Source organism: Lissotriton vulgaris, chromosome 7, assembly GCF_964263255.1.
Source record: "Lissotriton vulgaris chromosome 7, aLisVul1.2, whole genome shotgun sequence".
Lineage (NCBI taxonomy): Eukaryota > Metazoa > Chordata > Amphibia > Caudata > Salamandridae > Lissotriton > Lissotriton vulgaris.
Genome location: NC_141695.1, coordinates 149,281,420 through 149,425,598, shown reverse-complemented (window position 1 = coordinate 149,425,598; position 144,179 = coordinate 149,281,420). Strand labels below are relative to the sequence as shown.

Below are 144,179 nucleotides of genomic sequence, written 5' to 3'. Positions count from 1 at the left end.
CACCAGCCCTGTTCCAAGGATCTTGCCCTCGCCACTATACCATGCATCCACTGGAAAACCTCCGGCGGCAGATCCTTCTCCCACCTCGCCGCCAAGACATGGAACACCCTCCTCTTCCATCCGTGATAGACCGATGACCTCCTAACCTTCAGGAGGCTCCTCAAGACCTGGCTGCTTAATCAGTAGTTGCCCACCCCCCATCGCCTTGAGTACCTCACGGGTGAGTGCTTTAAAAATGTCTGATTGATTGATTGACTAGCCCAGAGGTCCAGGTTGTTCCGTCACCACCAGTTAACTGCTGCGAGCTTCTCAAGGTGTCTACCTAACCCAGTTCTAGACTCATCATACTTCATGCCAGCGAATGTCTTGCTGCTTAAGCTCTTGGCCACGACCATTTCACTCCTCTCACTACTTGTCAAGAATGGCTCCCAATCAGCAGTCTGATAACTGCCATTGGCCCCTGTTCCTTTATGGCACCAGCTAAACTGCGTGGAGCCAATAGGTGAGTGAAAAGGGATCTTGGAATGTTAGGCTACGGCCAAGGAGGCATAACGCATGTCTCATCGTAACCACGCCTCCGGATCGCCTCCTTAAAGACTTTTCTCAATTCATCCAAATGAGTCAGTTCACATCACTAACTGAAAGCAGCACAAGAAGAATCCCACAAATATATTCCAATGCCCCTTCACGTTCCCACCAAAAAGATATTGCTAATCAGTCTAATATACATGTTTGCATTGATTGACATACCACAAGTATAAAATTTGCATCCAAAATAACACCTGGCCAAATAATTAACTAGACAGCTCACAATGATTGCACCTTGCCTCGCCCATTTTCAATTTTGGACGAATGCTAACAACTAGGCTTGCAGTGACCCTAAATCTCGTTTTCTACCAACAAGCCTCAAGGTAAAACAATCAGTCCCCTTACAACTCTCCCCAGAAACTAGGCGAGTCACATTTTGCCACTAAAAAGTCTGAGTCATCTTCAGCCACAACTTGTCATTCATTGCTAAAAAAAATAAAAATAATTAATCAAAAGTACTCTTTACAAACTTGCAAAAGCAAAGGGTATAATTCATCCTCACTTTTTGACCAGATACCGTATATTCCAGAGCTATAATAAATAAAAAATAAATGAGAACTTGTCCAGCACCACCCCACTTTAACCACTCACCAATCATAATATCGACACATATTGGTACAAAGGCTTTACATTAGCATTCCAGAGGATAAGCAAATGTCTCAAAGATAAAATAAGGCACATTTGGAGAACACTGACGTACAATGGAGAAACTCTGGAGAACTTCATTTGAAAGGGACTGACCCCTGTAAGTTATACTGGTTTGTACAACTGCCCAGGCTGATGTGAATGCACATGAAACTGGTATACAGAGTTTTGGCTGTCCCTGTTTACCCACATGAAGAGGCTTAGACCTGCCATGGTAAAGCCAATGTCCAGAATCTATACTGCGACTTGAAGAACTCAAAGAGTATGCCCTCTTTATTGACATGGACTACTGCCCATGCCCTGAAAGGTCCAGGAAGAGGGATACAGTCTTTCAAATGTCTCCCTCTCTCACTCGGTTTGCTGATTACAAGAATGGGCTAAGCAAATGGAGGATTACATTTCCAAGGGATAGCAGCCTTCACCTGTGGGCTTCTTCCTATGTTCCATATCCCAGGTTGCCTATTTCAAAGTGGAATACTCTGTTAAAACTGTTCCATTGTTTTAAAGTTGAAAATGGATGATTGTGAGTAAAATAAAGTGCTGCAAAAATGCTGCTAAATTTCCATATTTCGGCCGCTAAATTTCCATATTTGTGCCGCTAAATTTGCGAATCCATGCTGAAATATCCAGGGGGGGTCTGGCCAATGTTCTTTTTAATACAGAAACACATCTAGTCCACTATTGTTTTTCTCCTTTTTCTCCTTCTTATTGGTGAGCAGCCTTTACAACGCGGGTATTACCATGCACTGCCATTACTACGCTGCTTTTACAACGCAAGTTGTTACAACAACTTGCGCTGGAGGGCGCTGTTGGATAGGGAATAGTTTAATGTTCTAATCCATCACCTTCCCTACTGTAACGTGGGCTGGAGTAAAATTAAACTATTCCACTATCCAGCGCTTACAGTGCAAGTCGTTGTAACGACTTGCATTGTAAAAACAGCGTTGTAATGGCACGCGTGGTAATAGCCCGCGTTGTAGGGACATATAACCCTTCTTATTATGACTATTATTATAATGTGCTGTATGGATTTTGTGTTTTTAACTGTATGTTTTTAAGGAATGTTATTTCCAGAATAAACACTGTTGAGATACAAGTCTTCAGATGACATATTACAAAATATGGGTTGAGTTTGCCATTTACTGTACTGTGTCTGAAAAAGGAGAAGTACATTAGGCTGCTTTTGCCTCGGGCACCTTTTTGCCACTTGCTGTCCATACCTTGCAATCCTTCTGATGCACCAGATTGAGATTTGAAACAACACAAACCACCTGGAAGCAAAAAATTAAAGCCTCATAACTTGGTGATGTAGAATATTTTTTATAAACAGGTTTATACAAGCATCTAAAAAAGGAATGGGCAATGAATAAGTATATGACAGAGAAAAATATTTGTCTATAAAACACATAAACAGATACCATTATTTTTCTGTAGTTTCTTTTCAAATTAAGGTCGTGAAAAATTGGGTTACAATCTATCCCGATCTTCAAGATTTCCATCCGCGAAATCAGTTAAACCAGTTAATTATGGGAAGTGAATCCTATGACCCAATGCATTACGAAAAAATGAAACTGAGGATTTGTCAAACATAGGAGTATATTTACACTGGCATTGACGGAGCACGGCGTTATAATTCTTGGTTTAACGTTGTGTTCCGCCACTTCTGAAATGCAGGGTTGCACCATATTAACAATAATAAAGTGCAGCCCTGCATTTCCCCCTGCCCTGACGCTACATTTAGCTGCCTAGCACCAACACAGCCACCCTTGCACCACAGTGCAAGGGTGCCTACCATGCAGGGGAAGATTGTTTATTTGCAGTCTTGCAATCTTTAAATGGCTTCCATGTGACCAGCTTAGTGCAGCACACATAGAAGTTGCATAACGTCATTTGTTTATGATTGTTTATATGCAGGAAGGAACACCTTTCTGTACATATACAATCAATTGTGGTTTGCTGTTTCTATGTGTGCTGCACAACGCAGCACACATGGAAAAAGCAAAAAGAAGGAGAAATCAATCATTTGTCATCATTTTGAAAGGGTAAGACCCTGGTCTTAATTTTGGCACTAACCCATATTTATGCCACCCTTGTAAATATGAGTCGGCATCAAAATCAATGGGTTTTGCAGTAGAACGCCTTCTGTTACACACATTGCCCCCCCTTTCACGCTGAGTATATCATTAAAGGGTGCCTTATTTACAGGTTAAGTGGCTTAATGCTGCCTTGTTAATAAAGAGTATCCCCTGTTGCCACCACAGCGTCCAAACAAGAGACTTTGTGGGCAGGATACGGACTTGTAAATATGCCTCATAGTTTCTATCAAGGCTGTGGAAAACATGCAGGGAAGATTCTTCCAAACTAAGGGTCTTAATTTCAAGCCGCTTGTGCTGCTGGTATGTAATTTTTACCCATTTTAGGTAGCTCACCAGCAGAACAAGGGCTTGCAAATAAGCCCCTAAATGTGTTTGGTATCGGTTCCCAGATTTCTACAATGCCATGCTGGCTATATAAGGTTTTAATGTTGTTTATTTTTTTAGTTGATGTTATGGCCCATTTCTGATCAGTATTAAGAATTTCCTCCCAGCATAGCTTAGATATGTGTAACTAAGGCGCACTTAAAGATAATTTATTTTAAAATCTTAGCAGCCGTGATCTGGCTGTTAGGTACCAAGTTGTAAGATTTAGTTCACAGCATATGCTTTTACTCGTGGTACTTTTTGGTAGATTGAGTAAGCGACCAACACAGTGCTCTCAACTTGCTCCCAGACATTATGCTGCTCTAAAAATAGAGCGTCTGCACCATATAGTGCCATGCGGGTAGATGCATGTAGATGGCTCCTTAAGTGGGGCCATTGAGAACCCCCTATACATGTGACTGAATTTTTCAAGAGACCCTGTTTGGGGTAGAACTTCTTAGAATTTTCCCATAGTTCTAAATATTTAAAACAATTTAGTCGGTCAACCATTTTGTTATCCAGTGCCCAATTCAATTTAGGGAATTTTTCCCAAAACATCATAGTCCTAATTTTTTCTGGATGTATTTTTAAAAGGATTGCCTTACAGTATACAGTAAAACATCCAGCTCCCTTTGTAGGCCCATTACTATGTAGTCAGGTCATTCAGATAAAGGAGACAGGGAATGTGAGTAGACCCATTTTAGGAAAAAAACGTGCATGATTTTAAAACCACAAGCAAATCTGCCAAATATTAACTAAAAAACTTGCCACAGGCTATTCAGTATTGGGATTTTCCTTCAAAGGCGAGCTGAGAGATTTAATTCTACCTTTACCCAATTGCAAGGATACAGGGCTTGTATTAAAGATAGAAGTTCACAGGGTACATTTCATCCTTTCAATTTTCCCCACAGATGACCCATTCTACTGTACCGAAGGCTGTGCGGAAGTCAATGAAACAGCTGCACAGCCTTCAATTCAGCACTAATGACTATGTTACAAAAGCCCATAATGCAAAGCAGTGATCAACAATTGAGTGGTGAAGGAGATTAAGGGACTCATTACGTTGGAGAGTAGACATGACTCCGCACGCCATTGTTGCAGTGGTTGGGCCAGTAATGCGGGGGTCCCACCACACATTTTACGATGCGCCCGCCAGTATGGCAGGCGCATCGTGGGCCTTTAACATTGCGGACGGTGCTGCTGGCTGCAGCACCATTCGCAATGTTAAAATGGCATGCACTGCAATTCCCACGTGGTGCCTGCCACGCAGTGCAGGGAAATGCAGGGGGTACCATGGGTAACCCCAAGTGCAGCAACACCTACCCCGAGAGCAAGGGGGCCCACAACGGGCCCCCAAACCTCATCCCCACCAGCTTACTGCGAGAGAGAACTTCCTTAAAATATTGCTGGGCCTCAACTATCCAATTAACACTTTCCCATTCTCTAAAGTCTTTCAAAAAAATAAATTGCCATACAAAAATAAAAAATATAATCTATAGGTCAACACTAAATTGCCATACAAAAATAAAAATATAATCTATAGGTCAGAAGTGATAGCCAAACTCAAAAGCTCGAGCAGCTGATGTATCCTTGGTAAATCCGCCATTCAATTACATCAAATCATTTTTGACCACCCAATTGCCAACAAAGACAGTTTTTTTTTATTTGGTACCAGTATGAAAATCAGCTGCTGGTTTATTGTAATGTTCTAATAGATACTGCAATAGAATATATATATATATGCACTGGAAGCATATATCAATCACTTGTCATAACAAAGAGCAACTGTGTATATCTACCTAACACATTATTAAGGGGAAGTACTACTTCTTCAATCCTTTTATTTAACCACCAAACATCCTCTTTGTGTACATACATGGTTTTCAAGATTAGCCTTTAATGTCATTCTTATTTGCTTGTATATCCACACTAGATATTTGAGCCCCATTTAATCTCATAGGGATTTCAATGACCCACTCTTCATCGCAGCGTCATGGTTCACTCCCACATCCTCACACATCTGAGACAACCTTTTTTACTTCATGCTACCGTATCTATGATGTGGATCGTGCACACAAAATGACAGAGGACTCACATTGGTGACTCACTGCTATCCATTAGTCCTCCTGGTCCTGCAGCTGAAGCAAGGAAGTCCATATAGCTGCTGACATGCCATTTCCAGTGTCTGCAACACAGACCAGCACCTTCTAGCTCATCTATAGACCTTCTTTGTGAATGCTCAGATCTCCTGACCACCTAATCCATCCAACTTGCCCACACCACTCTTCTAGTGGACCTCAACTTCCCAGACAAAACAAGCTCTAAATCAAAAAGACATACTCTTTTCATTGACTCACCAGCATGTCACACAACCAATATACTCCAAAGGCCAAATTCTCAAGTGTAACAGAAGTGTTTGGTGCTTAGTATGTAGATGTGCAGGTCATGGTCACAGCAGCTCACCGTTCGTGGCGCATGGCTGGAAGAAAGGAGTGAGTGAGGTGTGCATAGTGTGTGTGAAGCAGCATGAGGGAAGCGGAGCAGGGTGGCAGTGGACATCACAGTACCAGTGCAGGATCAGCTGCGGTGGCTGGACTGGACTTGGCTGTCACTTCTTGTTTCCCAGTTGTCTCACGGTAACCGGGTCAGTGGAGAACAGGTACCTGGGTTTGATCTGGACTCAGGTGCCTGCTCCTGCTCCCACACCGGCAACCTACTACCCGCAATCCACACCTGTACCTGTGATCAAATGCACTAACAATCACCTCTCTATTATTATTATTATTTTATTTTTCCCGGGCTGCAGCATTTTCTAAAGGTCTAAGTAATCATGTTGGGAAAAGGTGTGTGACTGGCTCTAGGCAGTGGTCCCTCTGGCAGTGGCGCGGAAGCAGCTGGTGGTAGGCTAGTGCGGCTTGCTCCAAGGCTAGGGGGTAATGTAAACGCAGCTGGCTTCGCTCTTTTTGTTTTTGCTGTGAAATGAAAAACCATGTTTATTCAAATTTTCTCAGCTGCTCTACCAACGAATTGGGGCATATCTGGTGTGTTTGTGCCTCCTGTAACTTGTCTTATGCTATAGGGTATGTGCAGGTAGGCAGCATTAGGGCTCAAGGAATATGGATTAAGAAAACACTCAACTCCATTATATAAATGCCATTTAATTGACTGTGAGGTGTGAGGGGTGAGGTCTAGGGTCTGCTTAAGGCTTTGTGGTTCTTGCCGGTGAACTTGTGCCTCCTCAGAGATGTTTGTGCTTTGCTCTGTGTTGGAAGAGACAGCACTTGCTTTGTACAACGTTCATTGCTAGTTCCTTAGAACTCCAGGTTACCTTGGTTGTTTTGTTGTTCTTGCCAGGCCTAGGAGCAATGAATTCAATGCATGTGATCTCTTGCGATGTGATATCTTCGAGCGTGCCCATCGCTCTAATTAATTTAAGTATATTACCACGATTTAGCAGATCAAATTGACCTATAGACATATTCAGCTGAGTGGGTGTACGGGACTCCTCTTACTCATCTTGATGTGCTAGTGTCATACTGTAGGGTACTTGCATGATCGATTTCCACAGTGTAGGTTTTTTGATGCTTAGTAGTGCCATTAACGTTGAGTTGCTGGTTGTTTGACCAGATGCTTGGACCCCCCACGGTGTGCTCAAGACTGAGCTGGGCCAGTATCGCCTAGCAAATATTCAGAGTGTTTTACGGGCATCCATGTTCTTTGTCGTGGCTGGGTTCACAAGATCTTGTGGGGTTGCTTGCTGTGGCGGATACAATGATGTTAGTCCTTTGAGTCAGAAGGGTAGGTTCAGATGTTTGGCCTACACTTTCAGGCACCACTTCCAGGCAGCTGGTCTGATTCTGATCTTTGAGCTGGAGAGTAAGAGCTGATCATTTCCTGGTTTTGAACAAAGGGTAGGGCACTATGTTATTATTCAGGATTACATTTTTATTGCGAGCCTTCCTTCTTTTTGATCGTTTATGTTTGGCTTCTCCTTCATCTTCGGTGTGTGCCCTGTACACCCTGCAGACGTTGGGCACTCATTGCTCCGCATAGGAAAGCGTAATTCCTGAATTCCGCCATTCAGGTGTGAAGCAGACTTTTTTCGTTATGCGCTCAAATTTCTTTTGGCGCTCAACCACAAGGGCCAAGATTCACAAACTGCTTGCAAGCGAGTGCAAGACTTCTCACACTGTTAGTGAGCCCCTAAGGAGTACTCAATACTTACACTTATACAGGGGTCCTTAGTTCCCAGGGCTTGCAGAAATATTGTTATGATCTAATCATAAGTTCAGTGAGTCCTACTGTCATGCTGGTAATGGAAATCCAGACAGTGTGCTCATTTAAATGCCAAATGTACGCTGCATTGTTCTACCAGCATCCTGGTCCAGATCACAGCCTACACTGAAATCAGAAGAATAAACATAGGACTCTCTAAACTTATGATTAGATCATTAGATCATAATAATTTTTCTACAAGCCCTGGGAACTAAGGACCCCTGTATAAGTATTGAGTTCTCCTAATCTGGCCAGCTATAACCCATAGAGTTTTTTGTTTTGTGATTGCTGCTGTGGAGGTTGCATGCTTGATGCATCTTCTAATATGAGGACTTCCTCTTGAGGATACAGATATTTTATTCATATCCAGTGGACGGTCTCATGTCTGATGTTGATCCTTTAATTAATTACGGGTCAAAACATCGTTGACGATAACATGTGGCTTCTAAATGCAGAGGATATATTTGTTGTTGTGTGTCTCAGTTTTGTTATGAACCATGTTTTTGTAGTTTCCCTAAGCCACATTTTGTTTTTTTACACATGTCATTGTTTATAATTGTAACACTGTTTGTGTAACCTTGTGACCGCCATTATTGTTTTGTGAATTACGTTTTGATAATAAATCTTACAAATCTAAAGTGAATATTTGTGCAGGGGTTTTGTGTTTTTACTAGTAGGTCAACACTAGGTTTTTGTCTTTCCTTTCCATTTCCTTTTCAACTAAATGTCTAAGGATTTATTCCTTATGTTTCAAATCCTTTTTCACTTTTAATGCTGTGCTTGAAACACTGTTTGGATTCCAGTATTATTTGGCCCCTGGTTCAGGTTCTAGGGTTGCCCCTGTTTTTCATAACTATGGGGCATATGTAGGTAAACTATTTTTTGCAATTTGGAAAGTGTGATTTTCTGTGAATCGCATTTTCTGATTCACAAAACGTGATGTAGGTAAAAAATCTCTAAAAAATTGTGATTACCAAAAATTCACAGGATTTAAATAGCGATCACACAAATAGCGATTCCTTAATAGCCAGATCGCTAATAAGGAATCGCAAAAACGGAAAATAGCAATTCAGGTGCAGAACGATGACATCACAACCATGAAGTGTGACTGCCCATGCTGCACCTGATTGCCAGCACCTGTGTCTGAGTCAGTTGCTGCCTGAGAGACTGTGAGGATGGAGTGTGCTTTTTACTATGCATCTGCAAGAAGCTGAAATAGATTCTCAGGGGGATGAGAAGCAGCCAGAGGAACCCAGCAGAAAAAGGAAACTAAAGTTCTCTGAGAGGAAGCTTGAGGTGCTAACAGAGGAGGTAGTGAGGTAACATGACCTCCTTTTTGGAAAGAGCTCACTCCGTGTTCCAGATGCAAGGAAGAGGAGAATCTGAAATGACATCCAAGAGAAAGATAACACGATTGGCGTAACCCACCGCTCAATTGATGATTTACGCAAGCAGTGGAATGACATGAGGCAAAGATCCAAGGAGAGGGTGGCCACCGAATTAGCTGAGGCAAAAGCGACTGGAGGTGGGACCTCAACTGCACCAGAGCAAACGCCCCTGGAGTAGATGGTGGAGGGCACACTTATGCCTGAGTCTGTGACTGGCAGGGCTGATCTGGACAGCTCTGAAAATACAGACACCAGACAAGGTAAGATGCATGCCAATATCCCCAAAACATACCCATCCCACTCACAGCCCCAAACACCCATGCCTGAGTACAAATCCAGTACATGTCTACAAGCTCACCTAAAATTGCATTATGGGAAATCTAGTTCCATGCACTGATACTTGGTCCTGTGACACATGCAAAGGGTACCTAGGGTAGAGTCATACTTGCAATGTGTAAAACAGACAAGTAGTACTCGTGATTAGTTGTTCAAAAACTTTAATGCAGAAAAAAAAACATGACACACAACTAATGTGTGCTTTTAATTTTACAGGTCCACCAACAACACAGGATCCAGTGGATGAAGGGGTGGAGACAGCTACAAATGCGGATGCGGCAGGGCAGGAGGAGCAGGGTGCATCAAGACAAACACAACCAGCCCACCCAAGCGGCACAACATTGTTCCACCACTGATACAGAGTCAACAGATGCCAATGAGGAGTCACAGACAGGTCCAAGCCAAATACCAAGGCAGATCACACCACAGTCCAGTGCACAAACAGCAAACGGCAGTGGTCCAAGACGCAGGGCACGGGCAACCACCAGCAATGCCTCCTCCGAAACAGACACAGTGTTTGCAGGGCTGGAGGGCAGCATGTTACCAGCAAAGCGCCTGCAAGACAAAGGCATTTTATCAATACAACGCCAACTAGCCACACACAACCGTCATATGTCAGAGTTGCGGCTCAGTCTGAATACCATGTCTGGAGCTTTGGAGGCTCTTTGTAGGGAGATCAGGAGAGACAGGTTAGCCAGGCACAGGGAACAACACCGCCTACACACCCGGCTGGACCTCTTCACTAAGGCTGTGAACCGCCAATCCACTGCCATCTCCCTGCTAGCTAGGAGATGCGTTAGCATGCAACACAAAATGGCACACTGCTGCCAGGATGTGGGTAGGGGCCTGGTGCAGGCCACGCATGAAGTTGACCAAATGCGTGCGGTAGGCACTGGTTGCATTGGGACACTGGGCAGCTTGGACACTGATCACCAGTCAAGCAGAAGCACCCCAACTCCTTCAATTCCTGCTGAAAGACGCCGGAGTGGGCATCAGGGCAGAGCAGGGAAAGACACCAGTGAGGCCAGTGCGCAGAAGGAGGGGCAACAGGGTGTGCACGCAGGAGATGAAGGGGCAGCATGCACTTATGGCAATTTGTGAGGCAACACATGCCATATGGACTAAGTGACTCTGAACAATGATAGCACTGTGACATCAACATGTGCAACCAACAACATTACAGTCACTCTGTGTGACATAATTAATCCTGCTGTTAAGGGAATAAACATCTTTTTTGAGCATCATCATTTGGCATTGTGTCCTCATTTCTCACCTAGAAGTAGTTCTGTGTGATATCATCATGTCTCAGGCACCCGGCAGCTTCCCCGGCTTCACCTGCACGTCTGCGTTGGGGAGCTGGTTCCTCCTCATCTGATGTGTCTGCATCTGTCAGATCCACTGGGGTGCCCTTCTTGGTAGCGATGTGGTGTAGCAATGTGCAGGCCACCACAATTTTGCAACACGTCTCAGGGCTGTACTGTAGGGTACCTGCCCTCTTATGGAGGCACCAGAAATGGCTTTTTAGGATTCCGAAAGTCCTCTCAATGGTGCATCTTGTTGCTCTGTGGGCACTGTTGTACCTCAGCTTTGCTGCTGTGGCTGGATTGAGGTAGGGTGTGAGGAAGTAGTCACATACAGCATATGCACCTGCAGGGCAAAAGTAGGTCGATGTTAAGTACTGTCCTGCCAGTTCATACCTTTCCTACTTGTTAGTTTTTGTGCCATGCAATTACCTAGCAGGTATCCTTCTCCAAACTCGCCATTTGTGAGTCTGCAATGTAAACCACAGAGTCAGAAAATGAAGCAATCGTGTTTGCTTCCTGGGAATTTTTCTACAATATCTGATTACATGTTTAGCATTGCAGACTACCTGGATGTTTAAGGAATGAGAGGATTTTCTGTTTCTAAACACATGCTCATTGTCTGATGGGGTTGACAGTGCAACATGGGTTCCGTCTACGCAGCCAATCACGCGGGGGAATTGTGCTATTCGGTAAAATTCTTGTTTGGTCTCGTCAAGTGCCTGCTGTGTCTTTGGTAATTGGATGTGGTGATGCATCCTCTGAATCATTGCATCAAGGAAAGTTTGGAAGAAACGCGAAAGTGCACTCTGGGAGACCCCTCCTGCTGCGGCTATTATCCCCTGGAAACTCCCTGATGATAGGAGGTGCAGTGAGCACAAAACCTGTATGTAGGTGAGAATGGTGTGTGCCCTGTATGTGGGGTGCTCAAGTATGGGTGTGTCAGGGTTGTCAGATCATCCCTTATAAAACGGGACCATGAAAACACAATTGCTCCCAAGTCAAAGGTTGTGAATAGGGAGAGCAAATCCGCGGCACTTACCCACACCAAGATGGCGTCCGGAAATCCGAGATCAGAGCAGCAGGTTAGCAGAGTCAAACTGCAATTCTCCTGATCCAGGTGTTGTGCCGGAGCTGTGGCTCACCTCACTGAATTTCAGAGAACAGAAGGTCGTGTTGGAGCGAGCGTCGCAAAGTTTAGATTAGGGAAACTTCGTTGCGCTCAAGTTTCGGCAATTCTTGATTTACGGAGGTCAGAGGCTGGAGTAGGAGAACGATTGAGCAGACAAAACAAGTAAGATTGTTGCAAAATATTTCTTGGAGCATGCACATACTCTGACAGAGAAAAGTTCCGTCTTTTAGGCATCCGCAGTCTGTTGTAAATATATTTAGTAGAGCGCTCTCACGAGTGCTGACACAAGTTACCAGCTCTAACAAGAGTCAGCACAAGTCAGTTTTCACTGAATATAATTAAACAAAAGAAACATTTAAATACGGAGGAATTCTCAGAGTTAGTGTCTGGGAACCTAGTAATAATTGTAGTTGGAGTGAGGTAACTTCAGCAGCATTTTACAGTTGAGTTCCCAGAAAGGAAAAAGGCAGCAATTATTCATAGAGAGACTATAAATTCAACAAAAAGAATTTGGTGAAGCAATCGTTTTTTTCCCGTGTTCTACTTACCACTTAGGATTCGGAAAATAACTACAGCTGTGCATTACTAATGGTGAGGAACCTGTAAACATTAAAAAGAGAGTAATTAAGGAGGCGCTAGGATAAAATATTAATTCTTGAACATTTAGTTCACAGCTTACAGAGGAAAACCAACAACTATCCAAATAGAAGAGAAGCATAGGCCACAGTAACAAAGGGTAAGAGAACAAGAGGTAATAACATGTATTAGAGAATACAAGAGCATAAAGCAACTATATTTTGGTATGAGATTTTTTTACAGATTTACTTACCAACCTGTTAAGCAGTAAATAAAAAAAGAAGAAGTTTAAAAGAAGACTTCAGAGGCTGTGAGAAAGAACATACGCAGTGTGGCTGTGTCTTCTCTGTCCAATCCCCTTTCCCCCGTGGGGTTTCATTGGCCACTCGCTGCCAATTGCATGTGGCTGAGGAATCTTAGTGGGGCATTGGGAACTTGCGGCATTCTGCTACTGTGCCTTTTGAGAGTGTTCTGATTCTGACAGAGTGTCAGCTCCTCTATCAACTCCAGGATACTGTCTGGGTGCTGCCTGTAGTGCACCTGGAAGTCCTCCTGGGCCCGCTGGAAAAGGGTGATGCGTGCTCTGTAAATCCTCTCCTGGCTTCTCTTTCTCTGTTCAGCCTCTCGGATACGCAGCCTCCTGGCTCTCACATATAGGCCAGCATTTGTGAGAAGCCCCAGTGGCATTGTGGGCCTGTTTAAATAAGTTACACCTAGTTACCACCTGGTCAGAGTAGGTAGTATTAGAAAAGCACAAAATAGCGAATTTCGTAAAATCGGTAATTGCGAATTTTTGCTACATCTCAAATTCGCAATTTGCGTGAACAATATTTGCGATTTTCGCAAATATTGAGACTCACCTTGCGAATTCACAATTTTATTCGCAGATTCCTTGCCATGCAAAATTGCTAATCGCTAAGTTTGCGATTCGCATTTTTGCGAGGCGAAATACTTACCTACATCGGAAGACTTACTTTTGCGATCGCATACACCAGAGATTCTGCGAATTGCAGTTTTTGAGATCGCAAAACACCTACCTACATATGCCCCTATGTCTGTAGAATTGAAACATAATTTGGGCCCTGAATGGCATTGGATTAAAATACAAAATGTGCTTTTTGTGGAATATCAGTTTTTTTCCCCTGCAAACAGTGTTTAGGCGAGGGAATGCCTTTGGAGGATGTGTGTTGTTGTGAACATTTTTAGCCCTCTTAATTTTTGTTATTGGGATTGTTAAATTAATGCTGTGTTCTCTATGTTACCAAGCCTCTTTTGTATGGCCAGTGTGTCTGTGTGTGTGTGTGTGTAAGTGTATTTGGCATAGGCCACCATTTGGCTTTGTTGTTCATTATGCTATGTGGTAGGGGCTATTTAGTATAGTCCTTCTCCACCCTAGGCCTCCATGTGTTCTTTGTTTTCCAGGGCTCCTTCTTGTTGTTGTTCTTATTGTGCTGCAGGGACCATTTTGTGTAGCCATCCAGGGTGCTTTCCCATAGGCCTACATGTCTTCCTTGTTTGTGGCCATGCCTTCTTGTGTTTGTTGTTGTGGCCATGTTGCTGGTGGCCAGTTTAGGTACCCAGCCAGTGTACTTTTCGCATAGGCCTACATATCTTCACTGTTTGTGACCATGCCTCCTTGCTGGTTGTTGTTCTGACCATGTGGCTGATGGCCATTTTGTGTAGCAAGCCAGTGTGCCTTTGCTATAGGCCTGCATGTCTTCTCTGTTTGTTAGTGAAAATGCCTCCTTGCTGGTTGTTGTTCTTCTGACTAGGTGGCTGGTGACTATTTTGTGTAACCAGCCAGTTTGCTTTTGCCATAGGCCTACACATCTTCTCTTTGTTCCCCATGTTTCCTTGCTTGCTGTTTGACAATGTGGCAGTTGGCCATTTTGTGTAGACATCCAGTGTACTTTTGCCATAAGCTTGCATGTGTTGTTCTATCACTAAGTTGCGGCCATGCCTCCTTGCTTGCTGGTTCACCATGTGGTCAGTCATAGCCATTGTTTGTAGGTAGCCAGTGTGCTTTTGCAATAGGCTTGCATGTCTTCTCTTTGCTCCAAATGCCTTGTTGTTCCGTTTTGTTGTTGTTGACCATGCGGGAATGGCAGGCAGACATTTTGTGTGTCCAGCCAGTGTGGCTTTGCCATATGTTTGCATGGTTGGTTGAGCTATGAGATATTAGTATAATACATTATAATGATATGCTTGAGGATAATGGTACTTATTCATAAATGGGTTTTTTTCTGTTCAAATTTAGTATTTAATTCAAAAATATTCTTTCCTTTTTAATATTTAATTTCTATTTATTTTTTATTTATTTTAATGTATTACTTTTTTTTAATTTATTTTTTTAACATTTTCATAACTTCTGACATCCTGGAATCCCCCCCATGTATACTATAGGTGCAGAACAGCATTCATTGTGTATGGATTATTCTATTGTCATTTGTCAGTTGTACCTCCCTAAGGCTCACATTCCATAGGATGCACATAAAGCAAAAAGTTACCGCTGTATATTTTTTTGTAGTTGTTTTTGCTCTTTCTTATCCTTCCTGAGTGTGCACCATTAAAGAGTATGTTGGTGTGCTTGTATGTTTAACAAATGAGCATTGTAATGTTCATTATTTATAATAACTGATGTAATCAAACTAAATGATATTGTTTGTTTATGCTACTACTTGAACTGCAACAATGCCATGTTTCACTGATGTTTTTCTTGCTTGTTTGCTTTTAGGTGCAAAAGAGAAGAGATATCACCCACAGTACTGTTAGACAGAAGGCCTGTGCACATCGCGACGGGTGACTTACTATGCAACACAGTCATCTCTTCAGCTTATTGTGAAGCTAAGTGCCACTGCCAACTGACAGCTTCAAGATGGTGCCAAAACAAGATGCTGCCAAGAAAGTGGCTAGTTGGGAGCAGAAAAAGCAAATCTCCACCACTGGCGTCCCGACCGCAACCTTTTTCAGAAAAGTTGTGCCTGCTGCACAGGCCTTCGGCAAGCAAGCTGAGAGCAGCACTCCTGCATCAACAGCAACTCCCCACCAACTTAAGCCCAGGACCACGTCTGTCAGTGGGGCAACCAGTGCAGTCATGCCAACGTTGACAAGTAGTGATGTTGAATTGAATTTGTCCCTTTTGAAAAGTAGTACACAATAATTTCAGGAAACACAGCAAAGTGGACAGAAGCCGCAGCCAGCAATGGTAAATTTGTCTGATGTTGGAGCAGAACAGGAGGCTGAGCGTCCTTCAGAGCAAGAAGTTGAATTTCCTCTTTTAGAATCATTGGCTCCCAGATCTCCAGCAAGGAAAAGAAAGAGTACACAACACCACCTTCTCCAAGCACCACTTCTGATAAGGACGATAGGGATATGGAATGGACCCGACAGAGACCAGGAGACAAAAGGAGAGGCAAGGCAAAAGAAAACTTCCAGAAAAAGTTAGATTTATGGAAGGGGATGAAGAGGAGGATGATGAGGCAACCATGGATGAAGATGACTAGAGCAATCTGACATTGCTATTTAACCAGCTCCAAGGGATGTTGCACAGGTAGTATTGCCACCAGCTCCTTTATTTGCAAAGCTCCAGCTGAGACCTGCATCAACCCCTGCCTCAGGAGAATCAGAGAGACTAACGTTTTGGAATCTTCCACAGTTAGCAAAGAGGGGACGCATTGCAGTATACACCATTTGCCACACAATCGAGGTAAGCCTGGTACATATTATAGTACTGGAGGTTAGATGACCTATGTGAAAAAAGATCACAAAATCAAGTGGGAGGAGCACTTCAAAGGAATTGCTGAATGTGTTGATGAGGAGAGATGGTGAATATCAGCTACACTTCCAATCACAGTGGAAGGTGATGATGATGAGGAAGAAGAGGATGACATCTTCATACAAAGCAGCCCTGTCCCCACCAGTTTGCCAGCAGATTCACACTCCTCAGGGACTTCACAAGGGCACAGAGAATTCAGAGTGAGATGATGGAGACACAGCAGCATACATTGATTGCCCCACCACCACGACACACATTCAGTCTACCACTAGCATCTACTTCTCAAAAGAGGAGTATCTAGGAAAGTAGGATCTGCTTTTATGGTTACCCCCACTTTTTACCTGGTGCTATGCTGTTATTGACTAGTCTGACTGAGATCCTGCTAATCAGGACCCCAGTCTCTCTGCTTTCTCCCTTAAATTTTTATGTTCAGTATTTAGGTGCATTTCAGATTGGATACTGGGGTACCCTTATCAGTCCCTACTACATGGTACTAAGGTACGCAGTGCACAGGTACCCCAGAGGCCCCCCATGGGCCTAAGTATGCATTATGCTACCCTTGGAAGACTATTCAAAATTGAACAGGCCTGCCATTGTAGCCTGTCAAAACTGCTGCTAGCACCACTTACTAAAGATATAGGTTTACTACATCTAAACCCTATAAGTCACGCCTATAGCAGGTCTTTGCCATCCTGAAGACAGGGTGTTTGGTTCTAAGTATGAGGGTGGCCTTGCATAAGCAGGACACCCCTACAGCCATTCTCCCGGGTTATAAATAAGGCAACCATATACCATATAGAGGGGCACCGCGTAATTTGCAATTACCATCTTAAAATTGGCTGCAACACATCCTACCATGTTTGTTATCAAACATATTGGAATCATAAACCCACGCTGTACACCATGCTGAAGCACTGGAAAGGCCCTCCGTTAGGCAGTGTTCTCAGTGCTGGTCTTCTATACCTGGACAGCAAAAAAATGGATGGTGCTGACCAGAGACAGGATTCTGCCTTCCCGGTGCTGAGCCAAGCTTGAGCAGGGGAAGGCAGAACAATAGTTATCCTATCACAAGGAGGTGTGACCACTTCCCAGACAGGATTTAGTGTATTGGGTCCAGCCGGGTGCACTTGCCACCACCACTAAGTCTGCATGAGTGGCACATTTGGTGCCTCTGTGCATAGTCCAGTTCAAACCAGCCACACTGGCATGAAACTGGATAAAGGACATGGGAGTAACCTCCCCCCTGTCCAGGCCCTCCCCTGGTAGGATCTCCTGCATCGTCCTAACCCTTTCTTTAGAGTACTTACAGGCTTACCTGGGTGAAGGTCTCTAGATTTGTCACAGGACATGATTCAATTCAGACACCACTTCTACTTCACTCTGAACTTCGCCTTTTAGTCTGCTACATCGTCTGTGTCTATACACTATACAGGAGTCTTCGAAAGATCGTAGATATTCAAGATACTTGAAGTAATCTCCCTTCAAGTGAAAGAGTCACTTCCCTGCATTTGGAGGCACTGACTCTAAGCTGACCGGTCTGCTGATCCTGAGCTCCTAACAACTCCAAAAGGTTCTGCAACACAGGCAGTGTTTGTCCACAGCTCTCAAGGACTGCCATGCCCTCTCACCAAGTTTAAGGTCAGTATCCATTGTGGGAGCTGCAGGAAACGGACCCTGTGCATCGCGTTGACTTGCAGTTTCAAAGGCTTGTTGGCTTTCCTTCCACGAAGATCCAAGTAGGCCCTAACCTTAAGCATCCCCAGTGATGAAAGTGTTCATCCACATTGCATCGTTTGGACTGTGGCCTGCATCTTTTGGTAAACTGCTCGAGGTCCTCTTGCGACTCCAGTACTTCCGGCCTGTAGGTCCTATTGAGGGTCACCTTTGTTTCTTTTGGGCTCCCCTGATTGCACAGGACATGACCTGACTCCTCTGCTTACTCCCTTTTGAAGTTTGTGCATGAGAAGTTAGCAAGGAGGACAGTATGATGGGCCAAGCTATCCCGATGTTGCACCTACTACAAGACTAGGTAAAGGAGGCATCTGTAAGGTTCACTCTTGCAGGTGTGAATGAAAACACAGAAGCACATGCCTTGGTTAATACCTTAGTCTTGATCTTTGCTTATAATATAAGGCTGCAAAATGACATAATTGAGTCTAAAGTGTACATATGTACCACACCACATGATCACAGTACAAACATCTGCCCACTTTCATTCCTTTTTATGAAGAAGATGTTTTAAAATACAAGCTGTGGATTGTAGAGCAAGCCGGAAACTTTTAAGAAGAACAGCTGTAACTTCGAGTCTTATCCCGCAGTTCTGAAGTGCCGCCTTCAACTTTCAGAGAGGGCAGTATTGTCTCACAGCAGCTAACACTGCCATAAACCAGATCAGTGGCAAAAACAGAAAAACAATGACCAGACCCAACCTTTGCTTTGTATTGGTTTCAATTAGCAGGGCTCAAGTCCAGTGCAGAGTTGTTTGCAAATCAGGTTGAGCAAGTGCCATCATCACTTACCCTCCACAGGATGTTCCAAGAGTATCTGGATGATACAAAATAGGTCTATGTGGATCAAAATCCATTTGTATGGGAAGATGTGCCAATGACCAGAGATCAGCCGGCTGGCAATAAAGTATCTGGCTTGTCCTATGGCCAGTTTGTCTGCTGAACTTGTGTTCAGTGCAGCTGGTGTGGTTATCACAGTGAGAAGGACCAATCTTGCCTTAAAAGATGGAGTGATTGACTATGATCAAAATCAACCAACATTTTATACCACATCATAATTGTTCCTGAAACAGAAGCACAGGAGAAGGAAGAGGGTGATTGGTACACATTTGTATCAAATGTGTTAGCTGACCAACTTCTTGGTGAACCACCTGAGTTTGAGAATGAATTCTACTTCCCAGACTAAGTATACCAGTGCCCCCATAGTCTCTGAGAAAGGAGATAGTCTGGTGCTCAAGCCACCACAACACTTTCCGGCACGATGAGGTACTGCAGCTCACCAGGTAAGGGAATTCATATTTATATTATAACATTGTTTTTCTGCCCTAGCGCTTTCTTATGCATCATTTTCATTGTCATTATCGATCATTTCAGGGGGTGAGGAGTAGGGCACAGAAGCAACTTTCTCCCGGCGGTCAGTCAGCCACCATCTTGCCCCCACCCTCCTACAGTTTGATTCTTATCTGATTATAATATTGAATGTCTACCTAGTTGCGATGAAAAGTAATAAAAAGACTCAGTTGACATGGGACATAGTAAAAATGGTAGCACTTTGATACCCAATTGCCGCTTTAATCCTCTTTGGTCAAGTAATAGTCCCGCTAAGAAGTGTTGTTATAATTGACCGCAGTTTGGCTTAATTATGCTAAATGAATCATCTGTGTACATTAAGGGAAGTTTTAACTTTCAAACAGTCAAACTTTGGATCAATTATCAAATACATTTTTATATCAGACATTTGGGTCCTAACATTGATGACTTTAAGGTGATCCCAGGAGTAGAAAGTGATCATAACCTCCAGATATGCATCTTCCAATAAGCTGTAATTATAAAGCTAATGTTCTTCAACATACAGCCCATTTGACAGTCTGTCTTAAGTCTGTCTTAAGTCTGTCTGAAGTTTGCCTTAAGTCTGTCTTAAGTTTGTCTTAAGTCAAACTTAAGACAAAATCCTAACTTTACTACTACTAAATGATTTCTGTGAATACCAAAAGTAGTAAGTTTAGGATTTTGTCTTAAGTTAGTTCTGTGAATCGGGACCCTGGACAGTGATTAATTCTTATCAGACTCTGCAAATTCAGCCCGACTTGACTATCTATTTTCCAGCATATATGAGGGATATATTTTTTAAATTATGACTATGTGGGTACCCCTCAATGGATGGCATACCGAATTAGCTCCAACACTGGTCAATCAGCCAATGTAGACCATATAGGTGGACACATTAAACCTTATTGCATATTGTAATTTCCTGCCCTAATCTGCTTAATCTACTTCACATATTGTTAAAACCCTCATTCCTTAAAGCAGATGCGAGATCTGTTCACCAGGCCCTCTTTTTATGTTTATCTAGTGCTCCTACTTCATTAGTTTGTCAGATGATGAAGTTTCTAACAACTGCCTAATAATGCTTGTATTTGTAGTTTACCTTCGTTTGCTTATGTACTTTTCTGGAGTTTTTTTTCTATTATAGGTTCAGACAATAGTTGGTTATTTGTTTCTAAGCACTAGGCATTTTGATATTGCAAGTGGTCTTTTGCTGGTTGCTCAATTTTAATGCATTGACTGTTTTTTTTAATTAGTGATTTTAACTTAATATGTGAATGTTTCTGTCACAAGTAATGCACTTTTATTGAATCTCTTTGAATTTGTGTATGGGAATATATTTCATGTAAATGTGGTTTCTTATATGATTTGTACAGTGCTGTTTTCTGTTGATTTTTATTAATTTGACAATAACATGACTTACTTAAGTTTAACTTTTCAACAATACAAAACATCGAAATGTAATCCACAAATCCCCTTTGAGTGAGCCAACCACTTTGCCATCCCCATCTCTCGTCTCATTATTCCACCAACAAAAAACATCTAAGTCCCGGAGTGGAAGGTTCCAGTGCTGTGGAGTTACTGCGTCCTGACGGTTAAAAGTGGGCCGCGTCGGGACCTAGTTTGTGGGCCACAGCGTTATACACTAAGTCACCGGCGATGAATGAATTAATAAATAAAAGGATCTGGTTTAGCGCACAGCTACTCAAACAAGACCCTGAGTCATGACTAGTTCTTAACACCTTCTGTGCGGCGCCGATTCCCCCCGGTGCTGAGCTCTAATAGAAACGGCCGTGGTCATGATGGAACGGTTCCATCATAAGCACAGCTCGACCGATGCTCATGATGGAACCGTTCCGTCATGAGCATGGAAGGGGTTAAAGAGACAGCTTTTTTAGATGTTTCTTGAAAGCTGTTAGGTCAGTTGTAGCTGCCATGGTGGCAGGTAGTTTGCTCCACACTTGAACGCCCAGATACCCAAAAGATCTACCATGCTTGCCGAGCACACTTTGAGGGTGGGGACAAAACCAGAGGAGAAGGATCTAAAGGACTTAGCTGGGTATGGCAGTTAGCGAGCTTATTGAGATACCTGGCTCCTTTACCATAAAGGGCCTTGAAGAATATCACAGGGGCTTTGAACTTCATACTTTCCTTCATTGGCAGCCAGTGTAGGGCCTTAAGGTGAGGGTCCATGTGCAACCTGGGCTTAGGTCTGAGGATCTCCCTGGCTACGGAGTTTTATACCACTTGGGGGTGCTGTAAGAGGTAACCAGGTAGGTCCAGGTACAAGATATTGGCATAGTCCAGTCTAGAAATCACAAAAGCCTGGACCATAAGTTTCCTGGTGTCTGATTTTAGGAGAAGGAGGAACCTTTTTAGCATAAGAAGCATACCAAAACAGGTGCCTACAAGTGCCAGGACCTGGGACCTCATGAAAAGGGCGCTATCTATGAAAATACCAAGATTTTTAACTGTCGTTTGGGCAGAGAGGTGGGACAGCTCCTCCGGCCACCATAGACTCCAATTGCTCACTAAGGGCCAGAGGAAAAAGACAATCCCAGATTTGTCAGGATTGCATTTCAGTTGATTTACCATGAGCTACTAACCACATTTGTGAGACAAGATCTAATTCTATCTCCATCAAAGTCCACTCCCTTTTCTCAGGTGAAGGTCAACTGAGTATCATCCGTGTATGATATGATCTTAGCACCATTGACCTCTGCTAAGGGTGCAAGGGTGGACATGTACAAGTTAAAGAGGACAGGGCTAAGAATGTAGCCCTGGGGTACTTCTACATTCATGTTAGGCATAGGGATGAAAAAGAGGGAATCCATATTTCCTAAGATCTGTCATTCAGGGATGAAGTAACCCAAGCCAATGCCATTGCAATGCCCAGGTTTCTCAGTCTATCAAGAAGTATCTCATTTGGAACCGTGTTGAATGCCACCGACAGGTCAAGTAATGTAAGGACGGCCCCTCAGTCAAGTTTTTCCTTTTAGTGCTCTGTCACTTCCAACAGGGCAGATTCTGAGCCTTAATTAGCCCTAAAGCAGGTTGTGACTTTCTGCATGATCCAAAATCGCTCTGTTGACATGCTTCTCTAGAACTTTAGAGAGAGCTGGGAGGAGGGAGATAGGCCTGTAGTTTGCTTAATCTTGTGGGTAGGTGGTCTTTTAAGAAGCGGTAAGATTTTTACCTGCTTTCAAATGTGCAACACTTTGCCGGTGAAAAGAGATGAGTTAAGTTCATTATTAACTGTAGGGTTGATAGTAAGGGCTAGAGATGCTAATAATTTAGCTGGGTAGGTATCTATTTGAGAGCCCAACTTGAGGTCTTTGAGGTATGTGAGCGATTTGTCCATTTGTATAACAGGGGGCTCTAGTAATGCTAGGGACTGCAAGGAACCATGCTTTTCATTCAGGGATTTAAGTAAGGCCTGGCCCTCCCCTGTATCCCTGTATAATGTGAAAAATGGCCTTTTACTTATGGTGAGCAGTGTCAATCTTAGCATGCAGATAGTTCTTTTTAGCCTCTTTCACCTGTAGGTAATAGGATGTTAAGGCAGCCGTAAAGGTCTTCTTAACGTCTGGTGTGTAGAGTTTGCGCCATTTCCTTTCCTTACAATCACTTTAATTGTCTCTTAGAGATTCATTGGTTAATGAAGCAGAAGGACTTGTCCTCTTTGTGGTACGGGAGGTCAAAGGGGCTACCGCATCTATGTTGGACCTGAGCCAGGATTTCGGGTGCAGGGGCATCGATTTTGGGGTTATCGAGTAGTCTCAGCAGTTAAAATCTTGGGCAGAGTCATTTTGCGGAGGTTAACATCTTCGTTGGAAGGCAGGGGAATCTTATCTAATGCACAATATGGTTTTAGGCCTAAAAGAAGCACACTGTATCAGTGCCTTAATTTGCATTTGATTATCAGCAAATATACAATAGTTAAAAAAGTGGCCTTATATATGGCATTTATGGATCTCTCCTCAGCCTTTGACCTGGTTAACAGATCAAGGCTGTGGGGGGACCTTTTGGAAATGGGCATAGAAAGATCATTAGTGGGCTTCCTGGCTGACTTGCATCAAGGTTTGGAGGCATCGGTTAGAGTAACCAAGGATGGTAGATGCACCAAACCTTTTAACTCGGAGAGAGGAGTGAGGCAAGGATGTAACCTTATCCCTCTCGTCTTCACACTGTATATAAATTCACTCGAGTCAGTGCTCTCTACCCTGTAGGCCGACGTTCTGCGTGCAGGAGAGATTAACATCCCGGTCCTCCTGTACGTGGACAATGCGGTCCTCTTGGCACTAACAGGTGTTGCCGGTAACAAGTTATTGGCCTCGTTTGGGGACTTTATGACCTCCTTAGATTTAAAAATAAATACGCAAAAATTGCATGTTATGATTACGGGACTCAGTGGTAGGAAAAAGAAACCCATAACTCTTGTTTGTACAGGAAAGGAGGTACACAGGGTCCCTTCTTTTAATTACTTGGGGGTTTTATTTGATGATAAAGGTACTTGGGGTGCTCAACATAAGGCCAAATCAAATGCAGTGAGTAGATCTGCTGGAGCCCTCTTGAATTTTGCCAAGAAATTGGGGTCACGACCAACGACTGCTATTCTCAAAGTGTATAACGCAAAAAGCATGGCAATCGCCACCTATGGGGCCTCAATATGGGGATATACAAATCCAGTCCTCATTCAGAGGGCGGAAAACAAGTTTTTTAGATCATTACTCTCTGTCCCCCAGTCTACCCCTACATTTACTATCCATTCAGAGCTGGGTACTGGGTATGTTTCTGACATTATAAAATCCGCCCCTGTTATTTCTTGGCTAAAAACTTGGCTAAACGAGGAAATTTCATTAAATCATAAAATCCTCGAAGACTGTTTAAGTATGGATGGAGCTTTAAAGATCCCGTGGTTGTCGTACATAAAAACTATGTTAGCCAAGGTGGGACGTATTGATCTTTTTAACTCCCCAGAAGGGCATCCGAAAGGAGGATGTCAAGACGATAAAGACATCACTGATAAATCTCTTTACAGCAGAGCGGGAGGAAATAGAATTAAACAAGATAACGGTTAGAAGAAATTTTGCTCTTAAAACTGTTCCAGGCCCAGAACCATACCTGGTTTTTGTTAATAAACCATTTCCCTGCTTTCTTCTCATTAGATTTCGTTTGAATTTAATACATTTTCTGTTGGGCACATATCACAGATGGGATACACCTGATAATAATAAGCCATGCGATTGTGACCATTTTTCAACTCAGGACACATTACATTTTATTATGTTTTGTGATCACTATGCTAAAATCAGAAGAAAATATCTTGTACCCATCCTTAAAGGCTTTGTACAGGTTAGGCCAGCGCTCCTATTTTTGCAACTTTTGCACAATGTACAAATTACCTTTCATGTTGCTAACTTCTTAGTAGCAGGAGTTCGTATTAATAAAATGCGTAGTAAAGGTGCCAATGGACTAATTATAAACGAAATACTCTAAATGCATCTATAATGGATACCATGATGTTTTAAAATGTTTTAATACCTCTTTTTAAATAATTGGAATGTATTCTTTAATATACTGTTTGTGTACATGTTATTTTAAAATACTTTCTGATGATTTGATATATGATTTATCATGTAGATATTATATGTAGATATTTTTATACTGTCTTTTTTACCTTGTGTATTTCATGAACTGTATCCTGTGTCTTTTTATGATTCTCAAAAATCGAATAAAAGTGATTGACTGACTGACTGACTGAGTAGTGTCGGGACAGAAGATTCTAGAGCCTCCATCAACACAGGAAGGATATTTTGTGGAAGGCTCTGTAGTTGGGTTCCACACTGGTTGCTTTGGGTGGGATAACCATACCTGAGCTGGCTATTTTGAAATTAATAAGGAGATGGTCCCACCAGGTGATGGGGGACGGATAATTCCATTTGGCAAAATATCTGGTCAAGAATATGGCCCATGTTATGTATGGGAGATGTAAGGGGCCAGGCTGCATGCAGACATTGTTTCAGACAGAGAAATTACATAGGGATCCAGGGGTTTATCCATATGTAGATTGAAGTCTCCCAAAACAAAGAGCTGGTTATATCTGAAGGCAAGAGGGGTAATGACTTCATTAAGGGAGTTAATGAAATTGCCAGGCACACCCGGGGGCCTGTAAATCAAGATCCCTGTGTAGTGATGGCATGTTCCTTTAATTGGAATGTTATATATGTAATTGGAATGTTTGGATGCTGGGCAACAGTAACTGGTGGATCTTGTGCATTCTTGATGTACCTTTACTGGAGCTGCATGCATTTCTTCTCTCTCTTGATTAAATACTTGTTCCTGCCTTCAACTACTCTCTGTTTCCTGTTTCCACGTCATATTGAGGTCACTACAATTTTGGCGACAAGGATGGCGACATGAATGACTAAAAGACCTATTTTGGATGAAATTTTCGTTGGGACTTTAGTGTGGCTTTTCTAGTTTTTAATCATCTTGTGGATTCATTTAATCATAATTGTGGAAATTCGATTTAAAAGAAGACTAGCAAGGCGGACTACATGATTTGGGGAGCTTTTGCGCTGCTTGGGAGCTTTTGCGCTGGCAAAGTGTATAGAGTGCGGATTGGTGGGTCATTTCTCAAGGGTTTACAACCGGAAAAATAAGACGTTTTCTAAGAAAAAAGTCACTTATGTTCAGTATGAAGATGATTCATCTGTTTCTAAGTCTGATGTTAGTCATCTTCAAGTTAATTGTGTTCGGAATTTGGAAAGGGGGGATGGTTGGGGTGAGTTCACATGTTCTGTTCTCACATGTTCTGTTCTGTTCACTTAGGAAGATGCGGAATTTACTAAATAATTTTAGTGTGTAAATTGTTGGGTTCAGAGTGTTATGAATTCTTTATAGTTTATTAATGATTTTTATGTTCTTTTTGTTTCTTTTGTTAAGAAGGAGGATGTGTAGTGATGGCATGTTCCTTTAATTGGAATGTTATATATGTAATTGAAATGTTTGGATGCTGGGCAACAGTAACTGGTGGATCTTGTGCATTCTTGATGTACCTTTACTGGAGCTGCATGCATTTCTTCTCTCTCTTGATTAAATACTTGTTCCTGCCTTCAACTACTCTCTGTTTCCTGTTTCCACGTCATATTGAGGTCACTACACCCTGCTATGCATTGTCGGTGGAAAGGGTGCAACGAAAACCTTAGCATTCCGCTTCCTCAATAGGGTCCAGCGTGATAGAGATTGAGTCTAGCTCCTGTTTGGAAATTATTGCGATATGCCCTCCTTTTCCTCTCAAACAGTATTTGATCAGAATGTTATATCCTGAGGGGATGGCTGAGGCAATAGTAGGATTGGAAGACTCATACCACCATGTTTCTGTGAGGAATATGAGATCCGGGTGATCACCTAACAGGAGTTCATGCATTTGTGCGTCATGTTTCTGGAGGGAGCGTGTGTTGAGCAGCATTGCTCTTTAATGCTTCCCATATCTTTCTAAGTTGTTATCCCTTTTGCTTAATGGGGACATCTTAGAAGGATCGCCTGTGATCCTGGGACGGGTCCAATTGCAAGATGGGCAATAAAGGTTGACCCAATTGTCTACACTGGCCACTATGCCCCAGCTGGATTGAAGTCTGCCTAGGTTGAGCAGTTCATCTCACTCATATCGGAGAGTGTGGGTTGTACCTGAGGGCAAATGGCAGCGTTACCAGTGCCGGTCGCTTCCAGGACACTGACAGGCACAGACGGGCTTTCCTTTGGTGTGCCTTTGGTGTGCCAGCGGCGCGCCCGCTGCACACGTCCGCTCGAGAATGAGCTTAAGTAGGCAGCAATGGGGAGAAAGACTACACAGCACAATGCCCTGGAAGAGACCAGGGCGGAAGTGATGCCTGAAACCCAGCAATGCCCTCTGCACCAACGGCACTGCAGCCACGGCGGAACAGGGTGAGCAGAAATCAAGAGCAGCAAACACAGAATTAAAACATGAGATAAGAAAAATTAAGTACACTGAGAATTTGTAAAAGATTTCAAAAAAGGATGCCCACCAGCGAAGAGCTAGGGTTATCAGAGCGGCATCAATAGACCCTGACATTTGCCCGTATTTGGTAAGGAAGTCAGCCAGGCTGCATGGAGACCTGTGTGAGAAGACCTCCTCGTGCCCCTTGGAGCTCTGATCAATAGAGGCTCTCCTGCGCACAGACATCGGGAGATCTGCATTGCATAACACGTGCCACCACTACATCGGGGTGCACGTAGGAGATTGCCAATGGTGGGCCACACCTCTCTGCATCATAGGCCAGAGGAGGTGGTGCTGCCCGCACACTGTGGAGGGTGAGGCTCCTGAGCTGCACCGAACTTTTGAGGCGGGAGTGCCACCACTTTGCACCTAAAAGGACCCTGTTGCATCACCTGCACTGGGAGGTTCCCCAGTGGACTCGGCGCTGACTGCTGTACCCAGGCTTGTGAAATCTTCCCTTGCTGCATCTCCTGCGGCTGAATCACAGATTTGGAGAGAGCATGGCATCTTGAGCCCTGGTGTCTTTTTTCAGGGGAGGAGAAGGTGTGACAGGAAGCCGAGAAGGCCCGGGGGTCATTGGGCCCAGACCTAGTGCCTGCGCAGGCCATGCCCTGAGCAATCACTGCCTGCGGCAGAGCCACACCACAGAGGACACTGCACAAGACTCGTGGAGAAGTTGCCTGGGACCCAAGGACACAGCAACGGTTTTTGGACGAGGATGGAGTCGTGGTCGAAAACTCCAGAAGCAGACACCTGCCCAGAGGGGGTGTGACTAGTCTGAGTCAGTCTGAGTCAGTCTAAAGCAGTCCTGCTGTAGATGCAGTTAGACAGGGGTCTTAGTGGGAACTAGGCAGGAGAAAGGAAGGAGCATCTTAGAACGAGCTCAGTAACTTTGGCTACTCACTTGGAAAAGTGAATGTGCTTCTTAGGGAGCCTTCACAGCTGACACCTTTTTCTCTTGCCTGGGATGTATTTTACGTAGGGATGTCAACTTAGAGTTAGTGTAGGGACAGACTAATCTTTTCTTTCCCTTTGGAGCAGATGCAGTTGAGACTTCAAGTGGGAACAATTATTGCTTGCTTAAACATACTTTACTCTTTATCTTGAGTCGTCTGAGACTCTTGCGTAGGATTATGTTTGTATTAGTGCCCGTCTATTTTCTAAACCTCTTGCTGCAGGTGTTTGTATGTTCTGGTGTTTTTGGCTTCGTAATACATTTTTAAACTTCACTTCGTAGGCAGTGGTCCTTTGGATTAGGATGTATTTGATCTTTGAAAATTGTCATGAGTATGAAATTAGAGAAATTCCTTTACACTTCTTAGCAGACAAAAAGGTTCAGTCGGCCAGGGATTCCAAGGATTGGTAAAGTAAAAATCTATTTGAGAATCCTAGCATCATCAAAGGCCACATGAAGCCACTTTATCTGGCTTTTCATTGCCTTTTAAATATGTGCCTCTTTCACTCATAAAACTGTGTGAAAGGGGTGTTGTACTTTGTACACGAGGAGGACACTGGTAGCCAGGTTGTAAGTTCTTAAAGTCTTCTTTATGAATCCATGTCTTGTAGTATCAAACAAGGATCAGCCATGTAACAGCTCCTAACCCAGCTCCATATCTCCTACACCAGCTCCACCAGGAGCAGCCTGCCTAGCTGCTCAGCCCATCTCCAACTGACACCCACTCATCCATACAGGCACCCAGGCATTCCATTCATCACAGGCACACCAACATTCCATCACCATCTCTCACTCTGGCTGAGCAACTAGGAGGACCTAGGCTGATTTACATATGAATGCAAACCTTAGAATATAACAAGGGGCGTTCCATGGGTGTTGCTGAGGGTGTTACCAGCCAAACCCCATGGAGAAACCGTAAACCTGGAAACGTGTCAGAATCTAACTCCACGCCAATGGGCCGGTTGGGAGGAGAAATGTGGATAAATGTTTTTATTTCTCCACTTGTTTTCCTTTTTCTATGTGTGCAGGTTTCTGCAGTAAACATAGAAATCAGATTAATTGATTTTGTGCAGGAAACCGACCCTTCCTGCACAGCTTCAATCAGCTCCCCAAAGCAGGCACCCATGCCCTATGGAGCAAGGATGCCTGCATTGATGCATGGCAACCACTGTGTGCCACTGTAGTAGAAAAAGATAGGAATGCACCCTATCCTATTCCTTGCAGCACTGTCCTGCACCAAAACCTCCTAAATTAGGTACCATGTGTGTTTGCACCGTTTTTAAGACCATCTAATTTCTGACATTAAAAAACTGCCTCTAATGGGACATAGCTGCAGTTTTTCTTTTTTGCGACATACAAGGATTTCCTTGTAAATATCGCTTTGTGTGTTTTGCTGGAGTTTTTAAGCGGGAACGCCTACCTTGGATGTCATTTTCAGTCAGTCATGCTACCAGAAGTGCTGCTGTTAAAAAAAAATTATATTAACCCTGAAAAAACTCAGAAAAAATGCTGCTAACTAGACTTTGCAGCAACTTGTAAATATAGCAATAAAAAAAGCTGTATATCGTCGAAAAATTGACGCTATGGCGACGTTAAATCCTTGTAAATATGCCCCATTCTATGGTGATGGAAAACAAAGTATAGCTTAATATAAAGCCTATATTATGACAAGGGAGAAGTTGTCATTCAACATCCAATTAGATATAAGGACAAAAGTAAGGACAGTAACTACAGCAAACAATACAATGAGATACATTGAATTCCCAGTAAACACAGAGGTTTATTACGTTTGGATCCAGTCTTAGATCACAAACTAAGCCAGTGGCAGTTTCTCTTTGAGGGCGTCGGGGCTCCGCTCCCTTTACTTTAGCTGGCACTGGTCTGCCAATATAAAAGCAAAGTGTTGTGCTTTACTGTTTTATTTTCACACAGCCTAAACATGAAAAATACTCATACATTTTTCTTTTCAGGACCGACCGGGGCTGCTAAACACTGCCTGCTACTTACGATGCGATGTTACTGCAGTCTGCAGTGAGGCTAACGCTGAGTGACAAGGTCTGCAGCTTTTGCCCGGCTGACAATCTCGCAGCTTTGGGGCCTGTGATGTCATCAGCTCGGCAAAAGCATTGAATTGCAGACCAGTCTCCACCCCCTAATGCCGTGGAGATAGAATCAGCCCTGGGCGTTTTACAGTGAAGCCCTGTAGCGCTGGGGCTTCACGTCAATCAGGGAGTGGAGAATTGGTCACCCCGCCCTTTCCCAACTCGTCACTGTGACGAGTTGGGAAAGGGTGCGGTAGAGGCTGCAAACAGTCTGGAAGCCGAGAAATCGAGTCAGCGCAGACTCGAGATGGCTGCCTGCTTTCCTCTTTGAAACTACAGTGCGTCACATGTGGGTTCATTTCAGAGCAGCCTGAAACCAACTCGTGGTCGGACCCAGGCCATGTCTCTAGAGCCCTGATGAACAGGCAAGTTTTTTGTTTCAGGAGTTCCGAGTTCGTATGATCATTCTTTTTTTTTTTAAGTTGATTTCATTGTGGTAGCATGGGGCACTGGCTTTGGCTGTACGATGGTTTCATGGATTTTAGCAGCGTACAAAAGTTACTCTCTCTGTTTTCTTTATGTGAAACTCTCACATAAAGACAAATGGGAGTTCAAATCAGTAAAGGAGACCTCTGCTCTCTGCAGGAACTGTGTTCAGCTGACTTGAGAGTCCCTTCAAATAAGTGTTTTAAAAGGGCACTGCACTGCAGGCAGCAGGGAACGGTGTGGACGTAAAAGTTCCTCCATAAAAATGCCAACAAAAGAACGTTGCATTAGATCACATTTCAAATGCTGATTACCAGGAGTGCAGCAGATGGCAGACTGTAGATTTTTGATTAAAAAAAAGAGAACACATTTATAACAGAATCAATCAGCTTGCCTTTTAGCACAATCTCACTTTTAGCATTCCATAATCCTGGACTTGTGCTAGGCTTTCCACATAGTGAAACGGCATCAAAAATTCAATAACGTTCTTTCATTTCTTTCAATTACTTTCATTAGAGAGGAAAGTCGAAGTAATCACGTTAGAGGAGAGACACAGCCTAGCCTGGTGGCTTAGTGGACTAATGCATCCACTGTAGGGGCTCTGTGTTTGACCACAGGTTCATATCCCGATGGGTCCACCTCCTTCTGAGGTCGACAAAATGGTCTGTGTAACAAATCAGAAAATGAAGCAATGCATCCACCAATAACGACGTCTGTGTGACTCAATGACTGCAGAGGTTGTGTAGCATGGAATCATAAATTGACTCTCTCTGCAGAGACAGCTTGGATATTGGCCCTTTCTACAAAAACCCCCCTCCTCCCTGGAGTTTGAGAAGCAAAGTGTGATAGTATGGATGAGACACTGGCCTAGTCTTTCAGTCAGAACGCGTTTAATTTGGTATTGAGCTGGTAAACGTAAACATAAGACCACATAGCATATCTGCACCAAATTCATGGAATGTTGGTAGGCCTTAATGCTCGTGAAACATTGACCTTCAGTCCACTGCCTTCTTCCTTCCGAGCTGTGGGTAGGCCTTAGCAGTGTAGCTACACAGGCATGTATCAATGGCAACAATGTCCTGCATTCCAGGGCGGAAAAGTTTTTAGAGTTTGCATTTTGTGCATTGACTAATAATGATTTCTATGAAATGTATATGGATTTGCATATGTAGAGAGATATTAACATAATCGCAAATTAAATGAACTTTCTATGATGCAAAAAAGGGTTTTTATTAATGTGCTTGAATTAAGCCACATTTCTGTGCAAAATGCCATTGTTGTGATGGTTGTGAGTAAAATGGCAAGTGCCCCATCTGAGATTGCAATGACTGGGATTGTCGAGTACCAGCAAAGACACCACAGGTGTTGTTCAAGTTCAAACTGATTCTCCTGTTAAGGCAGCTGTGGTTGAAGAGCCCCCAAAAGAGAGAACTATTGATGTGGGGTTATCAAACGCTGACCTTTTCAGACCAGCCCTTCAGGCACAGCTTGATTGCCCAGCAGGCCAGTCGACCCTTTTAGTTAGTATGAGGCACCAGTTCTTGGGGAAAAGAGATCAGATGAAGAACAGGAACGGAACACCAGGGGTCTTAGTAATCCAGGGACGAGAGGAAGAGCTGCAGATAAAGTGGAACCAAGCCCAAGAGAAACAAGTCCTTCTGAGTTGAAATGTACTTATGTGTTTATTTTTATTAATTACAGAGTGGACACTACAGACATCAGTCTCATACGTTTGCTTTTTAAATGGATGTATGTTTTTCATTATTATTATGAAATGTAAGAATCGAGTATCACTTCTTGCTTTTTTGTATTTCATTGTCCAGAACCTCTGATAGTCTGCAACTGGTATGGGTCACTGATGTGCCTAATCGTAGTGAAATCGTTTTGGGGCAAATGCATTTAGTATTTTCTCAGTAGATAACAGGTTCCAGTGCCACCTACCTTGCCCATGCATGGCAGGACACTTAGTGTGAACTATCAGCAGAGGCCTAGATTTAAAAGGTAGAGCCAAATGGCTGGCTCATTGGAGGTACTCTTAGTACCTCAATCTCAAAACGAGCCGATCCTTCTCATGATTTTTGCTTTCCTGCCCGCCCTCTTACCTCATTGTTGAAGCATACCCACTCCGAAGGGAAAATGTATTAAGAAGAACGCTTTCTCAGTGCAGGCACTGTCATGTAAGATTAATGACTGAATTGTGCAGTGTTAATTCAGGAAACCTGTGATCAATGTCAGCAACCTCACCTCAGTTGAACAAACTGTGTGATGCTAGGTAATTATTTTATTTTACTCTGACAATTTTTCTGTCATCAGCACATTTAACAGCACCTTGTGCTACATCCGTTCTGGATATGCTCTGTATATAATCCTTGCTTTCAAGTGAGCTACATATAGGAGGCAATGGCCTTCTGAATTGCCAGTTGGTTCTATACTGACATAATCGTTAGGGCAAGGCAGGAGGTAGCATTCATGTTTCTAAACTCATCTTAAGCAATTATCACTACTAGCAAATGACTATCAGTTCATCTGTATAAAAAAACTAACGTACTAGATTGAAACACTCCCACCTTACAAAGAAAACTTTTTGAAATGTGAAACTTTTCATTCTGCGCTTACAAGATGATTGTTGCACAATTTACTTAACAAATGTTTTGCTGGCTTTGCTTGTGCTTGGTCTCTTTGAGCCCAGACTGACCCCTGGCTCGACTCTAGGTTGGCTCTTCCTGTTAATTTGTTGGTTCATCCACCTCTATTTACCATAAATAAAAATTTTAAAAATTAAATAGGTAACATATGGAAAACATAAAAAACTGTAGACATGTATTTGTAAAATACCCCAAACGCCTCACCAAGACCCACCTCAAATCTTGAGCACCCCAAGACTCCACCACTTTGGAGTGTCCGATTTCGATCTTGCAGTTCAGTAAACCAGGGTGGATTCAGGGAATTTCTCATCTTTCGGGTAAGCCAGAGGTTGTGTAACTGCAAGCAACCAAGGTTCTGTCATTTTGGAGGATAAAAGTTATGTGTACGTAGAAATGGATGGGCCAAGGAGAAGGAAGATGGCAGCTGGTGTACCGCTTGCGTCTCTTGTGGAGTTCCTGGGACCTATGTGCCTTCTGCTGGTATTCACTTCTGATGCAGACGCCATGGAATCCAGCTCTTGACTTCCGCCACATTTGCACCTTCCTTTATCAATCCAGTCACACCCAGGCACTTATCCATACCTAATTAGCCATACATGTATGATCCCACTCTAAGGCATCCATTGACGCATCGTTACAGACACTGGTGCATTAATACAATCACCAGTGTGTGTCCGTGCACCGTCTGTGGCCCCATTGTGTTGTGACCATACTTTCCTCAATGCATCAGACTTTCACTCAAAACAAAATTGCATAATGTTATGGGACTTGAAATTTGGCTTACCCTGGTCCCAGCATAGCCATGCCAATGCAACCTCTCCCCAGATGTCTCTGTTTCAAGGAGCTGGGGAAGCATTTGTTTTCTCTGCCCTCAAAATGGGGACATAACGGCAGGCATCCATCTTTTCAAACATTCATCTTTTCATCCATAAACACATGCTTTCAACTTTCCAGCTATGCACTCGCTCACACGCATGCATTTGCACCCTCTACTTTCAGCCGGCCAAACCCTTAGTAGCCCAATAGTCCCATTCCCTCAATGCAAGGAACAAGGCATTTGCATTTAATCTGCTATTTTTAGATCTTGCCTACAGGCGCCTTTTAGCTACCTGTGCTTTAAAGACATTCTGTGAACCATGTCAAAAACTCCCAGTGGACTTTGTGCCAGCCCATTGCTAATCATTGGTTGCCTATCTAGTCGCTTGTTTCTTACTTAATGTCTTTTTTTTCCTCTCATGTTTGTTATTCCCCTGGAAAATAGCTTCTGTACAATCCCTTTGACTGGATGACATCTATCCTTCCACTGCTCACATTCATATAATTACTTTTTTTTACGCCTCAGCCTACCAAACCCTGTAGCTGTCTGGTTTGCTAAAGAGATTGGAGACATTCAGAAAATTGACCCAGGAATGCATTCCGCCCGTTGCTTTCCATTAGCTGTGTGGTTTGTAACTCACATTTTCTGGTTGCTGGCTTTGTTTTAGGCTGTCTGGTCGGCCCTTCCATTGCCAAAATCTTGTATACTGTCTTTTTCCACAAACTTGCTTTCTGTAAACAAGCTTTTAAATCTTGTTCTTATCTTGTCACATTTGCTGTGCAATCAAAGACAGGTCAAATGTTAGGCTTTGTCTTCCAGGGAGCTTGGTGTTTATTTTTCTGATTTATGAGTGAGTAACCTGTGCGTCCCAGTTTCCCAGGGCTCTCACGAAAAGTGTAAGAAAGTATTTGTGCAGCGCTTTAAGTGTGATGAAAAAACTGGGAGGGGGTCTCTCGTAGGGGCAGCCAATGTAATTATGAGCGTGTCTTAAAAATGTTAAGCAAAAAATCTGTACTTAGCATAGTGTGCTGCCCCACTGGTATTGTGCTTCAGATCGGGACTCGGAAATCAAACAAAATCGTGCAGTCCGTATTCAAGAAAAAACTAAATATGTGCCCCTTCGGGTACCTCAAGAAGAATAATATACAAATAGGAAATAAACAAATAGGAAATAAACATCAGTCTTCGAAATATAACTCAAATATCATCGGCGACTTCCGGGTCGCAAGACGATCCTTGAATGATTGGAAAGTATAAAAATCAAAACTTTTACTAAATTATATAGCTAAGAACCCTATACACGGTAAGGGGCAAATAGAGCAATACAATCAAAAAAAAAAATATAAAGCTTAGGAAAATGATAATAATTACTAAACATCTACTTCGGGGTCACGAATGGAAGAGTCAGCATAAATGCTGGTTCCGAATTTCGGTTACTATTTCCCCGGAGGACTCGAACACGGAGGAGCAGGGAGGCCGAATCAATCTACAAAGGTATGTGAGCCCTAACTAGACAGGAGCATCTTGACGCCGTAATACTAATGTCAGGTCGAGTTCTGTCTTTGCGCTAAATTATAGTTAGGGTAATTTGCATAGAAATAGCGAGATTCACTTTAGAAGCTCGACCGCATTGATAAGTATTGCCGTAATTATCCTGCATGGCCTAGAATACGCGGTAAACATCTGTAGAATTCTCACTAGTAGTTACTGCGTCAATCTCTAGAGCCTACCCCCTAGAAAGGGACCGCAAAGTATGGTCAATAACATCACCAGTAACTGACCTCATGGCGATCAACTGTGTCTCGCGTTCTAAAAAATCTAAAAAGTTAAGAAAGGCATGGACTCTAATGTGTTTAAATACGTCCCATACTTCATAAGTTATAACTGCCAATCTACGAAAATGAATGCTGACCGAGCCTTTTTTTTAAACAAGCTTCTGGATATTCACAGTAATATGTGCCAGCAAAAACATATTAAATAACTATTAGAACTAGCACATTCATCACTGTGTATTCTATTCACTTTAACAGGCTTAAGAAAAACAAGAAGCATTTTTAAAATTCAAGGCACCAGACAAGTGATCAATTAATCACATCGGCCGCATAAAAATGAATACATAAACTCGGTAAGTGGGGGATTTATAATATAATTTAGACTCTACAATGATGGCTTAATCCCAGGAAGAGACTATTATACAATGTGTCCTATTCTATATACAGCGATTCCGAATTGACGAAGGGATCCTGAGCCCTTTTGAAACTGACCCGAGAGTAAATTACGGTGGCTCCTCCGTGTCTAACTACTTTACATAGTTGCCTTATCACAAGGAAAAACAATCATGAATGAAATATAGTATAAATCACCGGATACCTTGGTATACCAGATAGATAACTGTGGAAATTCTTCTCCCCTTATCAAGGTACCACATGATCATAAGAAACAGATGTATACAAGTTTCCAGTTGTTCTAGAAGTCTTTTAAATTTAAATAAAAGCTTCAAAAATTCAGGTATTTGTTTATAAAACTTTTCTTAATTTTGAAGACATAGTCTTCAATCCAACTAACCCCTGTTTATTTATCCAATTAATAAAAAATAGGTTTCATGATAAGCACACAAAAGTGTATAAGGGAGGGCACTAAGGGTGGTCCCCACAGAGGAACAGGTCGAGGAGTCCATAGGGCAAAATGAACACTAAAAAGAAAAAGAAACACTATGTATGTATTTCTGTATATCTGCCTAATTACAAGATACCTAAAACACTGTCTTTTAATTTTTTAGATTACAAATCAAATGTCAAAATGTCCTGATGAAGGTGTGACTATTGTAAACGAACACCGAAATGCCGCGTCGACTCTTTCTTTTGACTTTTATATCACAGATTTTTCACTATGTGGAAGATTTATTTTAATGCATTTTAATAATTTAGATTGTAACCCTTAAGGGAGGTATCATAATAAACTGTGTTTTTTACATAAATTTCTTATATCTTTGGTGAATTTGTTTATTTTATAATGTTTGGGTATACAGTAAGAAAAGTGTTCTATATATTCATTTGCCACTACAATTTAATTGACAAATTAGGACTTCCCACAGACCAACTCGCCCCCATACGTCTTGTTTTAGTCAGTATTTCTGATCTCATTTAGTAATAACAAACCACAGGGTCTCTTATTTTGCATTGTGCTTCTTCTGTCATTGCCTCCAGATATATAATGCGAGTGACACTAAACCTACAACCAGCCCGGACTATAGACTTTGTCAATGGTTGTAAGTTGCATAAGATAAATAGGAACAAACTGCAGCATTTTCATTATTATATACAATGAAAACCAGGTGGTTAACAGATGTGTTACAGGTCGGAAATGCTTAGAGGACCTGTTTCCGTTGGTTTATGTGCTTGGCTTGGTGGTCATTTTGCAAGCAGATCAGTTTGAGGATTGGGCCCATTTTTGATTTGATTCTAATGTTTTCTTCACACTTGTGCTTCAAAATGCTATATTTGGATCCCCCTTTTTTCACCAATTTGCAGTAAATATGTGGTGTAAAACCCACCATTTTAATCAATTTTTTTCAAAATTTTCCTGCGGGGGGAGAACCCCGCCGCACCCTCCTTTTGCAATTCAGGATTGCTCGCTTTGCTCGCTCACTTATTACATTGGGGTACAACTTTCCACCTCACCACTTTCAAAATCCCCCAGCCGCCACTGAACTAAGCAAAACATAGAAAAGATCAGAGTCCATTATTAGTAAACTAACAGCAAAGCATCTCTCTAGTGAAACAAAAAGAAAAATGATATGTCTGGGTAAAAAAGGATGAGTTTTCAAAGTGTTGAAAATAAGTAATCTGAGATATGCAACAAGGACTTTCTTCTGTTACTAACAGGTAAAAAAAATGTTAACATGTAGAAGTAACTACTCTGTGTAAGTTCTGATTTGTCCCTGTCAGAAAGCACATACAGGAAGGAAAATCTTCCCCCTTCAAAAAAATAATTCTAGAGCATATGAAACAAAGCTCTCCATTTCAATAAAATGCACCATGGTGACAGTAATTAATTGAAATATTATGTGATTGATCGTATGATGACTAATCTAAGAGGATGAAACAGAGAGCAAGATTTGCATTGATTGGAATCTTGATAAACAATAGAGGTAAATACAGTAGAGCCTAATGGATTAAACATGTTGACCAACTAGCAGTACATTTGGGGGATTGAGGGAGGGAAGTATAACTGAAGCGTGATGGTATCTCTGCCATGAAAGCCTGTATTTGCAGAAATTGTTCTTTAGAAAAAAACATGTTCCATAGTTCCTTTTAAATGATTGTCTTGAATTTTATTTGATCATAGGTGTTGGTGTGGAAAAAAGATAAAACATAGGACATACTAAGACCTAGAACTAGAATTGAATTTAAATGTACATACTCAAGATGTTGCACAATACTCTGAAGTAATTCAATTACACAAAACATTTGAATAATTTGAAGATAAACCATAATTCATATGGAAGTGATTAAAATGTGCCATAATGGCCAGAGTATTTTGAATCAGTAAATGACTAAAACCACACAATGAATATCAAGAGAACTATGTGAACTGGTTCAATACTAGGATGACCTCGGTATCATTGTGTGTCTGGACTGCTCACTAGGCCATGAATATTATGTTATACCAAAGCTGAGTCTTTTTTCACTTTCCAGAATGATTGATGACAGAAAGGTGTCGCCCATTTGATTGTTGGCACAGAAAACCATTGACTGAATAGAACTATTACACAGTGATGGCTTTTCAGTGGCAACACTGCAGTTTACTCAATATTCTTGGATGACACACTTGTTCACACACACACGCACAAGAACCCACACACATACATCAAGGTGCTTTATTTCTCATGGTGTGAAGAGCTCACTCAGGCCTTTACTAACTGATTTTTCTGAAGAATCAGTAGAGACCCAAGAGATACACATCAACATGTTTCTGCTAAGCCCATCATTCCCATATGAATCAAAGACTCCCAGGTATTCATTTAGAATGAGCTTTATTCATCTACATAGATGCATCACAGACAATAAAACAAGGCTTTTGTTGCCCTACATTGCAAAGTTCGCAAGCATGACTGGTTGGGTTTGGGGCACCCATCACATTGCTCACCATTCCCGTTGAACTCAACAGGCCTGAGTAATTCAACATAAAAATGGGGGTGAAGGGGTTTGTAATATTCCAAGTCATGGACTGTGATAGGCCACCTGAGTTCTGAAGGATGTGGTAGAAGAGAACAGAACAGCTTATGCCATACACAGAGCCACTTCATGATATTCCTTTACAGCAACATCTCAGAGACTGGCTTTGATTCAAGTGCGGAGCAAACTTTGTTAGATTAGGTGACTTTCTCCAACTTTATGTGCAAACTTGTGTGACAAAAAAAATAACTGGGCCTTAGCACTGGTGGATGTTAGGAGGAACCAAATGGTATGAAATCCTTTGATCCTTGGAACTGCAAAGCTGCAATAATATGCCCGCTCTGGGTGAAACCAAGTGGCAGTGTGCACACTAACCAGATTATCTGTAACATACTACCTCTAGGGTGGATAAATGAAGTCCACCCTGGAGGTAGTATTTTACAGACAATCTATGAGTTAAGACATTTGAGTAGTATCTTACAGATAATCTATGGGAATGAACACATTTTTTGTTGTCTCCATTTACCAGGTCAGCCCACATGATTCTGCCAGCTACCAGCTAGTTGGCACCTGATGGCAAGTCAGACGGATATTTGAGCAGACGCATCTGGTGGATAGAATTTCATTTTTCGGATGGAATCTCCACACATTTATCCACTTTTCCTACTTAAACTTACAGACCGGGTGATTAACAGTTCCAACTCGAATTTACCCGTGGAGTGAGCAAGTGCTAATTGTGACTCAGGGCAACAGTGAGAGGACGAGTAATAGGGGAAGATGGCTGATAGAGGTGTAAGATGCCTGGAAAGTGTAATCATTAGGGCCTAGATGTATCATCGTTCCTATTTGCGATTTCTTAATAGCGATTTTTACCGAATCGCTATTAAGAAATCGCAAAATGGGATGTATGTTTTAATTCGCAATTTTTTTGCGATTCCTTATTATTCCTAATTTGCGAATTCGCAAGTTGCGAATTCGCAAATAAGGAATAATTTCCCATTCATTCCTATGGGCCAGGAGGCCCATAGGAATGATTGCGAAATAATTCTCTAATTGCGAATTCGCAATTTGCTAATCACAATTTGAGAATTATTGCAAGGGTGCAGGGGTGTCTCATGGACACCCTGCTGCACCCCTGAAACTTACATGTGTGTGCATATGGCGCACATACATGCCCTATGGGCATGTATGTGCCACATGCCACCCTCAAAATTGCCAAATTTTGGTTTTCGAAAGGATTTCGCAAATTAACACGAACCTCAAGTTGGTGTTAATTTGTGATTCCTTAACCTGAATTCGCAAATTAAAAAAGCTTCATACATGGCATTTAAGGAATCGGAAAATTGCGATTCCTTAAATGCTTAAGCAAAATAAGGAATCGCAAATTTTTGCGATTCCTTATTTTGCTAATTTAACATACATCCCAAAAGATGCAAAATGTCCGTTTGCGATTCGTTAAGGCTGAAATTCTGCGACTTTTGGCCTTAACAAATCGCAAAATGCTTGATACATCTAGGCCTAGATGTTTCTCCCTTGCCACAGAAGGTGATGGAGGAGGCAACAGCGCACTTATAATTGAACTGAGTATATTGTCACCCAGCTCGTTACTGGGGCCAGAAATGCATACAGCAAGACTGTGACTGTGATCAAGCTAAATACATACATAAAGCAGGGCTTTGCCTTACACTTGGTGTGTGTGCCTTCCACTTTCTGGGTGTGCAGAAAGCATTATGGCAGGTATGTAGACCTTCAAAACAAGAGCTATGTAACCTCCAGACCATGATGTAAAATGTAATGTCTGTAAGCAAAGGTGCAGTTTGATTTGCATGTTTCCTATTAGCAATAGGGTGGGTTTGCATATTAAACTTTATCGGCTGGTTTGCAACTAAACTCAGCTTCAGGTTTGGTCACTATTGTTCCTGGCAAGACCTCCATGAGAGAACAAGCATTGGGTGTTGCACATCCTTTAAAGGAATAGTATGTCGCCGCCAGTTCTACAAAAAAGAACAGAAAGACATTTATTCTCACCTAAGTATAATATAGTTAGAACTTTCCATCATTGTGTAACACACTGCTGGTGGGATGACTCATTTTATGTGATTCTGTGCTTCAATATTTGGGTGGAAGTGCAATATTTGGAGAATTAACCAAAGTATATTATACATGATAAAGTTACAGTTGAAATTTTTACTGTTAGAATTTGAACAAATAAATATTATCATTACAAAACATGGGCCTGACGTAGAGCTTGGCAAAAAGAATAGTGTATTGTAGGAAGCTGGGTTTTTGTTGCCGTAGCACCCCCATACCAAGTTTTGCCCCTGTTATTTGATGCAACTTTAAATGGAGTGTACTGGGTTCCTGCTAACCAGGTCCCCAGTGCCAGTGTTCTTTCCGTACAAACTATATAATTGTTTATCAATTGGCAAAACATTTAGCATCGTCTGTAAGTCCCTAGTAAACGATACCCTGGTACCTAGGGTCTGAGATTCTAAAGGGGCTCTCTAAGGGCTGTAGCACGAATTGTGCCACCCAAAGGGACCCCTTCCAAGCACATGCACGGCTGCCATTGCAGGCTGCATGTCTTCGTGCAGACAAAAGTGAAAACACGACATGTCATACATGCCTGTGTGACATGTACCCTACCACTGCATATGGTATTTCTAGGTCAGCTCTACAGCAGGCCTCACAGCCTGTGCTGATCAGCCCTATTGGCTTCGAGGTCAGATGACCAGGGAATCCATCTTAAACCCTGAATTAAACACTGGTGAAAACGAGTTCCCCTAGCTACATGATGGCTTCACTGAAAATAGGGATGTTTGATACCAAACATCTTGTCTTGATAAACCCACACTGATGTCAGTGTTTGGAGTTATCAATACATGCACCAAGTGTGCACCTTAGAGGTTACCCATGAAAGCCAGCAGTCTCTGGTGTGCTTGATGAATGGATTCTGCCAGACTGCTACCAGAGACATTGTTATGACCTCCTAGGGTGAGAGCTTTAGTCTCAGGAGATCCATCACTAAAGCCTGTCCGGGAAGAGGGTGTAACAACTCCTCCCACAGGATGACCTGATGATGAGCCTCCAAGCTTCTAAGGAGCCGTTGCCTTTGGAATGCAAATCTGGCTCTTATCAGAGGAATGGAAGCCACCCTCAAGGTCCAGAGCCCACTTGGCACCTGGACAGGTGGGAACATTGGCTAGTCAGGTAGGCGTGCCACCCCAGGCTAGTACCCCCCAAAGATGGGCTAACTTCAAAGTGGATATGTTTTTTCAGAGTTAGCCATCTTTGTGATGGCATACCTAGGAATTATGGGGCAGGGTTATGCTCACTTCCCCCGGAAGTTGCGTTCAGCTAGAGTGCCACCCCTCTACTCCCAAGATGGCATCTCCACGCTCTCAAGAGTGGTCCAGCACTCCCTCTGCACAAACGGGACTTCCCGCGGCGGACCGAGGAATGAGGGTCAAAACAGGTAATGGCACTGTTTGTCTGGCAGCGCTCAAGTTAAAAACTGTTAAAAACTAGTTAAAAATGTAAAATGACCCAACCTGTGCAAAATGAAAAATACAATAGCAGCAATTCAAATAGCAGCAGTTCCTGTAAGCGTGGCTGTGGTATCTGTCCAGCGCCCTAATCATTTCCTAATGTGGTCATTTAGGGGGTGTAGTGACCCCAAGGATCAGTATCCCATTGGTATCTACCCTACACTCCCCTAACTCCCATAAGTTCAGTATGTAGGCGAGCCCTGTCACCAGAGAAGCAGATCCTGATGACCTAAGAAGAGAGTGGAATCCGAAGAGTCATGAAAGAAGAGAAGAACACTTGACTTGACTCCAACCCTGCCAGCCTGTTTGCTGCCCTCATGGAAAACTGCGCCAAAGTCAACTAGTACTGCAGCTGCCACTCAAGAAACTCAGAAGGACTGCCTGCTTTGAAAAAAAACTCAAGACCTACTGTGAACAGCCGAACTGTTCAGAAGAAACTCTAATGAAGAGAACCTGAGGCTTCAAACTGCCAAAACCCAACAGCTGAAGCAACCACTGCTCCCTCCTAGACTCCTGTACATTGTTTGCAGCCTCTGCACACAGCCTCTGCTTGAATGCGACTGCTGCTCAGGTAAGGAAAAAACTTGACTCCTAAAGGTACCTCTGCACCCGTCGCCCCTAGGCCTTGGAGAAGAGGATCAAAGGTGCCCCCCCGAGCTCTGCAAGGCCTGAGCTTGTTGGATAAACCCAACTGCAGTCCTAGCCAGCACTTACCTGAACAATTTGTCTCTGATGCCAAATCATATATAATGGTACTATGTATTCTCATAATTTGGTGTGGATCTCCTTCTTGAGTTGTGTTGCTATTCATTTATCATTATATATATTTTGCAAATGTCTTATGCTTGTGTTAAGGCTAAGGCCTCTCGACCACACTACCCTCTAGGTGAGCCCTTTGGTATTGAACAGCAAGCCCTGTTTACTAGTCCAGGAACTCCTGGACTCCTTACACAGTATATCAGACTATTGCTATACTACATAAAGAGACAGATTTTACACCTATTGTAAGAAAATAAATCATTCTTTTGGAAGGGTGGTTGCTCACCGCAAGAAATATTGTCACCAAGACCAGATTAACCAGTATCTCATGCAGCAAAGTGCAGCAGCTGCAAATGTACAGAAATGTGGTATTTTTCTCCCCTTCCCTTGTGTCGGCTCTGAAATCAGCTGCTGTGTTCCACAGAGACACATTTGCACCATAGTGCAAAGGTATCTCTGTGAGTCTAGCATAGGTTGTGTACTAGAAGAATAACCTTCCAGTCCAAAATACTATCCTTAGGGCTAATTATAAACATTTCCCACTTTATATGTGTGATGTACATTGCAGCACACATGCAAAGTAGGAAAATAAAGGAGAAAAAAACATTTCTCCTTCATAGCGTCTGATTCAAGTGTGCACTATTTTCTGATGCTAAACTGTGTCTACTTTTTTAAGTAACTTGGGTTTAGCAACAGAAACCTTGGGTGGTTGCAAGGGAATGCCCATTCACCATCTATGGCACAGAGTAATGCAAAGCAGCGCTATACGCTGCTTTGCATTACTTTCACATTATTTCCAGCATATATAAATTGGAAAAGATAATATTGCGAACATTTGTGCCACTTTCACGACACATACATGGCGTAACAATCTTAATAAATGCTACAGAGCAGACAGGCTTTACTTGGGCAATGTGTAAAGTATTTATGCAGTACCAAATCTGTAAGCAAAATACAAAATAGTAATTAGAAAAAAATAATTTTCTAATTATTAAAATACAATTATTTTAATGAACAAAATGATAGCAACACAACAAAAATCCATTTACAATTCTAAGTAAAAATGATGCTATGAGCACTAAGTACCAATGAAAGTCTAAGGAAATGGTGGACAGGAACCTGGGTATTATTTCAGGCTAACTTCAATGAAGTGCTGGTAAGATACACCAAGCAGGTTCCTCCCGGTGAAAGATTTCACCTTCTGACTTTGTCTTTCGTAAGAAGCTCATAATCCACTAGGGAGGAAATCTTGCAGCTGTATAAAAGGTAGTAACATCAAAATCCTACACCTTAGAGATTAATTCTCCTTGGTGGCTCTGAAAGTATTGAAAGTGCAAAAAGTTACAACTTTTCAGGGTTTCTGGAGCAGCTCCTCTTGAACGCTTTTAAGGCTCCCAGGACCCAAGGTCAGCACCTGGAGGCAGGATTGATTCTAGCAGAGGTCACCGAGAAGGTGCTGTCCAGGTGTAAATATTATTGATCACCTGGTCACATTACAAATACGGCTTCTTGATGCTTGTTGTATCCCTTCAACAACACAGGAAGTCACCTAACCACCCCCATTTCTTTGTACTGGCTAGACTAGAAGAGGGAGCAGGTCAAGTCCTTCAGGTTTCTCTCAAGTCATGAACAGCAGGTCCAGTATTTTCTAATGACCTTCTACAGCACCAGAAAGTGTTTTGCGAAGGGTGCCTTGAAGTGTCACATTTATGGTTGACACCAGATATTGGGTATGGATAACTTCTGTTCCTCCCTAACCACCAGGAGAAAGTTTCATGGGGCAACCATACCAACTCATGCAGCAGTTCCTGTTTGCCCTCCTGCCAACATTCCCACAGTGTTATTTATTACAAAAATTCAAGATAGAGAAACCCCACCTTCCTTGTGCAGAGTCTTGGTTCCCACCAAGAGTGTTATGGGGTCACATTATGCATGAGTAGGAACTTCACCATTTTACAAGTTCACATTTTAAAGTTGACATAATTCTTGTACGTTGACATTTGGGACACATTTGTCTGTGTGCAGTAGGCATATTATTGAGAGCCTTGGACATTCTGTACAAGGGCTAAGGGCACTGTCACTTGTTATTGTCTGTTCAGCTCAGCAATAGAGCTATCACAAAAGAATCAACAATGGCAACCTGACTGTGGATTCGGCATGGTTACATGGATGAAGTTTGTTATATAAACAACATTACTGCTTTGCTTAGACAGATGAGCATTTTATTGACACTCTCAAGGTCATCCCATGCCGGAATTCCTGCAGAGCTGAAACCTGTTTACCTCCTGAGAAGGATGATGTCCCACTCTACACCAAGAAGGGTTTTCAGGGGGGGGCGCTACAGGGCACGAAGCAAGATGGCCGCACTTGTGTAAGGTTCTTGCGGTTCGGGTTAAGATCCGTCCATCATCCTTGTCATCTCGCCAATTCAAGGCTCAAAAAGCAAAGATTTATGCATCGGAACAACGCTGCTTCCATTCAAGAACGAAGACATACCTGCCTGCTGTGCTCCAGAAATAGTCACCTGGGTGGAGATCCCTGCTGAACTCTGGGTGGAGGAATTCATGCGGTGCCCCCTCTTGGCTCCTAGGAAGCTTGGTTCCGGTCCAGGGAAGGCATGGCTTGGCAGTTCGGGCTGGACTGTTCCCATGAGGCACAGTGTCAGACTGATTTGCATATGGCCATGTCTGAACTGGGGTGGCAGAGTGGGCTAAAGAACGGTGATGGATTAAACCCAGATCTGTGACTGGGTGTGAGTGTTTGATTGGTTCAGATGCTCCGTCCATCACCACCCCCTTTCGTACCGCCCTCTTGGCTCCAAGCTTGTGGTCCTGAGGCCGGACCGCTGCGACTTCCGGGCCTCCGCGGAGGGGGGTGGCCATTGTGAGGACAGGCTGGGGACCTGGAGGCACTGGTGAGATGACAAGCGGTGAGTGTCTGATATCCCCCGGGGCTGGCTGGCCTTCCTGAGTGGTGGCAGCCATGTGAGCGCCTATCGCCGCTTTGCCGAGATTGAACCGTGCCTTGATTGGCGGCCCAGCTGTGCTCCTTTGCCCTGCTGCCCCACCTGCACAAGTAATCCACGTCGGATAGGGGCTTGATAACTGGTACGGCATAGGTGCAGATCACCGGAGGAAACTCCTGGTGATGCACTGAGACTGTGTCCAGAAAATTAGAATTTGCGACAAGCACAAGAGCGAGGGCCTGCCCTGCAGACCGGATCCGGCGCTACCTGCGAGACACCCTGCGGCTCCCCCTGAAGGGGTAAATTGCACCATAGTCTTATCGGGCGCGCATTGGGAACGCCGACGGAGGAGAGATACGGTCTACAACTCTTAGATCCTTTGTGCCCCCCCGGGCCCTCTGTTAAGCATTGAACTTGGGGTGTGCACATGCATGCCTGGCCCTCTCTGGACTTGGGAAGATCTGGTTGACCAGTATTACTGCTCACCCCTGGGGTTCCAGCAATTGCACCCTGCGGGCTGCCCTAAACACTGAGTGATGCCTACTGGAGACACTGACAGGGGCATCGCTGAGAGTGTATACCCCAACACTGAGATGCTCCCCAGGCATTTTCATGAGCCCTGGCACGTTCCACGGGTGGTGTGCACAAGATGCGGCCGCTGGTCCGACCCTATTCTCGGCTTACTCATCCTATTTGGCATACTCTCTGGGGTCAACGTGAACTTGGGGAAATCTCAGATATTCCGTCTTACAGATTCCACAATACAGTTTGAACCTGACTACCCCCTTGCGTGGTGTGCGGATACAATCACATACCTTGGCATCCATGTCTCCCACTCCCAGGAGGAGCTTATACACTCCAATTATGGACGTACACTAGACCTACTAACTGACATGATCAGCAGGTGGATCGCACAGCCCCTCTCCATGGCTCTGATCAAAATGGTAATATTGCCCAAACTGCTCGACCTCTTTACCAATATTCCTCATGCTCCTAGTCAACACTTTTTAAAAAGCATTAAAACCCAGCTAATCTGTTTGTTGTGGGGTGGAAAACAACCCAGGCTGGCATGAGATGTCCTCACGCGCCCCATTGATGCCGGAGGATTCGAAGTCCCAGATATGCAGCCCTATTTCATCAGTGCCCAGGCTCACTTCGCAGCCTACTGGATGCAACCCCCCTTACATGCCTCACCTACCAATCGAAGATGGATACATGGCCCCCACAACTTGCACAGATTACCTAAGCAGTTCCGCAGTCCCCAGACACCTAGCTTCCACCACTGTACAATGCACCACCATTGCCTGGCGTGATCTGGTCCATAGACTCCAATGCTCTGTACTCTATTCGCCACTAGTGCCATTACAGGGGGGTAAACACGATCTACCAGTCACGTGGGAGGGAGGATGACGCCGCATGCTACGCAAATTGTCCTGCCTCACTTGGGGCCAATTGTACACACACTGGAAGTTCTGCACCAGTGAAGAATTCTTTGGCACCACATCCCCCACTCCCTTGGAGCGATTCTATTATGTGAGGCTTACTCAATGTTTCCCGCTAGAACCTCCTGTTATGCGTCCTCTTCACACTCAGACCCCCTTGAGCATGTAGTGTCACGACTCTATCGCACAACTCAAGGGGAATGGGAGGGGGACCCTGCTCCAGCCAAGGGCAAATGGGAGGAGTAACTGGGATATTCCTACACTACTGAGCAGTGGTCCTTTTGCAGCTGCCAGACTGGAGAATAGTAGACTAGGCCTTATACATTACAAATATATTCACTGACTATATTACACGCCGGCTCGGCTACACCGCTTGCACTTGCGAAACACTGATCGCTGCAACAGATGTGGAGTGATGGGCGCTGACTTCGGGCACTTGGCCTGGGAATGCCCCCCGACAAAAAGAGGACATTATACGAGACGTGGAGGGGCAGTGCAAGGCAGAGGGTTCCCTAAGGATGGGGGCGCATTGACTGTACTGCTTTGTTGGTTTTTTTGTGACTATACACTCTGGAATAATAAACTTGGGTGGCGAACAATAGTTAAAAACGGAATCTGCAATACTTGGGCACTGCAGGTGAATTCTGGCATTATTATTGTGGCTAAGTGACCTTGATGTTTAAAGGTACTTGCTTGAGACCTGTGTTGATAGCTGACCATAATGTTTGCCCACCTGACGTGGCCGGCCAGATGTGGTTGTAGGCGGCTTGCTCTGTTCCTTTCCCCAACGCATTCGGCAAAGAATATATCATATTGCAATGCCAGCCCGCTGAGATGTAGGAACTTTGCTGTGTCAGATCTGAACAGTGTCAATGAAGGTCTTTTTGGGAAGAAAAAGAAAATAAAAGGCGGGCTTTCAGATTATACATGCCCATAGGTACACTGGGAGTTAGGTCACCCTACATTGATTCTGGCAGATCTACCCACCTAAGGTATATTAGGATAAGGAGTACTAGGTAGGAGCATAACTATAACTATTCTCATGTGTAAGCATCTTAATCTATGTAACAGCACAATGGCTGAATTGTTCTTTTGCTTTACCATTCTTGTGCTGCTGATTAATTTGTTTGATTCTACTGGTAATTGTAGCTCATGTATTTTATACAAGAATCATATTGCTTCAATAAATATTGTAATGCCAATTCGAGTATTTTTTGTGTCTCTCTTTGGACAAGCATGAGTACCAAGCAAAAAGGTTGTAGATCTTTTACCATGATTTCCTTGGGCAGTCAGGATTGTCATGTTCTGAGGTTGCACATACAACCTGTTACCTTTATAGTTTAGGGTTACAGATGGTGCACTGTCAGTTAGCCAGGACTAAGGACAACATACTTCGATGGTGTGCATGAACATGCACAGTTTTGATGTTTATGTTGTCCAGCAAATGCACCGTTTTACTGAGAAAGTATACGCTGTAAGACAAGAGGTGGCACCAGAAAGATGAGTAGAATCTCTTTTGTGATCATTCTAGACTGGTTACTTCAGCAGCTATCCTTCCACTGGCTAGAGGGTATGAAGGCTTTTCTTCTTCTTGTCTTACCTTACATTTACTTGTGTAAGGGCAAGACCCTTTACAAGTTAAAAAAGTTTCTGGGTTCATCCCAACTGGTCTTTTTGAATGGGTAAAAAAAACGATGTTTGCTTCTACACCAGGAGCAGATTACCAGGGCCAACTACTGACTTTGAAGCAGCCAACGAGTTAAAGATTGGACTTTAGGAGCTTTAGGCAGGAAAAAGATAACTATCCGAAAGTTACTCTTCCTAAATATTTATTGAAAATCTAACTTCATCAATGAATTGAACATAGAGTAAATGGAATTTATTTGTATTTTATTTGAAGAGTTTTACATAGAGCCAAGAAGACCATCACGGGTATCAGAGCGCTTTAAAATTATTAGAGAGAATATAGTTATGCAATGAAATAAATTGAAAACTAGGCAGAAGTAGAGCATTACAAGATACAGCAGCATCAGAAAAGACAATACCAAAATAATCAAGTATTAAAAATGGTGGTATAAACTAGAACTGTACAGTCGAAACAACACCCCGGCTGAGGGTGGTATCCTCTCAGTGATAGGAAAATTAGATCAGGCAAGACAAAAAACTTAAAAGGAGGCAGTGATCATAATATCACAATATAGTACATGATTCAACAGGCAGCATTCCCAATAATGGAGTGGTCTACTCATTGTTGACACAGAGAACTCATAGGGAAAATAGTGAAACAGTAATCTTCAGGTGTGGTTGATAAGTATAAACTGCTTGGAGAGGGAGTTACTAGGGTATAGGAGAGACATTTGCTCATGAGTAATAGTTTAACTCCTTTCTTGAAGGGTTCATCATTAGATCTGAGGGGAGGGAGTTCCAATATCTTGGTGCGATACCCAGGAAAGCTCTGTTTATAGATTTTCTTTTTAAAGAGTCTCTGAGGTGTCAGTAGTAAAGTGTTGGAGCTTCTGTAGAATCTAGGATCTCCCGAATGTTCAAGCTTCTGAGGGAGAAAGTTAGGAGTATAGAAGTGTATAGTTTTATGAGCAATTCAACAATTTTCAGTTGAATTCTTGCCTCATAGGGGAGCCAGTTGAGGGCTTTCAAATGAGGAGTGATGTGATTGTTTCTTTTTGAACCTGTGAGGAGCCTTGCAGCAAACTTGAGGGCTGTTTTAGATTTGGGCAGACCGCAGAGGGTCGCACTTCCATAGCCTAACCTGGGTATCACTGGGGCTTGGACAGCACACACTAGGTCATCACAGGGTAGGAAGGGTTAATCATTTCCTTAGAATGCTCATTTGATGGTTTGCTCCTTTAGTGGCAGCACTGATGTGTTTCTGCATATAATGGTTCTTATGAAGGATTATTCCCAGTGATCTTAGTAAGTCAGTAACTTGCAGTAGGTATTTGAAGGATGATAATTTCTGATGGGAGACAATATTGGGTGGGTTGATTAGGAGGTATTCAGTTTTGAGTATGTCTAGTTTGAGGGATAAAGTTGGATATCATTGACGTACATGTAAGAGTGAATGTTAGATGAACTTACCATTTCTGTTAGTGGCTGTTAGTGGCTCCATGCACAAGTTAAAGAGAGTCAGTGGGAGGGAGGAGCCCTGAGGAACACCTATTGCACCCGGAGCAGTCTTAGACAAGGACTGATTTACCTTGACTTTTTGTGTTCTGTTATGGTGAAACAAGGTGAACTATTTTAAGATGGTACCTGAGATTCCCATCCTGCATTCCAATAGTTCTAGTAGGTAGTCAAGCTTAACAGTATTGCATGTGGAAATAGGCCAAGGAGTGTTAAGAGTGAAGATTTATTTCGATCTATCTTTTTTAGCGCATCATCCACTTTGTGTGTAAGGGCCAATTCTGTGCTATGCCCCGGGAGGAAAACTGATTGGAATTGGTCAAGATGACGGAATCGGTCAATGTGGTTACATATTTGCACATGTGTACTTTGTTCAAGGAGCTTCACAAGAGTTGGGATGTTGGAGATGAGGCAGAAGTTATTTAGGTCAGTTAAGTCTGTCATTGTTTTTTTCAGGATAGGCGTGACCCTCTTAATGCTTTCTTGGCATTCAGGAAGGAGGCACATTGGGCCTGTACTTTCACCGTAAGATCTGATAGTTACCATGTCTGTCCCCCCCGGCTATTGTACTTTCCATGATCTCCGGCAGATGGCAAGGCACATGTCTTGAGGGCTCCGTATTTGAGGCCTATCATACCCATCACACCTCCACTGCTGTACGAATCCTCTACTTTCTTTTTACTTTTTACCCTATGCTCCTCACCCTGTGTACCCTGCACATACCCCCAGATGCCCCCCACCAAGGAGAACCCAACCCAACATCTCCTTGGACTTGATGTCAGTCCTGATTTCTACCTCTTCAGACCACCCCCCACCAACATTTAGACTATCACATGTTACCTAAAAGCTGCACAAAGAACTCCTTGAAAGCTATAGCAAATCAGGCCTAGACCTTTTTCTCTTTCAGGTCAGGTTGTGTAGTAATAGGTTTGAGTTATACAGTAAGGTGCTTACGTGACAACTTACACATTTGAATTCTGTGTCTTTCAGATCTCCCTCCCAGCTGTCTCCTTCATTTGCTTCCCTTCCCTAGATTGATCCTCTCAATTGACTACGCTATTACAGCATTCAGCAGTTAGGCATATGAAAAGGTGGACCCACTTGAGCATCGCATTGATCCAGAGGAGTTCGTCCAGTTGACAGAAGAACAAGCCCACAAATTATTCTCCTCTTGGTCAAGGCAATTTCAATATGGCTCTCTTGATGATGTCCTTAAAACTTTGTCCATGGTCCAACAGGACGTGGTGGCTTCTGGAGCTGAGGCAACATCCTTGCAGTATCGAGTAGATTGCTTGCAACTAAATACTTATGAGGCATGAACGTCCTGTTTTGCAGGTAGTCATACTTGGCCTCTGGGTAGTACTACAACTCCAGCAGTGGTTCCTCCTGTTTCTGTGGAAGTACCAACCGCAATTCCATTGGCAGTACAGGAAAGGTACATGGGAGATGTTAATACATTCGAGGTGTTTTTCACCCAAGTATTGGTATACTTCAAATGTTGGTCCAGAGATTTCCCCACGACCCAATCTATGGTGGCATTCTTGATCTCCTATATTGGAGGAGATGCTCATCAATGGGCAGTTTCTTTAGTTAGATGAGGTAATGCCATCTTCAGGATGACTTTAGAACCTAATTTAAGAAGACGTTTCATCAGCAAGCTATGTCCTTTTTGGCTGACCTAGAAAGGCAGGCAGGGCAGTAATGTTTTAGTGATATGCCGTAGTGTGTTCCAATGTCTGACAGATGAAACCGATTGGCCAGAGTTGAGGAGAAAGGACAACACTGACATATGACAGAGGAAATTCTATCTTATATTCTTCATAAGTACATGTTAAATCCATAGAAATAGTTACAGTGTGTGCCTCCTTAACCAAGGAGTAGAGGGAACACAGAAGGAAAATTGTCTATGTTTGTATTATGAGCATAAAGTCAATTTTTCCAAGAAATGCATAGTGAAACCCAAAGGGAAAAATGTGTCACCAAAAGTAGCCATCCTTGATAGGGAAAAGGACTCCCCTCAGGAAAACTAGGTGGCTCAAAGCCATAGAAGGGAAGCCTTTGAGCATCCATTCAGTCCCTTCTTTGAGTGTTGACAACAAATTGCTGGTTGAATATTTCAAATTGCCTTTCCAGCAGCCACGGTCCATGCAGGTGACAGTGGTGGGGCTAGTTAAGGGGACGATTTTGAGGGATTCGTTATTTATTAAATTTTCCCTCAACATCGTTCCTCAAAATCCCCACTTACCTGCCCCCTCTGCCCCACCACTGTTACCTGCAAGCCTGCGGCTGCTCTCCAGGTGTATGTTAATGACATGTGGCTTCCAATACAGGCAATGATGAATGCAGGAGCAACTGAGAATTTCATGGATAGCAACATAGCAGAAACGTTACATATCCCTTTGTTGCATAAATCCCATAATGCATTGTACATCTCCCTTATGGGTCGCTATTCAGAAATACCACTTTAAACCATTGCAATTCAATGTTATAAATGGCCCACAGTGTGGCATCATCATTTTGGGCAATCAATGGTTCAATAAGGGGAACCCCACTATTGGTTGGTCAACTGGAAAGGTAAGGTTAGAGTCAGAATTCTGCCTGAGAGAGTGTATAGAGTCTAAAGAGACAGAAGTAAAAGTCTAAAGATAGCGACTGCAGCTGAAAAAGAAACTGCACACATATATATATGTGTGCATGTCAGGATCTTGCAACATCTCAGAGCCATCCTTCATAGTGACCCCACTTACCCGGTAGCGCATCACTTCAAGAGTAAACACAATAACGACGAAGCGTGCCTTACTTACTATGTTGTGGGGTCCATTCCTAAACTTCGAAGGGGTGGCAATAGGGAACAGAAATTAAGGCAGTTGGAGACCACAATGATTTTAGAATTTGACAGCAAATGGCAGAACGGTCTGAACGATTCGGAGGATATGTACACATTCCCCTGATGTGTTTCCTTTTGCTGCCAGTCTCCGCTCTCTTTTAATCTAGTGCGTTATGGTCTTTCCGCAAGCGTTCTGTCTCATCTGTCCAAGTGTCCTACGCAGATGTCAGCGCACAGATAGTCAGGTTCCCTGTTACCTAGTTCATTTCGAATTCTAATTGTTTTTCATATCAAATTTTCAATCGGAGTGTTGGTATCTTCCCAGGAGGTAGTCAGTTTCCCTGTTGCCTCCCATAACAGCTTCATTTCTGTGTAAATATTATGAAATTGTATCCTCTCTTCTTCATTCCTTCACCTGATATAGAGTGCACACGTTTTTCTATTTAAAATGTTGTATGACATTTTAAGACTTGTGTAAATTATGTGATTTTAGCAATGATTTTAGGCAATGATGGTCCATTTAATTGTTACTCATATTTTTACACATGCTCCATATCGGCACATCATGCACGTGGCACTTTAGTGATTAATATCTTGTTTTTTGCACACGTAGTTTGCACAGCAGTTTTTGCACAGGCGACATAAGTGTTACGGGTTTTTTAACAAAATTATTTTTGTAAATATATTGATGTTTGAAATGTTTTATGCACCTTTTTTTGTGTCTAAATGTCCCCCTGGCCAGCTTTTTTGTATGTCCTTTTAAAAGAATATGCAATGCTTTTTATGGATGGAATTATCAAGGATGTAGCCTGATAGATAAGCATTTATGCACTTTATTTTGCAAGAGACACGTGTTTTACACTGTAGTTACAACGCAAGTGTTTCTACTATGTTTATGGTCATGTGACCAAGTAGGTATGGTCAAACAGGGGGAGTGGCCATTATTTCACAGCATATAAAAATCTAAAAAGTATGTAACCAATTTGTATGTGATCAAGGGCCTACGGGCCCGAAACGTGTCATTGCTGTTGCTGCTCACCTGCGCCATTAAATACATCTGAGGCCAGATCCAGTGGTCCGTCTCCTTTGTTTGCTTCGCCGATCTATCGGATTGGAGGTTGCTTGGGGAGTTCTTTTTTGCAAATATATATATATATATATATATTTATCGTGTAGGAAAACTCTTTTTAGCCTCCGAGGTCAAGACCTGGCCGCTTGGCTTGTTGTTTGTTCTGCCCAGAAACAAAGGAGGGGTTCCGCTTAAACCGAGAGAGTCACTCGGTAATGTAAGAACAGGAAAGTCGACACCTTGAGGGATTGGAAGGACGACAGCAGACCCAAAAGTCGAAGGTGCAAATATTTTATTCATGCATATAACCCTGCACCTTAGCCATGACGCGTTTCGGGCCCCCTTGGCCCTTGATCACTAGCTCCAAAGATGTATTAACTATGGGAGTTAATACATCTTTGGAGCTAGTGATCAAGGTGTCGACTTTCCTGTTCGTGTATATATATATATATATATATATATATATATATATATATATATATATACACATATATACAAACATATATTTGATGTTTTACTAATGTACTTTTACAATGTGTATGACTTTATCACACATGCATTTGCGGTATAATGGGGTGCGTGATAAAGTCATATGCGTTGTAAAAGTTTTAGAAATTATGTCTTTGAGGAGTAATAGTCCCGCGTTATAAAAATTGCGGAGTGTTGGTATGAGGGATGTTGATTTGCGGAACATCATCACATATTCCCGGGGGGAGGGATAGTCCCTTTCTTGCTATTTCCATGGAGGCGGGCCTTGTGTCCGGATGTGCGTGGCGCAAGGCCTGTGCGCAACAGAAGTGGAAAATATCCATTGTGCGCTTCAGGCATCACCGGAAGTTAAGGCGAGATTACATTTCCTGCACAATGGCCCCTGTTTGCGCTCCTTCCGGCCCTTGGGAATAGCTCCATGCCTGACCTCCATACAGTAAAGCAGGTGCACGTCACTGGGAGCGTGGGGCAAGCACACCCGGAGCTGGAATGTACAGAACTTGGGAAGAAAAAACAATGAAATATTGGGCACAACTCTCGCTTTTTTTTTCCCGTAGTCCCGCGCCCTGCACATGCCCACGCCCCCAGCACACGCCCACAGCACACGATATGAGACATGGCATGAAGGGCGGAACATACCACACGCCCCCAGCGCAACGCAGACACGTCCACAAGGGACTACTATGCTGGCACGGTTCTTTTACCTTTTAAATTTATATGGTGGGCGTCTGCATAGCCTATGTCCTTCTGCTGCAACTGCCCTTTCCAACGCTGTATTGGGTGTTGTGATTGGTGCTGTGGTTCCTGAGATTACCCATCTCAAAGGTTTGGGCTCTCTCTTTATTATATTAGTATAGATATAGATTGTAAAATGTCTTACAAAAATGTTACATAGTAGTCAGGTAGTAAGTTTATTTCGATTCAAATGAACCATAAAAGTGCACAGTGTTAAAATATACAATTCATAAAAGACTTTAACAAACATAATGACATTCCATATCAATATAAATATCATAATCCCACACTACAAAATGTGATAAGGCCCAAAAACTACCACAAAACTGCCTTGCCAAAAGCCTCAAAAAGAAGCACCAGGAAGGGTTCATAAAAGATCCACCAGGTCACCCCAGTTAATATTCTGATTTTGGCCCAGACTGGGTCTGGGAAAATGTTGAGATGAATAAAAAGAATGAATAAATATGATGATACACATGGTTCACATTAAGCAACTTTTAGAACATGAATAATTTTCAAACGGCTAGATAAGTCAGTATGAATGCATTAGAGGTAGTTGGTATGTTTGTGGTGTTTCTCTACCTGGGGATCATGATGCTGAAATATGAAAAATGATTTCAAATTGTAAAGATAAGTGTTTATGCTGAGAAATGGTATCTTGACATGTTTAAATGATGAAAAATGTTATTAAATAATTTTGATAAAAAAAAGAAAATGAATAAACAGTTAAATTACTATAAATGTGTACATGTTCATGGACTTTCTTTTGGTTTATCTTATTATCATCCCGTATTCGAATTTATAATTGAATCATTGAAAAAGAAATAGAGGTCACAAGGGAGTTTCTCTTGGTGTGTTGTTGTTCTCCCCTCTTCTCCATTACCTAAACAAATATACTTTTTAGAGAAGGGTCCCCCAGTTCTTTGCATAGGACCCTTAACAAGCAACATTTAGTATTTCCACTCCAATACAACTAATATCAGAGAAGGTGCTGGACAGTTAAAACTAAATTAATTATTCCCATTCCAAACACAAATTATTTGAAGTCAAGTGCTGGACAGAAAAAAGAAAAATGTACTATCCCCACTCTAAATATAAATTAATTCAGGGTAGCTGCTGGACAGTAACCTAACAGAATAAATAATCCCACACCAAACATTAAATAATTCAAAAATATATTTAAGTGTAAACATAAAAAAATGTAACATCCAAAATAAATTAATAAAATAAAATAACTAAACAATCAACACAGCCTGTCAGACGGGCCCGTCTACCCTAGGGTGGTGGGCAGGCAAAAGTCTGCCTGACGTCCTCATCAGGTATTTTGTTATGGTCAGCCGAGGGAGCTTATAATAGTGCTCAACATGCTTCCATTTATTTCATGCCCTTTTCCAACAATAACAGATTTCACCCATGTTTCATCCTTTTGTATCATGCACCCCAAAAGGACAAATTCCCTAATATCCAACATCGAATAAGACATATCGAAGGCACCTCTCAGAAAGCAAAAGGTCAATTACATAGTGCTAATGAAATTAACAAAATCCAGGCGGACAAACACAGACAATAAAGTGTGTCATGTAACAAAAGTGACAGAGTCTGGCTGTCCACTCTACATTTGCAGTTTAAAAAGCTTAGTCCCTTTCCTTCATGATTCATTGGGCCATAAAAAGTGGTGTAGCAAGTGAACCTGGTAGCAGTTCTACTGGCATTACCTCACCCATTATGAATACACACAGTCTTTCACACCTCTTTACTAAAACCAGCTTGAGGAATCAAGAATGAATTGCCGATTAAGATATTGGTTGGACGAGCGTCCGACCTGCATTGTAGTAGAAATGGAACCGCCTGACAAGAATTAGTTTGGTGCCCAATCTCATAATATGATGTGACTGCCTCCACAGCGGTCGGAAGGTGTATGTTTTCTATTGTGGCTTGTACTGCTGGCTGCAGCACAAGCCTCAATAGAACAAAATGTCCTATTACTTTAGGTAATCTTCATTACTCCGGGTCCCGTAGTCCTCGACACCTTCATTCACCTAATGAGATATTATTTATAAACTATCTCTCTGACAGAAAAAAGAAAGAAAGGAATGCTGGACCTACCCTCCCCCTCCCGCCGGGAGTACATAAGGATACAGGTCCCAGCATTCCATCTGAAATAGCAAGCCAAGGATGAATGACGGTAGCACAGGAGGGAGGGAGGGAACCCATGAAGGTGTTGAGGACTACGGGTAATGAGGATTACCTAAAGTAATAGGACATTACCCCCAGGTCCCTCCGTCCTCGACACCCTCATTCACCCAATGAGACATACCAAAGCAACCACAGCAATCATCCCAAAAAAAAGATATACAACAAACCACCAGAACCAGCAAGGAAATCTAGTAATTTATTGAAATAACAGAATTCAAGGGTGAACACAACCCAACACCCCCAAAGCAAAACCGCCCTCATCACCCAGCAGAGTGAGAAGGCGATAATGCCTGATGAAAGTATTGGAAGAAGCCCATGTGGCCACCCTACAAAACTCAGAGAGAGGCACACCCCGAACCTCAGCCCAAGAGGCCGCCACCCCCCTCGTAGAACGAGCCTGAACCCCAACCGGAGGAGGGGACCCAGAAAGCGAATAGGCCAAGGAAATTACCTGCTTCAACCAGAGACCAATAGAGAAAGAGGAAGCCCTACGCCCACGAGAAGCAGCCCCAAAGGAGACAAACTGGGAATCAGACACACGAAAGGGAGCCGTGCGGTCCAGATAAACACGCAGAGCCCTGCACACATCCAATGAGGACCAACAGGGACCCCCCGGGAATCCAGAACAGAGCCCATCGCAGAATGAAGACCGAAGGGCAAAACCTGAAATTGATAGTGACACCCCCGAACACAAAATCTCAGGAAGCGACAGGACCTGGGATGCACCGGGACATGGTAATATGCGTCCTGAAGATCCAGGCTACACATGAAGTGACCCGGAAGCACCAAGGGAATCACCCTCTGCAAGGTATCCATGCGAAAGGGAACCCGCAACACCCAACGGTTCATCATCTTTAAATCAAGAACCAAGCGGAAACCCCCCGTATTCTTTGGGACCAGAAAGATCAGGGAATAGAAGCCCGACCCCACTTTCGAAGGAGGAACCTCCTGAATTGCACCCTTCAGAAGAAGATCCGCCACCCCTTGAGACAGGTGGGCCCTCCTGGAATGGCAAGCAGGCCAGGGAGTCGGGCGGAGGCCGGAATCTGGAGGGGGAACAGAAAACTCCACCACGTAGCCCTCCCGAAGAACATCTAACACCCAAGCGTCTGAACAGGACTGAACCCAGGCATCCAGGAAGAAGTGCAGCCGCCCTCTTACCAACAACCCAGGAACCACAGCCAAAGAGTCAGGAGCAAGGCTTCACGGGAGGAGGGGACCTGGCCTTACGATCCCGACCCCGACCAGAACCAAATCTCCCCTGGCCTCTCCCAGACTGCCTACGATAGGAAGGGCGAAATAAATATTTAGCCTTAGAAGGGACAGAAGCAACAGCGGCAGCAGAACCCTTAAAAGAAGAAGAGTGCTTCTTTTCTTTAAACAGTTTATGCAATTTGGTCTCCAACTCCCCCCAAACAGCATAGAACCCTGAAAGGGCAAACGCAAGGCACATGCCTTCTGCGCCGAGTCCGTCTTCCAGTCCTTAAGCACAAGACTGCGACGAGCTGCCACACAAGCTCTGCCTGAGATGGCAGCCGCCCGCACAACGTCAAAAGACAAATCGGAAAGAAGCTCCACTTGACGTTCAATGTGCTCAAGAAGACCCGAACAGTCCGTGGCATCATCCATCGACTGATAGAGCGACTTAATGTCCGACAGCAGAGACTGCGACAAATAAGTCCCATAAACGCCGGCCCTCAACGCCAGATGGGAGCCCGAATAAACCTTCCTGAGGGCCACATCTGCCTTTTTATCAACCATCCAGTATCTGGGTGTAACCCTACATGAGAACCTATCCTGGGAGCCACAAATAGCAAGATCCCGGCTCAAGCTTAGTCAATTGTCCGGTGCAATTTTGAAGGTTGCAAATACTTCTACTTATAAACCCATTAGCCCGACAATAGAAATGTACAAAACTCAAGCCATAGCGGCCGCTTCTTATGGTAGCGAGTTATGGGGGTACAAAGCTAGGGCAGAACTTCTCAGTGTAGAAAACAATTTCCTTAGACGCCTCTTAGCCCTCCCCCGTGGCACACCCCTGCTCCCCTTGAGACTTGATGTGGGTCTTCCCTCTATAGCTGAGGATCTCGAATTAAAGCCTTTGAGATTCTGGTACAGGCTTTGGACCACTAGCGAGCTTGCTCATTACAGGCAAGACCTCATACGTGTAATGAACTTGAATAAGCGTGACAGAATTCCTTGGTTGGTTTTCATTAAGAAAGAACTGTATCGCCTGAGACTCCAGGAGTTATGGGATGTTCCTGAACAAGGCTGCCAAAGGGTCTCTCGTAAAAGACTGGTGGAGATACATAAGGAAAAAAGTTTATCTACTCAGGTATCTGCACCCAATAACGGCACCTTAACAGATCGATTTTTGGTTTCAAAAAATTATTATGATTTTGAAGGTTTTATGGACATCATTTTCCCCATTTTAGCACGGAAACTGTTCATCCAATGGAGGTTAGACACCCTGCCTATCAAAACTTTTACCTGTAAATGGACAAAGAGTGATGATAATCTGTCCGGGGTGCGCTGATCGTGATGAGGAGGAAATTCATGTTCTGTTCTTCTGCCCAGCCTACAATAGACCTAGGAAATATTGGCTTGTGCCACTTTGCAGGAATTGGGGCAGAAGGAGCCATTTGCATTCTTATAGAATACTGAAAACGAGCACTCTGCCTCACATAGTCTTTGCAGTTGCCAAATACATACTGGCCATGTGGCAGATAAGAAATAAACTCCTAAAAGTCTGACCACTGATGTGAACTGTAAAGTACTCCATCTCATGAACAGATTTCCAAGGAATTCAATTTTCATGTAATGTTTTTTATACTCGGGAATGTTCTTTTTAAATGTCGAACGTTTTAAATGTTGAATGTTTTTATTGTATCTTTTATGGTCAAAGGCCCACATGCATCAATATCGGCTTTTGCGATTTCTAAATTGCGAAAAATAGTGAGTCGCAATTTAGAAATCGCAAAAGCCTATGCATGATTATTTTTTAATTTTTTATGCAATTCGGTAAAAATCGCTATTTTTACCGAATCGCATAAAAAATGCGATTTTCAAATTGCGAATTCGCAATTCCCATTCATTCCTATGGGCCAAAATGCCCATAGGAATGAATGGGAATTGCGAATTCGCAATTTGAAATTGCAATTCATCAATCCATTTCAAGGGTGGAGAGGGGGGTCTAAATGACCCCCCCCCTGCACCCATGAAATGTACTTTTCAGTAGAAGTTACATACACACATGTCCTAAGGACATGTGTGTCTGTAACTTAACAGTTTAAAAAATGCATTTTTGTGCATTTTTAAACAATTTCGCAAATTACCATGAGGTTGAACTTTGTGGTAATTTGCACTTCCAATTTGAAAAGTCGCACATTTTTTGGAAATGATGCATAGCATTTAAGAAATCGCAAAATTGCGATTTCTTATATGCTATCGCAATTTTAGAAATCGCAAAAAAGTTGTGATTTCTAAAATAGCATGATGCATCCCAAACAGCACTTTTGGAATCGCAAACGGCCGATTTTAAGGAATCGCACCGTTTGCGACTCCAAAAATGCTTGATGCATGTGGGCCTAAATGACCGAAATAAAGAATTTTTGGATTGGATTTGACATCGGAAAGAAGCTCCACTTGACGTTCAATGTGCTCAAGAAGACCAGAACAGTCCGTGGCATGTCAAGTCAGTCAAGTCAAGAAATTTATATAGCGCGCTACATACCCAGAGGGTCTCAAGGCGCTTGAGGAGGGGTGGGGAATTACTTCTCGAATTTCCAGGTTTTAAGTTGCTTTCTGAATGCTAGGTGGTTTTGAGTGAGGCGAAGGTGCAAGGGAAGTGAGTTCCAGGTTTTGGCCACTAGGTAGGAGAATGATCTTCCTCCCATGGTGGTTTTGTTGACGCGGGGAACAGCGGCGAAGGCTTGGTTGGAAGAGCGCAGCTGGCGGGAGGGGGTGTAGAAGGAAAGACGTGTATTGAGGCAATCGGGTCCAAGTTCGTAGAGAGCTTTGTGTGCGTGGGTGAGGAGGCGGAAAGTTATCCTCTTATTGACGGGGAGCCAGTGGAGGTTTTTCAGGTGAGCAGAAATGTGTTCTTTGCGCGGGATGTCTAGTATGAGTCTGGCTGATGAGTTCTGGATGCGTTGGAGTTTTTTCTGAAGTTTTGCGGTGGTACCAGCGTAAAGGGTGTTTCCGTAGTCCAGGCGGCTTGTGACCAGTGCGTGGGTGACCGTTATTCTAGTTTCGGTGGGGATCCAGCGAAATGTTTTTTTGAGCATGCGAAGAATGTTGAAGCAAGATGAAGAGACGGCGTTGACTTGTCTGGTCATCGAGAGTGAGGAATCCAGGATGACGCCTAGGTTCCGTGCGTGATCCGTCGGGATGGGTGCTTTTCCAAGGGCTTCTGGCCACCAAGAGTCGTCCCAGGTGGAGGGGGAGGTGCCTAAGATAAGGACTTCTGTTTTGTCTGAATTCAGTTTCAGACGGCTATGCTTCATCCATTCGGCTACCTCTTTCATTCCTTCATGAAGGTTGGTTTTGGCGGTGTTTGGGTTTTTGGTGAGTGAGAGGATCAGTTGAGTGTCATCGGCGTAGGAGATGATGTTGAGGTTGTGTTGGCGTGCGATGGTCGCGAGGGGGCTCATGTATACGTTGAAGAGGGTGGGGCTGAGTGAAGATCCTTGTGGCACGCCGCAGATGACTTCAGTGGCCTCTGACTTGAATGGTGGGAGGCGTACTCTCTGAGTTCTTCCGGTAAGGAATGAGGTGATCCATTCCAGTGCTATTCCTTGGATTCCGATGTTTCTGAGTCGTTGTAACAGGTTGTTATGACAGACTGTGTCGAAGGCTGCAGAGAGGTCGAGGAGGATGAGGGCGACTGTGTCTCCATTGTCCAGTAGAGTTCGGATGTCGTCTGTTGCTGCGATGAGTGCGGTCTCAGTACTGTGTTTGGCTCGGAAGCCGGACTGTGAGGAGTCGAGGGATTTGTTGGCTTCGAGGAAGGCGGCGAGTTGGTTGTTGACAGCTTTCTCGATGACTTTGGCCGGGAATAGAAGGAGCGAGATGGGTCCGTAGTTTTTGAGTTCAGAGGGGTCAGCTGTGGGTTTTTTCAGAAGGGCGCTGAGTTCGGCGTGTTTCCAGCTTGGTGGGAAGGGGCCGGAGTTGAGGGAGCAGTTGATGACGTCTCGGAGGTGTGGTGCTATGATGGAGTCTGCTTTGTTGAAGATGTGGTGAGGGCATGGGTCTGTGGGGGATCCTGAGTGGATGGAGTTCATCAGGCGGATGGTGTCTTCAATGGAGATTGGGTTCCAGTCATTGAGGATGTTCAAGGGGGGTGAAGGTGCGGCTGAGGGTTGGGTGGGTTGGTCTTCGGGTTGGTTGCCAAAGCTGTTGTGGATGTCAGCGATGTTGTCGTGGAAGAACGAAGCTAGGGAGTCGCAAAGGGTTTGAGAGGGGGTGATGTCGTTGGAGTTGGCAGTGGGGTTGGTAAACTCTTTGACGATGTTGAATAATTCCTTGCTGTTTTGGGCGTTTTTGTCTAGTCGGTCTTTGAATGCGGTTTTCTTGGCAGTCCGGATCAATTGGTGGTGTATGCGGGTGGCGTTTTTGAAGGCGTCCCTGGTGTTGGTGTTAGGGTCTTTTTTCCCGGCCTTCTCAAGGGAGCGACAGAGTTTCTTGGATTTCTTAAGATCCTCGTTGAACCAGGGGGCGTTTTTGCTGCCTAGTTTGATTTGACGTTTTTTCAAAGGTGCTAGGTTGTCGGCGGTGTTGGTTAGCCATTGAGTGAGGTTAATGGCTGCTTGGTTGGGGTTCGATGAATGGGCAGGGGGGTTATGAAGAAGCGATGTGGAGATCTGGTCGATGGTGATTTTGTTCCAGTTTCTTCGCAGAGCAGGTTGAGGGTGGTTGTGGGTTATGGTCTTATTGTAAACAAAGTGAATGCAGCTGTGGTCCGTCCGTTGGAGAACTGTGGTGTGACTGAAGGAAATATGTTTGCTGGAGGTGAAGATAGGGTCGAGGGTGTGTCCTGCGTGGTGTGTGGGGGTATTAACAAGTTGTTTGAGTCCGAGGTTGGCGAGATTGTCCAGAAGGGTGGTGGTGTTGTTGTCGTTGCTCTTTTCCAGGTGAAAATTGAGGTCTCCCAATAGAATGTAGTCCTCGGAGGAGAGGGCGTGTTGGGTGATAAAATCAGTGATGTCTTCAGTGAATTGTGCACGGGGTCCTGGTGGCCTGTAGAGGAGGGTGCCTCTGAGTGTGGTCTTGGGGTCGGTGTGGATCTGGAAGTGAAGGTGTTCGGCGCTAGAGAGGTTGCATCCATCGACTGAGAGAGCGACTTAATGTCCGACAGCAGAGACTGCGACAAATAAGTCCCATAAACGCCGGCCCTCAACGCCAGATGGGAGCCCGAATAAACCTTCCTGAGGGCCACGTCCGCCTTTTTATCAACCGGATCCTTCAGCACGGCGTCCTCCGACAAGGAAGTGCGACCCACCAGACTAGCCCCACAAGAGTCGGGCAGCTCCGCAGCCTTATCCTGCAGGGCTTAAAGGCGGGTCATAAAACGTGGAAACAGAATGCGATCCAGGTCAGCCCACTCCCTCTTCAGGACATCTTTAATAAAAGGATGCACCGGAACATCAACAGCGGCAGAAGTCTGGAACTGGCGCAGCAAAGAACCCCCGGAAGTACTGGGAGCAGCGTCATCCGAGAAACCCATGTTCTCCTTCACATGCTTCAAGATGCCCGGCAAAGCGTCCTTGTCAATGTACTTCCCTTTCAGCTCCGAGTCCCCAGCCCAAGCAGACTCATCATCAGAAGAAGCAGAGGAAACAGGAGCAGCAGCCGGCCCCTTGCGTCGGGCCCCACCATCACCCATCTCACACAGGGTCTCTCTTATCAAGCTCTTCAAGCGCGCATCCCCACCCCCACCACGGCGTCTGGACCGGGCAGGAGACGGAGAACGCGAAACATCAGAAGAAGAAGAGGAAGAGGATCTCTCCCTGTGATGCCTCTTCCTTGAACTTTTCCCCATGCCTGAAAAGAGCCAAAAACGAAGGCAAAGCAAAGCGCCACAGTAAGGACCAAAGAACAGCAAAAACCTCTACGCGGTACTCACCCACTGCCCCGGTTTTTAAACAGCACCAAAAAATGCCTGGACAGAAGCGCCTGATCCTGCCCAAAACGGAAGTCAGGCAGCGTCCCCACCGGAAGGCGTCATCACCAAGAACCAATCCGGAGACGCGAAGGAGGGCGCGCCCCCCAGTAAGCCCGGCAGACCGGGAGGGGCGGCCATCGGGCAGACACCGAGCACACACGATCCGAAATCCACGCGTGGCTCCAAGAAAGCGACCAGGACAGCCCACGCCACTCCCCCCAAGCCCGGCAGGGAGGGAGAGGCAATCCAACCAACCGAGGACATGCATCCTCAGAAGTAAATACAGCGCAGGAGCACCAAGCACCTCGCGCCACAGCATATCCTGTCAGAATGACAGAAAAAAGAAACAGATGGAATGCTGGGACCTGTACCCTTATGTACTTCCGGTGGCAGGGGGATGGTAGGTCCAGCATTCCTTTCTTTCTTTTTTCTGTCAGAGAGATAGTTTATAAATAATATCTCATTAGGTGAATGAGGGTGTCGAGGACGGAGGGACCTGGGGGTAATCACTTTTAAGACATCCATACCCCGTGTGGCAGGCACTGCATGTAGCATTGATTTTTTTGTGCCCCCCCTGACCTAATGGTAGAGGCCGCTGAGGGACAGGGGCCTTGCTAGGGGCCCCAAAGCCATTTTCTGACTGCCTTTCCAAGTCAGAAAGGCCGATATAAAGAGGGTGTTGGAAGTGGACATCACAATCTTGATGGCTGTGCCTGAGCAGGCACCATGCCATTTGGGGATTATCTGTCTGACCGACGCCTTTTGTGGGCGTCAGTCTTTCCTTCAGCATGCAGCGGTCTGACCGGCTGCATCCTATTGCGGATGTCGGACACCTGCTTCCGAGGTCTGGCGGACTGCCACCGACAGCCTTTCAGTGCAGATCTGGCCGACATCGTAATGGGCCCCATATAATCAAAACCCATCCGTATAAATGGGGAGCAGGAATATGAAGTCAATTCGATCCTTGACTCAAAATTGAAAGGCACCCAACTGTGGTGTTTAATATTCTGGAAAGGTTTTGCCCCATAAGAACTCATAAGGATTCATGCATCCTGATTACAAAAACGTTTCTATAAAAGGTTCCTTTCCAAACCTGGGCCTGTCAGCGTTCTTCAAAAGGGGGGTGTACTGCCAGGCCTTCGCCTCCAGCATCAAACCAACTTAACGCACTTTGCCCCTCTGATGAGGTGTTCTTAGGATGCACTTACAGTGTTCTTTCAAACGTTTTTTTTAGTTGCATATCAAATAATCCTCACAGTACAGACTGGGCAGCTCAGCTGAGTGCATTAGAACGTTGCATTGAAATGTGTTATGCCCAAGGTTTGCCGTTGTTGGAACTACAATACCCATGTGCCTGTGCTGTCCAACGACAAGTATAGCAACAGACAGCCATATAAATGCAGTCTAGCCGGGCAGCATGTTAGAAGTCCCGCATGTATGGAGTCAGCCGCATCGGAGGGGCACCGCGTCCCGAGAATCAAGACAACAAGCCAGCCGAGGCAGGACAGGTTGAATTCATCAGAATGGTAGGGGTGCGCCACCTGCACCTCATGTAGGGCTACTTCACGCTACTTCACGGATGACGTCCGGGTTAAACATCTGTAGCCAAACTTATCAGAGCAGCGAAGTGCTGTCTTTTGGGTCACGTGGGGTGGGATCCGCTATCCTGGCTATACTTGAAGACGTTTCTTGATCAGTAGAAACAAGCGAGTGGGCTCTATAACTAGTTTATTTGAATCTATTACTTGGGCATATTTGATATGTATTTCTGGACATCGGTACCGAGTGAGCGGGCTCCGCGTACTGTTTCCCTCAACACTCTTTGCAAGTCCTGACTAAGGCAGGAAGGACCCCCAATTAGGAGATTGAAACAGAATACAAACTGCACCCAGTGCTACATCAATGCCAGAACCCTTTCCTATTGTCTTTTAACAGAGAAATTGATGCCAAAAAGTTTCCTGTGAGGGACAAGCAACAATGAGTAAAGGGCGGATACGGTCTGTATGGCATGTCAATAGTTGTCTTGTTAAAGGTGATTGGCATGAGACAGTGATGCTGTATATGCACTTCTTAGGTTAGGATCAGCCACTTATAAAAGTCTTTAAGAGCTATAAAGAATCAAGTCCAGCCCTTTTTCTCTTTCAGGTAAGGTTGTGTAGTAATAGGTTTGAGCTGTCCCCTTCCTCTCCTCTCAATTGACTGTGCTATCATAACAATCAGCAGTTGGGGCTTGGAAGAGGGGGGCCCACCTGAGCATAGCACTGATTCTCAGGCGTTTGCCCTGCTAACAGGTTACCAGGAAAAACAGAGTTGAAGAATAAAAAGCCAGATTTGTTTTAACTTTTAAAGTACAGCTTCAATGATGCTCTGTGGCCTGCTGTTTCCCTTGGCTGGTGGCTCTGGCAGCAGTCACTGTGACATCAGAACTCATCTATAATAAGTAACTAGAGCTGAGCTGCCACGTTACTTCTTCATTCAAGACAACAAGGGGTGTCTCAAGTACAGCCAGCAATAAGGAAATAAATAAAGCCTCTGGGAGAAAGACAGGAGGTTCTGGTGATTAAAGTGGCATGAGTAGATCGTACACAAGAAAGGATTTATTTTTAGTCTCACAAGTGGTCTCTCGAATAGACCATCATCAAATAAGCCGTTGTTAAAGACAGAAACAATAGGCAGACAATGTAAAATATATGTGCCAGATTGCTGAGAGTCCCTGCAAAACCCCACACCAGAGGGACATTGTATGGGTTAGTGGCTAATCTGCTAACCTCTGATTCGTAAAACCTAGGAGCTACTTCAGACTTGACCAAATTTAAAACAGTAGGATCTCCGGCAACTCCGTTAACCTCCCCTGTGCTTCATTTTCTAATTATGTGCAATGAGGTGGTGTAAAGTGCAGTTGTGTAAAGTGAGAAATGTGTAAAGCAGCACTGTAAAACCACACTTATGCAAGATATTAAATTCCCTCCAGTCCACCCTGATCCAGCATTGAATCCCAGTGCTCTGATGCTCCCTGTGTACAACCTTCAAGGTTCGTGGAGGAAGTTATACAGAGCACTGCTCATGGAAATTACCCTTACAATGCTAGCATCACAATATGGTGGGCAGTCCACGTGTTGCTATTTCTCAGGTTTAGCACTGCCTCCACAAAGGACATTGTCTAAACCGGGCCACTTGTCTCAACGTAACGGAGGCTCTTCAGTCTGAAAGTTCAAGACACCTCAGTTCCTCCTTTCTTCAAATCAAACTAATAGACCTTTGGGGTCCAGACCAGACCTAAAATGGGCACCATCTGTCTCAGAGCATTTGAAGTGTGATTCCCATGGCTGGGATCCAAACCTCCACCACCAAGCAGCCTCGACCAATCTTTTCTGATATCAGCATGCAAATATGAGCCATGCACTTACGTGGCCGACTGGCTTTCCCATAAAACGTCAAGCAGTGTGTTTCCCGTCCCGTGCATTCCATTACTGTATCAGTTTTACATTCCTCTTTGGAGCCTTCGATGAAGCAGTCTGGACACTTGTATCCATTGCGGGTCAAATTCAGTGGAGGAACTGAAACCGACAGAAGAAAAGAATTAGACAGCTAGACTGTATCCGACATCCCTATCTGCACCTACACCATTGCATAGGAACAACAGAAGGCACAATATGATCCCAGACTGTGATGATGCTGGCATTTAAAAGTGGTATGGTGCATGGAGCAATGCTTAGCATTAAAGATCACATCTTGGACACATCTGTGGATCCCATCAACTTAATGAGAAGAAAGGTCATGGGCCATAGAGGTCTTCACTTTCTTCCAAGATCTTGGCTTTGAATACATTCAAAATCTATGAGTGACAGTGCAAAATTTGAATTTACGGGTGAATTGTACCCAGAATTACTGATCGGGGTGGTAATTTGTCATTTCTCAGAGGACTCTCTCACCCAACACCTAAGAGCAACATTTTGCTCTTCATGTGTTATGTGCCAGTCGTAATGAGGGCCGTGGTGACTGTCGAACTCTGGAGTGTATGTTCTTGCTAACTTTATAAGCTAAATAGATAGAAGATGGCGGCACTCGGGGTGTGTAATGTTCATCAAGTTGGTAAAGTAAACCAATGGTAAGTATTTTTGGGTGCCAGGAAATGGTCCCTTCCGGCCGGTAGGGACTGGAACTTGAACAGAATGCGAAGGAGTGCAAGGGGGGCTTGCACTGTTTCCGGGGGCACTCCGGTTGGAGAAAATCTCCTAAATTATGATTTCATCAGTGCATATCATGTAGTTCAAACAAGTGTAATCGTGGTAATCTTTTTTGAAGGGTCGTTTATTTAGTGGGTCACATATTAAATCTTCATAGTAACTCCTTTGTGAAACGAGACGTTAAGGAAAATGATTGACAACATCCATAGATCTATGCTGCATCCCTATGCATTTCGGGCGGAGCCCTTCGTCAGGGGATAGCAAAGAATCTGTAAGTAAATAAATCGATATCAGGAAGGGGAGCACGCAACCACAGGTTAACTAAAACGTTCTAGGTGGGTGAAATGGAAACATACAAGTGTTAATTAATGGCTACGAAAAAAGAGAAAGGTGCAAAAAATAAATCAATGTCGACCATACCGTGCTGTCGAAAATAGAAAGAAACCTCAGAGGGGTAGAAGTAAATCACCGTGTCATGGAAGAAGACGGAGAAAGACCTGACAGAACCGAAACCCATTGTGTGCTCGTGGAACTGGTAACAAAGGGGAACGCTGAGATCCAGAAGGTGAAGTCTTAGCGAGGCACCAGTTAAAGAAATGGCCATGCGGGTGGGGGAGAAACGGGAAAAAGCTTACCGATGGGTCGAAGTAGCAACGCGCCAAACGGCGTGTTGCCGAGGGTTGGTGTGCAGGCGGGGGTAATGCGGAAGTAAATAAGCGGCAGTGAAAGTAAAAAACGGACTGGCGGATGTGAGGATGGGTGAAAATATCGTATCAGAAAATACTCTATCGTGTTAAACACCTCACGGAGTACACAGGAAAATATAGTGAAACATTGAAAAACAAGCGTTACAAGTAAAGAAAAACTGAATATTTGCGTGAGCTTACTAGACACTCGAACGCGAGAGTGGCGGCCATCTTAGAGTGGACTCAGATGGTATAGATACACAGTGGTAGCATTACTGATATAACGATAAAAGAATGAAAAAGGTACAGGAGGTAGGAATAAAAGGTAAATGGAGAGAGAAAAAAATGGGAAACTAGCTTAAATAAATATCAAAGACCGGAGGTTAGGGAAAATGATAAAATTAGGAAAATAGTACCAGAGAGATAATAGACAGGGAGAGAATGAAGTGTGAAAGAACCAGTTAAAAGGCGAAGCAAAAAATTACAGCTGGAAAACCACGTGAACAGAAAAGAAGAAAGACTAGGGATGGTGGAGACTAGGAACAACAAAATAAACCCATGTAGCATCAAAAGAAATTCAAGAGAATGTATATATGTTGGGACAACAATTCTCTATAAGAAACAACTATATTCCAGTCTGTCAATAAGCCCCTTGGGCTGGCAGGCATCCAGTCTCTTGATCCACACTGTTTCCCTTTGGAGTAGTAGTTTCTTGTTATCAACGCCTGCTTTCAGTGGGACAACCTCCAAGACAAGGAACTTCAGTTGGCTCACGTTGTGGTGGTGTGTAATGAAGTGAGCAGCCAAAGGTGCTTTTGTTGATCTGTTCCTGATAGTGCTTTTGTGTTCGGTTAAGCGAACTTTGATCTTTCGTTCGGTTTTGCCTACATAAGGCAGTCCACAGGGACATTTGAGTAGATACACTAGATTCATAGAGTCACAAGTAGCATTGGTTCTCAATTTGATGGCTTTTCCTGATGATGGGTGGTTGAAGGTGTTGCCCGGAATTATATTGTGACAATGACTGCAATTATGGCACGGTTTGGTGCCACTGTAGTTGGTAGAAATGTCAATGGGTTCGGTCTCAAGAATGTTCTTCAAGTTTTTGGCTCTCTGGTATGCAAAGAGTGGTCGGGTGTTGAAAATGCCCTGAAAGTCTGGTTCAAAGCGAATCATGTCCCAACTCTTAAGGATGATATTTTTGATGGCCTTGCTTCTAGATGAGTATTTAGAGACGAAAACCGGTCTCTGTTCGTCAGTTAATTTGATGTTAGTTCTTAGAAGTTCTGCCCGGGTTTTAGTGGCCACTCGGATTTTTGCTGCTTGTAATGTGACCTCAGGATATTTTCTGTCTCTGTACTTCTGTAGTATTTTATCTTCAGATCTTTCATAGGCTTCTGATTCTGAACAGATTCTTTTAGCCCTTAGAAGCTGAGAGTATGGCAAATGTGTTTTAAGAGGTGTTGGATGACAACTGGTGAACATTAAAGCATTGTTCCTGTCCGTGGCTTTAACGAATAGATTGGTTGACAGTTTGTTGTCGTGTAATGTAACCAGGACATCTAGAAATGGCAAACTTTGTGGACTGATGGTATGAGTGAACTTTATATGGTCATCCAAAGAGTTTATGTATTTCAGAAATTCCAAAATTTCATCAGGTTGGCCAATTCAGATGAGGAAAATGTCGTCTATGTACCTCCATAGGGTAAGAATGTTGTTGATCCATTTATTGTGACTCAAGATGTGATCTAGTTCCATCCTGTGCATGAACAGGTTGGCATAGCTGGGAGCAGCACAATTTCCCATTGATGTTCCAACGAGTTGAAGATAGTATTCGTTGTTGTAAGAAAAGTAACTGTGGTACAACGTGAACTGTAAAAGTTCAAGTATCAGAACTTTCAAAGTGTCTTCGATGGGATGGTGAAGTAAAAAGGATTCTATGGCTTCCAAGCCCCTATTGTGCGGAATCAATGTATACAGAGCACATACATCTATGGTTACCAAAGTGTGTACTTTATCCGGTACAATGGTGACCTGTTGGAGGCGCTTCAGAAAGTCAGTTGTGTCACGCAGGTATGTAGACATGGATGTGACGATGTCTTGTAGATAAAGGTCAATGAATTTGCCAGTCGGCTCATGGATAGAATTTTTCGTTGAAACTATGGGACGAAAAGGTGGCTTGTGTAGATCCTTGTGGATTTTCGGGAGCATATGAATGCTAGGGCATTTGGGATGAGATTGTGTAAGGTATTTGTGGTCCTTGTCTGTGATCGTTCCCATAGTGAGAGCCTTATCCAGAATGACTTTGAGCGTGTTGGCGAAAACTCCAGTGGGATCATTGGGTAATTTCATGTATAGATTCTTATCATTGACATGTTCACTTACACTGGTATGGTAAAAGTCACTGTCCATGACAACAAGTGCGCCGCCTTTATCAGCTTTACAGCACGTAATTCCAGAATTGTTAACAATTTGGTTGAGTGCTCTGGATTCCTTGAGATTGAAGTTGTTATGTTTGGAGTGTGGTTTTTTGAAGTTCTCCCTGATGGAGTTCAAAGTGATGGTTTCAAAAGAGTCAAATATTTTGTGACTAACAGGAGCCACAAATGTGCTTTTACTTCTTAATTCTTTGCACGCATGTCGTATGGGTGTGCTAGTAGGAGGGCACACATTAGAAAAAAAGTGACGGAGTCTCAAGGTTCTCATGAATTTATATAGACTTATCTCAGTTTCCAATTCGGTGGAATTATATGTAGGGACAAAAGAAGTCCCACGTTCCAGGGTGGACAATTGTAATTGGGATAAGTTCGTTTTAGAGATGTTGATTACGAGGGTTTTTTGCTCCTGGTTGCTTGAGCGATTGGAGTTGTCTTTTCTCTTAGAGTTTCTGCCCCTCCTGGTTCGACGTTGACGGTTTGGTCTGTTTCTAAAAAAGAGACACCAGAAGTTGAAGCTGCGGTTTGGGGGACATTATCAGATGGTTTCGGAGGTACAGTGCTCCTAGGTGGTCTACCATAGTTAGTGTTCCCTCTTTGAGAAGTCGAACCATCTGTAGAACTCCCTTCGTCCGAGGACGGATTGTTGTACGGTCTTTGTTGTCTGCATTGGGCATAAACTTCTGCCCAACTATAGACCTCACCCAGTTTATAGTCCATGGTGTCACGTCTATATTTTCTAATTTTTCTATCATTGATCTCTTTCGTGTACTTATCCAATTGTATATTGATGTCGGCGAGAGATTTGTCGAGATCTTCTTTGGACATGTTGTTCTCTAGGTTGCGTGAGATCTGTGTGATTTCTTTGTCTAAATCATCGATGACCTTTGAAAGTTCTTCAACTATGAGAAGAATCAAGTCTAATAAACAACGATTGAGGATGGCGTACCATCGTTCCGTGAATTTCGGGTTGTTCCGACAGAGGGTAGGCTTCAAAGCGATTCTTAATCCTCTAGGGATGCGTTGATCTTTGTGATATCTAATAAGAGTTCCAGCGTGTAGGTGTTGGTTGATAATTCTTTTAGAGGTATATAAAAGTTGTCTCAACATGCTAGGGTTAGAGAAGGCACTTGTGGATGAGGGGTCTGCTTCCTGAATCAAAGCGTAGATGCGGGTAGTTTCATCTTGGGAAAACCCAAAAGTTTCAGCCTGATTGGCTGTGGTGCTTGCAATTTCCTCATAAGACATGGTTCAACGATCGGTGCCCGCCAAACGTGGCCAGAGGTACGTTGATAAGCTAAATAGATAGAAGATGGCGGCACTCGGGGTGTGTAATGTTCATCAAGTTGGTAAAGTAAACCAATGGTAAGTATTTTTGGGTGCCAGGAAATGGTCCCTTCCGGCCGGTAGGGACTGGAACTTGAACAGAATGCGAAGGAGTGCAAGTTAACGTTTTAGTTAACCTGTGGTTGCGTGCTCCCCTTCCTGATATCGATTTATTTACTTACAGATTCTTTGCTATCCCCTGACGAAGGGCTCCGCCCGAAATGCATAGGGATGCAGCATAGATCTATGGATGTTGTCAATCATTTTCCTTAACGTCTCGTTTCACAAAGGAGTTACTATGAAGATTTAATATGTGACCCACTAAATAAACGACCCTTCAAAAAAGATTACCACGATTACACTTGTTTGAACTACATGATATGCACTGATGAAATCATAATTTAGGAGTTTTTCTCCAACCGGAGTGCCCCCGGAAACAGTGCAAGCCCCCCTTGCACTCCTTCGCATTCTGTTCAAGTTCCAGTCCCTACCGGCCGAAAGGGACCATTTCCTGGCACCCAAAAATACTTACCATTGGTTTACTTTACCAACTTGATGAACATTACACACCCCGAGTGCCGCCATCTTCTATCTATTTAGCTTATCAACGTACCTCTGGCCACGTTTGGCGGGCACCGATCGTTGAACCATGTCTTATGAGGAAATTGCAAGCACCACAGCCAATCGGGCTGAAACTTTTGGGTTTTCCCAAGATGAAACTACCCGCATCTACGCTTTGATTCAGGAAGCAGACCCCTCATCCACAAGTGCCTTCTCTAACCCTAGCATGTTGAGACAACTTTTATATACCTCTAAAAGAATTATCAACCAACGCCTACACGCTGGAACTCTTATTAGATATCACAAAGATCAACGCATCCCTAGAGGATTAAGAATCGCTTTGAAGCCTACCCTCTGTCGGAACAACCCGAAATTCACGGAACGATGGTACGCCATCCTCAATCGTTGTTCATTAGACTTGATTCTTCTCATAGTTGAAGAACTTTCAAAGGTCATCGATGATTTAGACAAAGAAATCACACAGATCTCACGCAACCTAGAGAACAACATGTCCAAAGAAGATCTCGACAAATCTCTCGCCGACATCAATATACAATTGGATAAGTACACGAAAGAGATCAATGATAGAAAAATTAGAAAATATAGACGTGACACCATGGACTATAAACTGGGTGAGGTCTATAGTTGGGCAGAAGTTTATGCCCAACGCAGACAACAAAGACCGTACAACAATCCGTCCTCGGACGAAGGGAGTTCTACAGATGGTTCGACTTCTCAAAGAGGGAACACTAACTATGGTAGACCACCTAGGAGCACTGTACCTCCGAAACCATCTGATAATGTCCCCCAAACCGCAGCTTCAACTTCTGGTGTCTCTTTTTTAGAAACAGGCCAAACCGTCAATGTCGAACCAGGCGGGGCAGAAACTCTAAGAGAAAAGACAACTCCAATCGCTCAAGCAACCAGGAGCAAAAAACCCTCGTAATCAACATCTCTAAAACGAACTTATCCCAATTACAATTGTCCACCCTGGAACGTGGGACTTCTTTTGTCCCTACATATAATTCCACCGAATTGGAAACTGAGAAGTCTATATAAATTCATGAGAACCTTGAGACTCCGTCACTTTTTTTCTAATGTGTGCCCTCCTACTAGCACACCCATACGACATGCGTGCAAAGAATTAAGAAGTAAAAGCACATTTGTGGCTCCTGTTGTCACAAAATATTTGACTCTTTTGAAACCATCACTTTGAACTCCATCAGGGAGAACTTCAAAAAACCACACTCCAAACATAACAACTTCAATCTTAAGGAATCCAGAGCACTCAACCAAATTGTTAACAATTCTGGAATTACGTGCTGTAAAGCTGATAAAGGCGGCGCACTTGTTGTCATGGACAGTGACTTTTACCATACCAGTGTAAGTGAACATGTCAATGATAAGAATCTATACATGAAATTACCCAATGATCCCACTGGAGTTTTCGCCAACACGCTCAAAGTCATTCTGGATAAGGCTCTCACTATGGGAACGATCACAGACAAGGACGACAAATACCTTACACAATCTCATCCCAAATGCCCTAGCATTCATATGCTCCCGGAAATCCACAAGGATCTACACAAGCCACCTTTTCGTCCCATAGTTTCAACGAAAAATTCTATCCATGAGCCGACTGGCAAATTCATTGACCTTTATCTACAAGACATCGTCACATCCATGTCTACATACCTGCGTGACACAACTGACTTTCTGAAGCGCCTCCAACAGGTCACCATTGTACCGGATAAAGTACACACTTTGGTAACCATAGATGTATGTGCTCTGTATACATCGATTCCGCACAATAGGGGCTTGGAAGCCATAGAATCCTTTTTACTTCACCATCCCATCGAAGACACTTTGAAAGTTCTGATACTTGAACTTTTACAGTTCACGTTGTACCACAGTTACTTTTCTTACAACAACGAATACTATCTTCAACTCGTTGGAACATCAATGGGAAATTGTGCTGCTCCCAGCTATGCCAACCTGTTCATGCACCGGATGGAACTAGATCACATCTTGAGTCACAATAAATGGATCAACAACATTCTTACCCTATGGAGGTACATAGACGACATTTTCCTCATCTGGATTGGCCAACCTGATGAAATTTTGGAATTTCTGAAATACATAAACTCTTTGGATGACCATATAAAGTTCACTCATACCATCAGTCCACAAAGTTTGCCATTTCTAGATGTCCTGGTTACATTACACGACAACAAACTGTCAACCAATCTATTCGTTAAAGCCACGGACAGGAACAATGCTTTAATGTTCACCAGTTGTCATCCAACACCTCTTAAAACACATTTGCCATACTCTCAGCTTCTAAGGGCTAAAAGAATCTGTTCAGAATCAGAAGCCTATGAAAGATCTGAAGATAAAATACTACAGAAGTACAGAGACAGAAAATATCCTGAGGTCACATTACAAGCAGCAAAAATCTGAGTGGCCACTAAAACCCGGGCAGAACTTCTAAGAACTAACATCAAATTAACTGACGAACAGAGACCGGTTTTCGTCTCTAAATACTCATCTAGAAGCAAAGCCATCAAAAATATCATCCTTAAGAGTTGGGACATGATTCGCTTTGAACCAGACTTTCAGGGCATTTTCAACACCCGACCACTCTTTGCATACCAGAGAGCCAAAAACTTGAAGAACATTCTTGAGACCGAACCCATTGACATTTCTACCAAATACAGTGGCACCAAACCGTGCCATAATTGCAGTCATTGTCACAATATAATTCCGGGCAACACCTTCAACCACCCATCATCAGGAAAAGCCATCAAATCGAGAACCAATGCTACTTGTGACTCTATGAATCTAGTGTATCTACTCAAATGTCCCTGTGGACTGCCTTATGTAGGCAAAACCGAACGAAAGATCAAAGTTTGCTTAACCGAACACAAAAGCACTATCAGGAACAGATCAACAAAAGCACCTTTGGCTGCTCACTTCATTACACACCAGCACAACGTGAGCCAACTGAAGTTCCATGTCTTGGAGGTTGTCCCACTGAAAGCAGGCATTGATAACAAGAAACTACTACTCCAAAGGGAAACAGTGTGGATCAAGAGACTGGATGCCTGCCAGCCCAAGGGGCTTAATGACAGACTGGAATATAGTTGTTTCTTATAGAGAATTGTTGTCCCAACATATATACATTCTCTTGAATTTCTTTTGATGCTACATGGGTTTATTTTGTTGTTCCTAGTCTCCACCATCCCTACTCTTTCTTCTTTTTCTGTTCACGTGGTTTTCCAGCTGTAATTTTTTGCTTCGCCTTTTAACTGGTTCTTTCACACTTCATTCTCTCCCTGTCTATTATCTCTCTGGTACTATTTTCCTAATTTTATCATTTTCCCTAACCTCCGGTCTTTGATATTTATTTAAGCTAGTTTCCCATTTTTTTCTCTCTCCATTTACCTTTTATTCCTACCTCCTGTACGTTTTTCATTCTTTTATCGTTATATCAGTAATGCTACCACTGTGTATCTATACCATCTGAGTCCACTCTAAGATGGCCGCCACTCTCGCGTTCGAGTGTCTAGTAAGCTCACGCAAATATTCAGTTTTTCTTTACTTGTAACGCTTGTTTTTCAATGTTTCACTATATTTTCCTGTGTACTCCGTGAGGTGTTTAACACGATAGAGTATTTTCTGATACGATATTTTCACCCATCCTCACATCCGCCAGTCCGTTTTTTACTTTCACTGCCGCTTATTTACTTCCGCATTACCCCCGCCTGCACACCAACCCTCGGCAACACAGCGTTTGGCGCGTTGCTACTTCGACCCATCGGTAAGCTTTTTCCCGTTTCTCCCCCACCCGCATGGCCATTTCTTTAACTGGTGCCTCGCTAAGACTTCACCTTCTGGATCTCAGCGTTCCCCTTTGTTACCAGTTCCACGAGCACACAATGGGTTTCGGTTCTATCAGGTCTTTCTCCGTCTTCTTCCATGACACGGTGATTTACTTCTACCCCTCTGAGGTTTCTTTCTATTTTCGACAGCACGGTATGGTCGACATTGATTTATTTTTTGCACCTTTCTCTTTTTTCGTAGCCATTAATTAACTCTTGCATGTTTCCATTTCACCCACCTAGATCGTTTTAGTTAACCTGTGGTTGCGTGCTCCCCTTCCTGATATCGATTTATTTACTTACAGATTCTTTGCTATCCCCTGTTGAAGGGCTCCGCCCGAAATGCATAGGGATGCAGCATAGATCTATGGATGTTGTCAATCATTTTCCTTAACGTCTCGTTTCACAAAGGAGTTACTATGAAGATTTAATATGTGACCCACTAAATAAACGACCCTTCAAAAAAGATTACCACGATTACACTTGTTTGAACTACATGATATGCACTGATGAAATCATAATTTAGGAGTTTTTCTCCAACCGGAGTGCCCCCGGAAACAGTGCAAGCCCCCCTTGCACTCCTTCGCATTCTTGCTAACTTTATGGCATGCAGGCCGAAATAAAATGAATACCACCACCACCAGCATATTCTTGGAGGACAATATTAAAAACGTGATAATGTTCCATTTATGTGTATATATTTCCACAAAACGTGTAAACCTACACATTTAAGTGTGGTTAAAATATGTATTTGCACATGTCCTTTTTTTCCACTCTGCAGCCCCAACAAGTTTGGAACTGTTGTCTTTTTCTTTACACTTAAAATACAAAGGAGAGTATTTACTAACATGTTGTCTGGGTGTTGACAGGCGCTAAGGGACATGGCTTTGATTCACTTACCATAAAAAGCCACTCACGAGCAGCACAAGATAGCACAGCGTCATGCGAAAGCCTGTGCCATCCTTGGTAACTCTAGGCCCTAGTGATTGCAAAATGCGGGATAATGTTTGTATCTCCATGACACATCCTCTTTCCTATCTCAAACATTTAATGACGCTAAGTGTCCAGTCATGCCCATTTTGACTGCACACATTTTTTTTCAGTAATTACTCTGTATACATAACAAGATGACTTATAAAGTTGCACTTCGCGATGGTTATTTTATGTGTGATCGAAATCTCACTTATAGGCCTGGCTTAGAGACAGCTTCAGCTGCCTTGCCAGCCTCATGTTTTCTAAAAAAAATGCATAATGATTTGTAATGTGACCTACAGAAAATAATGTGCGGCTCAGCCCCCTTCAGTCATTGGTCAGAAACGGTGTCAGTCACATGTTGTTTAGTCCCCAGATCAGCACACATACATCTGGGCAGCGGTAGTCCCCTGTGACTTTGTTTCTAATCTTTGAGTCAGCCCAGTGGACAGACATTGGTGTTTTGGATGTCAGGCAGCATCAGTGATGCCATTTAGCCTGGTTACCCTTTGCTCCTCTGGATTCAGAGCTGTCTGGCCTCAGGAGGCTCTGTTCAGTGCATGAGCAGCAGCTCCCAGCAGCTGCAGAGGAGTTCTAACTTGAGGAATGATAACAGAGGAAGGCCCCTGGCTCAGTTGTTATGGAGGGCAGTGGTAGCCCGGCTTGCTTTTGAATGAGCCACAGGCCCCGAACGGATAGCTGCTTTGAGAAGGACCAGCCTTTACAACGCAGTCTTTACCACACACGACCTTAAACCAAGCAGCCATAAACACAGGTAAGTACCACACAGGTAAGTCCAAGGTGTAGGTTTCTCATCTTTATAACATGTTGTTTACCATGCAATACTTTACCATGAAGGCTTTTTTTAAAATAAGATAATTTATATGTTCTTTTACCACATGGAGTGAAGGTATTAGTAAGGGTAAACAGAGGGATGGGTTGTTTTAGGGGTGGGAAGAGGTGAATGGCAGCTAGAGTAATTTTAGGGATTTATAGATGGATAGCGGTAAAGGGTGGGAAAGGTTCATTTAGGTTTGTAGGGTAGGTAGTAATAAAGAGATGTTAAGGTGATTTTAGGGTTTATGGGTGGGAAGAGATAAAGGGAGGTAAAGGTAATGTTACGGTTTAGATGTGGCTAATAGTAAAGGAAGGTGAGGGTAATGTTCGGGTTTTAGGGTTGTGTGGAGGTACAGGGATGTAAGGTGAATGTAATGGTGTGAGGCTGGCTAGATGTCAAGGGAGGTAGGAGTAATTGTAGGGTTCAGGAGCAGGAAGAGGTAAAAGGAGGTTAGGATGCCCTAGGGGGAGGAAGGAGAGACATCTTCAAAGATATTACTCAAAGAAATGGATGTAGGTGTGCTTTGCCTTAGAGGTTTGAGAAGTACTACAATTACTTGGGGATTTCCATACTTCTTCCCTCCCTATAGATATGCCTATAGATTTACTCCAATAAAGGGCTCAGGTAAGTTCCATTCCACGATGGATATGACAGCTGCCCACCCATCCCCACTCACTGATTTGTCTGGGATGTAGGACAAGAGCTTTCTCCACAAGGCAAACTGTTTCATCCACTGAGAAAAAAAAAGCATTTACACAGGAGGCTCCATTCCCCCAGTGCAAAGTTAGCAAAATTCAGAACTCTGGGTGATGGGAGCTCCTGGCACCTGTTCCATGACTTTTTCAGCGATTCGCCTTGAAACGTGCGCCTGGTACAGTTTGCTAGGTATACTCAAATTCAAAAGTATGTTTTGTAAATAAGGCACAGAGTGTTTCATGTATGTATGCACATATGTGTGTGTGTACATTTATACAGCACAAACCTAGCCTAGGGCACTAAAGAGCAGTCGAAGGCCATAGGTAAGGAATACAATCAGTATTTTTAGGGTGGAATAGAGGTGAAATATTAAGGGCATCATTAGGATGGGCGAGGGACCGCCCACAACCATCATACTAGGGATATCTGGCTTCTGGACGAGTGGCGTTCAGAAACATCGACTGCCGCGGTCCCGACTGGTGGTCTTTATCCGACCAACTGTCGGATCTCCCTGTAGTCCCAGAAAGGTGTCAGTGCTGATCAGGCAGGCACCGCCGTAGGGATTACAATATCCCTTTCTCCCAGTCATTTTGGAGCGGTAAAACCGCATTCAGGCAGACATGGATTTGGGGGCCCGTAGTGGACGACCCCAACATCCTGGCCAGGGACATGGGCGATGGGGGGCATCTATGGTGCCCCCTACATATCTCTGCACCATGTGGTAGGTACCGCATGGTGCCTGCCATGTAGTGCAGGAATATGTGTGGGGTGTCTGTTTTATCTTGTGGCGGATGCTGCAGAGCGCAGCACCCACCCCAAAACAAAACATGGGCAATGTGACCCCCCTCGGTGGCGGTCGCATCCTATTAAAAATCTAAATTTTCCGGAGGAAGATTAATAGTAAGAGACCCAGTGGCAGCTATTACCAGTCTTATTGGAATATTCAGATATGCAGGCACAATGACTTTGTTACTTTCGCCTGGAGATTTTCACTGCTGAAATCTCAGATTAAAAGTAGGGGAAAGGGAGGAACTATTAGATGAATTGAACACAAATTACTAACTCTCTGGTAACTCCCCATTTCTTCGTGGTCCACCTTGTAATTATCCAGATTTTGCAATCACAAAATATTGACAATAACTTTCATAATCAAAAGTAGAAATAGAATGTCCCTTTCATCCCAACCCCCCTCCATATGCAATTCAGAAAAGGTTGCAAAAGCCCTTTTACGAGTCAGAAAGATGTTTTACTTTGTAAGGAAACTCCACTAGTTTACCAAACGCACTCCAATGTGTTTAAAGTATAACCAGTATTGAAAACTATAATCTAATTTTTTTCAATTAATCACACAGAAAGGTACTTCTTATTCGAAAGACCATGTATTTTTATCATTATTGCATTTGAACATTACAGTTTCAACATTTCCATCTCAGACTAAATAATGCAAAATTTGAAAACATAAACTTCATGTCACAAAAACGTAATGTTACTATTGTGATTACAATACAAAGACGTTTTTAAATGCAATTAAAAACCATAGTTGAGGAAAAGGCCCAATGCATTTAGGGGGGTTCCCTTCTTCAGGGGCACTGAAAGAATAAAACAATGTATGAACATTGTGTTACACATCGGTAATACATCAACAGAAATACAATTTACATTCTCTTATTTGCGGAGGCAGTTCATGATACTAACAACATCTAATACACATATTAGTTATGGAAGCTGAAGTATATGGACTTCTTATTAAGGTCAAAACGAAAAGAATGAAAAAACAGGCATAAAATTGAAAATGAACAAAGAAAACACCACCACCACAGGTGAATAATGTTACTGTGAAATTTGTACAGATTGAAAAAAAGGTTGCAAAAGTATATCACCATGTCAGGCTAGTTATGACTACCATAGTAAAGAAACTGCCCCACCGCACTGTGACTGTCAAAAAAAAAAGGGGTTGTAACCATGTACTCACTTCTCAACTATTCAGTGATATATCGTGAACTAACTGGAGTTCCAACCGGAAAAGACTATCTAGTGCAAATGCTTCAGCTAAAGAAACAAACAACAAAAATTATATCCATCAAAGACATGAGGTGGGACCAATGCACTCAATTACCAGGTGAACAGTGTGCTGCTTTGAATACTTACTCGCTTGTTACTAATGTAACTGCAGCCAATTAACTACTGAACAGGATGTTGCTAATATGTAGCCATCTATCTAATGACTGTGTTCAATCATATAGAAACGATAATTCCATCCGTTTTGTCACTACTCGAACGTAGACCAACAATAGCGGGAAAAACTCTTATATCTCCACTGCCTGTGAATGAATGAAAGTAATGTCATGAGAAGATTTCCATTCACTGTAGATTCTGTCTTTGCTTATAACATACTCTCTGATTGGACATAGTTTTGAATCGTACTGTCATGTAGTTAATAAGAAGCAGACCATATTCATGAAACTAAATGAAAACTAGCAAAAAAATCTTGAATCTATGATAAATTTATTATCAAGACACTAGACAAAACTAATGTTGGATAAAATAGCCCGCCGTATAACAGTTGAGATTCATGTGTTCACTGCCTCAGTAAACTAGGTCACCTCTGAAAACCACGTTCCTGAACAATATACCGAAAAGCTAACTATTTCTTCAAAGAGCTCTTATCACCAAAACAATTTTAACTCACCGATACTCTGTAATCCTCTCAGGTTCTGACCAAGACTCATACTCTCAATCTACAAGATAAATATATCAGTAAACTAGGTCACCTCTGAAAACCACGTTCCTGAACATTATACCGAAAAGCTAACTATTTCTTCAAAGAGCTCTTATCACCAAAACAATTTTAACTCACCGATACTCTGTAATCCTCGCAGGTTCTGACCAAGACTCGTACTCTCAATCTACAAGATAAGTATATCTGTTTCAGAACCTGATTCTCTAATCTCTACGGTGGTACTAAACTAAGCGGGTTAACTGCTCACCTCAAACCGCACAAATCCACGACGACACTTCTTCCAAACTCCGCCACGCGCAAATCTACAACTAACGAGCGTCAGCTTTATGCGCCCGCGTTGGCCTAATGGACAGTGAAGTAGGACTAAACTATCGCATCCATCTTTGAATGGTGGAATGTCGATTATCAACATGTTCAACATGGAAAGCTTATAAAATCGTGACGATACGTATAAACAACATCCAAAAAGGATCCCAAAGGTAAAACAGCGTAAAACATGAATAAACGTGGTAATTATTATTATCGGTTGCTGTGAACTGTGGGAACAGTCAAACACCGTCTAAAAAAATCGCGAAGTACAAGAATATGTAAAACGGGGACTGGGATCCGATCAATGACCGTAAATCTGGTACAAATTAACAAAACCTAAATTACTAGAAAAAGAATGGAAAGGGGCGACCACTCGGTCCCCCCGAACGTATGGCAGAGTGCCTCGATCCCCCCGGGAAGCCATTTTGGGGCGGGAGGCGCGTCACGGCTGGTATGCCCGAAGCGGCGTAGCCGGGGCGCGCCTTTTCCCGCCCTAGAGTGGGCTGGCCTAGACACCGACGTAGCCAGCCCCGCCCTAGGGGCAGGCAGGGGCGGGTTCTCGCCCGCCCTGAAGACGGATAAAAAGAGACGCAAGACCAGAAGACGTCCTCTTGTTCTTGTGCTCCGAAGCTGCACCTCCTCGCTACTCGTGAGCTCGGGACAGAACGAAGAGCCAGTTTTGAGCGTTTTGATCTTTTCTCTTTGTCTTTTAGATACTTCGTCGGAGAGATGCCCAAGAAAGGCGCAAAGAGAATGACGACCGACCAGATGGTGCGGGCTCTTTGCAAAGAGGTGTCCGACATAAAGAAACGGTTGTCGGAGCGAGACGGGGAGGAGGGTTCGGGCTCTGCGCCGGCTGAAGGTAGACCAAAGAGGCCGAGAAAGGTTCCAGCCGGTGGAGACGTCCCGGTTCCCTCTGCCCCGCTCGAGGCGCCGTCCCCGGTACCGAGGGAGGGGAATCCAATCCCCGTTGTCGTCACCCCGACATCCAAGGAAGACATGCCCCCCGAGCTGGCAGCACAGCTAGCAGCTTGGTTGGGGGATAGTAGTGATGGCGCCACGGCCGCCGAAGCACAGGCACTGATAAAAGGGCTTCGTGAAAAGAGAGATGCAACTAAAGTGGCTGCGCCATTGACAGAGGCTGCGTCCGGTGCAGGTAAGCGGCCATTGCCGATTGCAAGGGACGAGTCAGCACCCTCTCGTAGAGAGAGATTGGGTCAACATGTGCCTTTAGCTATGAAGGAAAAGATTTGGGCTGGGGAATACGTGAATATTTTCGCCTTGCTTGTTGATCATTATGAGGTGGAGAATGTTAGAAGTCAAAAGGACCTAATGCATCCGAGTGTTTGGCGCGCAAAAATGGCCGCCTTTAAGATAAATGAGAATATTGGCAACTGGGGCAATGCGTGGGGAATTTTTACATCAATTCTGGGGGAACGTAGGCCCGAGTTGCTTCCTGAGTTTCCCATTTATCAATCAAGAATTATGGGTTACTCGACAGCGTATCAAGGTAACCATTGGTTTTGTTATGACAATCTGTTCAGAAAAGAAAAGGAACATAACAAAGGTTTGACTTGGGATTGTTACGATTCGGTAACGTGGGATAAGATGAAAGAATCAGGAATGTTAAGGATGCCATTGGTAGGGAGCAATATTGTAGATTACTCCCGCCAAAATGTGGGGACGCCCTTTCGACCAAGTACGAGCACCGACGATCAGTCGAGGCCCGCAGGTAATACAGGGAGGAAGGGTTTCTGCTTTAATTTCAACAAAGGAAAATGTACCAGACCTCCGGGAACGTGTAAATTCAAACATGAGTGTAGTACGTGTGGGTCGTCCCATCCTGAGTCAGCGTGCAGAGCCAGAACGGGTGAGAACGGGGGTAAGGGAGGCGCCAAACAGGTCTAAACTAGTCCGAGGGGCGCCTTTACCAACCCCGATTGATACCTTGGCAATGATTCCCTGGCTCAGTGAATACCCGGATCGTACTTCTGCTGGGGTGCTGCGGAACGGTTTTTCACATGGTTTCCGCATCCCGGTAGGGGACTTTCAGGGTGTAGGGTTTTGCAAAAATCAACTTTCTGTGTTACAACATACGTCTGTGGTGCAAGAAAAAATTCTGAAAGAGGTTAGCCGGGGACGGGTCGCTGGCCCGTTTAGTGTACCCCCGGTACCGAATTTTGTATGTTCTCCGTTAGGGGTGGTCCCCAAGAAGGACCCAGGTGAGTTTCGTTTGATCCATAACTTGTCGGCTCCACACGGCCTTTCGGTGAATGACGCAATTGATCCAGAGGTTTGTTCGGTGCGATACGCATCATTTGATGAGGCAGTAGCCATCTTGAATCGCCTGGGGCCCGGGACGTTGATGGCGAAATCAGATATCGAGTCAGCGTTCCGGTTGCTCCCGGTACACCCAGACGATCAGCGTCTTTTGGGATTCGGGTTCCAGGGGTCAATTTACATGGATAGGTGTATGCCAATGGGATGCTCTATATCATGTGCTTATTTTGAACAATTCAGTACTTTCCTGCAATGGGTGTTCACGAAGAAAACGGGTTTCCGAAATGTAATGCACTACCTCGACGACTTTTTGTTCCTTGGTCCCGCCGGGAGTCCCGAATGTGCTCAGGCCTTAGCAGAATTCTGTGTGTTGATGGGTCATTTTGGCGTGCCATTGGCACCGGGTAAAACTATGGGTCCCACGACTTGCCTCGAGTTTTTGGGGATCGAGTTGGACTCAAGGGAGGGGTGTTTCCGTTTGCCAGATAGCAAAGTGTTGAAATTCAGGGCAACCCTCCAAGTATGTTTGAATGCATCTAAGGTTACACTGCATCAGTTGCAACAATTAGTGGGAAAGTTGAACTTTGCCTTGAGGGTGATCCCAATGGCTCGCCCTTTTTCCCGCTCAATTGCCCAGGCGATGGTTGGCCTAAAAGAGGGTCATCATCGCACGAGATTATCGGCTGAGGTCCGCCAGGACATGCGGATTTGGTTAGCATTTTTGGCGGACTTCAATGGCCGAGTCGTCTGGAACAAGCCAGCCGTGTCCTCAGAAGAGCTTGGGCTATGGACAGATTCAGCGGGAAGCATAGGCTTTGGCGCCATCTTCGGCACAAAGTGGTCTGCTCAAAGGTGGCCCCTATGGTGGCACGAGAAGGGGCTGACGAGTAATATTGCTTTCCTTGAATTATTTCCCATTCTGGTGGCCCTGAGAACCTGGCCAGAAGGGTTCAGAGATCATTCTGTCGTGTTCTGGTCCGACAATATGACCGTAGTAGAATGCATCAATAGTCAGGCAGCCCATTGCAAATTGATTTTGAGACTGCTCAAAGAAATTGTCCTACTGTGTATGCAACTGAACGTGGTATTCAGAGCAAGACATGTCCCAGGGGTGAAAAATCAGGCTGCTGATGCACTGTCTCGTTTTCACATGCAGGCTTTCTCGGGTTTCCTTCCGTCAGCGGACCCGGAGCCGGCACCCTTCCCCGAAGCTCTCTGGTCTCTCGGTGCCCCGAACTTCGTCACCTCGTGGGAGAGAGTCTAGCACCCAGGACAAGGAAGGCATATGAAGGGGCGTTCCAGGCCTATTTAGCCTTTTTGGGGGCAGAGAGAGGGGGACTTTGGGGGCAGGAAGAGTGGGTTGTACTTTTTCTGTTGTCCTTACGTAAGGCTGGGAAGTCGGTGGCTACCGCCCAAAGGCATCGTGCCGCCATTTCTTTTGTTGCCAGGGCCCATGGCATCCTGGACCCCACAGCGTCTTTTACAGTTCAGAAAGCGCTGCGTGGGTGGCAACGCCTGGAGGGTCGCAGAGTAGACGTACGACGACCGATAGGTTTAGACAGATTGTCCCAGTTACTGGCCACACTCCCTAACACGTGCTCGTCCCCTTTCGAAACCTGTTTGTTCCGGACTGCATTTACGCTGGCATTTCACGGGGCTATGAGAGTTAGTGAGCTAGTTGCAAGGAACAAACGGGATGTGACGGGGGGCTTGTGCAGGGAACATGTTCAGATCAGGGGTGATGCGATGATTGTCTCCTTTCTCAGGTCCAAGACCGACCAAGATGGGAGAGGGGACTGCACGATCATTCGCAGAAACCCCGAGTCATCCATGTGTCCGGTACAGTGCTTAGAAGATTATCTAGCACGAAGGGTGGCATCATGGGGGGGGACATTGTTGAGGCATGCAGACGCTACCCCACTGACGAGGTTTCAGTTTCAGCGGGTGCTTGCAATGGCCATTGCCGCAGCGGGCTTGGACCCGGGCGAATTTGGGACCCATTCCTTTCGAATAGGGGCTGCCACTGAAGCTACAGCCAGGGGTCTTAATATAGAACAAGTGAAACGTGTGGGGCGTTGGTCCTCCAATTGTTATAAGAGGTACGTGCGATTGCACATGTTGTGAAGCTGTAATCATGTACTCACGCTTCTTGTCTTTTGTTTGTTTGCAGTTGCGCAAGCCTACGCGGCAGGGCGAACTGTGCAGTCGACCCTACACCAGGCCAGCGGTCGCACGTCACCGGCTGTGAAGAAGGAGGTGTGGGTCGTGGGCCACTCATACGTGAGACGGGCCGCAGACGTATTCAAAGCAGGTGACATGATTCACGTACCTGGGGAATACGGGTACAGAGTGTCCTTCTACGGAAGGGGCGGTCTCTGTATTGACCAGTTTCAGGAATTTTTTGAGGGTTTGTTAGAGCGGATGAGGTCACCGCCGTCCATAGTCATAGTGCATTTAGGGGGCAATGATTTGGTCACCACCGGTAGACGACTTCTCCTGGAGGCTATGCTTTCCACAGTAAGTTGGTTAGCGAGGAAAGTTCCGGGGTGCATAATTGCGTGGTCTCACATGATCCCACGAAAAGTGTGGCGGGGGGCTATCTCGATCCCTGCTTTGAATCATTCTGTTAGAAAATTGAATAATAAAGTGAGTAGGTTATTCCGTTCCAAGACATTGCATTCGATCTCGCATAGTTGTATTAATGATGACAGTATGTATCTGGGGGATGGTGTGCATTTGTCAAGGGTGGGGAATGAGTTACTCATAGGTGACTTCTTAGCTTGGTTAAAATCGTTAAAACATGACCTTTAGGTAGGAGTTTTTTGTGGGGGGTCCGGATAGCCGGTCAACTATCCGGACCTGTGGCGGTAAGGTCATGATCGGTGAGCACTAATTGGTAGATCCCTATGAGTGGGCGTCACCCAACACGGATGGGAGCGCTCGGGAGAGGTGGCCATTGGCCCCTCAGTGGGGAGGCGGTCCCGTCTAAGGGCGGGTCGCCGGAAGTAAAGGAAAGGCGGTCAAGGCCCCTTCCTTTGTAGGAGGGGTTACAGTCCCCTCCTGGGGGAATTTCCCGGGGCCAGTGTCATCTGCGACGGCAGATGCGGTAAGTGTGTGGGGTGGGGGGAGGTCCACGATACCTTCTAGATACCACACACAAGTCTTCGAACGACCTTTAAATGGCGTCGAGTCTTAAGTGCCCCCGTCAAGTCAAGGGAAATTGTTTGTAGTTGCACTTGAGGTAAGCCTCTGTGCTGTCGCCCCTCCCAAGTGGGAGGGGTAAGTCTGGTTAGGGATCTTGACACCGGTTATGACCTTGCCGTTGGCCCTTAAACGTTAGGATGTACAATTTCAGTGTTTTAGAGAATGTTTTTTGTAGGATGCTAGTTCGGCTAGGAGAACCTCTGTATTAGAGAATATGTTAAGGTTAGCCAAACATCGCAATGTGATAATGAAATTGTACATAACATGAAACGTTTAATGTTTTAATTTTTTGTTTTAATAAATACGGCCGCGGGAGGGTCACTCCCTCCCACATCCAAAAACTTTAAGAACTGTTTCCGGTTTCCCTCCTTTCGGGGATTGTGTTGAGAGGGGGTGGCGGGTATCTCGGCCATATGGAAAGGGGCGACCACTCGGTCCCCCCGAACGTATGGCAGAGTGCCTCGATCCCCCCGGGAAGCCATTTTGGGGCGGGAGGCGCGTCACGGCTGGTATGCCCGAAGCGGCGTAGCCGGGGCGCGCCTTTTCCCGCCCTAGAGTGGGCTGGCCTAGACACCGACGTAGCCAGCCCCGCCCTAGGGGCAGGCAGGGGCGGGTTCTCGCCCGCCCTGAAGACGGATAAAAAGAGACGCAAGACCAGAAGACGTCCTCTTGTTCTTGTGCTCCGAAGCTGCACCTCCTCGCTACTCGTGAGCTCGGGACAGAACGAAGAGCCAGTTTTGACCCACCCACCAGCCCCTGAGGACAGCAAGTCATCGTGCAATAAAGTGAATTTTATAAATTTGTTCTCGTTTCGTTACAGGCTGTGAAAGTATCAGTTTGTTGTTGTTCCTAATAAAGTATGGTGAATATTGTGTAAGTTGATACGATTAAAATGATTTGAGGTAGTGTTGCAATTTTAAGCATGTTCTTTCGGTCGTAGCGACCAATGTTTTCTTAGGTTTGAGTAAGAATTGTCGTATTTATTTTTTGGTAGGCGGTAAGGTCATGATCGGTGAGCACTAATTGGTAGATCCCTATGAGTGGGCGTCACCCAACACGGATGGGAGCGCTCGGGAGAGGTGGCCATTGGCCCCTCAGTGGGGAGGCGGTCCCGTCTAAGGGCGGGTCGCCGGAAGTAAAGGAAAGGCGGTCAAGGCCCCTTCCTTTGTAGGAGGGGTTACAGTCCCCTCCTGGGGGAATTTCCCGGGGCCAGTGTCATCTGCGACGGCAGATGCGGTAAGTGTGTGGGGTGGGGGGAGGTCCACAATACCTTCTAGATACCACACACAAGTCTTCGAACGACCTTTAAATGGCGTCGAGTCTTAAGTGCCCCCGTCAAGTCAAGGGAAATTGTTTGTAGTTGCACTTGAGGTAAGCCTCTGTGCTGTCGCCCCTCCCAAGTGGGAGGGGTAAGTCTGGTTAGGGATCTTGACACCGGTTATGACCTTGCCGTTGGCCCTTAAACGTTAGGATGTACAATTTCAGTGTTTTAGAGAATGTTTTTTGTAGGATGCTAGTTCGGCTAGGAGAACCTCTGTATTAGAGAATATGTTAAGGTTAGCCAAACATCGCAATGTGATAATGAAATTGTACATAACATGAAACGTTTAATGTTTTAATTTTTTGTTTTAATAAATACGGCCGCGGGAGGGTCACTCCCTCCCACATCCAAAAACTTTAAGAACTGTTTCCGGTTTCCCTCCTTTCGGGGATTGTGTTGAGAGGGGGTGGCGGGTATCTCGGCCATATTGTGAAGAAGACTTAATGTTAACAGTGTGTAAACTGTAAAAAGGAAGAAAAAAGGAAAAAAGACTAGCCAGTTGATCAGCCCAGTTCAAAAAGTGTGAGTAACAAGAAATGCAAGGACATCCATGAAAATATATCTTTTGTTTGACCTAAATCAGAGCCCATTTACAAAAACATGTTAAAGAAGTAACAACTAACGTGTACTAGGAAATTCACATTGAAAAATGGCATGAGCAATGGCATATGTACCGTCAGACATTATTTATAAAAAGAACATTACAAAAAACACTGCAATTCAATTCTGTCATTGAGCCCACTCGGCACCAAAGTTTGCAGAAATTTTGTCCACCAAGCTTCTCTCTGAGCTAAATGAATTGTATGATTGTGATCGGGTTTCACTACAACTATTTAAAGAATAGTGAACCTAAGCTGAGCATTAGTGTGTTGGTGTTCTAACCAATGTGTAGCAAAAAAAGACTTAGTGGACTTTGTTCTGAATGTGCTTTTGTGTTCAGATATGCGCACCTTAATTTTTCTTGAGGTTTTGCCTACATAAAGTAACCCGCACGGGCATCTGATGGTGTAAATTACATTAGAGCTGTTGCAATCCCTGTTGTATTTTAATGAAATACTTTTCCCTGATTGTGGGTGATGGATGACGTTCCCTATCATTACATTATTGCAATGTACGCAATTGTAACATTTGCGCATTCCATTAAATTGTTGTTGATCTTCAAACACTTTAGTAGTCAAAATCTCCTTAAGGTTCTTGCTTCTTGTGTATGCAAACAAGGGCTCTTCGTCATATAGGCCTTTAAAATCAGGCTCTTGTTTCAGTAGTTCCCATCTAGATTTGATGATGTGTTTGATTGCTTGGGATCTTGATGAGTATTTAGAAACAAACACATGTCTGCTTGACCTCTCTTTTGGTTTGGTGGTAAGTAACACCTCACGTTGTTTGGAATCAGTCTTAGTCAAAGCTGTAGCCAAAACTTCCGCAGGATACCCTCTTTGTTTAAATCTCTCTTGCTGTTGTTTTAGAGCATCTTGTAAGTCTGCTGAATTAAAGGTTATCCGCTTCACCCTTAACAATTGTGAGTACGGAAGGTTGTTTTTCAATGAAGGAGGGTGAAAACTTGAATACAGAAGCAGGTTATTTCTATCAGTGGGTTTTGTATACACTGATGTTTCCAGCTTGTTAGCTGTTTGAGTGATCAAGACATCTAAATAGTGGATTTGCTGTTGACTTATCTCATGGGTGAATTTGATTCTTACATGTTTATTGTTGAGTTCATCAATCAACTGTTCTAACAAGTTTTGGGAACTTTTCCATACAAGGAAAATGTCATCAATGAATCTAATGTAGAAAGCTAGATTCGTAGCCCAAATTTCTTGCTTGAAGATGTGTATGTCCTCAAATTGAGCCATGAAGGTGTTGGCGTACGCTGGTGCGCCTGAAAAACCCATGGAGGTTCCACTTACTTGGAGAAAGAATTTGTCTTGCCACGACAAGTAGCTGTGTTGGAGACAGAATATCAATAATTCCAGAATGAAAATTTTGTTGACTTCCAAATCAGGTAATTGTAGAAGCGCCCATTCAATAGCTTCTACGCCATCTTTTAGAGGGATGTGTACAATGAAGTCACATCGATAGTGCACATCAGCCAGTCTGGGTTGTATTCTTTCTGTACTTCTTGAAACAAGTTCAAGAAATGGGTAGTGTCCTTTACATAACTATGCCAAGATTGAACAAATTTTTGTAAAAAATGGTCAATTAACTGGCCCAATGGTGAAAAAATGGAGTCACAACCTGACACTATTGGTCGGAATGGTGGATTGTTTAAACTTTTGTGCACTTTCGGGAGCATATACAACCTTGGTCTTCTTGGATACTGTACTGTCAAGAACTTTCGCAATGTAGGTGTAATCCATTCCATTTCTTCTGCTTTATCTAGAATTTGACAAAGTGTTGACATAAAGCTAGAAGTAGGGTCCTCTTCTAGTGGTATGTAGGTTGTTTGGTCTTCTAGATGTTCATTGACCTTCTGTACGTAAAAACTCGTGTCCATTACAACAAGGGCACCACCTTTATCTGCCATTTGAAGAGTGATTTGATCATCTGTGCTCAATCTCCGGAGGATATCCAACTCATCTTTTCTTAAATTGGACCGCATTCTTGGATGTAGATTCAATTTGTTGAGATCGTGGCGTATCAGTGATTCAAAAGTATCCAGAATTTTATGTGTCACCGGAGACATGAACGTGCTTTTAGGTCTAAAAAGCCTCATTTCTGAATCTTCACTTTCCTGATCCGGTGGTTGTATGTCTGCTGTCGGTACTACATTTGTAAAAAAAGTGTTTTAACCTCAAGTTTCAAAGAAACCGAAAGACTGACACTTCAAGTTCTAATTTATTGGTGTGGTAAATTGGTACAAAAGAAGTCCCTTTGTTAAGTACCAGTTCTTGGGCACTAGTCAATTGTCTAGACGAAATATTAATTACGAGGGTTTGCCCTTGCTCCTCAGGCTTTGGGCTTCCGCTTCGCTTTCCTTGGCTTCTTTCTCCTTTTCCTTTGTTTCCTTTTCCTTGTCTTTGGCTCCTCCTTGATTTTTTTGAACGTCTGGAGGTCTCCCTCCTCCTTGTACCTTGTCTAAAAAAGGCAAAGCTGCAGATGCACTGGCTTCATTTCTTGTCCCTGATGTTGTTGGTTCTTGCCCCATTGCTAATGGCTGTCTTGATGGGTCCAAATCATTGTCCGAGACTATTGATTCTTGTGACGAGGTGGCAGGTTTTTGATAGGGACGCCTTTTGGCATCTACCTCTGCCCAGGTGTAAACCTCGTTTAATTTATAATCAATAGTGTCTCTCCCAAATTTTCGTAATTTTCTTTCTTGGATTTCCTTACCATAAGTATCCAATTTAGAATTAAGGTCTTCCAACGTGAGTCTCCAAAAGTCTGCCTCACAGCAATTAGACAAGTCTGATTTGATGATGTTAATCTCTTCTTCTAACTCCTTGATGGTTTTGGAGAGTTCTTTTATTAATAACAAAATTAAATCCAGTGAACATTTGTTTAACACTGCCTGCCACTTTTCCATGAATCTTTTATTGTATTGGAATTTGTATAACAAAGGCTTGATAGGCAATCGTAATCCTCGTGGTATTCTTTGTACCTTATGGTACTGTATAAGTGTCGAGGCATGCAATCGTTGACTCAGTGCTCTTTTAGCTATAAACTCCAATTGTTTGAGTTGTTGAGGAATAGAGCTGCCTTGCGCATTGAATAAAGGTGTTTCTTCAATGAGTGAATAAATACTTTGGACTTGTGTATCTGTATAAGTTCTCGTGTCTGCTCTATTTTCAGTTAGGTTAGATATACTGTCAAAAGACATTTTCAAGTAAGAGTGTTTACGGGGTGCTGCGGGTAAATGTGATTGGCAACAAGGTTAAGAAAAAGGTATTTTGCCTGCGCAATCCCTTATCTGATGCAAGTACTCAATTATTCAAAAAGCTGTTTGTACAATGTATGTGTGCTGTTTGGTTGAAAGGCAGCCAGCCCAAAGTAACAATCAATCGCTGGTGGAAACTCCACTAGTTTACCAAACGCACTCCAATGTGTTTAAAGTATAACCAGTATTGAAAACTATAATCTAATTTTTTTCAATTAATCACACAGAAAGGTACTTCTTATTCGAAAGACCATGTTTTTTTTATCATTATTGCATTTGAACATTACAGTTTCAACATTTCCATCTCAGACTAAATAATGCAAAATTTGAAAACATAAACTTCATGTCACAAAAACGTAATGTTACTATTGTGATTACAATACAAAGACGTTTTTAAATGCAATTAAAAACCATAGTTGAGGAAAAGGCCCAATGCATTTCGGGGGGTTCCCTTCTTCAGGGGCACTGAAAGAATAAAACAATGTATGAACATTGTGTTACACATCGGTAATACATCAACAGAAATACAATTTACATTCTCTTATTTGCGGAGGCAGTTCATGATACTAACAACATCTAATACACATATTAGTTATGGAAGCTGAAGTATATGGACTTCTTATTAAGGTCAAAACGAAAAGAATGAAAAAACAGGCATACAATTGAAAATGAACAAAGAAGACACCACCACCACAGGTGAATAATGTTACTGTGAAATTTGTACAGATTGAAAAAAAGGTTGCAAAAGTATATCACCATGTCAGGCTAGTTATGACTACCATAGTAAAGAAACTGCCCCACCGCACTGTGACTGTCAAAAAAAAAGGGGTTTTAACCATGTACTCACTTCTCAACTATTCAGTGATATATCGTGATCTAACTGGAGTTCCAACCGGAAAAGACTATCTAGTGCAAATGCTTCAGCTAAAGAAACAAACGACAAAAATTATATCCATCAAAGACATGAGGTGGGACCAATGCACTCAATTACCAGGTGAACAGTGTGCTGCTTTGAATACTTACTCGCTTGTTACTAATGTAACTGCAGCCAATTAACTACTGAACAGGATGTTGCTAATATGTAGCCATCTATCTAATGACTGTGTTCAATCATATAGAAACGATAATTCCATCCGTTTTGTCACTACTCGAATGTAGACCAACAATAGCGGGAAAAACTCTTATATCTCCACTGCCTGTGAATGAATGAAAGTAATGTCATGAGAAGATTTCCATTCACTGTAGATTCTGTCTTTGCTGATAACATACTCTCTGATTGGACATAGTTTTGAATCGTACTGTCATGCAGTTAATAAGAAACAGACCATATTCATGAAACTTAATGAAAACTAGCAAAAAAATCGTGAATCTATGATAACTTTATTATCAAGACACTAGACAAAACTAATGTTGGATAAAATAGCCCGCCGTATAACAGTTGAGATTCATGAGTTCACTGCCTCAGTAAACTAGGTCACCTCTGAAAACCACGTTCCTGAACATTATACCGAAAAGCTAACTATTTCTTCAAAGAGCTCTTATCACCAAAACAATTTTAACTCACCGATACTCTGTAATCCTCGCAGGTTCTGACCAAGACTCGTACTCTCAATCTACAAGATAAATATATCTGTTTCAGAACCTAATTCTCTAATCTCTACGGTGGTACTAAACTAAGCGGGTTAACTGCTCACCTCAAACCGCACAAATCCGCGACGACACTTCTTCCAAACTCCGCCATGCGCAAATCTACAACTAACGTGCATCAGCTTTATGCGCCCGCGTTGGCCTAATGGACAGTGAAGTAGGACTAAACTATCGCATCCATCTTTGAATGGTGGAATGTCGATTATCAACATGTTCAACATGGAAAGCTTATGAAATCGTGACGATACGTATAAACAACATCCAAAAGGGATCCCAAAGGTAAAACAGCGTAAAACATGAATAAACATGGTAATTATTATTATCGGTTGCTGTGAACTGTGGGAACAGTCAAACACCGTCTAAAAAAATTGCGAAGTACAACAATATGTAAAATGGGGACTGGGATCCGATCAATGACCGTATATCTGGTACAAATTAACAAAACCTAAATTACTAGAAAAAGAATTGTGAAGAAGACTTAATGTTAACAGTGTGTAAACTATAAAAAGGAAGAAAAAAGGAAAAAAGACTAGCCAGTTGATCAGCCCAGTTCAAAAAGTGTGAGTAACAAGAAATGCAAGGACATCCATGAAAATATATCTTTTGTTTGACCTAAATCAGAGCCCATTTACAAAAACATGTTAAAGAAGTAACAACTAACGTGTACTAGGAAATTCACATTGAAAAATGGCATGAGCAATGGCATATGTACCGTCAGACATTATTTATAAAAAGAACATTACAAAAAACACTGCAATTCAATTCTGTCATTGAGCCCACTCGGCACCAAAGTTTGCAGAAATTTTGTCCACCAAGCTTCTCTCTGAGCTAAATGAATTGTATGATTGTGATCGGGTTTCACTGCAACTATTTCAAGAATAGTGAACCTAAGCTGAGCATTAGTGTGTTGGTGTTCTAACCAATGTGTAGCAAAAAAAGACTTAGTGGACTTTGTTCTGAATGTGCTTTTGTGTTCAGATATGCGCACCTTAATTTTTCTTGAGGTTTTGCCTACATAAAGTAACCCGCACGGGCATCTGATGGTGTAAATTACATTAGAGCTGTTGCAATCCCCGTTGTATTTTCGTATTGACCTTAATAAGAAGTCCATATACTTCAGCTTCCATAACTAATATGTGTATTAGATGTTGTTAGTATCATGAACTGCCTCCGCAAATAAGAGAATGTAAATTGTATTTCTGTTGATGTATTACCGATGTGTAACACAATGTTCATACATTGTTTTATTCTTTCAGTGCCCCTGAAGAAGGGAACCCCCCGAAATGCATTGGGCCTTTTCCTCAACTATGGTTTTTAATTGCATTTAAAAACGTCATTGTATTGTAATCACAATAGTAACATTACGTTTTTGTGACATGAAGTTTATGTTTTCAAATTTTGCATTATTTAGTCTGAGATGGAAATGTTGAAACTGTAATGTTCAAATGCAATAATGATAAAAATACATGGTCTTTCGAATAAGAAGTACCTTTCTGTGTGATTAATTGAAAAAAATTAGATTATAGTTTTCAATACTGGTTATACTTTAAACACATTGGAGTGCGTTTGGTAAACTAGTGGAGTTTCCACCAGCGGTTGATTGTTATTTTGGGCTGGCTGCCTTTCAACCAAACAGCACACATACATTGTACAAACAGCTTTTTGAATAATTGAGTACTTGCATCAGATAAGGGAGTGCGCAGGCAAAATACCTTTTTCTTAACCTTGTTGCCAATCACATTTACCCGCAGCACCCCGTAAACACTCTTACTTGAAAATGTCTTTTGACAGTATATCTAACCTAACTGAAAATAGAGCAGGCACGAGAACTTATACAGATACACAAGTCCAAAGTATTTATTCACTCATTGAAGAAACACCTTTATTCAATGCGCAAGGCAGCTCTATTCCTCAACAACTCAAACAATTGGAGTTTATAGCTAAAAGAGCACTGAGTCAACGATTGCATGCCTCGACACTTATACAGTACCATAAGGTACAAAGAATACCACGAGGATTACGATTGCCTATCAAGCCTTTGTTATACAATTCCAATACAATAAAAGATTCATGGAAAAGTGGCAGGCAGTGTTAAACAAATGTTCACTGGATTTAATTTTGTTATTAATAGAAGAACTCTCCAAAACCATCAAGGAGTTAGAAGAAGAGATTAACATCATCAAATCAGACTTGTCTAATCGGTGTGAGGCAGACTTTTGGAGACTCACGTTGGAAGACCTTAATTCTAAATTGGATACTTATGGTAAGGAAATCCAAGAAAGAAAATTACGAAAATTTCGGAGAGACACTATTGATTATAAATTAAACAAGGTTTACACCTGGGCAGAGGTGTATGCCAAAAGGCATCCCTATCAAAAACCTGCCACCTCGTCACAAGAATCAATAGTCTCGGACAATGATTTGGACCCATCAGGACAGCCATTAGCAATGGGGCAAGAACCAACAACATCAGGGACAAGAAATGAAGCTAGTGCATCTGCAGCTTCGCCTTTTTTAGACAAGGTACAAGGAGGAGGGAGACCTCCAGACGTTAAAAAAAACAAGGAGGAGCCAAAGACAAGGAAAAGGAAACAAAGGAAAAGGAGAAAGAAGCCAAGGAACGCGAAGCGGAAGCCCGGAGCCTGAGGAGCAAGGGCAAACCCTCGTAATTAACATTTCGTCTAGACAATTGACTAGTGCCCAAGAACTGGTACTTAACAAAGGGACTTCTTTTGTACCAATTTACCACACCAATAAATTAGAACTTGAAGTGTTAGTCTTTCGGTTTCTTCGAAACTTGAGGTTAAAACATTTTTTTACAAATGTAGTACCGACAGCAGACATACAACCACCGGATCAGGAAAGTGAAGATTCAGAAATGAGGCTTTTTAGACCTAAAAGCACGTTCATGTCTCCGGTGACACATAAAATTCTGGATACTTTTGAATCACTGATACGCCACGATCTCAACAAATTGAATCTACATCCAAGAATGCGGTCCAATTTAAGAAAAGATGAGTTGGATATCCTCCGGAGATTGAGCACAGATGATCAAATCACTCTTCAAATGGCAGATAAAGGTGGTTCCCTTGTTGTAATGGACACGAGTTTTTACGTACAGAAGGTCAATGAACATCTAGAAGAGCACACAACCTACATACCACTAGAAGAGGACCCTACTTCTAACTTTATGTCAACACTTTGTCAAATTCTAGATAAAGCAGAAGAAATGGAATGGATTACACCTACATTGCGAAAGTTCTTGACAGTACAGTATCCAAGAAGACCAAGGTTGTATATGCTCCCGAAAGTGCACAAAAGTTTAAACAATCCACCATTCCGACCAATAGTGTCAGGTTGTGACTCCATTTTTTCACCATTGGGCCAGGTAATTGACCATTTTTTACAAAAATGTGTTCAATCTTGGCATAGTTATGTAAAGGACACTACCCATTTCTTGAACTTGTTTCAAGAAGTACAGAAAGAATACAACCCAGACTGGCTGATGTGCACTATCGATGTGACTTCATTGTACACGCCCATCCCTCTAAAAGATCGCGTAGAAGCTAGTGAATGGGCGCTTCTACAATTACCTGATTTGGAAGTCAACAAAATTTTCATTCTGGAATTATTGATATTCTGTCTCCAACACAGCTACTTGTCGTGGCAAGACAAATTCTTTCTCCAAGTAAGTGGAACCTCCATGGGTTTTTCAGGCGCACCAGCGTACGCCAACACCTTCATGGCTCAATTTGAGGACATACACATCTTCAAGCAAGAAATTTGGGCTACGAATCTAGCTTTCTACATCAGATTCATTGATGACATTTTCCTTGTATGGAAAAGTTCCCAAAAATTTGTTAGAACAGTTGATTGATGAACTCAACAATAAACATGAAAGAATCAAATTCACCCATGGGATAAGTCAACAGCAAATCCACTATTTAGATGTCTTGATCACTCAAACAGCTAACAAGCTGGAAACATCAGTGTATACAAAACCCACTGATAGAAATAACCTGCTTCTGTATTCAAGTTTTCACCCTCCTTCATTGAAAAACAACCTTCCGTACTCACAATTGTTAAGGGTGAAGCGGATAACCTCTAATTCAGCAGACTTACAAGATGCTCTAAAACAACAGCAAGAGAGATTTAAACAAAGAGGGTATCCTGCGGAAGTTTTGGCTACAGCTTTGACTAAGACTGATTCCAAACAACGTGAGGTGTTACTTACCACCAAACCAAAAGAGAGGTCAAGCAGACATGTGTTTGTTTCTAAATACTCATCAAGATCCCAAGCAATCAAACACATCATCAAATCTAGATGGGAACTACTGAAACAAGAGCCTGATGTTAAAGGCCTATATGACGAAGAGCCCTTGTTTGCATACACAAGAAGCAAGAACCTTAAGGAGATTTTGACTACTAAAGTGTTTGAAGATCAACAACAATTTAATGGAATGCGCAAATGTTACAATTGCGTACATTGCAATAATGTAATGATAGGGAACGTCATCCATCACCCACAATCAGGGAAAAGTATTTCATTAAAATACAACGCGGATTGCAACAGCTCTAATGTAATTTACACCATCAGATGCCCGTGCGGGTTACTTTATGTAGGCAAAACCTCAAGAAAAATTAAGGTGCGCATATCTGAACACAAAAGCACATTCAGAACAAAGTCCACTAAGTCTTTTTTTGCTACACATTGGTTAGAACACCAACACACTAATGCTCAGCTTAGGTTCACTATTCTTGAAATAGTTGCAGTGAAGCCCGATCACAATCATACAATTCATTTAGCTCAGAGAGAAGCTTGGTGGACAAAATGTCTTCAAACTTTGGTGCCGAGTGGGCTCAATGACAGAATTGAATTGCAGTGTTTTTTGCAATGTTCTTTTTATAAATAATGTCTGACGGTACATATGCCATTGCTCATGCCATTTTTCAATGTGAATTTCCTAGTACACGTTAGTTGTTACTTCTTTAACATGTTTTTGTAAATGGGCTCTGATTTAGGTCAAACAAAAGATATATTTTCATGGATGTCCTTGCATTTCTTGTTACTCACACTTTTTGAACTGGGCTGATCAACTGGCTAGTCTTTTTTCTTCCTTTTTATAGTTTACACACTGTTAACATTAAGTCTTCTTCACAATTCTTTTTCTAGTAATTTAGGTTTTGTTAATTTGTACCAGATTTACGGTCATTGATCGGATCCCAGTCCCCGTTTTACATATTCTTGTACTTCACGATTTTTTTAAACGGTGTTTGACTGTTCCCATAGTTCACAGCAACCGATAATAATAATTACCACGTTTATTCATGTTTTACGCTGTTTTACCTTTGGGATCCTTTTTGGATGTTGTTTATACGTATCGTCACGATTTCATAAGCTTTCCATGTTGAACATGTTGATAATCGACATTCCACCATTCAAAGATGGATGCGATAGTTTAGTCCTACTTCACTGTCCATTAGGCCAACGCGGGCGCATAAAGCTGACGCACGTTAGTTGTAGATTTGCGCGTGGCGGAGTTTGGAAGAAGTGTCGTCGCGGATTTGTGCGGTTTGAGGTGAGCAGTTAACCCGCTTAGTTTAGTACCACCGTAGAGATTAGAGAATCAGGTTCTGAAACAGATATATTTATCTTGTAGATTGAGAGTACGAGTCTTGGTCAGAACCTGCGAGGATTACAGAGTATCGGTGAGTTAAAATTGTTTTGGTGATAAGAGCTCTTTGAAGAAATAGTTCGCTTTTCGGTATAATGTTCAGGAACGTGGTTTTCAGAGGTGACCTAGTTTACTGAGGCAGTGAACACATGAATCTCAACTGTTATACGGCGGGCTATTTTATCCAACATTAGTTTTGTCTAGTGTCTTGATAATAAAGTTATCATAGATTCAAGATTTTTTTGCTAGTTTTCATTTAGTTTCATGAATATGGTCTGTTTCTTATTAACTACATGACAGTACGATTCAAAACTATGTCCAATCAGAGAGTATGTTATCAGCAAAGACAGAATCTACAGTGAATGGAAATCTTCTCATGACATTACTTTCATTCATTCACAGGCAGTGGAGATATAAGAGTTTTTCCCGCTATTGTTGGTCTACATTCGAGTAGTGACAAAACGGATGGAATTATCGTTTCTATATGATTGAACACAGTCATTAGATAGATGGCTACATATTAGCAACATCCTGTTCAGTAGTTAATTGGCTGCAGTTTCATTAGTAACAAGCGAGTAAGTATTCAAAGCAGCACACTGTTCACCTGGTAATTGAGTGCATTGGTCCCACCTCATGTCTTTGATGGATATAATTTTTGTCGTTTGTTTCTTTAGCTGAAGCATTTGCACTAGATAGTCTTTTCCGGTTGGAACTCCAGTTAGATCACGATATATCACTGAATAGTTGAGAAGTGAGTACATGGTTACAACCCCTTTTTTTTGACAGTCACAGTGCGGTGGGGCAGTTTCTTTACTATGGTAGTCATAACTAGCCTGACATGGTGATATACTTTTGCAACCTTTTTTTCAATCTGTAAAAATTTCACAGTAACATTATTCACCTGTGGTGGTGGTGTCTTCTTTGTTCATTTTCAATTTTATGCCTGTTTTTTCATTCTTTTCGTTTTGACCTTAATAAGAAGTCCATATACTTCAGCTTCCATAACTAATATGTGTATTAGATGTTGTTAGTATCATGAACTGCCTCCGCAAATAAGAGAATGTAAATTGTATTTCTGTTGATGTATTACCGATGTGTAACACAATGTTCATACATTGTTTTATTCTTTCAGTGCCCCTGAAGAAGGGAACCCCCCGAAATGCATTGGGCCTTTTCCTCAACTATGGTTTTTAATTGCATTTAAAAACGTCTTTGTATTGTAATCACAATAGTAACATTACGTTTTTGTGACATGAAGTTTATGTTTTCAAATTTTGCATTATTTAGTCTGAGATGGAAATGTTGAAACTGTAATGTTCAAATGCAATAATGATAAAAAAACATGGTCTTTCGAATAAGAAGTACCTTTCTGTGTGATTAATTGAAAAAAATTAGATTATAGTTTTCAATACTGGTTATACTTTAAACAGTGCGTTTGGTAAACTAGTGGAGTTTCCACCAGCGGTTGATTGTTATTTTGGGCTGGCTGCCTTTCAACCAAACAGCACACATACATTGTACAAACAGCTTTTTGAATAATTGAGTACTTGCATCAGATAAGGGAGTGCGCAGGCAAAATACCTTTTTCTTACTTTGTAAGGACCCATTCTGCGGTAATAGACCAAGGGCCATATGTATGAAGCAAATTCGCATTTGCAAAGGCCGAAATTGGCAGAATTTCAGCCTTTGCGAATGCGAATTAGCAAAATGATATGTATGAAGTAAAATCTAGTGCAAAAAAAAGGAATCGCAAAATTTGCGATTCCTTATTTTGCAATTGTATTTAAGGAATCGCAAATTTTGCGATTCCTTAAATGCAATGTATGAAGCCAAAAAAAATGCAAAATGCCCTTAAGGAATCACAAATTACCACCAACTTCTAGTTGGTGGTAAGTTGCGATTTCCTTGAAAAATTCACATTTTAGCATTTTTCAAAGTGCCATGTGACGCACATACATGCCATTAGGGCATGTATGTGCACCACATGTGCACCCATGCATATGTCAGGGGTGCAACAGGGTGTCCTTTGGACACCCCTGCACCCTTGACATTTTTCTCAATTTGCCATTTTCAAATTGTGAATCGCAAAATTGAGAATGCCTTCCCATTCATTCCTATGGGCCTCCTGGCCCATAGAAATGAATGGGAAAGTATTCTTTATTTGCTATTCACAATTTGCGAATCGCAATTAAGGAATACAAAGAAATTCGCTAAAAAAACGAATTTGTACATACATACTAATTTGCGATTCTGAAATAGCAATTTCTTAAAAATCGCTATTTCAGAATCGCAAATCAGTACCTTCATACATATGGCCCCAAGTGATTTACCGAATCGCAGGGTTTGCCACTGCAGAAGGGCTTTATACCTCAGCTACAGTTTAGCTTAATAAAGTTGCTGCCACTGATAGTTACATAGTGCTATATCGTGCTTAAGCGCCTGATTTAGATCCTGGCGGGCAAGTTACTCCATCACAACGGTGACGGGTATCTGCATTCTGCTGACATTTGAATTCCATAGGATATAATGGGATTTAAATGTCGGTGCAGTAACCTGTCCAACACGATTTCAATCAGGCCCTACCTTATCTGGGGGCAGGGTGGAGGTGGACATGTGCAGACACTGACATCATCTTTCACTCAATCAGTACTCACAGTTGTCCAGAGGGGCCCGGGCCTCTTGTGGCTGCTCAGGCATAGAGGCATTGGCACAAACCAGCGTCCTGCAAACATTTCCGATAAAATAGTTCTCAGAAATCCCTGAAAAGTCTATCTGTGAAGAAGACATGTGCCTCGACTTTCATCGTGAGCTTGGGTATTCAGGCTGACACACAACCCCATTGCATCACAAGGGCATCAAGAACCCCCCAACCTTGGACAGGACGTACCTTTCAATGGACCCATCTCTTGGCCACACTCCGAAAGTAAACGCATTTTTAGTTTGGAACACGCGAAGGAGTGTTCAGGAAATTCACAGGCAGTTGAGGGCATCTTAGGAGAGTGACAAGTCTTGACAGCTGTTAGACGCACATCATCATCTGTTGCGAAAAAAAGTTTGATGAGAGGGCTGCAGCGACACTGGATTTGAGCATACAAGTTACATACTAACTTATATTTATATAATCATAATCTGATGGTACATAGCATATCTGTTGCTAGGCGGAGCAAGGAAGCTGCATATTAGGTATGCCTATGTCTTTAATGGCTCTGAACGCATTTTAATAAGAGGATTTGTGAAAATTATAAATGTAGCTTGAAAAAGTATGGACACATGATATGATAAATCAGTGGTTTTAATTAACTGCAAATAACATGTTTCAAATAATAAATCTGCCACTTCTATGCCCAGAAAATACCAGATGCTGCTTTTAGACAGAAAATGAGTGACAACAGCTTGTGAATTGCCATTAATTTATTATCCCTAACAAATAGCTTGCTGCTTATTGCCTTCATCCATACTCCTCTGTACCCCCCACATTTCAGAATGGAATCCCAGACTCAAAAGATGCTTGGCTGCACGCTGGCAGCATTTGTTCACACTTGACATCTTCCCCCACTTTTGAAAGAAAAGAAAATTAATACATTAAATTAATAAATAATGTTAAACACGTATTCAATTATTGAGTAACTATCATTCACATGTCTTCCATTGGTCCTTTGGTCGGCCCCTGTTCTTAAAAAGAAGTTGTTGTTCTTACCATTTTCCTCTCTGCTTCGCTTTTGAATTTCTTCATCATTCAGACTATATTTATTATTGTTGTTTTGTATGTCGCCCGTGTAGGACTTTCTTAGTTCCTCAGTGATGGACATATTTGGAGATGCTAAAGAAATCATATTTCCTTTTACCAGGGTAGCTTGCAAAGGCTCTTTTGAAACAAAGGATCTGTTTTCCCTTCTTTAATTTGTTTTACGATGCCCCAATCAACCAAAGAAATATCCGACCTTTTAGCATGCCTTCTAGGATCTGCATCCTGCTTCATTTTGGACTTGGAAAGGTGATCTCTCTGTGAAATGCTGTCATGTCCTTTTACTACAGCCATCAGCATCTGTGGAAGCCTAGGCCGTCATGTCTTTCTAAACCATAACTTTGTAGTTACCTCCTCCCTATTGAACTAAGGGGAGATCCTCTGTAACCTCTAATGATTGATTTCTTGAAATTTGCAACACTTGTTCATGGGATTGGTTTCTTTATGTTGCTCATAAATCTTTCCACCATTCAATTTTCTTGTAGCCACATTTGAGTACTTCTCAAAAGTTTATTCCTAAGTATTGCATGACCCATTTAAATTATTTCCCAAATAAACAAAGGTCTACTATTCAACTTGAGTGTGGTGGATATATCCCACGCTGGAAATACCTCATGTATCACAGGAAGTACAGACATTGAATCATTTGAAAAATGTGAATACTCGTGTATCACAAGTAGATATTGTCCAGGGTCCATCGGACCATAATACGTAAGAGCTACGGAGTCCAATACAGCATTAGAAACCTCAGACACAACTAGTTGTTATGGAGATGGGTGTTTCCCAGTACACTAGCACAGGTGACATGATTAAACAAAGTTTTCCACAATCACATATAAACGAGGAAACCCAACTTTATCCCTTAAACATGTTTTTGTTTTTAGTACACCCGAGTGGCTTTCAGGTGCTTTCTCAACAATGTGTTCCATAGAAATTGTGGGACTATAATTTGAGTACCTCTAGCCAGTAGAGCACCTTCAGATTCCGATAGTTCATTTTGGATCTATTTAAATGTTAATATAATATATCTTTTGCAATAAAATGTTTTTTTTAATTTGGTAGCATTAATGCCATGCTTTTATTTGTTGTTTGTTATTATATGAATATTTTCCTTCAGTGTGTTGTCTTCCATCCATTGGTGGCTTAGGCGGGAAGCGTCACCCTCCTGCTTTTAAACAGTGTCACTAAATGAAAAATAAAATTATAATAACTCAACGTTATTATCATTTTATTTGTTCCTGCTCATTTGCAGCCGGGGCGGGCGGGGCTGATCTGCTCTAAGAGCAGGGCAGGGGAGGAGTGGTTTGCCCACTCCAAGTGCTGATAAATGTTTGGCCGACTCTCTGAACAAATACTAATGCTCGCTTTGCATGTTCTCCATGCTGGTTGCATTACAGCCTTGGTAATGAACATGCCCAGGTCCCCAGTCCCCGTCTGAGAGCCGAACCACAGCTCTCAGACCAATCACAATGCTGCACTGCAGCTTTGTGATTGGAAGGGGAGCCTGCGTGCTTCCTGCTTCCAATTCTGGCCTGAGTCTGATGCAGAGGCGAGACATAGAGATGCCGCAATAAGGTACGTTTTTTTATTTTAAAACTCCCACCCCCGATTCGTGCAGGCCACCACTGCCTTCATTATTGTTTTTACAAGTTCAGTTTGCAAGATTCTGTTTGGAGTCGAGCGCTCAAATATAAAGTTGATATGTTCTTTTACCATTGTTATGTTGTTTCTTGATGTTGGAAGTTGATGTTGAAATATATACCCAGCTGGGTTATGGTCTTTCCTGGCTTGTCTACTATTTTGCCATCATATTCAATAAGATGGATTCCCCATCTTTCTATCCTTGAAGGTATCTTTGTCTTAGGGTTCCCAAACATAGTCAAGAGAGCTTGATAGTCTGAGACTATTGTGAATGGTTTTCCAAATAGAAACAAATGATAGTGTTCAGAGGCCCACCCAATAACAAGGCTTTCTTTTCTGGTTGACCATTTGCTTGGTCAATTTCAGTTAGGCTTTGACAGGCATAAGACTCCACGTCTTAATTAACTTTTTCCATGTTTATGTTGTGCTAAATTTGATCCTAATCCAACTGGGCTCTCATCTACAGTCAATTCATTTCATAAAGTTGAATTAAAATAGGGCATGTTTTTTTGCTGATGTCACCTTTTCTTTAATTTTTGTCAAAGCATCTTCCCATTCTTGTGACCACCTAAGGCTTTGTCCTGTTTTAGTTAGTTCACTTAAGGGTGCACTAATTGTTTGATGTTGAGGTGTATAACCTAAAAAGGTTATAGGCTTGTGTGGAAAATGAAAAGAGCACCAGCTGGTTCCAATCACGCCCTATTTCCTGCTGATAGCATGCCCCCTGATGGGCTGCTCTGGATGAGTCCTGCGCTGTGCATTAAGGTTAGTGTCGTACCAATCCTTCCACAGTGCTCATTACAAAATGTTCTGTTGGTTAAAAAGACCTGCAGATAGGTCTCGGCAGCAGACGCTTCCTGAATCCAAAGAATGTGCTCCAGTCCACAGAAAAACGCTCATAGCACTCCAGAAGGGATGCTGGTCGATTAGCGGCAGTGGAGCCACATAATATGTTAGGCTACAAAAACTCCACAAAGTGAAGAGACCGCACTCAGTTGAAAAGAGATTCCGATTTATTTACCGTGTCGCGAAACAAATAGGACGCATTTTGGCAAGCGCCTTTTTCAACTGATCCGTTTTTTTGCCAATACACATATATATATATATATATATATATATATATATATATATATATATATGGCGTATATATATATATATATATATATATATATATATATATATATACGCCAGAAAATACGGTATATATCTGCTCTTTTTTGCTTGGATATATATTTATATATGTGTATATATATATATATATATATACATATATATACACATATATAAATATATATCCAAGCAAAAAAGAGCAGATATATACCGTCTTTTCTGGCGTATGAGACGACTGGGCCTATAAGACGACCCCCTACTTTTCCTTTTAAAATATAGGGTTTGGGCTATATTCGCTTGCTTATAAAATGACCCCGGCGTATAAGACGACCCCCAACTTTTGAAAAGATTTTCAAGGGTTAAAAAGTCGTCTTATACGGCAGAAAATACATATATATATTTTCGTTGCTTTCTGTTGTGAAGTTGAGGTGTCTGTTATTTGTATTCTGTTGCAGTCTCTGACATGACGGCTTATTTTACTTCTGCTTCATTGCTGTCATTAATGTCATTTCATCTTCTCTTCTCCGCTCGCTGATAATGTAACAAATTAAGAGCTTTTTCTGGTTTTCCATTAATTGATTATCTCTAACAGATGGCTAGCTGCTCTTTTTCTTCACAATTCTCCTTCGTACCCCTCACAATCCATAATGGAGTCTCAGACTCAGAAGCAACAGCATTTTTTACAGACAGCATTACATACCCATTTTAATTATAGTCAATTTACTAATCTTCAAAGATGATAAACTGAGACAGCGGGTTTGAGATTTTGGAGGTGAAGTTCGAATCTATGTCCTTCCATTTATCACATGATTTTGTTCAAACATCAGACATGCTCCTACATGATTCAGAGGCAAATGCATGCCATACAAAGAGATAACTGCTACTCTTCTCTGAGCGCCGTCCAGTGGCTGTGGAGGAACCCTTTGATAAGCACTAGTGGACTAAATACCTGCAGTGGTTTCAAAGGAGACATGGGCCCAAGAACATGGACCATGTTGAGAGAAGTGAAACAGGATTCACAAGTCACGGGTTAACTACCAGCTGCTTCGATTTGCCTCCGGAATCGAGTCCTCAAGACAAATCCCAATTTACACCATTGTGTGTTTGTGTCGCTTGTCTTCCCCTGGGGCATTTTGGCATTACAGAAGTGACCACAGATGCTTGTGCGGTCCCTTCAGTAATACTAAAAGCACTGGTGCACATACAGCACCAGCGCTTTTTCAAGTGGTTGCTCCCCAATCCCTTTGCCTCTGCTCCTATTCCTTATTACAGGTGTGGGGGCAGAAGCAAAGAAGCTGTCGGGGTGCACTGACAGTGTGTAAGTGCGCCCCCTGATAGCAGCCCTCTAGAGGGAGGAAAGACATAGCCTTGCAGGTGGGTGCAGTCACTCCCTGCACCTGCCAGCAAGGGGACCTCTAATCCCCTTTAACCCCTTCCGTGCGGGTGTAATTCCCCCGCTGTGCTGGGGGCGGGGGCCGCGCGCAGCATCCCCACATGCTCATGAGGAGCTCAGCTCGTCATGAGGCACAGCGCTTGTGTGCTCATGACGAGCTGAGCTCGTCATGAGCCCACCCATTCCTGTGGAACGCTCAGCATAGCCGGGGAATTATCCCCGCATGCGAGCGTTCCATGGCTCATGACGAGCTGAGCTCGTCATGACCACCAGAGCGCCGTGCCTCATGATGAGCTCAGCTCGTCATGGGCATGGATGGTGTTATAAGTTCAGGCGGTCCGTATTTCACTTGAATGCGAAGCCCCCAGGGCAGCACGAGTTTGCTGCTGCACTAGGAGCAGCGCATTCTTTGTCATAGAGTGCACTCTCTCTTACAAACAGGGAAAGGCTGTCCAAACATAATAGGGCTCCATATGTCATACAGAGCCATTTGATTTGATTTTAATTTATACAGCACAACAACTGGCTGTAGTCGTCAAGGCACTGTAGTTACAGCAGTCCACTTCAGTCTCCTGGCAAATCAAACACTTATAATGCTAACACAGGGTCTGTCTATATAGTGTACAACCAGGATTTGAATGCCTTTCTGAAAGGCAGGTGCCCTTTATTGGAAGTCAAAGACTGGGTGAGTGAGTTCCAAAGTCCGGCTACAGCGACTGAGAAGGCTCTGTCCCCTCACCCCTCTTCCTATTGATTCTAGGCAAGGTAACCTAGTTGCGATAGACTGGGTGGAGAGTTGTACCTGTCATGCCTCCTTAATCCAGGCTGCACTAGCTTGATAGAGAGCCTTATGTAAAATACAGATAGCCTTATATATAATCCGCTTTCTCATAGGGAGCCAGTGCAGCTCAAGCAACCCTGCAGAAGCTGATTGATGCTAAGGGGATGCCAAGAATCGCCCTAGCCAGAGCACTCTGTGCTACCTGTCATTTTCCTGGGTAGTGATGTTAGCGTCCAGATAAAGAGCGTTAAAATAATAAATTCTGGACCTAACCAGCGCCAGAGCAACTTGCTTCCAGACTGAGAAGGAAATGAAGGGGAACATTTTGTTTCATCTTCTTATGAGCTGGAAACAGGTTGCAACTGTGCAATTAGCATGTCCATTAAGAGAGAGTTCACCAGCTTGAATCACCCCCAGATTGTGGGTCCTTCTCAGCTGGAACAGGCAGGGTGCCTAAGGTGTCTGGCCACCTGTTATCATTCCAAATTGAGGCATGTGTTCCAAAGAGCAACACTTCTGTTTTCTCACCAGTGACTTTCAGGAAGTCCCTTCCCACCCATTCTGCTACCACAGACAAATTAGCTGCAGTAGTTGCAGAGTATTTAAGGATCGACGCAATGACCTGGGTGTTGTCATCGTATGATATTGCATGTAGCCCATGAAGCCCATAGGAGTGAATAATGGTGGCAAGTGGAGAAACGTAGAGATTAAATGACTTAGACTATCAATGAGGAGCCATGCTGTATTCTACATGGCAAGGAAAAGACATCAAAGTGGTACTGGTTAAGCATAACCCTCTGAGAGTGATCTTTGAGGAAGGAGGACAACAGTGCCAGGGCTCTTTCTGCTATGCCCATTTCTTGTAGGCGTTCAATCAGAGATGGTATCGAAGGCGGCGGACAGATCCAACAAGATTAGAGCATTGCCTTTCATCCAACAGCCGCCTAATACAATCCGTGGCCTACAACAATGCAGTTTCAGTTCTGTGATGTTGCCAGAAACTCAATTGAGAAACGTCCAACCATGCCTGCTCTTCCACAAACTCCTGTAGGTGGCAGTTCAGGTGTCTCTCAAGAATCTTAGCTGGTAGTGGAAGTAGCGAGATTGGATGAAAGATTTTACAATCTTCACTGTCAAGATTGGGCTTTTTAAGAAGAGGCCTGACCTCCACCTCCTTCTATAGCCGTGGATAGCAGTCAGAAGAGATGCCTTTCAAACTCCCAGCCTCTAGTAGTAAAACAATTAACATAACATAATGAGCTTTTAAGATTAAAGGAAGGTAATGTGTCAGATGGCGCACAATGAGTTAAGGACAGAGTGCCAAACATGACAGCGTGTGCACAGTGGCAGAAACAGTGCCCATTCAGTTTGGCAACCGATGTAGACATTGGAAATGTCCTTAATCCCTGTTGTCTCCACTCTTAGACTCCTTCATATCAGCTGTTGATGCTACTGTTAGGCAGCAGGAGGTGAGTTATCATTGTGTTCATATTTGAATGTGTTCCCCTTTTACATCCATTTGTTCAGGATTGTCACTCACCAAGGGTGTTGTTCTCAAGTGCCTGGATGCACGTGTCACTACCTTCAATGCACTTATCTTTGGAGCCTTGACAGCTGTATGCACCATATTCCAAGCACATGTCACAGCTCGTAGAGTGTCCTAGAAAGGAAAGAAAGATCGTATTTGTAAAGCTCTGAAGTCAGACACGTTCTTCAACAATACAGTATCCTTCACTCCAAATGTAAGCATGTGAAACATACACTGCACACATACTCAATGCAGAATCATAGACCCCATAACCCACATCTCAAGCTATGCAAATTGTTCTCTACATACATTATGATGTGTACTAAACACACTATTAATCAAGCACTCAACGCTCAACTAGGTTATAAGTCAGACGTGGGACCTGTGACACTGTGCCACTGGAAACAAGCTTTATCTGACTAATGAGCCCTAATAAGGCTGACACCAATTTTCCAGTTCAGGGAGGATCTGGCCTAGTAGGCCAGGGTGGACTAGGGTCAACACTGATTTACATATGGCTAGGTCTCAACCGAGGTGGCGATGGAATGCAAAACAACAATGGATTTGGATGTGGTCTGAGTAACTACTTTTTGTATACTTCAGTGAGACATCCTGCCTCCTATATCAATCCCTCACTCCTCACATGCTTTATTTATTTATTTATTTCTGACATTTATTGAGCGCAAACGAATACCCGTAGGCGTCTCGGCGCTAGACTAATCAGATGTCTTTCCCCAGATATTAAAAACGTAGGCAGATCGCCGGGCCGTGTCACTGGTTAAACAGCCAGTTTTTTAATCTCTTCAGAAACTGCAAAAGTGAGGGGCTGGTTCTGATGTGTTGTGGCAGGGTATTCCATATCTTAGGAGCCACAAGTGAGAAGCGGCGGTCTCCCCAGGAGACTGTTTTAGGAAGTGGAACCACTAATTGGTTGAGAGTTATGGATCGGAGCTGTCTGACCGGTTTATAGGGAATAAGCTGGTCCTTGAGGGGGCGTGGCCCTTGATCGTGAAGTGTCTTATAGACTATACAGAGTGATTTAAACTTGATCCTGTTTTGGATCGTCAACCAGTGGTATGTCCTTATAGTATCAGAAATGGGTGCGAACGTAGGTATTCTAGACAGCAGACGTGCTGCTGCATTCTGTATTGTCTGCAGCTTTTTAGTTACCCTGGCTTGTGAATTTAGAAAAAGTGCATTGCAATAATCTAAGGATGATAAAACTAAGGAACTGACCAGTGTTTTAGCAGCAGCATCCGGAAGAAAAGGGAGGATTTTCCTTATCATTCTAAGTTTATGATGGGCAGTGGCCGCTACTTTGTTCGCATGTGCCATGAAATTGAGATGATCATCAAAGGTTACTCCCAAATTCCTAACCTTAGGGGTCGGGCTAGGAGGGGTGCCGAGGCCTGGTGGCCACCAGGTTGCAGACCAAATTGGGGAGAGGGGTCCAAAAATGACCAGCTCCGATTTATCGGAGTTGAGCTTCAGGCAGTTACCTGCCATCCACTCTCCAGTAGCCGCCATTCCATTTTGGAAGCGTTCGTTGGCACCCTCCCTAAGTTGTGCTACACCAGTTAAAACTATTGTGTGCCGGGTTGCTTCAGGGGGTAGGTCTGTGCGAGGGTGAGCCCGCTTGCTAGGTTTCCCTAAGGGGGTGGTAGAGTTCATGCTCCCTTTAGCTGCCTGCCCTGGGGTAGACTGAGACGATGTACTAGGAGCACCCTTTGCACGGTCTTGCGGCCGTAACGCCGGTGTTCGTTGGGGATTAGATTTGGAGGTGGCCTTCTTTGGCACCTGCAACAAAGAGCCTAAAACCGGAGTACAATCCTTAACCCTAGAGGATCCCCCCGCCACTGAATATTTATTTGTTTTAGGGTCAGGATAATTTAATGCTAAACCAGTTGTCACGGAGGTTACTGTTTTATCAGTTAATGCAATTTTCTGGCCCTTTGTGTTGATCGTAGAGGAACAAGGATTCCCCATGACATTTTTGGGGCTAGCAAACTTATGTAGTAAACCAGTATTAGTATTTACAATGGACTCAAGTACATCCAATTTAGAGGTCATCAGCCTACAGGAAGTAAAAGAGTTTTAATCATGGCCTCCATTTTTACCAATAAGCTTTCATCGCTACTAAAACAGGTTGGGCATGGGTCAGAGGAACCAAAGGGGATATGGGAGGGGCGTAATGGATCTATTGGTACCAGGGCAGGACAAAGGGTAGGAAGGGCCTCGGGGTTTGGGGCACTAGTGTGGGACAGATCAATAATCTTTGGTATCTTGTAAGCTCCCCCCCCCCCCCTGGTGGCCCAAGCGCCTTTTCCTTTTGCGAGGTGCAATTCTCAACAGGTCCTCGTCACCTGGTGAGTCCGACTCAGAATTGCTGGCCAAGAGCACACTTTCGTTTTCATTTTCATTTCCCCAGCTATCTTGGTTATCATCCAGATATGAATCAGTTTCCCCCACGGAGGGTGGGATGCCCTCCCCTTCCCCCGCGCGGTGCACAACCACCTCTGCTGTAACCAAATGTAGACTGCTACTCGGGGCTTGTGCAACGGGACTGGGTATTATTGCCAACCTACCCATAGAGGAACGCTTCCCACTAACTAGGTCAATAGAGAGCCTTTTCTCGGCCATCGCTATCTCTTTCTCTAAGATCCCAGTAGCTCGAGTAATGAATGCGTCTAATGGACCGGAGACCACCCCCTTAGCAGTCTGCAATTGTACTGTACGTTCCTTGCCGGAGCTTAGAGGCATTGCAGTTTTAATTAGTACTATAACAATAGCAAAATTATACTAACACCAACAATAATGTATACAAAATTAACCAGGGGGAATGGCCCAACCCAACCTCGCCCGACCACGGACGGCCACAGACGGTCCCGCCCTTATCCCGGGCTTCTCCCTGGACGCTCCCGCGCAGCGGAAGTAGACACCACTATTATAGGTTAGGTGTGATGCACAGGGGGCGGGGCTAACAGGGAGAGCGGGCCAGGTGATCTAAATTTGCCAGGCAGGGATTCCTGGGAGTTGTAGTCCCTGCAGAACGCTCGCAGCCCTGAGCAGATGCCCCAACACTCCTCTGTCAACACAACAGCTCCACAGATTCCCCGGCGGCTTCCGGCTTCCGGCTTCCCCTGCGAAGCGGGACCCGCGAAGCGGGTCCGGCGAGCAGTGGTGTAGACCGGTAGCTTGTTTCCGGTCCAGGGAAGGCATGGCTTGGCAGTTCGGGCTGGACTGTTCCCATGAGGCACAGGGTCAGACTGATTTGCATATGGCCATGTCTGAACTGGGGTGGCGGAGTGGGCTAAAGAACGGTGATGGACTAAACCCAGATCAGTTGACTGGGGGTGAGTGCTTGTATTGTTAACGCTCCGTCCATCATTTCCTTTGGTTTTTCTTTGTTCACCATAAGTTGGCAGGGTATGCTTAGACCTGAGTCCCTTGCTCACTTTGCCACTGGATTCAAGCAAGCTGGGCCGAAGAAGGCTGAAATTCCAGAAACCGGTCCTCGGTAGCTTGTTTCCGGTCCAGGGAAGGCATGGCTTGGCAGTTCGGGCTGGACTGTTCCCATGATGCACAGGGTCAGACTGATTTGCATATGGCCATGTCTGAACTGGGGTGGCAGAGTGCGCTAAAGAACGGTGATGGATTAAACCAAGATCAGTTGACTGGGGGTGAGTGCTTGTATTGTCAACGCTCCGTCCATCATTTCTTTTGGTTTTTCTTTGTTCGCCATAAGTTGGCAGGGTATGCTCAGACATGAGTCCCTTGCTCACTTTGCCACTGGATTCAAGCAAGCTGGGCTGAAAAAGGCTGAAATGCCAGAAAACGGTCCTCGGTAGCTTGTTTCCGGTCCAGGGAAGGCATGGCTTGGCAGTTCGGGCTGGACTGTTCCCATGAGGCACAGGGGCAGACTGATTTGCATATGGCCATGTCTGAACTGGGGTGGCAGAGTGGGCTAAAGAACGGTGATGGATTAAACCCAGATCAGTTGACTGGGGGTGAGTGCTTGTATTGTCAATGCTCCGTCCATCATTTCCTTTGGTTTTTCTTTGTTCACCATAAGTTGGCAGGGTATGCTCAGACATGAGTCCCTTGCTCACTTTGCCACTGGATTCAAGCAAGCTGGGGTGAAGAAGGCTAAAATGCCAGAAACCGGTCCTCGGTAGCTTGTTTCCGGTCCAGGGAAGGCATGGCTTGGCAGTTCGGGCTGGACTGTTCCCATGAGGCACAGGGTCAGACTGATTTGCATATGGCCATGTCTGAACTGGGGTGGCAGAGTGGGCTAAAGAACGGTGATGGATTAAACCCAGATCAGTTGACTGGTGGTGAGTGCTTGTATTGTCAACGCTCTGTCCATCATTTCCTTTGGTTTTTCTTTTTTCTTTGTTCGCCATAAGTTGGCTGTGTATGCTCAGACGTGAGTCCCTTGCTCACTTTGCCACTGGATTCAAGCAAGCTGGGCTGAAGAAGGCTGAAATGCCAGAAACCGGTCCTCGGTAGCTTGTTTCCAGTCCAGGGAAGGCATGGCTTGGCAGTTCAGGCTGGAATGTTCCAATGAGGCACAGGGTCAGACTGATTTGCATATGGCCATGTCTGAACTGGGGTGGCAGAGTGGGCTAAAGAATGGTGAAGGATTAAACCCAGATCAGTTGACTGGGGGTGAGTGCTTGTATTGTCAACGCTCCGTCCATCATTTCCTTTGGTTTTTCTGTGATCAAGCATTACAAAACCTCAGCGCATGGTTACTATAGATAAGCAGAATCAGCACACACTACTGGGGGGGGGGGCAACGAAACATCGTGCTGGGCCAATGTTGTCTCCCACACCAACTTGCTTACAAGTGTACCCCAGTTCTTAACTTCCTTTCATTAGAGCATCATCACACTTGGCGTCCTTTACGTAACACACAAACAGAATGGCATACATATCTTCACTGTGGGCAGGTGAAAGTTCAGATTTGTGATATCGCGTACTGACTCAGTCTGCAATGGCGGCTGTGTGGACCAGGGCTCTGGCTCTATCTGAGATATTGGTAGTGGTGTATGAGCAGAGTGTAAGTTCACCCTAAAGAATCTCTTGGTGCAGATTAGCAAAGTATATGGCTCTCCTTTTCATTGTTTACCTGACCAGCATTGTAAGCGGATTCCATGGTTCTCAAAACTATATTCAAACACACTCATGCCTAGGAGGCAATATTCCACTGAGCAGCCAGATGAAGCAAGTTACCCATCGGCCTTATTTTTGGGAGACTTTGGGTACACTTTGTATCTATTCTAAATGGAAACAGAGGCACAAGCAGAAGGGCCCTCAAGGGGTTCAATGAAGGCTCATGAGCGGTCACAGGGTGGGGGGAGGGTGCAGAATGATAGACTTGCACTGACTGAGGCAAATATTACGCACCAGGAGACATAGCACAGATTGGGATAGGTAGAAGATATAGACATAGATGACACCAGTTAGCCCTCACAGGAACCTTATTACCATCCCTGGGCACTGCTTAACTTCAGCACAATGTAAATCCATGGGGTGACCATGTGATCTAGGACCACATATACCATCCCATAATATAACATAATATTACATAGCACAGAACCCAAAGGAAGGAACACCCAAGTGCTAGGTTCACTTCTCTCTCTGGAACCTCTAGCAATTTAAAATGCCCCCTAACCCCCTCCACTCCTCTGCTCCCTCATCAAACTTCAAACATCTGTCATGTGAATGCTGGATTTAATTTTTAATTCTTGTTAGAAAATTGTATCACATATAAAATATATTAATTTACTTCCTAGGAATTCAGCTCCTAGTGTGGAAGCGATTTAAATAATCAATGCTAATAGAAATACATTTTGAAGTAGACTATTGAATAAAACTGCATAATGTTTTATTGTGAAACAAATTAAAGGTAGGCCCAGGGAATAATGCTAAACAACATATTATTGTGATTAATATCATTATTATGATTATTAATAATCACAATAATAATAGGTATACATTTTAACAGTAAATGTTGGAAGGACAGGGGGAGTGGCTGGAAAATAGGGAATCCTTACAAATAAAGGGGAGAGTATTAAGGAGGTAAAGGAGGAGCGTGCACCAATACGGATTTGAGTACGCCTATTGCTATTCATAAACTGTAGTACTAAAGTTACTATAGCCAAACAGGAAATAAAAACAGTACAAAATGACTCAAGGTCAGACCTGCAGTAATCCCAGCACCACACAGGTTCAACCAGGGGTACTGCAACCCTCTTCTGCAGAACGTAAGGGAGGTAGGTACTTAAGATCAATTAATACATTTTTAGGTAAAATTTTATTATGCATTAATTTTTTATATTTATTTAAAATGCAGAACCAAAGAAAAATAATGCTATAGTATTATTCAATTAATTTTGAATGAAATGTTTAATTGATTTAAATATATTAAATGTAAGGTATTTTGCTGATGTCGAAATGAAAAACTAAATTCCAAACTAAATGAAAATATGTCTACTGTTATGATATACAAAGGCTGAAGTGAGGTGCATGACAAAGGGCACACTCTCACTCTGGCTACTCGCGTGTGCACGCGTGAGTGAATCTGATTATCGCCAAAATAACGCTGTGTAAAATCTGCCGGCTCCTCCAGCGTAGCTCTCGAAACTGATTATGAGTCTCACTCCAGCATTTTAAAATTGTATTTGTGTCATTTGTTCTGTTTTAAAAACTGATTGCTAGTTGTTAACCTCCTAGCATATTTTTAATACCACTCACCTGCTTACATGAAGGGCACTCTCCCCGGTCCACCACGAGAATTCTCGTTTGTGTGGAGGGAGTCCTGGTCCGACACACTTCCGGTGGAATGTGAGTTGGCGGTCTAGTGCCCAACTCACATCCACATAAATACAGATGCCTTTTCAACCGAGCAGCACTTTAAAGGCAAGCCTGTCTGCGATCGTCCACACCCAAATGGGCCCAGGGGCCAGAACCCCTGCTCCCGCAGTTCACTACTGGTATAAGTACTCCAGTACGTTGCTGAAAACGATTATTAAACTGCCAGAGTAACAATGCTCACACACTATATCAGTCCAAAGCTCCCAAAACAGATGCCCACACTGTCATTATGAGATTCCCTCTCCTCTGGCCCCTCATCCCCGGTGTAACACAATTTACAAACTATTCCTGCTCTACTGCAGATCCCTACCAAAACACAGAACGGAAATCTCAATGCTGCTAAGCGAAGAGGACCCTAAAGTACTCTTTCTTACAGAAGTGTGGCTGAACACCTGTTTAGACCCAGACATAGTCCAAGCCATACCTCCAGGCTACTCCATCCAAAGAGTAGATCGAGAGTCAGGAAAGGGGGAAGGAATTGCCATCATACATAAAGATCACCTAACCTGTCGTCTGATTGACATCCCGCTATCGGACTGTGAAAACACCCATTTTGTGATTAATTTTACCCCCTCCCTCACACTTACAGGCATTCGTGTCTATCGTCCCCCGGAACTCCAGGACAGTTTGCAAAGTCACTAATAGAAACTGTCGGTACCCTCGTGAGTTGTACGGCAAACTTCACCCTTCTAGGGGATTTTAACCTACATTTTAATGACCCAGCAGCCTCACTCACCACAGAACTAGTCCAGGACCTAGCATCCTTCCAACTTTTCCAAAAGGTCTTACTCCCACCCATGGAAAAGGCCACCTTCTCGACCCAATCTTTTCTAACCTCTGAAATCTGGTTGGCACAAGCCCTCCCCCTTCCATGGACCAACCATTTCCTAATCCCTCTCCTCTGGACACACCCCCATACCACACCCTGCCCCCGCTGCACTCTTTAATTCGACCCTGGTCCAAATTACCTGTAGAGAAATGGATACAAGAACTGAACAGAACACACCTCTGGCCCTACGATTAACAATGAAAACTTTACCACACAACTGGATCGAGGGCTCTCTCAACCTGGTGCTTCCTAAAGTCTCAGCCCAAAGGAAAACGGGCTCCCCCCTGTAACTAATGACTCCTTCCTCACCCTACTATCCTCATTAAAAAGCGGCTCACCCCTAGACCCAGCTCCCCCCAATATCCTGTCACTGGCTGGATCCACCATTGGCCCTATGGCCACTGAACTTATTAATACCTCCCTCAACTCCGGTACAGTTCCCACTGAGTGGAAAAAAGCAATGGTCTGCGCCCTCCTGATAAAACCTAATCTGGAACCTACAGATCTGGCCAACTTCCGGCCCATCTCTCTACTGCCATGCATCAGTAAAATAACAGAAAAGCACACCAATTGCGCCCTTTCAGCATTCCCCGAAAATAAGGGTGCCCTCCATCCCTCTCAAACTGGTTTCTGCCCCAGCCATGGGACAGAAACCGCTATTTTGTCAGTGGTGGAGGAAACAAGGAAAATCCTGGACGCAGGAGGCACAGCCACAATCATCCTCCTAGACCTTAGCGCGGCATTCGACACGGTCAATCACCCCCTCCTAGTTCACCGCCTCAAGAGGGCAGGAGTGTCCGGGACAGCGCTACAATGGCTGCAGTCCTTCCTTGAAGGCAGGTCCTTCCAGGTCTTCCAAGACAACCACACCTCGCAAAATTTGCCATTAGGGTGTGGAGTGCCACAGGGTTCCTCACTCAGCCCCACCCTTTTTAATGTATATATGGCCCCCCTGGCAGAGATAGTGTCCTCATTCGAAATCCACGTGGTGAACTTTGCTGACGACACACAATTGGTCGTAGCCCTGAACCACCCTGGCCAACAAGTCAAGGACCTCCAATCTTGCCTGAGGGAAGTAGTAAAATGGATGAGTCTTGTAGTACATGTGAGTTGTTATTCTAGTCTTTCTCAGGAATGCTTAATGCCTACCTTCTCTATTCCACATTCTATGTCCCATCCTCGTCGCCAAAAAACTGTAGTAAATAAGGTGCAGAGGCAGCAGGAGGTTCTTGTAGGTTTCTTTATTCAGATGAAGAGACAGCGTAAGAGCAGACCACCCACAGCAGCAACAACCGGTCAACTGCCACAGGGTAGAACATACAAGGCAGAGTGGAACATAGAATGTGGAATAGAGAAGGTAGGCATTAAGCATTCCTGAGAAAGACTAGAATAACAACTCACATACGCTGTCTCTTCATCTGAATAAAGAAACCTACAAGAACCTCCTGCTGCCTCTGCACCTTATTTACTACAAGTCTCACCCATCTGAGACTTAACGGAGAGAAGACCAAACGTATGATATTAGGCGACTGTTCGAGCATCGATCTAAACACGCTCTGGCCACTCCCAATGGGATCACCACCAAGACAGAAATCAAAAGCCTAGGAATATGGCTAGATAAGAACCTCACCTTCAAAACCCAGGCTAGAAAGTCAGCCGCCTCATGTTATGGCCTGGTCAGAATTATTAGGAAAATCATCCTCCTCCTCCCCCCGCTCGCAAAAAGACTAGTCACTCAGGCCCTCATTCTGTCCAGATTGGATTATGGCAATGCCCTATATTCAGTTGCCCCAAAAGAAGTCATTTCCAAGCTACAGATTATATAGAACTGGGCTGCAAGGCTGCTCACCAATACCCCTGCTCACTGTTCAGCAAAGACAGCCCAACACTCTGCATTGGCTACCAGTCAAGCAGAGAATAAACTTCAAATCACTCTGCATTGCACACAAATCTCTAAATAAACACAGACCCCTAATCATCAGGGATACGATTATCTCAACGGAATCAGACGCATTTGAACTAAAATTGACATTCGTGCCGGAATATGCAACCAAGGGAAGGCAAGACATTTTGAACCGAGGTAACCTGCTAAAGCTGTTTAAAGCAGTCCCAGAATTAAACGGAATTACCTCGCAAGATTTAACAGCTCTCGAATTTCACCAACAAGGGTCAAACCCTGATACAGAACACTCAGTGACAACATGGCCTTCAAAGGAAATAGTAGACAAGATATTCGCAGTAAAAACAAGATTCGGAGCCTGGGGAATCACATTAATGCTGCATAAATGTCCAAGATACCCTTATACCCTCCTAGACAGTTCAAAACACAAAAAAAAGGAGGACTCACTCGGGAAACACCAGGACACATGCATACGAGGAGCACGATCTACTACACCAGTCATAGCATTTACAGAGAAGGGGCCTTCAACATCAGCAAACGCGCCCGAGAAGAGAAGCAGAAAATCGGACAGGTTGGACTGGTCATGGCTGCCAATGGTACTAAATAATAAACATACCTAACCAAGAGGCAACACTAAACGTAAGAGAAGAGAAGCTGGTTGTTATCATGGAGGAAACAAAGCATGACAAACTTTCGATCTGTTTCTGGAACGTTCATGGGTTCAAAGATATGGACCAGGACCACGAAACACTAGTTTTTTATCAACAATTAGATATAATCATGCTTCAGGAAACCTGGAACCTGACTCCAGTTGCAATTCCAGGATTCAAGGAACATCATATCCTCGCTGAAAGATTTTCAAACTTTGGGCACCTGCGAGGAGGCCTGTCACTATACACCTCACAAAAGTATAATTGGTTAACCAAAGAAATGGACGTGGGTGCCAACTGGGTACAGGTGATACAAATCTCTGGAATATCTACTTCAAATAACCCAAGAGGGAACTCCTACTAATGAACGTTTATGTACACCCTGAGAGAAAAACCCAGCAAGAAAGATACTCCATTTTAATGGCCCTGATCAAAACTTTGCAAAACTGCCCTATGTTCATCTCTGGAGACTTTAACAACAATCTCATAAGTAAAGACCAAATAAAAGGAAAGAGGTTAGGGAACCAGGGAGGCCGAACATTAAGGAAAAAGATAAAAGATCTGGGACTGTCCATCCTGAATGGAAAAGCAACGGGGGATACACCAGCGGCAATAACGTATTTGAGTGGTAACGTTCGATCAAAAATAGACTTTACCATCGTCAGTAATGAGTTACTCACTTGCATTGACTCCTTTTGCATCACCGAGGGCACAGAAAGCGATCATTTTCCTCAAATAACAATAATGTCTAATTCCATCACATGGGCCAAAAAAATTAACTCCATTATACAACCCTCCGAAAGGTTTAACTTGCGGAAATTGAAATGGCGAGGGGGAAACCTGAAAATTATACAAGAGACGGTAAGGGAGCTTGTGAGCGAATTGGGGTCACAATTAGACGAAGAACGTGTAAAAAACTGGGAACATTTGGCCCACGCAATTACCAGAAAATTTCCAGCACCATCTGGCAGTCAAAGAAGATCTAATTCCAGGAGGGATCCCTGATTCAGTAACGACCTGGGAGATCAAAAGAGTAGGATCTCAAGAGAGGTACGAATTCAAACCCAAGTGACAAAACTAGGCAATAAACTAATTAAAAGTAAATTGAAAGAACTAAGGAGTCATTATAAGAAAACATTGAGGCACGCTAAAATGGCTTACAAGGAATCGATTTGGACAAACCTACTGTATGCAAGTAAATTGCCAAATAGCAGGGACTTTTGGGGTATCATAAATAACCTGAATAAGGAAGCAAGACTCCGACAAGAACCCGGAATTGGAGCCAAAGCGTGGATTGAGCATGTGGGGGTTATGTATACCAGTCAAGCAATAGGGCCCATTGAAGGGTCGCAAGCATCAACTTTGGTAATGGAAGAAAGGAAAGTAAAATCTAAGCGGGAAAACCTGGTTTTGCAAAACCCATTACAGGCAGGAGATGGCAGGGATCAAAACACCCTGACGACCACAAAACAATTACGCGATGTTATACTAGGCTCAAAACCGAAGGAGCGGCAGGTCCAAATGGTCTCCCCAATGCATTCTTTAAGGACGACCCAGATTATTGGTCGATGAACCTAACTCCACTCTTCAACCGCATCTTTATACACAGCGAAGTCCCCGACTCATTGCAAGGGACCATAATACATCCTATATTTAAACAAGGTGACCGTCGAAATCCAGGTAATTACAGGCTCATATCCCTAATTGATGTTGAGGCCAAGCTCTACGCCTCCTGCCTCCTCACCCAGCTGCAGGAGTGGACGGACGACAACAATATAATTCCAAATTTTCAAACAGGTTTTAGACAAGGGATGGGCACTATAACAAACCTGGCAATCTTTGCAATTCTAACTGAAAAGGCACAAAAAAGGAGAACACGATTGTACGCATGTTTTATTGACATAAAATCTGCCTTCGATAGAGTAAACAGAGGGAGACTCTGGAAAAAGCTAAAGGCATGGGGTCTACCGAATCAGTTATTAAATGCGATTACTGCCCTACACACCGACACCTGGGCGAGAGTAAAATTGGGCGAAGGACACAGTACGACAGCGAGCATTGACACGCAGCAAGGATTAAAACAAGGCTGCGTGTTAGCACCAATCCTATTTAATTTGTTCCTCTCAGACCTTGGTAAAAACATGGAAGTAGCTGACTGCCACCCACCGATAATGGCCAATAAGCAGATTTCCATTTTACAGTATGCGGATGATATTGTTTTATTAAGTAAAACTCCCATCGGCCTTCAAAGAGCTATCAACAACTTAGTATCCTACCTGGACCAAGAAAATCTGGAACTTAACAAAGAAAAAACAAAGGTTGTCCGTTTGGTGGATTCACAGAAAATTAAGTTCAAATGGACAGTAAAAGGGACGAAGGTTGAAGAGCAAGGTTCATAAAAATACCTTGGTATCACAATAGGGCAGGGTACAACCTATAAGGAGCATAAACTTGTTACTTAAGCAAAAGCACAGTCACTAATCTTTGCTTACCAGCCACTAAAAACTAAATTGAACTGCCCAAATAATAATCACCTTCTAAAAGTAATGTCAGCATAAAGTATGCCTACTTTGTCAAACGGCTTAGTCACTTGGTGTGGTAAAGAGGTGGAGCTTCTCAATGTCCTCCAGACAAGGATCTATAAAGCTGTTGTTAATTTGCCAAAGTCAGCCTCTTCATCTCAAGTCCGGCTAGAATTCGGCCTTCTAAATCAAAAATTTTGAAGCATGAGCGGGTTCCTAAAGCTCTGCCACAAATTCCGATCTACAGAACCAGATTCAATGGACAGACTATGTTGGGAGGAAATTAAGCCCCAGACGGGTCAAGAACCATCAAACTTATGGGGAAGTTACCTGAGAACCTGCCTGGCTGTCCTTGAAATACAAGCAGATTGGGGAAAAAGCCAAGAAAAAACAACTTTTAGTAAGGTGATAAACGACGCAGCAAAAAAAAAAATCCTTTCTGGAGGACAAAATTATAACATCTAAACGTAGGCACGGGTGGACAATTATTTCTTCCTACAAATTATTGAAACCTCAAGCTTACCTAACATCCCACTTTAGCTGGCACCTAAACAAGTCTTACATAAACTACAGGATGGGTCTGCACGTTTCGAAAGATCTACGGCCATCTTGGAAACAACGCAAACAAATACCTCAGTGTCGCCTGTGCGGCTACCAAAATGAATCCCTAACTCACCTTTTTTGCGTTTGTCCAGCAGTTACGGCTTGGAGGAGATACTACCTAAGACTTATCTTTATTGAACTCCAAATTTGCACATGCAGGCAAGCCGTTATACGCTGGATGGACGGCTCTTACATTATCCTGGCCTGCCGAGGAGTGAAATACCTGGCAGAAATTAAAAAACTATTACTCAAAGCTCATCAGGAGGGGATCAGAGAGGTCTGAGCAACTGGACATAGTCTTATTTGGAATAAGTTGTGCAATAAAAGGACTAAAAATTAGACCTCCTTAGAAAAGCAGGACTAAACTTTAACTGTAATTTAGACCTACTCAGAAATGCTGGACTAAATTTTATCTATTGTACTTTTTTTTATTTTTATTTTTTTTAAATATTTTATGTGTTGGTAGAATCCTCTCATTTTAATTGATAGGATATAGCATTAATGTAGCATGGTTTTAACTGTGGACGTTTTAGATATTTGTAACGATTTTAATTAATAATACAATAAACTTGAAACACACTCGTACTCGCACTGATTATCTCTTACAGAGCCAACTGGTGACTTCGCTCCAACGAGCTCCACCTTGCAACAATTCCCAGAAAAAAAAGGCCAGAAGCGGAGGTCGGCTTTCCTCACTCAACGTCTCCAAACTCTGGAACACCCTCCCACTACGGAGTGAGCATGATCATCTGAAGTTCTGCAAACTACTGAAGTCCTGTCTATTCATGGAGACTTTCCCCCATTTCGCTCTTCGTATTCCTTCAGCGCTGGGACGCCTACGGGTAGCTACGCGCTCTACAAATGCCAAAAATATAAATACAAATTGTGCATAAATAATAATTAAAAATGAAGTAATAAACTTTTGAATAACTTTCTATTCAGATTGTGTATACAGTTATAAGTAATAGTCACTTAAAAGTGTATGAATACACTTCTACATATAAATTACTTACAAGAATAACTTACCTTTTTGAACATCTTCAAAGCATTAAGAAAGTGAAAGTTCAGTTGAAATTGCACTTGCTTCAAGGATATCTTGCACACCCTGTTGTTTTGGTCTCTGCTTTAAATATTTTTCAAGACTTATTGGAAGCAGCCAACCCTTTACACAATGCAAATATATATTATACAAAGGATAATCTTGCATTGAGTATAGGGTTAAAAAAAAATCTAACGTTTATAGTATTTTTATGTTCACGCTGTATGTGGTGTTATTTAGCATCGAGATATTCCTGGCTTTACCCCATGTAAATTTAGGGCAGACTTGCTAAGTATTCATGCAACACAGAGTAGAAACCAAAGTTGCTACGTTGATTGAAATAGCATAACACTGCCATTTAGGGCCAGATGTAGGTGGCCATTTACCGGCCGGTAACGGCCGATTTCGGCCGTTACCGACCGGTAAATGCAAATTGAGATGTAGGGCCCTGTATTTTACAGAATCGGTAAATGTACCGATCGGTAAATTTACCGATTCTGTAAAATACCGAATCGGAATTTTTACAGATTCGGTAATAATGAGATGTAGGTGGGACTCTTCTGAGTCCCACAAGCCTTACAGAATCGGTATTTTACCATCAAATACTATTTGATGGTAAAATACCGATTGTGGTGTGCATGCACATATGTGCATGCACACCTGTGCCATATGACAGGCAGACCTGCCCTTAGGGCAGGTATGCCTGCCACATGGCCCCCGAACCTTTTTTGGGGGTGCTAGAGGGTGTCAAAGTGACACCCCCTGCAATCTTGTCAGAATCGGTATTTACCGATTCGGTAAATACCGACCTGTAATGCCCCATTCATTCCTATGGGCTTCAAAGCCCATAGGAATGAATGGGGCATTACCGGTCGGTATTTACCGAATCGGTAAATACCGATATTTACCGATTCGGTAAAAGGAACATCTGGATGTTCCTACATATCCACCCCTGAGATTTACCGATTTTTAATTACCGAATCGGTAAAATTCGGTAATTAAAAATCGGTAAATCTCATTTACCTACATCTGGCCCTTAGTGTTTAGTAATTAGGGACTGCGTGCCTTCCTGCAATTTGACGGTTTAAGCTTAAGCGCCAGGACACCCCAGGGTAACCGTTGCGCTCTACCAATGCATATAAAATAGCATGTCTTCTAACGTATGAAACGCTTTTTCCTTATCCCAGTGCTGCCATGTAAAAATGCATATATCCCTATACCACAAAGTCTCTGAAGTCTGGAATTGGTTTTGCACTGAAATGCAACCTTTGCAATACAAAAAGCTATGCTCTATTAACTTTTTGACTATGTATTATGTATCTTGTAATATATCTATGCTGTGCATGCAATACATATGCAAGGTTGGAAAAATGTTAACATTTTTAAAAGTTTTTCACTGTTGCACCCACCTTGAGGAGGCATAATTATTGCCTGTATATTAGCATATATGCATTTGCTTCAGTATAGTTGCATGGGAAGGCAGAGTAGCGCAATTTGATGTTACTCTAGGTATCTTTTATCACAAACAGGGGCCAGACTGGGAACCAAAACCAGCCTGGTGAAGTGCTCGGCCTCCCCCCTGGGGGGGTTGTGGGTGCCACAGAGCTCTGTGCCAGGGACTGTTTTCGGCCGATTTTGTTAGCGGGCCGATTTTGCAGCAATGCTGCAAAAATTGCCCTGTAACAAAAACGGCCCCCAGGGTCCCAAAACCGGCCCCCCACCCGTGCGGCGCACCGGGGGATTACCTGGTGCCTGCACCGTCAGTCCGGCCCTTATCACAAATCAAGATTTGCTTTGGAAAGTAAATACCACCACAACATGAAGAACTTTTTTGATGAAAACCCTGTGCAAAATGTTAGTATGAGAGGCATTAATTTGGAGGGTTGTTTTACTATTGATATCAATGTCCCAGCGATGAGAAGTGATCATTCGTTGCCTTTGTATTTGAGACGTAGTTTTTATTAGAAATTATTCTGTTTCACTGTGTCTCCATAGTTATTCATTTAAGACACTATCAGCAGTTTAAAATAGGAATCATAAATGAAGCTTTACAAATCTCTAGTTCTGCCCTTTTGAGGAGCTGTTCAGGTCCTGCGTGAATCCAAAGAAAAAGGTGAGAAGGGCAACATTAATTTGAAAACAGAACACATTCCATAAACACAGAGCACATTTCATAAAAACAAGTACATTCCATAAACCCAGAGCACATTTCATAAAAACAAGTACATTCCATAAACACAGAGCACATTTCATAAACTCAAGCACATTTTATAAGCACATAACACATTTGATAAACACAAGCACAATTTATAAGCACAGAACCCATTTCATGAACACAAGAACCTTTATAAACACAAGCACATATCGTAAATCGACAAATCATTACAAACATGCTGTTTTTTGTTTCAATGAGTTGTAAGTTTCTTACACTTCAGCACATTTTGAAATGACTTTTTATTTTTACACACTGCAATGTTTCATGTAGTTGTAGTAGAGTGAAGAGGGTGGAATGAACATACAATAAACCATGCACTCTAACGGTAAAGCTATGACAAATACTGAATTAATGGAGTATAAAGGTATGGTGATCATATCTCACCCTCATACAAGACCGCAGCAAGAATACCGAAGACTGCCAGAAGTGACATCATGAAGCTGTAGGAAGACGCTGGGTAATGACAAGAGTCTTGGCCTGTGCCTGTCTCCTGCTCTTCTGCGAATCACACCTCTGGGGATCTTGCATTTATCCCCCAGAGAGGAGCAAACATCCTGGCTACACCTCCGCAACCTGGCATCCAACAGGATGTGGCACCTGCTATGTGGGCCGGAAAGTCATATGACTGCTGCTTCAGACCAGCCTTCATTCCCGGTACACAGAGTCATTCTGTTATTTGCCTGAATATCTTACATGCCTCGCATGTGGGTTTCCAAAGCTTGTGTTGAGGATAACGCCAAAGAGCCACCATCTGTGGTCAACCACTTTCCTTGTTGTCTAAATTGTTCGGTCTTAGCGAGGCCTACCGGGTACTTTAATGTCATTGGGGCAGATTTACAAGCCCCTTGCAACACTTTTGCGCAGCTGTTGCGTCAATTTTGTGATGCAGCAGTGGCGTAAAAAATGCAGCCAATTTTCAAAGTGACGCATCTAGGGAGATGTGTCACATTGTAAAGCCCTGCGTCACATTATACCTGCGTCAGGTATTATGTATGCAGGGTGGGCATTCCCACGAAAGAAAGCCTCATAAAAGTGATGCAGGGAATTTCACTTCTAGGACACCACTGCATCAAAACCTTACGCCTGCTTGAAGTAGGCGTAAGGAGTGACAACAGTGTAGTGGGAAGAGGCCCTCAAAATGCATTACTGGAGTTGCGTCGTGCTTGGAACACGACTCCAGCAATGCATGACTTTTGCCTCAACAGTTGTGTCAGAATTTCTGACATATCTGTCACTCCAGGCAGGTCGCAACCTTCGCCGCCACACAGCTCCACCTATGTGCCCTGAGCCTGCTGCTGTTGCTAGCCTTGGTATGTGCCCCGCATTCTCCCCACCTCCTGCATTCTGCTGCGTCACTGTTTAGTTTTTTGTCACTTTGCTCACTGCTGTATTGTAGCACTGTTATCTTTCCTGTTTTTTGTTTCTCATTGCCCCTGTTGTCCTTGCCCTCTGTGCCCTATACTTTTGCCTTCAGTAACACCCGCACCCCTACATTCCCATTCACCGCTCTGCTCCCACCTCCCAGCTGCTCCTCCCTCCCACATGCCCTCATATGGAGGCCGTGCAGTGGTGAAGAAAGCGACCCTTGACCCTGTCATCAGGCAGGTCGCCCCCTTTTCCGCCACACCACTCCACGAGTGTGCCCTGAGCCCACTGTCGCAGATCACCCTAGTACGTGCCCTGCATTCCCCCTACTGCCTGCATTCTGCTGTGCCACTGTTCATTTTTTGTTACTTTGTTCACTGCTGTATTGTAGCACTGTTTTCTGTTATCTTGCCCGTTTTTCATTTCTCATTGCTGCTATTGTCCTTCCCCTCTGTGCCCTCTAATTTTGCCTTCTATAACCCCCTCCCCACTACACTCCCATTCACGGCCCGCTCCCGCCTCCCAGCTGCTCCTCCCTCCCACATCCCCTCATAATTGAGTCCGTGCCGTAGGCAAGCCTGTCTGCGCCCATCCGTGCCTGGACTGCGCCCAGTGCCAGGACCCTTGCCCCCGCATATGCCACGACGCCTGCCTCTGCTATGACTCCAGTACCCTCCCAGCACTCAATGCCAGACGACCACGCACCTGCCGCCTGGCCGCACGAAACGCACTCAAGGACCCTTCTCCTGCTGGAACTGCAGCTTCACCAGCATCCGGCCCGCCAACCCACCTACCAAAGATCCCAACTACCTCAGATGCATCCTTCTCAACACCTGCTCCCCACGCAAACACGCCGTGGAACTCTGGGACCTACTGGACTCCAACACCCCAGACGTTGCCTTCCTGACGGAGACCTGGCTGAACCCCTCCTCGGCACCCGACATCACCAAAGCCATGCCGAAATGCTATAAGATCACCCACAGGGACCGCACCAAGGGAGTGAGAGGAGGAATCGCCATCGTCTACAGGAACACTTTCAACCAACACTGACAACACCCTCAGCACCTCCTAACACCTGCACTTCTGGATTCACACCGATCCCAACACCATCCTCAGAGGAACCCTAATCTACAGACCGCCCCAGACCGAGCACAGTTCAGCGACTCCATCACTGACCTAGTCAGCTCACACCCCCTCGCCTCCATGGACTACATCCTCCTCGGGGACCTGAACTTCCACCTCGAGAACAACAATGACACCGACTCCACCACCTTGATCGACAACCTCGGACTCAGACACCTCATCACTACACCCACCCACTCCACCAGCCACACGCTTGACACCATCTTCTCCGCAAGCTCCCCATCTCCTTCAACCACACACTGAGCTCCACTGGACCGATCACCGTTGCATTAACTTCACCTTCCGGTGCCCACCTGCAGACCCGAGTCACCCCGACACCGCCGCTCGCAACCTCAGACATTGAATTAACAATTGCCCCAACACCCTTGCCCCGCTCAAGAAGCCCTCCAACACACACACCAGCAAAAAAGCCAGCTGGTTCTCCGAAGACCTCCAGGCCTCCAAGCGAACTTACAGCAAACTCGAAAAAAACTGGATCCAAGAACGGACCACGAAAGCTAGACAGCCCTCAAGAACGCCACCCGCAGACACCACCACCTCATCAGATCCACCAAAAGGACCTTCTTCAAAGACCCCCTAGATAACAACACACACAACAGCAAAGAGCTCTTCAACATCGTGAAGGTACTCTCCAACCCTAGCTCCAACACTAACGACGTCCCACCTTCAAAAGACCTGTGCGACTCGCTGGCCACCTTCTTCCATCACATGATTGCTGACATCCATAACAGCTTCAACGCCATCACCACCCCGGCGACCACTGAGACCCTCGCTCCCACGACCACCACCCACACCAACTGCCTACTCACCTGGACCAACATCAACAACGAGGACACCATCAAGATCATGAACACTGTCCACTCTGGATCCCCCGAAGACCCCTGCTTACACCACATCTTCAACAAAGCCAGCAGCACCATTGCACCCCATCTCCGGAAAACCATCAACATCTCCTTTGAGACAGCGACCTTCCCCGAGAGCTGGAAGCACACAGAGATACAAAGCTTACTCAAGAAACCCAAGGCAGACACCAATTCCGACCCATCTCCCTGCTCCTGGTTCCGGCGAAGGTCATCAAAAAGACCGGCAACAAACAACTTACCAGCTGCCTCGAGGAGAACAGCATCCTAGTCTGGGTTTCGCAGCAACCACAGCACCAAAACTGCCCTCATCGCCGCCACTGATGACATCAGGACCCTGCTAGACAATGGAGAAACCGCTGCCCTAATCCTCCTGGACCTGTCAGCCGCCTTCGACACGGTCTGCCACCTCACACTACGAACACGCCTCTCCGATGCCGGAATCCAAGAGAAGGCCCTGGACTGGACCTCCTCTTTCCTCTCCGGCAGAACACAGAGCGTCTGCCTCCCCCATTCTGCTCCGAAGCCCCCGAGATTATCTGTGCAGTACCCAAAGGCTCATCCCTCAGCCCAACGTTGTTCAACGTCTACATGGCACCACTCGCCCACGTCGCACGATGGCACGACCTCAACATCATATCCTACTCCGATGATACCCAGCTGATCCTCTCACTCACCAAGGACCCCCACACCGCCAAAACCAACCTCCACAAAGGAATGAAGGCCATCGCCAAGTGGATGAAGAACAGCCGACTGAAGCTAAACTCGGACACGAAGGAGGTCCTCATCCTCGTATCCACCCCCTTGGCCTGGGACAACTCCAGGTGGCCGACAGCACTAGGAACACTCTCTACACCCACCAACCACGCACACAACCTAGGGGTCGTCCTCGACTCTACCCTCTTCATGACGAAGCAGGTCAATGCTGTCTCCTCCTCCTGCTTCAACACCCTCTGCATGCTTCGCAGGATCTTCAAGTGAATCCCCACTGAAACAAGAAGGACAGTCACCCAGGCCCTCGTCAGCAGTAGACTGGACTATGGAAACACACTCTACGCAGGAGCCCCGGCCAATCTCCTGAAACAGCTCCAACGCATCCAGAACACCTCAGCACGTCTGATCCTCGACATCCCTCAACGCTGCCACATCACACTCCACCTGTCAACAGGAGGATAAGCTTCAAACTCCTCACCCACGCACACAAGGCACTCCACAACACCGGACCAGTGCACCTCAACAGCCGACTCAGCCTCTACACCCCCACTAGCCAGCTCTGCTTTGCTGGTGGCAGATCATTCTCCCACCTCGCCGCCAAGACATGGAACGCCCTCCCCATCCGTCTACGTCAGACCGAAGACCTTCTGACTATCAGAAGACTTCTCAAGACCTGGCTCTTCGAACAGTAGGAGCTCCCCTCCCCCCAGCGCCTTGAGACCCTCACGGGTATGTTGTGCGCTTTACAAATGCTATGATTGATCGATTGATTGATTGAATCCTTGTGCCATGGTACTCTGTATTGTAAATACGAAAAATTCATGGTGGAGTAAAGGTCTCTCAGGGTGGTGCTGGGAAGGTGTTGCGTATCTACAGATGCATCACTTTCCTGTAAATTTACCCCATTGTGTACTTGTAGTTTTCATACTTGCCGCTGTAGTACCTCTGCATGTGTGCCCGCTCACTGGAACATGGCTACCATATATCAAAAACCTATGTGTACTTTTCCAAACCCTCAAACTTAACACAAAACTAAAGTTGGGCAGTGATCCTTGGTAAATATGCCTGGTATATGTCAATAAATGCTGCTGTTTTATGTTTTGCTTGTAAACATTTCCGAAAGACTATCTGCCGGAGGGAGGGTGCTTAATGTGCAGGACGAGGAGAAAAGGAACATGTCTCCTCTTGTCAAACACCACATTATTATCACCTTCAGCTCACCGGCTGCAGAGACATAAATCAGGCTGTGAGAGCCTTCACACAGATCCCACTGTCCTCAGAGAACAAAGGGGGCTGCTTCACTTCATACAGGGCCAAGACATACAACTGACGATTCATTGTCAAGGGATCAAATTCATACCCCTGTGTTATCGCCTCACTCACTAGTGCAAAACATTTTGTACAAAACAAATACATTGTTAACTTTAAACTTTTCGTACATTATTGAACAAATCTACCACCCCTGCTTGAGTCTTTGGGTCCCCGCACTAAGACAAATCCCTCTATAACTCCAAATGAATCTCATTCAATAAGCCTAAGGTTTGGCAGCTGGTGTATTGCCCACTTGACTGTCTACTGACCTGCTGGTATTGTCCTCTCCAGGCCTTACTGGTCTTCTCGAAAACCTGTCTCATTTTTTCCTACTTTCTCTTGGTGTGTTTAAATGTCCTCCTCATTAAGTAACAATTAAGAAAACCAAACATAGCCTAAATACAATCTGTTTCCGAAAAGAAAAAAAAATACATACACACACATATATTACCTACTGGCGGTCAACAGTAGGTAGCTACAGTCAGAACCTCACTTCTATTCATAAACCGTTTTTACTTTTCTCAATAACTTTAACGCCTGTTGAGGAATCTTCCGGAAATTTTCTAAACTAGCAGGCCTGCTCGGGTAAGCTCCTGTCTTGAAAATTTCGGAGTGATTGCACAAGTGGGGCCAAGAAAAAAAGGGGTCCCAAACCACTTTTTCCCCATGTTAATTTCCATAGGAAACTTTAGACAAAGCTACAGCCCAACTGCTGAGCGAAATTAAACCAAATTTGGCAGAAAGGTAGGTCTTGGTTCAGAAAGAGACCTTTTTCAAATTTGTGTAAATCCATTCAGTAGTTACTGACAAATTAGAAAAAGAAAAAATGTATATATCTGTGGGTGTGGTGGGTTCCCAAACCCTTCTGAACACAAGCTTCATTCTCATTGCCAACACTCCAAACCAGGAACTGTTGGCAGCCATCTTGTGACTCCGTAGAACCCAGTCACAAGAAAACAGTAAAACAAAGACAAAAAAGAGAAAGGGGGCATGGTCTAAACATCCTGACCCTCTAGGTCTGCTCAGGAGGTTCCACAAGGACCACTAAGGCTCAAAAAAGCATTTTATGAAAATATTATTTTGGCGGAAATCCCGCCGACATGATAAAAAAAATGAATTGCGGTCTTCCGGGTGAGCCTGGACCGGGGGCATTGTCAAAAAATATTAGTGGGCCCCCACAGCCCCGGGGATCGCCACCTCCCGGGGGCTATGCTGATTATGTGCAGGGTCCTCCCTGGGGCTTTTATAAAAAATAATGCGTGGGGGTCCCAACCCTCCATGTTGCTCTGGGGACCATCACCTCCCCAGGGCTTCATTAAATAAGGGCAGGGGGCCTCGCGGTCCCCTGCAGCCCCAGGGACCATCACCTCCATTGGGCTTTTTAAAAAATAATGCTTGGGGGGGTCCCAAACTCCCACACTGTCCCGGGGACCACCACCTCCCCAGGGCTTTAAACATTGGAAGGGGGGCCCCCTCCTGGAACCCTTGATTGCCCTGCGGACCACCACCCCCCCGGGCCGGCTCCTGCAGTGTCGCGGGGTGCCCACCCCGGGACACTGTTGTTTGCTATGGCAGGGCGGGAGCCGTGTGGCTCCCGCAATGCCATACCAAACTCTGCCTTGCTTAATTGAAGCGAGAACAGGAAAACCTGAATGAAGCAAAGCATGATTGCTTTCCCCAAGTGGGAAAGCAATGCCGGCTCCCACAAGAGGCGGGGAACTGGCATGACTGTGGGGGCTTTGGGGCTCACCCCAAGGTCCCCAACGGAGGAGCTAGGCCCCGGGGATGGGGTCCCTGGGGCCTGAAGTGGCCGGGAGGGAGGACACGCGGCCCCCGCCTCAATATAATTTAAAAAAATTGTTTTTTAAGAGGCACAGCCCCGGGGATAGGTTCATCTGGACTAATAGAGGCCTCAGGAGGGGGGCCACGAGCCCTCCCTCCTTAAAAAATATTTTAATAAAAATAAATAAATATGCGGCCATGCCCCAGTGGCCCGAAATTGGCCTCGGGAAGGGGGGTCTCGCTGCCCCCTTTCAGTTTTTTTTTTATTTTGAAAAAATTGTGGTCAGGCCCTGGGGGATGGGATCTCCAGGGCCCCAAAAATGTGCAAAATGTGCAAAGAAAGGGGCCACACAGCCCTCTTTCTAAAAAAAAAAGCTGTCATCGCGCCGGAGGCCCCGCCCCCTCCCTGCAGCACTCTGCAAACACAACCCCTGGTGCGTTGTAAGTTGGGGAATTAATTCCCCTTGAATACTGAGGTTCCCTAGGGGCCAACTAGCCCACCAGGCGCCTCCAGCATGCACCAGGGAGCTGCGTTGCAGAGAGGTTTTCCAAGGTCACTCACCCTTTTTTTACCACTCTGCAACGCAGCTCTGTGGCGCTTACTGGAGATAGCGGCTGGGCTAGTTGTCCCAGGGACCCTCAAGACTGAAGGGGGCTTAATCCCCCAATTTACAACATGCCAGGGGGCGGGGCCTGATGTCACAAGTGTTCAAACGCATCCTGTGGCACTTTTTCAGTTGGGGGATTACGTCCCCTTTAATCCTGAGGGTCCCTGGGACCAACTAGCCCACTAGGTATGCCCAGTAAGTGCCACAGAGTTGTATTGCAGAGAGGTGTAAAAAGCGATGTGGCATTAGAACACCTCTCTGCAACGTAGCTCTGTGGTGCTTACTGGAGGTACTTGATGGGCTAGTTGGCCCCCAGGGGCCCTCAGAATTCAAGTGGACCCACTCACAGGACGTGTTTGCACACTTGTGACATCAGGCCCCAACCTGAAAGGCGATGGCGATGTCCGGTCCCGAGGTGGTGTTGGTCCAGGTATCGGTGAAGAACGCTACGTCTTGGGCGGTGCTGTTGTGGAGGTCGCAGATTTCTGTGGCATATCTGTGGAGGGAGGCAGGGTCTTCGGTTCGGTTGTGTTCTTGCGGTCGGGTTGTGCTGGGTCTGAGTTCCTGGCGGTGCTGCAGCTTTGATGGCAGCGGCAGCAGCTCGAGGGTCCATGGGTGTCAGCCAGCAAAGCTAGCTTGCTGTTGTTGTTGAGGCCTAAGTTGAGTTTGTGGAGTGCTGTGGGGCTGTAGCGTTGGTGGTGCAGTGGTCCAGGGTTCCTGGCGCTGGTCGTGGTCGGGTCGTGGATGGGCGCAGACAGGCTTGCCTTAGACCCACCAGCGGCACATCCGTTGTGCATGGCCAGCATTAAGTAGGGGAGTGGGGAGGGACTAGCAGCTGGGTGGCGGGAGTGGGGGAGGTCAATGGCAGTGGTGGTGGCGGGAACAGGTACAACACGGGACAAGGCCAATTAAGTGAAAACTACAGTGGGGACAAATAAAGAAGATGGCAACAGTGGGGCACAAAGGCACAAAAACCCAATCAGCAATGGGCACAACATCAGTTAAGGAAACAAAACAACAGTGGGCTCAATAAGGAAGACAGCAACAGTGGGGGTCAATAGGAAAACGGCAGCAATGGGACACAAAAAGCTGCAACAGTGGGGCACAAGCACAAAAAACAGTGGGCACGGAGAATTGAGGAGTGAGCAGGGGCTAAGAGGAATACCCACAGAGGGCAGGCGCAGTCAGGGAGGTCTCAAACCCTGCCTGATCAGTGGAGGAGACACCAGAGCTGAGCTGCTGGGGAAAGAGTGGTCCCATACTGGGGGTCAGAGGACTTGCTCGTGCCCCTCTACAGTGGCCAGGTTTGCATTACAGCATGAACCAATCACAGACAGGCTGAGCACATAAAAATGGAACTTTCACAACTAAACTCAAACTAGCTTTCAATATGTTGTGGAATGTGTTTGTGGTTTTGTCCTCTATTTTAAGGAGTAATGTTTGAGAAGGAGTACAGAGAGAATTTGTAGGTAAAGGGTCAACATTTTCTGAATGCCAGAGTAGCTGTCATTTCCAGATGTTGCCTCCCATCTGGTGTCCTCTTGGACATGGTTACTGAGTGAGAGCAGGGGTTGGATTCACCTTTAAGCTACTCCTGCACTTTACCTGCCTATGTGAAATTAGTAGCTGTACTAGATTTATTAACTGGTGGATCGTTCCAGAGGGTGTCCTGTGACACTATTAGTATCTCAAAGACACGCCTGTCCCTATGCTTACATCCGGCCCTGAGAAGCATCTACAGAAGAATGTACCAGTTTATGGCCATGTCACAGTCACTTGCTGAAAAGCAAAGGATAGCTCAGCAGTTTTATTTGGTTTCCCACTTCCCTCGTGTGTTTGGTGCCGTAAGCAGCACCCAAGTGGCACTTCAGCCACCTCACTTCATAGCACACCATTTCCATAATACACACTGCTGAATCTCTGTCAATATTCAGACTGTCTGTGATGTTGTGGGCTGCATCACAGATGTGTATACTTCCTTTCTTGGCAGCTGACACAATAGATGTATTTTCAGTTAGTCACCTCTTGTGTGTTGTATGGTTCCTGCTTATTTCTTTTTTTATATATAACTTTTTATTGAGCAGAGCAGAAGACAATAAAAAGAATACAGAAGAATATATTTGCACAAAAAACCCTACTCCAGGGATCTTTGTAAACATTAGAGCAAAATCGACTAAAATCCAGTAATTCATAACATTCAGCAATAAACCTGTATATACATTAATTCATTAAGCTATAAATACCAAGAACCGAATGCATTCATTTACCAATCACAGTTTAATAGTTTAGCAGGTTGACTAATTAAAATACAGGTAGTGCAAATTGTAGTAGTCCAGTCGAACCTATTTATACAAGGTATATATGAGTGTGTGCCCGTGATTGTCCTGAGATGAAAAGCCGGGACCTGTGTGCGTGTGCTCACTTCAGATTGCGTTTTTTAAAATATTTGCACTTCTCTCCATTTGCACAGACCCTGTTTTTAAATATTTTGTAAATCGTTAACACTGTTAAGAATTAAAGCGCAGCACTAACCTGCCTACTTTCGACCTGATACTCGGTCTTTTACCCCATTGCAATCGATCAGGTGCTGCCTGGGGGCTTGTTCTTTAGCGGCCACCATCTTGGGTGAGGACTAGGGCAAGCAGACTAGTGCTCGGCCCCTCCCGCCCTTGTAGGATATAAAATGGATCCCCCACCTAGGAAGCGCAGCGGGCGCGCCGAAGGCGCGCCAAAGGCGAGCTCGTCTGCGCCCGTCCGCGACCGTTCGGGACCAGGGGCAACAACACCTGTATCTTCCCTGCGACAGATAAGGTATTACAGTTCTGAGTCCCTCCTTAGTATGAGGACTATTGGGAAAATAGGCTATTTACACTCATTCCAAGCGTTAGAATTGCCAGTGTTCTGTCTTATGTGCAAACAGAAGCTGAATACTACCCAGCAACATGATAGGAAGCAGGACTACAACATGCTACTCCTAAACTGCAGATCCCTACCCAAACACAGGACGGAAATTGCTCTTATGCTGGAGGAGCATATGCCAGACGTAGTCTTTTTAACAGAAACCTGGCTGACGCCAGACTCTGATCCAGACATTTTATCAGGCATGCCCCCGGGCTTCCAAATTATGTGGAAGGACCGGGCTGTAGGGAGAGGAGGTGGCCTGGCAATAATATATAAAGAACAGTATCCTTGTCGATGAACCTCTGAATCAATCCCAGACTGCGAAAGCCTCGCATTCAGCATTGAATTCTCCCCCAATAATTGTTTCTCAGGCACTCTTATATATTAGCCGCCGGGCCCCCCAAAGCAGTTTCACAAGGCCCTCCCACCGACTCTGCCCGAGTCGGTCACAACTTCCTCCAACTATACACTGCTAGGCGATCTTAATTTTCATTTTGATGCCGCCTACGACCATACCACCACTGAATTGGCGGATGACTTAGCAGCTCTACAATTGGACCAGTTAGTCGATTCACCTACCCACATTAAGGGCCATCTTTTGGACCCAGTATTTAGCAACTGTATTGAGCTCAAGGCTGGGCAACCTATTTGTCTTCCTTGGACCGACCATTTACTTGTCCCCCTCACATGGTCTACACACAGGCCACCCCATTCAAACCCCATTGTGAGGAACGGTAGAAATTGGGCTAGACTCCCAGGGGAATCCTGTTCCAATAGCCTCATTGCTTCCCGTCCCCCCTGTAATGGGGATCCTTGTGTAGCCAATCAGGACTATGAAGAGTGGATCTCGAAGTCTCTTGAGGCCACCCTTCCCCTCCGTAAAATCACTACGAAGTGCTCACAAAAAACTGCCCCATGGTTTTCAGAGGAACTCAGGGAAAAAAAGGCATTGCAGGAAACTCGAAAGACGGTGGCGCTTGGATTACTCCTTGGATGTTAAAACCCAATATAGAGAGGAGATTAGAGCCTACACAGATGAGGTAAAAATTGCCCAATGAACCTATTTCGCTACACAAATCATGCGGGCAAAATCTAAACCTAAAGAAATCTTTCAGATAGAAAAAAGCCTCACTAAACCTCCCCTACCCTCTACGCCTCCGTGTAAAACAATAGCCCACTGTAATGACTTGGCAGAATTCTTTCATCAAAAAGTTCACCAAATCTACTCCTCCTTTCCTGCCAGGGATCTCGACCCCGCTGCTCAGGCATGGTCAAGTCCGGTGGAAGCTCCCCCTCAACCCCCTGCAACTTTGGAATACTTTCCGTTATTGGAACAGGAATCCCTGGAATCTCTAGCTCGGCAAATAAAATCAAGGTCACCATGCGATCCAGCTCCACCAGAGGCAATGATCTCGGTAATTCAGGCCGTCCTCCCCACTTTCATGAACCTCCTCAATGACTCTATCACCTCCTGCATTGTCCCGCCCCCCTGGAAACAGGCTATGGTACGTGCACTACTGAAGAAACGAGACTCTGGACCCTGGCGACTTTAGCAGCTACCGCCCCATCTCCCTGCTTCCCTGGGTGAGCAAAATTCTTGAGAAGCACATCAATATACATCTGATGGACTTTCTCGAGAATAACCAACTGCTGGATGCCACCCAAACGGGCTTTCGACCTAGACATGGGACGGAGACCGCCTTATTAGCAGTCACAGAGGAAACCAGAGGTATTTTAGATCTAGGGGGATCAGTGGCAGTGGTCCTCCTCGATTTGAGCGCAGCATTTGACACGGTTAGTCACGATATGCTGCTGCGCCGCCTTTCCGATGTTGGAATCTCAGGTAGGGCAATACTCTGGCTCAAATCCTTTTTGAGCAACAGGTCTTTTCAGATCTTTGAGGGAGATACGGTCTCCTCCAGAAAACATCTGAGCTGCGGCGTACCGCAGGGCTCCTCCTTAAGCCCTGCGTTATTTAACATCCATATGAGACCATTGGCTGAGGTCGTCCGTCCGTTTGGTATTAAGATCATTTCATACATGGACGACACTCAGCTAGTGGTCTCCCTGGCGCAGGACGACGGCCAATCAGCACAAATCGGGTTAATGAAATGCTTGGAGGAAGTAAAAAGCTGGATGACGACATCCTCCCTTAAGCTTAATGGGGATAAAACTGAGCTGATGCTCCTGGGCCCTGCCGTTCTAACACACTTTGACTCCCTCTGGCCTCCATGCCTAGGCATTTCCCCTGTACCCAAGGACAACATAAAAAGCTTGGGGGTATGGCTGGATAAAGCCTTTACCTTTAACACCCAGGCCACGAAGCTTTCTGCAACGTGTTTTGGCCTCCTTAGGATGCTGAAAAAAGTACTCCCACTTCTACCTATGGAGGCCAAGCAAGATGCCGTCCAAGGCCTGATCCAGTCTCGGCTGGACTTTAGCAACGTCCTGTATCTCGGTGCACCCGACTACACACTGCGCAAGTTGCAGATTTTCCAAAACTGCGCGGCTCGCACATTGCTCCAGTTGCCACGCAGACTGTCAGCCAAACCTGGGCTGAGTAGCCCTCATTGGCTCCCGGTCCGGCAAAGAATTGCCTTTAAGGCAATGTGCATATCCCATCAAGCCTTTTGGCACAAAGGACCGGCAATTAGCCACCAACTAATCACACATTACCACCCTAGAAAACACCTTCGCTCTAGCCAGGCCTTCTTAGCCACAGTTCCCAGAATCAAGAGAACGAGAGCTGGTGGCAGGATGTTCTCCTATAATGTCGCCAAACTGTGGAACTCCCTTCCCCTCCAACTTAGGTCCAAACCTGATCTGTCCTCTTTCTGCAAGCAATTAAAGACCTTTCTTTTTAACGCTTATAACTAATCCTCTAGCTGATCGCCTCTGACAAGTGGCTCCACTCTCTAGTCAGAGCTTGGACGCCTCAGGGCAGCAATCGCGCTCTATAAGTCTACGTTTAATTTAATTTCATTTCATTTCAGGTCCCAACACAGGAGGAGTGGTAACCTACCTGACCTAGACTATGATCCTAATAAAGTGTCATGTTTTAAAGGGCTCAAGTGATAAAGTGCTAAAGTGCAAATATTCTAAGGTGCTATAGTGCTATGCTACAGTGCTGTTTATTCGGAAAATAGTGCTCCATTCTTTACTTCGTACCACTTGTATTCTTAATATATTACCTTTTAAAGTGCTATGTGGTAGTAATGGACTCACTATTAATAAAATATTTCCAATTTTTTGTAAATTTTAGCATTGTCCCTACTCTTTTGGCATAAGCCTCTTCAAAATGTTTCATCCGTCTCATTTTGTTTACCCATTTATTGTAAGATGGTACTTCCTCTGACCTCTAGTTTTGGAGGATTAGAGAACGGACGACTAGAGTGCACACTGCAATATAAGTTTTTTCTGCAGTGGACAGAACCTTTCTCTTTGTTGAGATGCTGAACAAGGCGATTTTGGCTTCAGGTTTAATTACTTTGTTTATGGCCTGACTTATTGAAGAAAAGATCTTACACCAAAAATCCTGCAATTAAGAGCATGTATAAAAAATACGCACCCCCCTCATGCAGCTGACATCTAAAGCATTTGATTTCTACTCCCGAAAAACGTTTACTTAATGCTTTGGGAGAAAGATAAGACAGCCAACGGGATAAAAATGACATCCTTTTAAAATTGGCCGCTCTGAGAGACTTACTTCCTACCTCAGTGATCCGCTCCCACTCCTGCCTCGAAAAGGAACAATTGGTTTCCTGAGATATTTTGGCCAAAATTCCATCAACTAAAGGAGAATCTTCACCCTTTCTGAGAGATTTATCCCAATTCACTTTATCAGGGCAGTAGCCAGGGGCATTACCCCTGCTGACAAGTTATATTTATGTATAGTTTATGATTTGTATACATTCCAAAAACCTAGTTTTTAATTCATTATTGTACCTAGCCAGTACCTCTTGCCAAGTAGTAAGCTTCCCTGAAGTAAAAAAAGAACCTAGATCTCCAAAACCTGCATCCAT

The 144,179-nt window shown here is 43.9% G+C and overlaps 1 pseudogene; it reads right to left on the bottom strand.

Moving 5' to 3' along the window:
- Positions 1–65,394: 65,394 nt before the first annotated feature.
- LOC147701030 (uncharacterized) lies at positions 65,395–130,026 on the bottom strand (annotated as a pseudogene).
- Positions 130,027–144,179: the final 14,153 nt, after the last annotated feature.